This window comes from Colias eurytheme, chromosome 30 (assembly GCF_061535395.1).
Source record: "Colias eurytheme isolate Ceu_HAF_F1 chromosome 30, ilColEury1 Martin Lab GWU primary, whole genome shotgun sequence".
Taxonomy (NCBI): Eukaryota; Metazoa; Arthropoda; class Insecta; order Lepidoptera; family Pieridae; genus Colias; species Colias eurytheme.
In genome coordinates, this window is record NC_143009.1 from 4,515,153 (window position 1) to 4,621,954 (window position 106,802).

The following is a 106,802-nucleotide window of genomic DNA, read 5'->3' on the forward strand; positions in this document are numbered from 1 at the left end:
TATATTATGATACTAGCTTGTATTTTTAACAAATTATGTACAAAAACCTTACTCGTGAATCGTGCTATACGTTGGTAAAAACATGATTAAAAATCGGCACAGCAGTTTTTGAGTTCTTCGCGAACATAAAGACAGACATTCATGGGAGAAGACGTTATTTATTATAATAGAGATTAAATGCAATGTAATATAATAAAGTATTCTAAAATAAATAACTTTTGGTGTGTGTGTAGTCACTCTAAGAATTGGAAATTAAATAAAACAATATACGATTCTATGGGTTTCTTTGCAAAATAAGTTGAAAAAATTAAAGTAATAGTGATTGCCTACATAGGTGTATATAGACAACACTATTACTTTTATTAACAGATTTCAAAAAAAGGAGGAGGTTATCAATTCGGCCGGTATGTATGTACACCGATTACTCCGAGGTTTCTGAACCAATTTACGTGATTATTTTTTTGTTTGATGCGGAATGGTGTCGAATTGGTCCCATAAAAATTTTATTCGGATAGGCCCCGTAGTTTTTATTTTATGAGCATTTTTGTCTGATCTCGATGACTTAATTGAAATGTAGCAAGTAACTTTGATTCACTTCCCGATAACCGATTGAGCTGAAATTTTGTATACGTATGTAAATTGGATAGCGATGAAACATTATCATAACATAGAGCTGATTTTATGATGGAATCGGAAGGTGGCCATAGGAACTCAGCAATATATTGACTCAACTTTATCGAGTTTGGGCTCGTTTGATTCGTGTTGAAAAATACACTAAAAAAAAAGTATTAAATAACGGGCACGGTTACACGGGCTTAATACTAAGTGCTTAGTGCTTGGCACCGACTTCAAACCTATTTAATAAATAACACATCTAAATAATAATGTAGTAATTAATAATATCAAATCTTTTTTATTTTTCACTTTTCCGTTTTTGAAGTCGGTTGTTTTTAACGTAGTTTTTTTTATTTAATTTGATATAGTTAGGTTAGGTAACTTACAAAATAAAAATGAAACCAAAATATAGGTAGTTTAAAATAGATTTATTCATAAACGGAAAGGAAAGATTTTTATACAAAAATAAACTTATATCATACAAAAAAATTCATTAAGTACCTACTTATTATCTACTTTACATTCTTCACACAAATGTCAATTAAATACTTAAATGTAATTTTATTTCTTTTATATTATTTACGTACTTAGGTACATAATTGTAATATATTATATTACAACAAAAAAAAATTATAAAAGGCTAATGTTTTCGAATTTTCTACAAAATTGATTTTTAAAATTAGGTAAGTACTATGTTTACATTTAAAGATATTGTTACATGAGTTTTACTATACAGGGTGTCCCACTGTTGGTATACTAAGCTCAAAGGAGGTTATAGTTTTGCATACGCTGAGTACGTAAAAAATAATTAAAAAATTCCAGACGCATTTTTTTTCATATAGATGAATTCTTAAAACTCTATGTGTACACCCATAACAAGCGAGCCGCCCAACTTTGCCACCAGCACGTGAGCTATCGTTTAAAATTATGTTTTCATAGATAAAATGCTCATATTAGAGAAGCGGTAGGTACATGCCGGCTGCGCGAAGCTAGAGAAGAAAACATGGATTTTCAGGAAAAATTTAGCAAAAAATTTTGGACGTAATTTTTTTCAGAAGTATTTTTTACGTGATCAGTGTATGCAAAACTACAAGTTCCTTCGCGCTTAGTATACCAATAGTGGGACACCCTGTATAGTTATAGAGTACCTACAGATTACATAATCTCTACCTGTACTTTCGAATTCAGCTTACAAGGGACGTCATAGTGCTGAATCTTATTATTTTATGCTCTTATATCGTTCTAGATAGGTCACCTGGTGGTTCAAATCTTCTTATATATATAAAAATGAATCGCAAAATGTGTTGGTAAGCGCATAACTCGAGAACGGCTGAACCGATTTCGATAATTCTTTTTTTATTATATTCCTTGAAGTACGAGGATGGTTCTTATGTAGAGAAAACGTAAACATGTAGGTACCATGGGCGAAGCCGGGGCGGACTGCTAGTGACCCATAAATTTTTCAACATGGGCCTGTAGTCTATTTGATATTAATGTCAAACAACAGTATAACGTGGTATAACCTACATATAGAGATAATAAACTTAAGAGCCTTGTAGTCTATGTACCTACTTTATATATGTATTTTCATTTTTATTACAATTGTATTGTAACATTCGTAAATTAAATTTAAACTCACAAGTGTTTTCTATTCGTACCTAAATATATATCTATATATTACTGAAAGTTCACATTACTACTAATATTAGAAAGAAAGAAAGAAAAAACATTTATTTATTTAAACATAATTACTAGGTACTATTAATTTTAAAAGAGCAACTATGGAGTTTCTTGCCGGTTCTTCTCCATAGATACTGCTTTCCGAATCGGTGGTAAATGTTAAAAATATGTAATGATGATTCGAAAGTGCTTCTAGAAGAAGTCTAATTGAATAAATAAATGTTTGAGTTTGAGTTTACTATTTGGTATAATCCATACTAATATTATAAATGCGAAAGTAACTCTGTCTGTCTGTCTGTTACTCAATCACGCCTAAACTACTAAACCAATTTGCATGAAATTTGGTATGTAAATATTTTGATACCCGAGAAAGGACATAGGCTACTTTTTATTGCGAAATAGGTATGTACCACGGGCGAAGCTGCGGCGGACCGCTAGTACCTAATAATATAACTTTAGTATGCAGTTACTTACGCAAAGGTAACTAAAATTTAAATGATAGTAAAAAAAAGCTATGCTTAAACTATAGGTAGGTTTACCTTTATCTATGGAAAAGCAATTAAAATATGTGAGTACGTTTTAAAAACAATTTTACTATAAGTACCTACTCTGCATAATTCATAATAGGCACTAATTTCATTTTTTAAACAGACTCCAACAACGTCAAAAAGTGCTAATTTTAACTATAAGTAGGTATGTAGATTCTATTTCTGTAAAAAAAATCTTAACTTGTTATACCTAATTATGAAAATATATTATTGTCAATTTTTAAATATTTACATTGAAAATAAGCCACGTATTTCCAAATTCAATATGGCCGCCACTAGAGGGCAGAATTTTATGATATTTTTCGAAAGAGATTGTTTCAATTTTGCTCTACATAGAGTCTTTTATATAATACAGGGAAGACTTTAACATTAAAATTATTAAGAATAAGTAGGTATTCATATAAAAAACTGAAAATACCTCTAGAAAGTAGAAGTTTCATTTAGATTTCGAATTCCTGCTTGTATTTTATTTTATTAAGATAGAGTCAACTAATTATGGTAATATTAAAAAAAAAAACATAAGCCAAACCTTGTGAATGTGAATTTGTTAACCATTTACTAGAAATGTAAATTGAAATTGAAAAAATAATATATTATTATATGACAAAAATAGGAATTAAAAAATACAGCGTGACCCAACTTACCTACATCTATAGGTAGAGATGTTAAAAAATTTTTAATATTTTATCTGTAGTCAAAAAACTCACCTAAAATTTTGACTTATACTACATATTCTTTCTACTAAATTACTACTACAAATTAGATATATTACTTCGGCTCTATAACTCTACTTCAATATTATGTGAATTAATTAGTTAATTAAATTTATAGACACACAGAAATGAAAAAAAAGTATGATAGGTACCCACATAACTACCTACGTAGATATTATTTTAATTTACCAATAAATATGTTAATAATAGGTTAAATAAGAAAAAATCACCAAATAAGAAATTTACACTAAAATAAGCCTCTAATGAGCTACAAACACACATTTTAATTTTTCATTTTAATTAAAAATTTAATAAAAAAATCACAACACAATTACATCAAAATAATAATAATCTATTCAGCATTATCTCAACGGTCATTCTTATCGAAATAAAAAAAAAAAACTTCTAACGTTCTTATAATTTTAGGTACCTATTTTATACCTACTAGATGGATGATACATTTAGGCATAACACAGTCCACGAGGACGTTGTAACAAGGTTATGCCCGTTATTCTTGAGCTGCCATTTCGCTAACGTTGTTCGTTCGTGCACCACCGATTTAACTCCCATACATATAAAAACACCATACTAACACCCTAACCCTTCACCACCCTCTCTCAACCCCCACCATTCTAATGAAAAACCCTATTGACAAACGAAAACCGAGCGACCCGATATCATATCCTAATAACCTTCCAATGTTCCCGGATAGCATTAAATCATCCCATTTTGAATTCCCCGACGTTCCCGTGTAGTCCTGACGTCCTATAGTAGGTGTAACCCGTTGTTTTTTTACCAAAGATATCGGACGTTAGATATGGTTAGACCGCCGAAGTTTGCACGTGGTTCGTTATAAGTTTACGAGTGAAAAATTGTATTATTCCGCTTTATTGGAGTGCTCGGATCCTTATCAAAGGTATGTCCTTTAGTATCGGTCGCGAATTTCTATCGGTATAATAGTGAAATACCTTGTGTTTGTCGGGGCAGCGCGCGCGCCTGTCCCTTCGCGGATCTGTAGGCCTAAATCCACGGCAAACGCGCGGTAATGCAAAATTTTTGCGAACATTTTGCGTTCTTATTTCTAATAAGATTCTTATAGGCCTATTGAAATGACTGTTTTTTTACAAAGTGTGGACCCCCGTTTCAGTGGTCGATGTGGATTTTTGCGAAAAAACAACTGTTTTATATATTTTTTTAACGATTTTGTGATGTGATTGTGCGGCGTCAAGAACTTTGGTGGAGAATGTTCTATAAAAATTTCCCTAATGGATTTTCTTTGGATATATCTCTTGTAGTGGTAAGTGTATTTATTATTTAATCATAATTAAAACGATTTTTTGTATTTATTTATCATTTTTTATATTTAACTCTACATGACTCTACCAAAAAGTATAATAACGGTTCATATATCGTAATCTGCTATTAAAATCGAAAAATGTATGTTTAATTCTAAAAATACTTTTCATTTTGGAGAATTTAATTATTAATGGATTTAAAATAAGTCATTTTATCCAATTTTACTATTATTTTAAGCATTTTATATGACTTTTTAATTTTACATCTAAGTAGGTAGTAGACCGTATCATAATGTAGAGACTAACAAAAATGACTCTACAAACGAAATTTAATGATTTGCCTTAAAATACATATAAAATATAATGCCTATGTGATAATACCGTATTTTGTGAATAATTAATCCTTTTTTTAAATTATCCCGATTAATTTATTTGGTAAAATAGAATTCACAGGCATAATACAACACGCTTTAAAAATGTGTTCATCCTAGTAAAACACGAAATATATTATAATTTAATGTAATTTAAAAAAAAGGGTTTTAATATTGTTCCTCGAAGTAACTCTATTTCTAAATCTTTAAAATATTATTAAAGTACCTAAACTAACGAGATTTGTTTAAAAAAAATTATGATGTCGAAAAATTAAACAAGATTTAAGTTACTTAACAAATATAAAATTTTGTATAGCGTAGTATAATATGTAGTAGGTATCTTTTTATTAAGAAATGACAAGCCTGTATCGATTTAAAAATAAAATCATGCATTTTTATTTGAATTAGTAAGTAAAATATGTAACATTATCTTCAAAATACACAGACAGATTTTAGTAAATTGCCCTAAACATAAATATCAAAATACATAGGTACCTATTTTCTTTAACTATGATTTTTAATTTGAAACTATAAACGATCTATATCACAGAAAACATTATAAATACCTACCTAGTTTTATTTTTTAATATTTTGTATTATTAACTTCAATAATTTAAGTACAGAAGGAGGCCTAATTGTTTAGACTTCAGACCCTCTATAGAGGGCCTAATCCTATTATAAAAACGAGAGCCCTCAGCCCTGTACAATTAATATATTAAAATATCTAGAGAACATTAATAATTATCAATATATTTTTGTAAATATACCTACACGATACAGCTATAAATAATAGATAGGCATTGTTTTATATGTAGTTATTTATAACTAGAAAAAAGAGAGAAATCATTTATTTTGCCATAGGCCTAAAAAAACAAATAAACAGGGAAAATAAACATAAAAAACGTTTAAAAAAATAAATACTAGAAATAGCAACAGAAAAGTGTGGCAGCCTTTTGGCAAAAACTAGCAACATTAGAATTATTCCTAGCTCCTCCTTGAGCCCATATCACTAATAAAGTATAGGAAAAAGAAAAATATAGGTACTAAAACGATAGAGCAATAAACATTAATATCATGAAAATAATCAATTTCAAACATTTTGAACATAAAATGACATTCACTTTAGTCTTTAGGCCAAAACCTAGACTTGATTCTGAATAAGCTATCCCACCAAAAACATTTTCATGTAAAATGTTGCCAAGACGAGCCCATATGACTCGCACTATCAAAAAGTTATCACATCCCATTTAGAGCCAAGCTTCTAACACTACACGCCCTAACTCTACAAGGCCTAACTTCACAAACCCTACACCTTAGTCAAAATATGTGGCTTGGCCATTTCGCTACATTCACATCGGCGCAAGGTGAAAAATTAATTCACTGTTCATTACTTTTGTGTTATACAATAGTTCTTGTAGTAACGAACCTATCATACATTGCTATTGAAAATCGTGATGACATTTGACACGGCATTTCAGTTTTTAGGTTATGATCTAGGTTACTAACCTTGCCTAGTGTTCATGTATATATAACTAGCTTTCCGCACGCAGCTTCGCCCGCTTTGCCTAAAACCTAATAAAATATATAGTATACTAGTGGTCCGCCCCGGCTTCGCCCGTGGTACCTACATGTTTAAACTATCCTATCTCTCAAGTTGGATCGAACTGCACATGGTGTGCGAATTTTATTATAGTGGTTTAGGAGTCCATTGAGGACAAACATTGTGACACGAGATTTATATATATATTAAGATATACTAAAACCTTCCTCGAGAACCACTCTATCTATTAAAACAAACCGCAACAAAATCCATTGCGTAGTTTCAAAGATTTTAGCATACAAAGGGACATAGAGTCAGAGAAAGCGACTTTGTTTTATACTATGTAGTGATAAGTTAAATTATTAATATCTATAGAATAGGTGAACAAGAAATAAAAACCTAGCTTTCATCTGAAAATGAAAAACTATTTAGTAAATCCAGAATTTAGAAATAAACTTACAAACAAACTCTCAAACTCTATTATATATACATTTAGTAAAGAAAAACTATTTTTATTTTTTTTGTTTGTTTGTTGTTGTGTGACTCAAAACTGATATATCAATTTTGATAATGCTTTCACCAGTAGAAAGCTACATTATTTCTGATTGACATAGACTTATTTTTTTTAATCACAGGCAGAGTCGGGGCGATCGTCTAGTACCTATATGTATTATGTTTCCTTGGCAACAGCTTACGTCATTGTAAAAACATTACTGTATATTTTTTGTTAAGCTGTTTCGAGGTTAGCATAGACTGACTAACGAAAATTTGGTATTATTATACAACCTAATTCCAAGTTAATATTTGAAGTATTAGTTTTTCGTTTTTTATTGCAATACACAAACAATAAAATAGAAATTAATATTTGTTCTACCTACATTAAGTGAAAATAATCTCTTATAGCTGAATATATTTTTAATACCATTATTTATATACTTACTAGTTACTTAACTATAATGTCCACATTATTTTATATAATTACTAGCGGTCCGCCCCGGCTTCGCCCGTGGTACATATGAAAAATAGATGTTGGCCGATTCTCAGACTTACCCGATATGCACAGAAAATTTCATGAGAATCGGTCCACCCGTTTCGGAGGAGTATGCAGACTAACATTGTGACACGAGAATTTTATATATAAAAAATATATAGCAGAATATTATAATAAAAAATTTCAGCCATATCGGTTCAGCAGTTTTTAGGTGAAAGGCCAACATATTTGGCATTTAACATTTTGTCAGCTTAATATTGTGTGAATGCCAATATCTAAAATTCCTAGATTTTAGCTAGCGTTAAGCAAAAGCACAGATAATCCATACTAATATTATAAATGCGAAAGTAACTCTGTCTGTCTGTCTGTTACTCAATCACGCCTAAACTACTGAACCAATTTGCATGAAATTTGCTATGGAGATATTTTGATACCCGAGAAAGGACATAGGCTACCTTTTATTGCGAAATATGTACCACGGGCGAAGCCGGGGCGGACCACTAGTACAATATAATCATCATTACATAGTATAAAACAAAGTTGCTTTCTCTGACCCTATTTCCCTTTGTATGCTTAAATCTTTAAAACTACGCTACGGATTTTGATGCGGTTTTTTAATAGATAGAGTGATTCAACAGGTAGGTTTTAGTATATAATTTATTAGTTTTTACTTTTTAGACAAAGCGGGCGAAGCCGCGGGCGGTAAGCTAGTAATAATATATATGTAAAAGAACATCCTTTGATTTACACGCAGTAAAATACAATATTTTTAACGTAACCATAAATTTAAAATAGACACAACATTGTGAAATTATATATTCTTGTGTTAAAAATAACTTCATTGTTCAATGTAAAGGATTATTTTTGTTTTTATTATTTACAAAACGTCATCACCATCATCATAAATCAACTATATAAAAATAAGTCGGGTTTTCCTTCCTGACGCTATAACTCCAGAACGCACGAACCGATTTCCACGGTTTTGCATTCGTTGGAAAGGTCTCGGGCTCCGTGAGGTTTATAGCAAAGAAAAGGTGTCTCTGGTGGCGAAACGGAGTTCGCCCGATTTGCTAGTTAATAATAAAAATGATCATCATCATCAGCCCCCGTACCACGACATCTTAAAGCAGTATTATATCCTGTATGGAAAAGGGACAGCGCTATATAGGTCGTATAGCGCCATACCCTTCCCACACTGGAAATAATACTGCTAAGACGTCGGTAACTCTATGCTACAATTCAAGTGCGTGACAGACGTCATAATGTCATAGTCTTACATAATTATTTAGTTTAAATGAGTCATAAATAATAATAATAAAAATAAACATTTTTTTCATACAGATAGGCCAATGTGTTCATATTTATTACTAGATTTCCGCCCGCGGCTTCGCCCGCGTTTTCAAAGGAAAACTCGCATAGTTCCCGCATATGTGTTAATCCAAGTTACCCTCTATATGTGTGCTAAATTTCATTGTAATCGGTTCAATAGTTTTTACGTGAAAGAGTAACAAACATACATACAAACTTTCGCCTTTATAATAGTATTAAGATACTTACCAAAGTTTGTCACTTCCAAATTACTGAATCGATGTTGATGCAATTTTGTATACTGTGTCTATTAGTAATATAATTTATGTCTTAATATCTCAGAAACATTATTAATAATACATATAATGACTACCAGATTATAATAATTTAATTTCATACCTGCTCTATCTCTTTTTAAAACATAATAAACAGGAAATTATTTCATCTGTTTGTTCAAGTATACAGCAGAAACTGCTAATATTGTTTATGATACATATTAAATGTTCAATAAATAATAATATTGTATTGTAGACCCGGCTTCACCTGGATTGAACTGGTATGAAAACGACATATAATAAAGCAAATACTACATGTAGTGTAATTCCTTTGGTGAAAGTTTTTTCAAAATCAGTTCAGCAGTTTTTGATACTGAATTATGATCTAAAGCCTATCTATATAGGAGGAATGTATCTCTACAGTGGGAGCAAAATAGACTGATAAAAAAAATGTGTGCGTGTAGATACTAGTGTACACACGTAAGAAGTCAAACTTCTTTATGACCTTATTTTTCAAAAAATAATTTACTATATGCAACTTTACAGAAATACGTCGAATCACGCGTGGTAGGGATAAGAAAAAGATGGCGCGTACGGAAAAATGTCACGCGTAACGAAAATGTTACACTAAATTTTTTTCCAACCCCGATAAAGAAGTATCTCTTCAAGAATTTTAATTAATTACTGTATGACAAACGTCAGTCTTATATTTCTAAATATAAACAATAACAATTGAAGTTAATTATGCAGCTTAACAAAATTACAATTAAATGATTAAATTCGAATCATTATTTGACCTCATAAGTATGATTCATTGGTATAAAAGGTGTTCTTAATATACAAGCATATGACCTAATGATAAATCACGTAACCTATAGGAGTTTTTATTTGACCGCCTCCTTGGTACAGTAGTTGACGCGTGAGCGTAGAACTGAGGGGTCCTGGGTTCGATTCCCGCTGGAGACGAAGAAAAAAAAAATGTCTCGGTCTGGCAGGACACAGAAGGCTGATCACCTACTTGTCCCTAAAGAAAATCGATCAGTGAAACAGATGTATGAATAATGCATCTGCCCCTTACCCCACTAAGGGGACACGGGACTTCACTTTATAGGAGTTATGATAAAAAATTTAGCAGACCATTGCTTTGAAGCTACTGTATCATGATGTATAAAGAAAGAAAAAACGAATAACTATTCACATTTAAAACTACAGAAAAAATAAAATTAAGCACTATTACAAATAATACTGCAAGAAAAAAGGATAAAAAGCATGTATGTGAGGAGATGTGAGGCGTCACTTGAAATAATACCAGCTATCTTAATATATAGGTATATCTCGTGTCACAATGTTTGTCCTCAATGGACTCCTAAAACACTTAACCGATTATAATAAAATTCGCACACCATGTGAAGTTCGATCCAACTTGAGAGATAGGATAGTTTAAGCATGTAGGTACCACGGGCGAAGCCGGGGCGGACCGCTAGTTAGACATAATGGATAAATAGTTCATGTTAATCCAGACTGTAATCTAACTCATGTCAATTTATATCAAAAATAGACAAGCCGTTTTTGTTAGAAAGATTATCAAACATTTATCCAATCTCACAAACTTGTGTGTTCATAATAGAAATGGAAAATAACAATATATTAAATTTTAAACTAAATACAAATAATATTCAAGTAGCATTATATTATCTGTGATTCAGGTAACAACGAAAAACTTATTGAATAAATGTAGCAGGTAGAATATTGATTCTATCAAATGTACCTGACCCTATATGACCTATGTCTCATAAGACACTATACCTAGTCCATTAAAACACTTAGGTCCTAGGAGATGCCTAGATAGTCTGGACACATATTCATATCATTTATTTGATTGCTCTATCATACAAATAAATCATTAAAAGTCGGCATTATTTCCAAAAAAAGTCTTCAGTTATAACCTATTCAATATCTTTCTTCTCTTATATTATATAAAATTCTCGTGTCACAATGTTAGTCTGCATACTCCTCCGAAACGGGTGGACCGATTCTCATGAAATTTTCTGTGCATATCGGGTAAGTCTGAGAATCGGCCAACATCTATTTTTCATATGTACCAAGGGCGAAGCCAGGGCGGACCGCTAGTTTTTAAATAAAACTCTCTTTCTTTCCTTCTTCCAGTGTTACATTTACTACAGCGCCATCTAGTTCCAAATTAAACAACATCATATAGAGTCACTATATGATAAAACTAGCTGTGCTCAGTTTCACCCGCATTGCTCCGCTCCTGTTGGTCTTAGTGTGATGATATATAGCCTATAGCCTTTCTCGATAAATGGGCTATCTAACACCGAAAGAATTTTTCAAATCGGACCAGTAGTTCCTGAGATTAGTGCGTTCAAACGAACAAACTCTTCAGCTTTATAAATGAAGTATAGATAGTAACATATAAATAAACACATACTACTATTCTATCAAATTTGCATCTATAATAGGTAAATAGGACACCCATTAAAACACCCTAGATAATCTAAATACACCTATCCTATAGGGTCAAGACCTATAACTAAATAATAGGTAAATAGATAACCCATCAAAACACCCTTGATAACACATAAATAGCACGCGATTTAACATCTATCCTTTAGGGTCTGTTACCAATAGAAATTTGTCTAGCCACGTACTATTAAATTAGATATTAATCAAAATTCACCCCATGTCACTTGTCGTGGGAATAGCCTTGGGACAGACCTGTTACTTGTTACATAATTTAAAGGGGAGATGCTTTTCAAGGTTAGGACATTTGTGCAAGACAGGTCGGATAAGAATTCTAGTATATTAGCAATTCATGAGCTTAACCAGATGACCTGTTGGAATCGACCCTACGTTTTTGGACAAAGGTCAGTCTTGGAGCTAAGCCCGTGCACCGACATCAAACCTATTTAATAAAAAGTACATCTAAATAATATGCAGTAATTAATAATATCAAATCTTTTTTATTGAAGTGAAAACTTCTTTAGCGGCGTTGAGCACTTTTTCTGTAATGGGTATAAAATCTTAAACTCGCGTCAGGACACGTGACCTGATCGAAAAAGCGTAAGACGAATACCATTCCAAAATATCAAACATGCTCAACGTTAATAATCAAGTTTTCACTTCTGCCGGCACTCCCGGAGTGCAACCCGTCTTTTTTTTTTTGCTTTTCCGTTTTTTAAGTCGGTTGTTTTTAACGTAGTTATTTTTATTTAATACTTTTTAGTGAATCAAATTACCTTTCTACATTTCAATTGTCATCGAGATCAGACAAAAATGCTCATAAAATAAAAACTACTGGGCCTATCCGAATAAAATTTTTATGGGACCTATTCGACACTATTCCTCGTCAAACAAAAAAAGAATCACGTAAATCGGTTCAGAAATCTCGGAGTAATCGGTGTACATACATAAAAAACATACCGGCCGAATTGATAACCTACTCCTTTTTTTTACCCGACTGCCAAAGAAGGAGGGTAATGTTTTTCGAGTGTATGTAAGTATGTATGTATGTCTTTTCCTTTGTGACCACCTGTAGCCTAAACGGCTTGATGGATTTTGATGTATGAGGTATCGTTAGATTTGTCTTGATTACGGGAGTGTCATAGGATACATTTTATCCTAAAAGTCCCACGGGATAAAGACATAATAATATTTTTTCTAAATTTCCCTTTAAAAAAATATGTATGCGGTATCATTAGATTCATTTCAATCACTCTTTTTTTAGTGTGCAGTCGGGTATTTTGTTTTTTTAATAATTTACTTGTTAATATAGAGATAAAGTTTATTTTGAAGTACTAGGAGACAATAAAAACGAAGAAGTATATACAAAGGACATTGATTGTGTAAGTGATATAGGAAATGCTAGTGAAACTATAGGATTTAGAATGATAGGTAATATAGTGGCGAAGAAGCAGGATCCAGTGAAAATGGGAGCTGAATCTTCAAGACAATTGAAATTCCATCAAATATAGGTAAGAATAATTTCTATAGGCCATTGAGATATACGTATATGGAGACGACACCGCCTACATCACTTATGTTCCGCTCAACATACGCCACATGACGTATGTTGAGCGGTTTTTTTAATGGTTTTAACGTGAAACGCATCAAATATGCCTTCGTGTGTGTTACGATATTGCACAAATAATACGGAAATGTGCAAAGGAATAACTTTCATCGGTAAGAACCTAACTAGATAATAATTTTTAAAACGTAGTTAGAGCAAAAAAATGGCGCACAGATTTTGTTCGTGGTGTCTCCTCCATACGTATAGTAATATTATCTCAATGCTATAGGCTTATAATTTCTATAGATTATAAGTACCTGTACTAAAATGTAATCAGTTGTCTAAAGACAATGCCACAGATATGTAACTTATTATGCTCGAGCTCGCCTGAAGGTGGGAGGCGAAACACTCATCTAGGTATTTTCATTTGATAGATTTTGATGTATTCTGTCCTCCAACGAACTTCAAAAAGGAGGAAGTTTTCAATTCATCTGTAATTATTTGATTTGTTGTTACCTGAGGACTTTTCCGATTTTGATGAATCTTTTATCTTATTTTACTTGAAAGATATTAATCGCCTTTTTTGTCCAGTTCTGACCATTGAAGGCAATTAAGTATTTTTTTTTCTAATAAAATAATTAATATTTTAATTGTCTCTACGCAAATAATAGGATTTATTTTAGAAACATTCATATCTTGATGATGATATAGAATGAGATATCTTTATGATCATAGACAAACCTAGATAGGATAAGATACAAGATTCTATTATCTATGGTCCTTGAAACGTGTGCAAAATTTCAAGTAAATGAACGTTTTCAAGGTGGTAAAAATGACGTTGAAAAATTCTGTTACATCTATAGATGGTAGATGTGTGCCACGCGGTTTCACCTGCGGACGAAAGCTCGACAAAACTATTTTACAAAAATGAAATGTTAAAGTAAACGATAAAGTAATGATGTATCTACGATCCAGGGTCTTCAACTTTTTTCATTTGAAATTTCATCAAAATCGGTGATGTGGTTTATTCTTGACAGCATAACAGACACACAAAATGTGGCCTCTATAAAATTTGTATCTATGATTAGTTTGCTTAAATTTCATTGGTCTTAATTTAAACCTCTTAAAAACAACTGCTTAAAAACTAAGCCATATTACAGTGCGTTTACATCAAACGAGCGAATGCTCATTCTAACCCCACTATGTCAAATTCTTTTAGTGTAAACAGGCGTAGAGAATCCTTTCGTTGTTCTTAGTGCGTTCGAAAAGATTCTATGCAATGTTCTAATACTGAACAACACTGAATACGAGTTTTCGTTTACACTAAAAGATCGCGAACGAATGCTCTTACTCTAGCTCTAGTTCTATGTTCGTTTGATGTAAATGCACCATTATGATGTACATATAGAAGTACCGTACTTATTTGATGTGTTTGTTACTCTTTCTGACAAAAATCACTGAACCGATTTTGCAGAAATTTGGTTTTCAGGTGGATAATAAATCGTAAATTATAGAACATTAATAAAAATGAACAATAACAGCTTGCTAAAGAATATATTCAATGTTAAACATTGTTTAACCTTTCACGCAAAAACTACTCGACCGATTTTGTTGAAATTTTATTTACTGATAAATTGGTGTAACATATGTATTATGCTCTGCTCCAAGGAACAAAAATGAATTAGCAAAAAATGTTGTATTAAATATGTGAAAGTTTGTTTGTTGCCCTTTCACGCAAAAACGACTGCACTAATAAGGTTATGAAATTTTGAAAATTGATAGATTAAAGTCTCTATATTTTAAACATATAATTAATACCACATTTACAACAGTATACCTACAGAAAATAGAGGATGTGTGCAGAAATTAAACTTATATGCATATCTACTAACTTAATAGAATATAAGTACTTAGCCTATGTCACGCAGGAATAATGAAGCTTTTCAAATGTGTCCAGTCGAATCGAAACAAGCTTTCCGCGCACATAGAAAAGGAAATCCCGCATAGTTCCCGTTCCTTTGGAATTTCCGGGATTAAAAGTACCCTAAGTAGCCTATGTTCTGGGTGTTCAGCTACCCACATACCAAATTTAATTGTAATCGATTCAGTAGTATTTGCGTGAAAGAGTAACAAACATCCATCCTCAAAACTTTCGCATTTATAATTTTTAGTAGGATAGTGTAAAGTGCCACGCCAGACGCGTCGGCGACCGCACCTACACAATTTCAAATTCACATCACATGTAAACTAGTTCGAGAATTCGAGACGATTACACACCGATATTTATAAATAATACACACTTTTGGTTCTTATAGAAAAGATACATTTATTTTATTGCTAAATCTTTTTGAAGTGAAACTTCTTAATCGGGGTTGGAAAAAAATTTAGTGTAACATTTTTTCGTTACGCGTGACATTTTTCCGTTACGCGCCATCTTTTTCTTATCCCTACCACGCGTGATTCGACGTGTTTCTGTAAAGTTGCATATAGTAAATTATTTTTTGAAAAATAAGGTCATAAAGAAGTTTCACTTCTTTCGTGTGTATACACTAGTACACGCACACTTTTTTTTTGAATACTAGAATTATAAAGTCGATAGCTATCAAATCTGAAAATAGGCGTGTGTATCTTATTATAATGTTATTTTTTGTGTTACCTATTCATTTTTGGAACATTTTCGATTTAAAATATATTAATTTAAATATTGTAAAAAAGCTTAAAAATATCAAATATGATAGTAGACAAGATTAAAAATATCATTAATTATTTACCTGCTGTAATATGTATGCCAGTTTTCTTATAATATACTTAAACCAAAAATTATTTTATATGTAACCATTTTTATACCAGTCTGGAAATAATTGATTTGACTAGGAAGATAATTGAATCAAAGAAACACAGACACATTATATTGAACAAAGTAAATTTAACATACCTAATATAATATGACGATTCAACGCCAAAAAAGAAGTCTCCTTATCTTCTTATATATAAAAATGAATCGCAAAATGTGTTGGTAAGCGCATAACTCGAGAACGGCTGGACCGATTTCGATAATTCTTTTTTTATTATATTCCTTGAAGTACGAGGATGGTTTTTATGTAGAGAAAACGTAAACATGTACCACGGGCGAAGCCGGGGCGGACCGCTAGTCTTATATATAAAAATGAATCGCAAAATGTGTTGGTAAGCGCATAACTCGAGAACGGCTGAACCGATTTCGATAATTCTTTTTTTATTATATTCCTTGAAGTACGAGGATGGTTCTTATGTAGAGAAAACGTAAACATGTACCACGGGCGAAGCCGGGGCGGACCGCTAGTTGATTAAATGTTTGAGTTTGAGTTGAGAATCAATATTCCGTAGTCTGGCATCAAGCCAGAACCAAGGCAATAGTCTTAGTTCTTATTACACTAATTTCTCCCTCCTCAGTAAGAAACAGAGAGAGAAAGGTCTTTTATTTTATTTTTATTTTTTATGTATCCATAATAAACGTATTTCATTTCATTTCATATTTCATTTAAAAGAGAGTTTATTACATTGCATTGTACATATTATATTAAAGAAAAACAATATGGCGCCAGAAACAATTGTACTATTGGAGGCCTTATCACTAAGCAGTGATCTCTGCCAGGCATATTATGTTTACTTATATCTATACTTTATATAATAAAGCTGTTGAGTGTAGAGTTTGTTTGGTTGAACGCGTTAATCTAAGCCGGGTATCCACTTAGGTTCGCCGTGGATTGCGAGCACTGTGTGCTCCGCGAACGTGAACGTGTACAGTGTACACACTTAGGCTGCAACATCAGTGCTCCTGTCGGAGCGCTAAATTCCGCGCTCCGGTCTCCAGTAGACACAGACAGACGGTCGGTGCAAACATGCCGCCTGCAGAATTGGTAGGAAGTGCAGCTTATATTTTGGTACATTATATTGTGATGGAATACAAACAACCTCCTCGATTTTGGCAAGCTAATATGTATAAGGGAAGAAGAAATAATGAAATAATGCATATATTCATCATTTCATCGGACCACTCCATGTTCGCGAACTTAACAAACCCACGCTCGCGTCCACGAACAAACTGCGCTCCCCTTTGAGTTCGCGCAAAAAACCGCTTCCGGAGCGCTCCGCCGTGCTCCGATCGTGCTCCAGTCCCGCTCCGCGATCACGACGTATCCATTATGTTTGGTTTGCGGAGCGGGCGCGTTCGCAAACCACGGCGAACCTAAGTGGATACCCGGCTTAAGGAACTACGGGTCCGATTTGAAAAATTCTGTCAGTGTTAAATAGCACATTTATCAAAGAAATTTATATTATATCATCAAGAAGACCAATAGGAGCTTACCAAAGTAGGTAAAACCGCGGGGCGCTAATCCATACCAATATTATAAATGCGAAAGTAACTCTGTCTGTCTGTCTGTTACTCAATCACGCCTAAACTACTGAACCAATTTGCATGAAATTTGGTATGGAGATATTTTGATACCCGAGAAAGGACATAGGCTACCTTTTATTGCGAAATAAATACCACGGGCGAAGCCGGGGCGGACCTCTAGTCAGTAGTATAGGGAACTCAGCTTTTTACACTACCTACTTTTAAAAGGATAGATTAGATTTACAAGGAAAAAATGTTCTCAAAAAATCTCTCCATTTACTATTTCAAATCCTCATACCATCCTATAGAACCTGCCTATTCACATTAAATATTTATTACTAGCTTTCCGCCCGCCGCTTCACCTGCGTTTTCAAAGAAAAACCCGCATAGTTTTGTTCCCGTGGGATTTCAGGGATAAAACCTATCCTATGTGTTAATCCAAATTACCCTCTATATGTGTGCTTAACTTCGTTGTAATCGGTTCAGTAGTATTTGTGTGAAAGAGTAACAAACACACACATACACATCCTCACAAACTTTCGCATATTTTATAATATTAATAGGATTCGTTCTTGGCGTTCATAAAAAATAATCACCATACGTCACACGTTCAGATGACGTGTCTACACGTGTATTTCGTCGACGTTTTTTTATCGTCTGCGCAGGAGTGCAAAACATGTACTATTTACTTATGATTTTTTTTAGTTGATAACGCTGTCTGTATTATTACTTTGTGAATGCCGGATTTGGTTCAAAATGTAGTCCTGTAAAGGAAATTTATATTGGAATTATCATTATATTATTATAACTAACCTTTTCGCCCGTAGCTTCGTCCGCGTGGTCAAAGGAAAACCCGCATAGTTCCCGTTCTTATGGGATTTTAGGGATAAAAACTATCCTATGCAATAAATGATTTATTTATTTATTTATATGTGTCAATCCAAGTTAAGTCTATGTATGTGAAAATTTTATATTATTAGTATCTAGCATTTATTAATTACCAGCGGTTGGCACTTGGCTCTACCTTCATGGTCAGCTCAGGGATCACGTAATTTCAACAGTGAAAAAGTCTTTAAAATCAATCCGGTAATATCTATACTAATACTAATACTAATATACTAATATTAAATAAAGAGGAAAGGTTTGTTTGTATGTATGTATGTATGGTTTTCACGCATAAACTACTGGACCGATTTTGATGAAATTTGGCACAGATGATCTTTAGACCCTGAGAAAGAACATAGGCTACCTTTTATTGCGAAATATGTACCACGGGCGAAGCCGGGGCGGACCGCTAGTTTTGTATAAAGCTTCCACTTTGAGTAGCAATTGCTCTTTTTTATAAATGTTAAATATAAAGAAATCGTTTGGTTTCTGGTTTATTATAAGTCTAGATTTTAAAAATCTTGATATTTTTTTTAAAGAATAGAAAAAAATCAATCGTGAGCCAGGATTCGAACCCACGTCTTTTGCCTTGCCTGGGCAAAGGTTGCAGGTCTCTTGGCCACGTCTGCGGACGCGGTTCTACCGAATACCCGCGGCCCCGTCAATAAAGCGGCACGGCGGAACACAGTGGAGTTTAATCGGTAGGACCCTGCACTCAGCAGGGTGAGTCCGACATAACCCAGGGCTCTTCCCCCGAGTGCCCTGGGTATGCCTAAATGCATTCTCCACTATAAAAAAGGTCTCTCGGCCACCCATGATCCCGCCAGGGCCTCTTTCTTCTACTCTTTTGGTTTTATTCTTTCAAATATCTATACTAATACTAATGTTATAAATAGGGATGTAACGATACCGATACAGATACCGATATATCGGCCGATATATCGGCAAGCCGATATATCGGTATCGCCGATAATAAATCAACCGATACCGATATTTTTTTATTAAATTATTTCTTTTCTTTTATGTTTTTGAATTGTATTTATTCATATTGTTTTATTTCTGTTTCTGTAATAGTGTTAAGGAAGAGCGGAACCTCCTGACACAAGCATTTTATTTGCTTACTAGGAGTGTTCCAATCACAAATTTGTTTATGTAAAGGAAATAAATAAATAATTTTGAATTTTTTTAATTTTTAACGTGATAACGTTTTTAAAATCGTTTTAGTCGGGTGACATGTTCATAAACTTGTGTCACACCAAAACCTCACGAGCGCGATCGCAGGTATAACGAGAGAGAGACGGACCGATCTCCCGTTTCATCTCGAGCGCTGCCACTGCATTATGTTATCACGTAAACATCTCGATCGTAAACCTACTTTACAAACATCCAATTTTTTTGATATCAAATAATTCAAAAATCCGCGCCCAATGAACGATGCGGGAGGCCGCCCGCGCGTGCGCACTTTGTTTTCTGAAAAAACTCTACCAATACTGCCATCCTTTAACCAACACTACTTCGCTAAATTTCCTTAAAAGTACCTTAACCGCCAGATTTAATAATTATTTTTTAGCTTTTTACTTGACTAAAAGTACGTTATCAGATTATACTTGACTATAGGGACGCAAAAGGACTATAACTGCTTTATGATATGCTTTCATATAACGATTCCAATGGAAATCCTTACCTTATTTGCAGTTACTCGCCCTTAACGCTTTTTTAGTTAAGTAATTTTATTTAGGAAAAATTCTCATAACACTTTTTTGCTTAGCTACAAAGCAGCTAACCCTCATTTTTAAGCTAAAAGGCAGTTATCCGATTCTGGTGATGCATCAGTTTTGGGGATGAGAGTGATGATGAAATAATGTCGCTCCCAAGCAGAGTACCGATCGTTTTTGATTTTCTTTTACAAGACGTATTGTTTCTGATCAGGTTTACTAAGTTTTAAACAATCTAGCAGCTAAATTACGGAAAATATAACAAGTCAAAGTTACGAAAATTTGGTAGATAATGGTTACGACAGTGCGAACTTTCAATCGTACTTCTCTGTTTAGACTCTGATTTGTCTCTGTAACCGAGAAAGAGAAGAAAGACAGTCTGTACTATTTAATTTTTAAAACTATTTATTAATTATGTAATTTACCCCTTGGGTGGAATTAGTAATCGACTGTCAAGCAATGTACTAGAGATGGTGATACAAAAATTGTTAGGAGTACACTACCTTTGACCCGCTGACGGGGAGTCCATTTTGCAACTATTGCTATTTTTTCTTATCTTTATATGTATTATATTATTAAGATTTGTATTTTTTACATAGTAGCAAATAAAAAGTTTTCTACCTCCTGCTATTTTCCACATATTCTGGTATATTATATTTTCTGAATGTGGATGAAAGAGTCTTCTAATCATTTGATAAGCGGTTCTACATTATTTATTAAGAGCATCCCACATGTAAGAGCTTGAAGCCCTATTGAAACCAGGGTTTTATTTTTTCAAAAACCTTGTGCACAAGTCTTAATTTTTTTTTCAGGAAACGATTTATGTTTATATGTTTGTGGTTCTATATGTACTCACATATCCGTGACTCGCAGAAGAATATTTATAAAATAACGTTAAAATTGCAATTCTAAATGAATATACGGTTCCAAAAAAGAAAAGCGAGAAGATTTATCTCAATCTTAACCCCTTCGCAGACTAACTTCGCAGAAGAATATATTTTATAAAATAACGTTAAAATTGCAATTCTAAATGAATATACGGTTCCAAAAAAGAAAAGCGAGAAGATTTATCTCAAGCTTAACCCCTTAATGAGCCACTGTAATGAAATAAACGTGAACATGATGAGAAATAAAGGTTAATTTTATCGAAAACTTAAAAGAGTCATTTAGTAAAACAGTTTAAAATACTTGTTACTCACAATAAGACGCTAAAACCATTAATTTAGATAGTGTTTAAATCCTTAATACTTAAACCTAAAAGCTTTTGATCCTTTTCCTTTCCATTGGTTGATGGTTGACCTAGAGGATGTAATTCCCGAGAGCAAAGCCTCAGACAGCAGCAAATTTTTAACATTAGTAAGATTAAAATTTAGTACAACTATATAGAATCATAGTACAAAAGCATCCAAAAACCCTTAAACGCTGATTATAAAGTTTTTGAAATTTAAATTAAAACGAAAGTCATAGCTTAAAAGTAGTTATAGTAGCTTAACGACGTTTTAGGTAAGCATTTTATTACTAAATAAAAAAAAATCACAAAATGAAAATAAAAATACTAAATTACTTAGCTAAAAAGTCGCTATGGTATGTAAACGGCCGTCTTGTCCAGTAAATAGTTAAAATTTTCAGATTATTATGCTGAACTAAACGAGAAAAAGTGAATTTAAAAATAAATTATAACAGTTTCTGGGTAAAAACTAATATTTATATATAATTAAATGTCGATCGATGTATCTCACAATAATTATTGTAAGTGTCATAATTTTTAAGAAATAACGATTTCCGTGTTTTTTGCCATTTACTCGAAACTCACTTCGTGGGCTTAACGGCTTTCTAGTTAAAGGACGGCAGAATAGTAAACTTTTATTAGGTACTGATTGTATGTGTATTACTTAAAGTTTAACTGACTTCGTAAAATAATAATACTAAAATAAATGGTTTTGTTGTTTTTTGATTTGGCATTTTTATTTAAAAGAATACGATTAACAGTTGTCTCTGTTAAATGTTGGTAACTTTTTATGCATAATTCACTATTTATTTTTCTACCAAGCCATCGATATCGGTATCGGTATCGGTATCGCCGATACATTACTACAAATATCGGTATCGGTATCGTATCGGCAAAATCATGTATCGTTACATCCCTAGTTATAAAGCTAACGATTTGTTTCTTTGTTTGAACGCACTAATCTCTTGAACTACTGGTCCGATTTGAAAAATTCTTTCGGTGTTCGATAGCCCATTTATCGAGGAAGGCTATTTCATCGCTAAGACCAACAGGAGCGGAGCACTGCGGGAAAAACCGCGGGGCACAGCTAGTTACTAATAAAATTCTTTCAAATATTACTAATACATTTCCTATTCATATAACTGACTATAATCCAGTAAAAGCAATCCTTGCTTGTTATCACAAAATTGTGAGACGCAACGGCGCCCTCAATGATATACTATCTGATACAGATAAGGTGACCGCCCGGTGGTGCCCCTGTATGCTTTGGCGTGAATTGTAGACCACCAAAACATTTTCTGTAAAACTAGCTTTCCGCCCGCGGCTTCGCCCGCTTTGAATCACTCTATTAAAAAACTGCAAAATCCGCTGTGTAGTTTTAAAGATTTAAGCATATATCTATCTTCTCTTCTTCTTATATATAAAAATGAATCGCAAAATGTGTTGGTAAGCGCATAACTCGAGAACGGCAGAACCGATTTCGATAATTCTTTTTTTATTATATTCCTTGAAGTACGAGGATGGTTTTTATGTAGAGAAAACGTAAATATGTACCACGGGCGAAGCCGGGGCGGACCGCTAGTAGAGATATATATTATACATTATATACGTTATACAGGGTGTCCCATTATTGGTATACTAAGCGCAAAGTGACATGTAGTTTTGCATACACTGATCACGTAAGTTTTGCTGTTTTTTCCTGAAAATCCATGTGATCTTCTCTAGCTTCGCGCAGCCGGCAAATACCGCTTCGCTAATGTGAGAATTTTGTCTATGAAAACATAATCTTAAACGATATCTCACGTGCGGGTGGCAAAGTTGGGCGGGTTGCTTGTTATGGGTGATATATATACATAGAGTTTTAAGAAATCATCTATTTGAAAAAAAATGCGTCTGGAATTTTATAAGTATTTTTACGTACTCAGCGTATGCCTAACTATAACCTCCTTTGAGCTTAGTATACCAACAGTGGGACACTCTGTATAGGGACAGAGAAGTCGACTTTGTTTTATACTATGTAGTGATGTTGCCCAGACTCGAGCACTCTAAAAAAGTTCTTCCAATGTAGAGCCAAGCGTCTAACTCTACACGTACTAACTCTACAAGCCCTAATGGCTGGTTCACACTTTGATTAGTGCGAGTGCAGGTGATTAGTGCAGGTGTTTAGTAACTACGTGTGGACAGCGACTTTCTCGGGTATCAAAATATATCTATACCAATTGCATCTATCATGCAAGGATAGTCATATCTCACACTAAATGTATGTTTGGCGTAAAATTTTTGGATATTTCCCGTTTTATTTTTAAAAAGTTATTGTGGTCATTTTACTCATTAGGTAAAGGGCTTTCGATAACAGTATAAAGTTTTTTGATATCTGCAAAAGTTACGGAGTAATCGCCTGTGCACACTTAACGATTACACCCTGTATACTAGATTCAGTTTCCTGTATAAAAAATATTAATCGAATGAACGAAAGATCAAACGGTTTTCTAGAGACGATTTTAGAGATTTAAACAGTAGTTTAGAGATTCCTATAAATGTATATTTTTCTATCTAAAATGTTTATTTTGTTACAGATTTGAGAATAAAGTACCTGTCATTGTAAAGGTAAGTTGTAATCCTAATTATATTAATTAGGATATATATTTTTTTTCTTATTAATAAGTTGATTTTCAAAAATGTAACACGAGTAATATCTATCTTAATGTTCCAAGTTATATACATTATCGTAAAAGATGTTACTGTCCCTATATAAATATGATAATGTTAATATATAGAGACATAAAAACTCTATAGATTATAATTATCTATATTAAAAAAATATAGATTAATATACAGGGTGTAATCGTTAAGTGTGCACAGGCGATTATTCCGTAATTATTGCAAATATCAAAAAACTTTAAACTGATATCGAAAGTAAGTAGGGTTTAAAGTTAATTTTTTTCGATATTTCTCATTTTATTTTTAAAAATTTATAACGGCCATTTTACTCATTAGGTTAAGTACTTTCGATATCAGTTTAAAGTTTTTTGATATTTGCAATAATTACGGAATAATCGCCTGTCGATTACACCCTGTATAGATAAAGTTTAAAAATAGGTACATTATCATTCTATATGTTATACTAGCTGTGCTCCGCGGTTACACCCGCATTGCTCTGCTCCTGTTGGTCTTAGCGTGATGTTATATAGCCTATAGCCTTCCTCGATAAATGGGCTATCTAACACCGAAAGAATTTTTCAAATTGGATCACTAGTTCCTGAGATAAGCGCGTTCAAACAAACAAACTCTTCAGCTTTATAATATTAAGTATAGATTCATCTAGGTAATAAACAACATTATATTTCATATTATTTATACACAAAACCGTGGGGCACAGCTAGTATGTCACGATTCGATAGTCCTCGGTCTACACACTATAATATTATAGTCTATGGTCTAAACTGTGTCGCCGCGTCATAAGTTGACTGACCGAGTGACGTAACAGTCTATTACAATTCTAATGTTTGCTCGTGTTTTGTAACGTGGAAACTGAAGTTATAGTTCATTCATTTTTTATTAAATTGTGAATATTTGAAGCTGTTTTAATTAGTTATTGCTATTTAGTAAATCATTTTTGCAAATAATGATTAAAATTTTTGGAAATAAAATTTGAGATTTAATTAATTTTGTTTATTTTCTTTGTGCCCTTTTTTAAATTTTGAAAGAAAGAAATAGTAAATATTTGAAAACTTTATCAGTATTTTTTTTGTTAATTTCACAATTAACAAAAAAATACTGGAAAAGTTTTCGAAAATTTATTATCATAGTGGAAAATTTTTGGACTTCAAATTATATCTATAAATACATTAATATAGCAACACGCAATTTACTGTTTAATCAGTGTAACTCATTTGAATACATTTCTTGCTAATACATTTTCTGCTCTATCGACATAACCAAAATAACCAAGCAAATTAAAACGCACAACCAATTTCAATTAAAACCCAACAAACCGTCCCAAACATCAATCGATACGAACAAAAGGCTGGCAACACTTAATAAAACTCCCTTGTCCCTACAATAAAAAACAAAGCGTTCCCTCCAAAAGTGTCTGTCAAAAATAAATCAAAATTAGAATGCGACGCCGCGCGCGCCCATTGGCCGTTACTTTTTTCTCCAAGTGGGGGAGCCATAGACTATATACTTCTAGGATAGATAATATAAACAGGTTATGAAAGGGCCCGTTTTTATGGTGATAGACCAATCGACAATGTTTATTTTTTGTAGCGAAGGTAGGGCTAGAGCAACTCGTTTTAGGTTGTTATGGTGTGATGCACTTTTGGTATATGGTATTATTATAATTAGAAAGTATTTAGCTAACATAAAAAAGCAATAAGAACTTTTTTAATGAAATTATAGAGTTGAATAATGAAGTATGAATCAATTAACTTATTGAAATGTAGGTTAGTAAAGAGATGACGCTTTCCTTGTGAATAAACAATAATTTACATCTTTCTGATATTTTTCTTTACGTGTATTATAAGGACTTTTCAAGGATTCCCAAAATATATTCTAATGGAAACTTTACATTATTTGAAAATATCTTTGCACGTGGAACATTGTAGTAAGGATTACATATTTGTATAGTAATGTAAAAATTATTATTTAGATATTATTTAGTTTTCATAATATAATATAACGTCTGTACGTATCTTTTAAACTACTGAACCGAATTTGACGAAACTGTTATTTTGTTACTGCAAATCCATACTAATATTATAAATGCGAAAGTAACTCTGTCTGTCTGTCTGTTACTCAATCACGCCTTAACTACTGAACCTATTTGCATGAAATTTGGTATAGAGATATTTTGATACCCGAGAAAGGACATAGGCCACTTTTTATTGCGAAATATGTACCACGGGCGAAGCCGGGGCGGACCGCTAGTGAATAATAAGTAGACATACATATTTTTAAAGACAGTTTGATTAACAAAGATATATTGAGCCTCCTATCATTTTTCAAATAATTAATTAATTAAAAAAGAATGTACAGCAACTTGATTATTAACAAAGTTCTCAGCATTTGCTGTCCAACACATCAGACTGATTATCACGTTACACAGCACAAAAGTCACGTTTCAGCAAAAAATATGTTTAAGAAAATATCGAATATTGATGTATTTAGAACACCTAGATACATTATCAGTGATTACTGATACGCTGATAACAGCAAGGTCGTTATAATTTGCATATGACACTTCTATCGGTATCTATATGATTGTTTATCTAATTATTTTACACTAGCCACTCGCCCCGGCCCCGCCCGAAAAGCTAAATAAACTTTAGCCTATGTTACTTACAAATTATAGCTTTCTATTTGTGAAAACATCATTGAAATCTGTCCAGTCATTTTGGTGCCTAGAAATAAACAAAAAAAAAGTTCTGGCTTTTCTCACAAACCTTCACATTTATTATATTAGTAAGATCAGAAGTTTTATTTTTTGTTTGTACCAAATAACTTTAAAAGTGCTGGACCGATTTTGAAAATTATATCACCAGCATCAAGCTACGTTATTCCTGAATGAATTTAGCTTTAATTTTTTATTAATTTCTCTTGTCAATGTGGACAAAGCCGGGGTGAAGAACTAGTATAAACTAAACAAAGCATTTTAAACTGTGTAAGTTAGACTATACCATCCCGCGGCTTCGCTCGCGTGGTGGTACTTGGATAAAAAGTAGCCTATGTGCTAATCTACTTGACTATAATCTATCTCTGTACCAAATTTCATACAAATCCGATAAGCCGTTTTTGCGTGACAATAACAAACATAATAAACTTTAGTATTTAAAATAGTATAGTAGTAAATAGCAAATTTCTAATTGTAAAGAATTTTTGGCAAACGTACAAAAATGCTACACCAAATGTGATTTTATTTGCACAGAGAATTGCTTTGGAATTCCTTTTCATGGTTAATGGATGTTTAATGATATGATATAGCGTAAGAGCTAGTGAAGGATTTTTATATCTTAAAAATATAGAATATTTTTTATATTATTGTAATTTTTTTCTTAAAGAGTAATGCAAAGTAGGAAAATATAAATTGTCTGTACCCGTGGTTTCGTCTGTGTGAGATAATATTTTTTAAGGGCAGATTAAATTGTTTTTTAAAATAAAATTTATCAAATTTGTCCAATATAGCTCCTGTTTATAGCCTAATTTTAATACTTATCCAACGGTTAGCTATCAAAGTCTTATCAAAATCGTTTCAATAGTTTCGGATATTAAATGAATATTCATTTTATACCTACACAGAAACCACAAACAAAAGCGTTTAATAGAACGTGGCATGAATTTGAATTTTATCCAATAAATCACTGTCTGTCTGTTTGACTGAATATATAAAATAGTTATATTTGCATTTTCCTTCATGTATCTATTTTAGTTATTACTTATTATTGTTCGGTTAATCATTAATTATTATTATAAGTAAGTACTTACGGTTAATATATTTAATTTATTTTGTTAAAAATATGTAATTTGAATTATGAATGCCATAAAAAAATATGTTATTTTTACATTACAAACAAACAATTGAATTTTGTTCACGTATCGGTCAATTAAGGAAAGCTGGCATGTTCACAGTACTCACACTTATGCAATTTCACTTACAGTATGTTCAAAAATAAATGCGACTCTAGTTTCATTTTAGACTTGAATTGTAAAATGGGTGCGTTGTAGATAAATATATGCAAATATAATTATGAAAGCTCTCATAATTTACCTGTAAAATTATAATTTAAAAGTAAATCAATTGATGAAGTTAATTATTTATTCTAATAATAATCAATTGGATAAAAGTATTAATAATTATTCAATTATCAAATAATAATTAAATTTCAGGTCATAAAAACAATACAAATAACACGTGCGCTCACTCCCAACATACACCAGGGCCAATCCCTTCCAAAATGATAAAAACCTAAAAAAAATAGAAGTAGGATGAAACCCATTAGAAAAGGAGAAGAATATTTTTGAAAAAGAAATAAAAAACCAATAACTTGGTTTTTTGAATATTTCACCTAAATTTTGAGGTTAATGTTATTAGAAATGAGTCAGTGTAATAATCTACTTTTGGTTCTAATTGAATATATTTTTCCTCATGTTCTCGCGTCTTTCTCCAAACGTCACTAAACATATCCAGACTAATAGCATTTGCTTCCTTTCTAAATAATTCTTCCACAGTTTTCAAGTTAAAGTTCACATTTTGTGATGCTACTTTCCCTTTAATTATGCCCCATATAGTAACTCTATTCGGTTGAGTTCTGGATGGTGGAAGGCGCAATACACTATGTCCATGATCTTTGAGGATTGCATCAAGTAGGTAAAAATGGTGTATAGTTTGGCTTATTTTTTTAATAATGTGATAACTCTGATTATTAATTAGTAATTTGATTTTTGAAAAAAAAAATGCCGATTTTAGTCAAAATTTATATTTTTCTAACAAGATCCTTATCATCCAAATTTCCACCTTGGTGAGAAAAATTGACATTTCTAATGAAAATGAACAAAAAATTAAATGATTTTATTAAATACTGTAAAATATTCTTCCATTTACTGTATCACAAAATTCTTCATAGATTTTTAGATATTCGTACTACACCAATTACATCACCCTGTATTTATAAACAATTGCAAAATATGACACATACATAGGCCGGGAGATACTGACTATGCCCGGTACAAATGGTTGAATTGTTTTTTTTAAATCAACGCATTCACGTCGGTATGGCGGACTGTAAGTCACATCGTCAAAGTATGGCATGACACTACCGCCTACATCTTTTTTAAGGGCTATCGGTAAATTCTAAAATTTTTGTGTTACAAATCGTTGGACTTTCGCTATTTATCCGACGAGTGTGACTAACGCCCACGCGACTAGTCCGCCGGTACCAGCGTTCTGACCATCATTTTTCTATTTGTCATTGCGTACTAAGACCCCTCTAGACCGCCATCCTGTTACAAATGACCCGAAATTTTGTGTAAGTATCTCCCGGCCTAACATGTGCAATGTGTAAATGTGTTGACGTTCCAGCTCTTCTTAATATACCGTGTGACAGTCTAAGAGCTAGACAAAGATTTATTATCGCACTTGTATAGTTTAAGAGAAGATGACACAAATCGATATAGTGAATATCTATATATGTATATAAAACTCAAAAGTGACTGATATAGTGATCTATCAACGCACAGCCCAAACCACTGGACGTATCGGGCTGAAATTTGGCATGCAGGTAGATGTTAAGACGTAGGCATCCGCTAAGAAAGGATTTCCCGAAATTCTAGCGGGAACGGGGAAAACAGGGATGCACGTACAAAGTCGTGGGCGGAAGCTAGTATTAATAAAATTTTCTTAAAAAAATGTTTCTTTTTTGCTGTCACATATGACATTATATGTATTTTTATAGATATCTATGTGAATATATTCAATTATTACTTCTAAATGTCTGATCAGATGGAGTATTTCGAATTGTGAAGCTATACCTATTTAAAAGTTTTATAGAAATGTGGTTATTACTTACCTACGTTGGTGTTCATAGTGTACATGATTTGAAACCAGAAAGTGAAAATGTTTGGTGCTCTTTAACATGAAATTACTGAACCGATTTTAATGAAATTTGACCTGCAAGAAGATAACAGAAGCAATTTAAAAGTAGTTAAGTAGGTAAGTAACAAAATATGTATATATTTTAATAGATTGAATAGGTTACAAAATAGAAATAAAAACACTCTAGATTCATTACAATATTTATTACGATTATTCAACATGTCAAGCCAGGGAGAAAAGTTAGTATTGTAATCAAAGACTAGCTGAATCACGTGACTTCGTCTGCTCTATATTTTCACATTTTTCATTGCTGCTCCGGGTCTATTGGTCTTGACTCTTGATGTTATGTGGCTTCGATAAATGGACCATCCAGAAAATATTGTCAATTTATAGTAGTTCCTGAGATTAGCTCGATCAAACAAACAAATTCTTCAGCTTTATAAGAAACTATATTAAATATTTATATTACAGAAAAGAGCCATACCTACGCTCTGTATATAATTTGCGTGCTCGAGACTCGCTAAGAGATCTCTTTAAGAATACTGGTATCCTCACTGTACCATCACAGTATATATATTTAATATATTTTGTATGTACACAATAACGCTTACTTACATACAAAAGTGGTAGATATACATTGTTATGGCACATGAAACAGAAATAAAATTGAAATGCCATTTTTCCGGCTAGCTAAAGTAAAAATTCATTTATGGGTCAAGGTATACGCTTTTACAACAGAATTCCTCATAATATTAAAGAGTTTAGTAGTTCTAAATTTAAAACTTATATAAAAAATGTACTAGTTCAGAGAGCCTATTACAGTATTAAGGAATATATGGACGATAAAAACATAAAAACCCATGGAGGGTTGTCGCGTAAAAACCACAGGACAGTTCTTTGGCATATTATGATACTGGATGCTATATAATATGTATTTTGTAAATTTAAATTGTAATATTGACATGATTAAAAAGAGCAACTATGGAGTTTCTTGCCGGTTCTTCTCCGTAGATACTGCTTTCAGAATCGGTGGTAAATGTTGAAAATATGTAATGACTAATGACGTTTCAAAAGTGCTTCTAGAAGAAGTCTAATTGAATAAATAAATGTTTGAGTTTGAATTACGTACTACTAAGTTTTAACATTTTATATGACTGCGGATGTACGCCCCATGCCCCAGTCTGGACCCTGTCTACATCAACGTATTTCGTGAAATCTAGAAGATTTTGCGGGTCAACGACCCGAGAATTGAATTCTGCCTGGATTTCGATAGTCAGCTGCTAGACTGGGATGGATATAGTGTACTGTGCGAGTGCGAGAGGGAGGGTCTAAGGCTTCCTATGTCTGGGCGTCTCGGTGGTGTACGGTGATACTTGGAGCGAGAACTAGGTTGTTAAATCGCTTGAGCGATTTTGTGTTTTTTGTTACGTAGGATAAGGTACAATTTTCTGTGATATTATTAAGAGGAATTGATTGTAAATGTTTGTAATGGATAAACTTGAAAACAATTTTTTTCAAAAGTAAGACTCTACATTATTTGTGAGTGACGTAGGACATAAATTTTCATTTGTTTTCCGTTATCAAAACAGGTGAAGCCAGATCGAAATACAAGTCACAAATAAGTAACAATATATTATTATCTAGTATGATGTGCTACCTGAAGGCTCTTCGTATACTCTGTAATATTGTTTCAATGCAGACGGGGAAAATCATGTAATTTCATTTTGATACAATAATTGTGGGTGTCGAGTGTGTGTTCCATCGCGATACGAGCAGGAGGAAATTTTTTGAAAAAAAAAAAAATATTTTTAAATTTAAATTTTATTAAAAAATCATACATCAGAGCGTGATGTGTGAACACTCCATGTTCCCACAACACAATGCGATTGTCAAGTGAATCAAAATTATACCTACCGATCCTAAGAATTATTGATATATAATATTCACTTTTAAATATCCACATTCCACTTATCGTGGCTTATCTAGCGAGTTATTACGAAGAACATTGCTTTATCAATATGTATGATAATAATTTGACTTTCATACCACCTGAGTGTCATTTCTAGGTGAAGGTCGGAAATATAGGTCATGTATAATCTATGTATTTATGTATAATCTTGTCATTGCTATGTATCGTGATAGTTTTATTGGATTAGCGGAAAATCCATACTAATATTATAAATGCGAAAGTAACTCTGTCTGTCTGTCTGTTACTCAATCACGCCTGAACTACTGAACCAATTTGCATGAAATTTGGTATAGAGATAGTTTGATACCCGAGAAAGGACATAGGATAGGTTTTATCTCGGAAATCCTACGGGAACGGGTTTTTCTCTGAAAACGCGGGCGAAGCCGCGGGCGGAAAGCTAGTAGAAAATATATTGCATATTTTACCATTTTATTAGTTTTATCATAAATCTTGAATATAATTATTAATAAAGAAACCTTATTACTCTTATATACAAAAAATGAGTAAGCTTAAAAACATGGTTGATAAATACGATCAAAAATTGTCAAATAATATAATATAAGAGTGTCCCAAACGGGCCATCGACCGTAGCTGTTGGTGGCCAGCGACAGCCACCACATTTTTTCATATTATATTTTTATTATTTTAGTGTTAATTATGTATTGGAAGCAATAGGCTATTTGACAAGGTTTTGAAAACTGTCTCAAATTATTAAGATACGTTTATAGAGCACACAAAATACATGTTTCTTAATTTTTTGTAGTTATTCATTGAGAAAATGGAAAATAAAAACATGATATTCAAATACGCCGCCAAAACACAATTTTGAAGAATATGGCGTCTCGCGACCATGGTGACGTCACAGCGGCGTAAACATCAACTTGCTCCTAGCACTTATTGTTCGTTTTTGTTTTAATTATAGTATAATTAAGTTAATCTGTTTAAAAACCAGAAAATGAGTTCTTATAGGTGGTGTGTAGTTCCTGGATGCAGAAATACAACTATTAAAACCCCTGACAAACTATTTATATGTGCTCCAAAAGATATAAAAATGCGTAGAAAGTGGTTGCAGTTAGCTCGCAGAAATCCAAGTGATATTAGATATATCAATTAAAACAGTTATATTTTTTTGTGAAGACCACTTCTATGTAAGTATGGAATACCTAGTAGGCAGTTTATTTTATTTGTAATACATAGTATAAATCGTCTCATTACTTACCTGCTTGAGGTAAGATAATGATATATATAAATTGATGATGACGTGTTTGTATTGATATTGAAAATAATCAATACAAACACGTCAATCCTATAAACTGGATGGCTGAAATGAAAAATAAAGGACTTAATCTAAAAAATGTATAGGTACTTCATAATTATTGTGCTATTGTGATTCATGTTTGTAGGTACAATTAACTAAAAAGGTAATGAATGACGATTGAAATATTAACTTACATAGCTGTTTTCACATTTCTCAATTGAGGAGCGTAAAAATCTTGGTTGTTTTTAAAGAACATGCCAACCATTATAGCACAGTATTACAATATTATTTCCTAATTATAGCGTCCACTTTAGGTAGATTTCTACTGTCTGCTTTTTCGAAATTAGGTTCCATGACAAACAAAAATAACACATAAAGAACAAAACTGATTACAGACACCTTGAATCACAAGAAATAAGTTATACAAGAAACAAAACCAAAAGCGAAATTCAGCAACGACGTGAGTAAACGTTGGGATCACTTGTTATTTACGCCGCTGTGACGTCATGGCAGATGCAGCCAATCATGGATGTTTTCGGTCACGTGGTCATTTTAAAAAATATGATGTTTTTTCTCGACGATTTATAAATAAATAAGTTATTATTTATATCATTTATTAATTTAAATCGCTTCAAAAACCTTATATATATATGGATTACACAAAAAAGTAATTTATTTTTTATACTGTCAAATAGCCTATTGTTTTTGTTTATGAAATGAAATGAAATGAAAATTCTTTATTGCTTATAAATAAATACAAATGCAAAAGCACACAACACATAATATAAAGCAAGCAGAAGGCGGCCTTATCGCTAGGCAGCGATCTCTGCCAGGCAACCCTTAAAATATAGGAAAAACACAAAAGCAAAAAGTGGGTGAGCAAAAACAAGGCAATGCGAAAAAGGAAAACTAAATAAAATATTCTATTAAGACACATAATACGTTATACATATTTAAATACACTATCTAAACATATATAAATAAAAATAAAATATATATATATATAAATATAAACAATATATATAATATATATTATAAATATATATAATAAAAAATACATAAAAAATAAATAAATATCATGATAAAGTACATCAAATAAAATAATTACATAGTTTAATATATTTATAATATAGGTATACTGTATATGTCATAATTATACGTACATATAGGTATAAATATAAGCTGGACACATCTAGTTTAAGTAACAAAATTATATAACTAACGAGACAGCTAAATTAGAACTAAGAAAGAGACATGAAATGATGTTTTACTAAAATTTTAAAAGAATTTAAATTTTGGGCTCGTCTGACATTTATGGGAAGAGAATTCCACAATTGATTGGAATTCTCTTCCAATCAATTGTGGAATACTTTTAAATTCTTTTATTGTTTAATTATCATATAAACTCGATTTTAACTCAATCTAAACGAAAATAATAATTAATTCAAACTTTGTACGCTTATCAATAACAAGCATCGTGGGCAATACAACAATTTCATCAGTTTAAGGCTTATACATGCGCTAATAACCTTGACCATACTTGACGGATCTCAAACCTCTCCCGCTGCACCTTCTTTTTTCCTCGCATTTTGTATTTAAAAAGATACTAATCAGTGAAACAAAATATCCTCGTCAGGGAATGTTGTGTAACTGATAATTTATTAAACATAAAATTTTCAGAGCTCTAAGTCAGCAGGTTACGAAGTTTATAGAGTATTTGCGGAAAAATCGATGACCACGGCACATTTTTTTTCTAGAAATCTATTAACTTTGGAAAAAAGTCCTCGCGAGCAATTAAAGATCAAAGACCATCCTATTTTATATATTTTTTTCGGTATTGTGCTTTATGTTGTACCAGACTTTATAGAGGTTGAACATAGTCGAAATTGCCGGGTAGCGCCTTAAGCGTGTTTTTTGAACTATAGTATATAATTATCGGTTCTGTGACTAGTATACATTCGTAATTTGAAGTGCATACTATGTAAAAAACATTAATACAATAAGAATGTTTTAATGTCGTATTATTTTAATTTTCTATCCTATTTCGATAAAATCGCTTCAACTAGCAACACACAGTAGACGCTCAGTCGATCCGGTCGTTCACCCAAGGCTTTACCGCGACACGAAAGTTCAATATTATTTATATGTATGTCTGTCTGTTACATGCAATTTGTTCCCGCTACTGTTTCTTTTTGTGATAGCGTAGTTTAGATTTTGGTGCAGGTTCTATTTATTGTTCAAGAGGCTAGTTTATATGACTTATAGTTTAAAATAAATATTATTTTTGGCAAGATTTGTAAGTTTCTAGGTTTTTTATTGATTACTAGATTTCCGCCCGCGGCTTCGCCCGCGTTTTCAAAGGAAAACCCGCATAGTTCCCGTTCCCGTGGGATTTCCGGGATAAAACCTATCCTATGTGTTAATCCAAGTTACCTTCTATATGTGTGCTAAATTTCATTGTAATCGGTTCAGTAGTTTTTACGTGAAAGAGTAACAAACATCCATACATCCATACATCCATACAAACTTTCGCCTTTATAATAGTATTAAGATTAAGATTCTTTTAAATACTAATAATTGTGAAATTTATTAGTTGATAGTTCTTAGTGCAATGACTATGCGTTCCTATTTAGATATAGTTAACAAGGGGTTAACTTTATTGTTTAAGTATTGCAAGGAAAAGTAATTTCCTTGCGTTTTCTTTACTTTATGTCGTCTGTATTGCATTTGTGAATGGTCCCAAGTTTGAAATTGATCAGACAATGCTATTACTACGAGATGTTTGGTATATTTACATACAAGAGTAATTAATTTTGAATTCCGATTTTAAGATTAGATACAGGAATAAGGCTTTCATCTGAAGATTTTAGCGAGAAATAAGATATAATTTTTTAATCTGGTGTCATTCGTGCTACGGTGTGAACTAAAGGTACTTACAATAATAATAACCTTATTTCGATACTTATAAAAAATTAAATAACTCCCTAATAAAAACCAATGATTTTTTAGGATTTTGTTACAAAATGTGTTTATTTTTGAGAAGATAATAAAAGAATCTGTTCGCTTAGTCCTGTCTTTTTACTAAACTACACATTTTACGATACAGTAAGTTAAGAATTGGAAATACAGACGATTACGTGTAAAATTAAAATAGAAGTTATTCCACTGGAATATGATAATTGTCATTTAGGAAACCATTGGAGTGGGTAATAAGGGTTAGATGCATTTCACGTCGGTTTCATTGATCGATTTTCGGGCACGCAGATTATTAGCTTACTCTACTAGTATGTATTTCTGGTCCTTCTTTGTTACTGCAGGGATGTTTAAATGTCATCGAAAACAGTTCATCCGTTTTGTATGATTCGTTACAATCTTACAAACTTCACGAAACCAGAATAAACTAGCCAATTTTCTAAATTTCTTAGACAGATCATTTTGCCTTTGTTCTGTGAATAAAATCATGACACAATCCTGGTTATAAGTTTTTTTTAAATTTAAGACCTATAAATCCAGTAATTTTCGTAAATTGCATAGACAATATCAACACCATCTTATTTCTAACTAGCTTTTCGCCCGCGTCTTCGCCCGCGTTTTCAAAGGAAAATCCGCATATTTCCCGTTCCCGTGGGATTTCCGAGATAAAACCTATCCTATGTGTTAATCCAAGTTACCTTCTATATGTGTGCTAAATTTCATTATAATCGGTTCAGTAGTTTATGCGTGAAAACCATACATACAAACCTTTCCTCCTTATAATATTAGTATACTTAGATTAGTATAGAAGTATAGACAAGTAGGTAATATTAACATTTTCATAATATACTTACACAGATGCTCTATTTTTTCGTATTGATATATTTTAACAGGAGAGTATAAAAAGTGGTTATAAAAATGATATCAATTTCCTACTAGCCTTTAACTTCCACTATAGTTTTACGGTTAGGAAACTCGATTAGGAATAAAATAGTCTCTTACATTAAATAATAACTGCGTGTGTATTTTTTGGTTTTATAGTTTTACCTATATTAAGTGTCATGAAAAAAAAAGTTACTCATAATAAACATACAATCCTAAACTTATCGATATAATTAATTTATAACGTAACTTAAACCCTAAAAAAACATTAAACTTTTCATTTGAATCGTTAGATTCCGATAATTAAATACAAAGCTAATGTTAATGACAAACAATCTAGATACAGCTCGAAATAAAGTAACCAGCTTAGATTGCACGCACAAACGCGCACATAGCAACAGCGTAATTTAACAACACCCCACTTTTGTCTTACCTCACCAAGGCCTTTGACACGGTTGCACCCCAAAATAGTGCATATTATCAAGGCAATACGCTTCAAAATCGCGATGTATTCAACGCATTTCACTTACAAGCATAAAACTGGTCGGAGAATAATTGATAAGCGAGCAAGTCTCGATTTTTGTTTGTTTTTTTCGTGCGGAGTCTCGCAAGGCGCTGTACTGGGCCCAGTTTATTCGACCTTGGTACTTAGGGTTGGAAGGAGATAGTCAATTAATAACATTAATGATAATATTTTTTGTTGGTTGGTTTTTAAACGGTTTGAGCTTTGTCACGTACGAGCTTTCTGTACATAGTCTGCCTTAGAATTTTCTTTATACTATAGGTTAGTATTATAGAAATAGTTACAATACTATTCGGAAGTTTTCTTGTTATATATCAAATATATTTATTAATATATAATATCAAATATATATATAAATATATAAATACATAATATCAAATATATTTATTTCATATTACTTAAAATATAGTTTTAACAAGTGGCAATTGTCACCCCTGAATCCTTATTACATTCATCTGTCGTTCAGACTTGTATAAAAAATACTTTTCAACGTCATTTCGAAGCACAACTAATACTGATAAGCTTTCATTGAAAGTCTAACAATTATCAGCATTAATGGTTTCTTGTTTAGGTTCATTTATATTTAACTAGATTTCCGCCCGCGGCTTCGCCCGCGCAGTCAAAGAAAAACCCGCATAGTTCCCGTTCCCGTGGGATTTCCGGGTTTGCGTCATTTTCCCGGGATAAAAAGTAGCCTATGTCCTTTCTCGGGTATCAAAATTGTATCTCCATACCAATCATAAAAATTGGATCAGTAGTTTAGGCGTGATTGAGTAACAGACAGACAGACAGACAGAGTTACTTTCGCATTTATAATATTAGTATGGATTCCTTCTGTTCTTCGTCCCATACTAACTTATACTAGTGTAGTTACCAGGGGCCTTAGACAAAGTAACGGCAAAAAGGCAAAAATGTATGGGATTAACATACGCCGCGTTAGATCACGTGGTCTATCTAATGTCAATCCCATACATTTTTCCTTTTCTAACTTCGTTATCGTTTTTTAATTGTTACTTTGTCTAAGGCCCCTGTTCTTCGTCCCATACTAACTTATCACTTATGCTAGTGTAACTCCATACACAAGCTCCAGACGATTCAGTCGCGGTTAGATACAAAGTATACTACTTGTATACTTTGTTAATTAATTCACAGAATCAGTGTTAGAAAGTATACGCGATTATTACGCAAAAGTCGTGTGCATTTCCTAGAACTTTATAAAAAAACTAGTGGTCCGCCCCGGCTTCGCCCGTGGTAACTACATGTTTAAACTATCCTATCTCTCAAGTTGGATCGAACTGCACATGGTGTGCGAATTTTATTATAATCGGTTAAGTGGTTTAGGAGTCCATTGAGGACAAACATTGTGACACGAGATTTATATATATTAAGATAAATAAAAATCATTTATTTGTTTCTGAATAACACAGTGTACAATAAGTTTTGAATACAGTAAAAATTGCATATTATAATAAGGGGCACTTAATAGAGATACACTAGTCCCCACACTAGGATCCCCTGTGTTGTGGGAAACTAGTCTCTTCCGATGTTACAGAAATATATTTTAATTTTTAAAAAAATATATTTTTATTTCTAAAAAAAGAAGAAACAAATAAAATATTTAACAAACTCCATTGTATGTGTGAGTGACTTTATTCTGCTACCCAACTTGAAACTATACAGTGTTAGAACACTAGTTTTGGCCTTGTATATTTTCCAAATACGCGTCGTGGTTTACTCAAGTGACAGCCCAAGCTGAGGTTCGTGATCCCCGTCAAGGGACGCCCTTGCGCATGTCGCTACCAGGGTGAACCTGGTACTCCCACGCGTTCGCGATAAGATGCAGCAGCCCTTCTGGCTTACATCGCGAGACACCACACAAAAAATGATTTATCAAAATCGGTACAGTCGTTCAGGTGTGATACCGTAAAAAAAATTTACTTTGTTGAATATTATTTTTAAAATCTAACAAGTGAGGTATCGAAATAAAGTATTATAGATCAATTCTATAAGAAAAAATTGTCTGATGAGTTCTGATTTTTTTCCAATGATTCTTTTGAATGTTCTATTAAGGGCCGATTTTTCAATGCTTGGATAAAACTTATCCGTCCAATAAAGTTTTACACGATAATGTTAAAATGTCACGTAAACTGTCAAATACGGGCAATTAAAATACGTTTTTAAAATGGTAGTTTTATACATTATTCGACGAATAAGTTTTATCCAAGCATTGAAAAATCGGCCCTAAGTTATTCTAAAGTGAAACTTATCAATAAACTATGATTTCATCGTTAGTCCTGTTTTATTCCCACTGCAGAAATACCTTTAAATAAATAAAAATATATTTATTTCAAAACCATACAATTACAAAATAAACAAAGCCATAGTCTCGTACAGCGTACTAGACTACAACAATGTCTTTATTAAATGTCTTTAAGTGTCTTTATTAAATGAAGTTATACCTGAAACTAATGCAAAACAAATAAGTGTTGGAAGATAACAAATTAATAGATTTTTAAACAAAATATAAACTAATCAAACAGTTTAAAATCCTCTTATAATAATTACGAGCTGCGCTCATCGGTTTCACCCGCGTGGCTCCGCATCTGTTGGTCTTAGCATGATGATAATATATAGCCTATAGCCTTCCTCGATAAATGGGCTATCCAACACAGAAAGAATTTTTCAAATCGGACCAGAAGTTTTTAAGATTAGTGCGTTCGAACAGACAAACACTTCAGCTTTATAATATTAGTATAGATTAATAATTAGGTATTTATAATCGAGTGCATCGAAACAGTGCAGTTGAGGTCAAAAGTTATCATATAGATAACTTCACGAAGGTGACGCACATATATTACAATAAGTCCAACATTTATTATTATTTATTTACTTAAACATATTACATATCTCTATCTCTATCCTACAAAGTTTGTGAGGATGGATGTATGTATGTTTGTTACTCTTTCACGCAAATACTACTGAACCGATTACAATGAAATTTAGCACATATATAGAAGGTAACATAGATTAACACATAGGATAGGTTTTATCCCGTAAATCTCACGGGAACGGGATCTATGCGGGTTTTTCATTGAAAACGCGAGCGAATTCTTACATATTGAAATTTGCTTGACTGCAGGAAATAAATACACTTCATACATAGGTACATTTAAAAAGAAAACAAAGTATGAGCGATTGAATTTATACAAAGGCACTCACTGAAACACGGTGTACATTGGTATGAGCGTAGGTACATACTATAAAACAAAGTCGCTTCCTGTTGTCTGTTCCTATGTATATAGAATTTAAACCTACGCAACGAATTTTGGATGCAGTTTTTCCAATAGCGAGTAGTTCTCGAGGAAAATTTTAGTATATAATTTGTCAAAACAGGCAACACCGCGGGCGGGGTAGCTTGTTAGTTATTTTTTTTTTATTGGTCCACAAAACTGGTTACAAATGTTTGTGATTTATTCTGGATGTAGACACAGCATGCAAATTTACAAATTTTAATTGGATACCTTATCTATGTATAACAATAATTATAATAACTATTTATTTGATGAAAGGACATCGGCCACTGCCCATACATACCAAGACCTGACTATGAAATGTCGCGACCATGATTAATATAGGGCTTAAATGGTTCGCCTAACCACCCTTAGCAATCCCACATTGCAAATATATTATTTGAAAGTGGTGGAGCTTAGAATTTTTACATAATTTGCCATTTTTGAGGTTATGGCTACGTATATAATGAATATGGTTTAGAGTTATACCTACAGCCATAACTAAATTCTAAGGGTGGACGACGTAGCCTATGTTATTTATTTGATTGATATATAAGCCAATACAACACAAATAATAAACAAAATCATGTTTTTCAGCTACGCGTCAGTCATGTCATGTGTCATCTAACCTTTGTGACTTGTGTCTATTATGCCGGTAAAAAATACGTTCCGTTTTACATATTTTAGGTATATTATTAAATGTATTTATGGCAAAAAATATTTTTTAAATCTATAAATTATATCTTTCTTACTGTTTTTGCTATTAAATACCTATGATAGGTGAAATAAAACAAAGAAATACATATTATTATTCTAGTATTTTTTTAAACGTAATCGCTAATTAACTCCCGCTGCGCTGTGAAAACGAAACGCATGACACAGGTAAAAATGAAAGACGTTTGGATGCGTTCAAACAATGTTATGAATTTGAGTTTATTTATTAATAATACATAACATTTTCCCGGCCCGAAAAAAATAAGTTAGACCCCGTTAGTGAAAGCACGCATAAATTACTATTTTTTGATACACCGATGATTAATGTTCGCATTCAGGTCATATGTGGCCATCCTCCTTTAATAATTTATTCCTAATTGAGACCAGAGAACCACTTAATTTGTCTATTTCTGATCGGATACTATTTGCATAGGTACACATTCGAAACAAAGGTGCATGTTGACCAAGATTAGTTTTACTTGAAGCTGGCAGAAAACATAATCTGTTATGTAAACGAGTAGTGATACGCGGAACTGAAAGACAAATGCGCTCAAAGGCATCAGGACAATCTGCTTCCCCATGTAGAACCTTATAAAGAAATAAGATATCTGCTACTTTCCTGCGTGTTTGTAAACCACTCAAGTTAAAGTACGATAGACGCTGGTCATAGGAAGTTAAAACCCTATGGTCTGATTTATGGTCTGAGTAACTAAGATAATACAAAAAACATTTCTGGACTCTTTCAATTCTATCGGAGTGGACTTGGTAACTAGGGCTCCAGACAGCTGAACAATACTCTAGTATTCCACGAACGAGGGTGCTATAAATTAAAATGGTAAGTTGAGGTTGTTTCAGGAATCTCATTTGTCTCGTGACGAAGCCGGATAATTGTGAAGCTTTTTTAACAATATGATCGTAATGGTTTCTAAAACTTAAAGAACTATATTCTATGATCACGCCTAGGTCACGGATAAAGCTCACTTCCGTGAGTGTTAAATTATTGATAAGGTAAGTTACGGGTGTTCGAATTTTCTTTCTAGAGAATGCAATGTGATAGCATTTATTAATCTTTAAGCACATCTGATTATTTGTACACCATTTTTGTATATTATTCAAGTCTGATTGAAGTATATTAACATCTGTTTTATCCTTAATCGTTCTATAAACTTTTAAATCATCAGTGTACATTCTATAGTTTGATTGTATTACACGGGGGAGGTCGTTGATAAATATTAAAAAGAAGAGAGGACCGAGATGGGAGCCCTGCGGTATTCCCGATGGAATAGTATAGGGGGTAGATAGTTATACATTAATGCACAATCCAGTAGTTCCTGAGATCAGCGATTTCTAGCAAACAGTCAAAAAACTCGTTTAAAAGATCTTAAAATACAAATTTATAAAACAGCAAACACTACATTCGTGTTTTATGCCACTAGAACATGACTCTACATTGTAGAGACTGTAGAGTCAACATGTCTTTAAGTAAATATAATTAATGGGCTTTATTATAGCAATCAATAATTAATATTGAAGATGATGAAAGACATGATGTATTGTCGAGGTATTTTATCATATTGTATAAAAAAAATATTCGAATAAGTAAGTGTTGTTTAAATGCTCCTATTAGAAGAATGCAGAGTAAAGCTGTTGAATATATAATTAAAAATCGCATGAAACGTTCGTAATAACATGATATTAGGTATAACATTATGAAGTAAAAATTTTAATATTTCGTTTGTTTGTTTATTCAACCAACTTCAAGCTTTATTATATACATAGTTAGTTATATTATTAACATTTAGTTATATTCAAATTACTTTTTAACGTAGCGAGTTACAGACGTTTTTGCTTATTTTTTGCACCACCTTTTTATTCATTTCTAGCAAAATTTTCAGTATAATTGCTTACATAAAGCTCTGTTTAGTTTTCACTTACACCTTAATTTGTGACTAGATGGCGCTGTATGAAAATCTAAAGAAAAGTCTGTGAAGAATTGCAGAAAGAAATTTATAAAAAGGTTACTTATTATCTAGCTTGGTATAAATTTGTCACGTTACTGTTTAAGTGATCGCCTCCTTGGCACATTGGTAGACGCGTGAGCGTAGCACCGAGGGGTCCTGGGTTCGATTCCCGGTGGAGACGAAGAAAAAATGTCTCGGTCTGGTAGGTCACAGAAGGCTGATCACCTACTTGTCCCTAAAGAAAATCGATCAGTGAAACAGATGTATAATGCATCTGCCCCTTACCCCACTAGCGGTCCGCCCCGGCTTCGCCCGTGGTACATGTTTACATTTTGTCTCCATAAAAACCATCCTCGTACTTCAAGGATTATTATAAAAAAAGAATTAACGAAATCGGTTCAGCCGTTCTCGAGTTATGCGCTTACCAACACATTTTGCGATTCATTTTTATATATAAGACTAGAGGACATGGGACTCCACATTTTCCCACTGTTTCACAGCGAATTTTAATAAAGATTAAATAATATTTATTAAATATAGGTAAGTAGGTACTTACCTACATGCTTGTAAGAAGTTTTTTTTGACTGATTAAAAATAATAAAAGTGTATTTATAACAGTTAAATAATAAATATTTTCAATTGTAAAATGACAAAATGGAATGGAAGGAGAAAAAAATTTCTTTGTTTTAAAAGCTTTGATAGAGGTACTACTTTGACATTAAATAAATTCTATTGTTTTGTTATTTCACTTAGGGCTGATTTTTCAATCCTTGGTTAAAACAGACTTATTCATCGAATAACATATTAAACTCCCATTTCAAAACTGTATTCCAATTGTCCGTATTTGACAGTTTACAGGTGACATTTTAAAATGTTCGTGTAATACTTTATTGGACGGATAAATTTTAACCAAGGATTGAAAAATCGTTACAAGGTATTTGGTATAAAAACAAACATAATATAGTTTATAATAATATTAAGTTCTAACATTGCTGACTTTTCCAAAAACAACGAAAGCTTCCTATTCATAACGTAGCTTTCTTTAAAGCAATTTTCGTAGTTTCTATCTTATAGAGACAATGCTCATACAGTGTTCGAGATAAAATAAGTCAGTTATAATAAACTAGCTTTCCGCCTGCGGCTTCGCCCGCTTTGTCTAAAACATAATAAATTATATACTAAAACCTTCCTCTTGAATCACTCTATCTATTAAAAAAAACCGCATCAAAATCCGTTGCGTAGTTTTAAAGATTTTAAGCATACATAGGGACATAATAGGGACAGAGAAAGCGACTTTGTTTTATACTATGTAGTGATTTGATTATTAAATTTATCCGCTTTCCTCAAGAATTTTCTTTTACAGATTAGAGCTTTAACAAAATATCGGTGGTAAATGTTAAAAAAAATGTAATGACGATTCAAAATTGCTTCGAGAAGAAGTCTAATTGAATAAATAAATGTTTGAGTTTGAGTTTTTGCAATATGAAGAAGATGATGGGCTGATGATGATGATGAGAAGTACGTCTCTATATTTTTTATAACTATTGGTTAATCTTTCTCTTTTTCTTCTTATTCTCTTATGTTTCACGTTTTCATTTACTGTAGTTGTCGGATATATAAATAAATGTGTATGAATAATATTTTATCAATATGCAAATAATGTGTTGTTAGTATGACTGTTTTGGTTCTATTATTAGAATTGCGATTTGCAGTTTTAACAAAAAATAAATGCACACTTGCATAATTTAGTTTAAAGACAAACAATATCTATCAAATGGAGTACACAATAATAAATTACGTAGATACGTTTTATAAGAATATTACTAGAAAGTAAGACGCAATCGTAATTAAGAAAATACAATGAAAGTTCCAAGAAAGAAAATTTGATAGAGTCACGTGATTAGAAAAAATGCTTCTAAAGTTTTCTTTATTATTTCAACTGCTTATATTTAAAGATTTAACCCTTAATTATATTAACAAACCTTCCTAGGATAAATCGATTTACAAACCTCGTGTCTGCGTCTCGAAATTTCTGTAATTTCTCACAATCACAATTTTAAGTTAAACCTCGTCTGTTGCCACGCATATAACATTAAAGTGTATATAAAACCTTCTTTTGAGGTTATAAAGCTTAAAGTCGATTACACGGGCGCGTGTGTGTGTGCTGTGTATGTGTGCGCGCCCTGCGCGTTGCATCGGCCCTAGGTCAGTACTCTACAGTGCATCCGACTGACTGCATTCTCGCCCGGTTTACTTGCAAAACATGAAAAATCAAACAATAAATATATTACCATTATCCCCAGTGCTTTAAAATATACGAAAATTCGCGGTTTTCGCAATACAAAGTGAAGGAAACACGGATAAACGAATTTCTCCGGCGCCATATTGATGCAATGTAAGTTCGCTTTCCAATTTTTGAATCCGGGACGTGAACGAACGCCATCTTGGAAATCGCTTTTTTATTTCGTCAATCGAACATCTGCTCCAAGGAACTGTTTTTTAATTGCGCTAACGTTAATGTGCCAGTATTTTTTTCGATGCAACCTTTTTGCTGTTTTATGTGTAAAAAAAAATAATTTAATGTGATAAGAAAATGTATTTATAGAGAAATGTACCAAGGAAAAGTATTTTAAATGCATTACGTCATGTTAAGATACAGTAAGTACTTAAGATACGCCATTTTGAAAATCGGCGTCCACGTCTCACTAAAGAGGTTTAATATAATTTATTTTATAAGTCTACTTGTAATCGTTTTAAAAATCAAGACTGGCTGCAAATAGTCTTTATTTTTAATTTTTGTGACGTAATCAAATTAAATCTTATATATAAAAATGAATCGCAAAATGTGTTGGTAAGCGCATAACTCGAGAACGGCTGAACCGATTTCGATAATTCTTTTTTTATTATATTCCTTGAAGTACGAGGATGGTTCTTATGTACAGAAAACGTAAATATGTACCACGGGCGAAGCCGGGGCGGACCGCTAGTTAAATAATATTATTAACTGCACTATTTTTAGTACATAATAATATAAGAATCAATAATAAATACAGTTGTTACTTATTTAAAAATCTTAACTATATATTAAATAGCATGTTTATTATTTATGACATAGTTTATGTAGAGTCTAGACAATCGATTAGTCATTAATTTTCTTGTTATATTTACCTTTAACACGTCAAATGAGGTCATACTTGTGACAATGAAATTACAATATACAATTGAAATGAAAATGCAAGGCCAGCAATACTTAATTGTTTATTAAAATCACTTTTAAATTAAAACGTTAAGCATACTTTTAAAAAGCTTCATTTACCTATATTAATTCTTTCTTGATTTATTGATGTAAAAATAGATCATTTGCCCAAAAGCAGGGCAAAAAGTGAATTATCTGTCCAGCAGAGTAATTTCCGAGATAGGTGTATACAAACAGACACACAAACTACAGTATATTACCTATTAATATAAAAGTTATATAATATTACAAAACATATTCCACTCTATTTTAATTTTATATCTGCTCTACCACCATAATCGTCGTCTATAGAGTTAGAAGCTTTCTTTTTTTCTCTTCTTATTGAAGCTTTATAAAATACTAGCGGTCCGCCCCGGCTTCGCCCGTGGTATTTCGCAATAAAAGGTAGCCTATGTCCTTTCTCGGATATCAAAATATCTCTATACCAACTTTCATGCAAATTGGTTCAGTAGTTTAGGCGTGATTGAGTAACAGACGGACAGACAGAGTTACTTTCGCATTTATTATTTAAATAGTATGGTTAAGTCACTCAATGTAAAAATCGATCAATTCCAAATGGAAAAGTTAAATTATTTGTTAAAAACCTAATGTAGAGCCAAGTAGAAATCTATTATTTACAATTTAAATCACTCCCACTGTGACTCAAATTAAAACCTATTAATTAATTCTAATAGGCTTCTTTAAAAAGCATAATTATGAAAAGAAAATATAGTCTACTAGTTTAACGCCCGCGGCTTCGCCTGCTTTGACTTAAACCTAATAAATTATATACTAAAACCTTCCTCTTGAATCACTATCTATCTATTAAAAAAAAGACGGGTTGCACTGGGGGAGTGCCGGCAGAAGTGAAAACTTGATTATTAACGTTCAGCATGTTTGATATTTTGGAATGGTATCCGTCTTACGCATGGAATATAAGGGCTAAAAAAAACCGTCTTACGCTTTTTCGATCAGGCCACGTGTCCTGACGCGAGTTTAAGATTTTATACCCAACGCCGCTAAAAAAGTTTTCACTTCAAAAACCGCATCAAAATCCGTTGCGTAGTTTTAAAGATTTAAGCATACATAGGGACAGAGATAAATAATTGTTTGTCGACTTTGTTTTATACTATGTAGTCATGTAATAGAACTAGAGTATTTGATATATCTAAACTAATATTATAGAGCGAACATTAGTGTAGATACTGCTTTCCGAATCGGTGGTAATGTTAAAAATACTTATGTGATGACGGTTCGAAAGTGCTACTAAAAGTAGTCTAATTGAATAAATAAATGTTTGAGTTTGAGTTTGAGTTTCTGTACCGTGTACGTTTGTACAATCCTACTAATATTATAAACTAGCTTTCCGCCCGCGGCTTCGCCCGCATTTTCAAAGATAAACCCGCATAGTTCCCGTTTCCGTGGGATTTCCGGGATAAACCTATCCCATGTGTTAATCCAAGTTACCCTCTATATGTGTGCTAAAATTCATTGTAATCGGTTCAGTAGTTTTTGCGTGAAAGAGTAACAAACATCCATACAAACTTTCACGTTTATAATATTAATAGGATGTGAAGGTTTCTGAGGATGTTACTCTTTCAAACAAAAATAGCACGAAATGTATAAAAATTGGCAGAGATATTCTAGATATTTTTTGTCCTAGTTTTACTTAATTTAAACCAAATTATTGTACTTATAAGCTACATTTTCCTGGATATAAATTTTCAGACAAATCGAATACTTAGAGCATTTAATCAAACATCAATTGGCTATTTATACCAAAATTCAGAACTATAATTTCGTAATATTTTCCTATATAGATACTTTTAGTTACAGTTAAGAAAATCTTTGTTAATATGAATTTAAACCACAAAGTTCTGAGAATTGTGTGGTGCAGAAAATGCTTCATAAAACTAATTAATAGGTACTTATAAAAAAATTTTAAGATAGCTAACGCTAATTAAAATGAGAGAGAAAATCTGAATTGTCCATCCGTTTATAAGCTACAGACAGACAGGTATTATTTTGCGTTTTTGAGATGAATATTTATCAAATTCGTAACCATAAAATATAACAAATACTAGGTTTCCGCCCGCGGCTTCGCCTACGCAGTCAGCGAAAAACCCGCATAGTTCCCGTTCCCTTGTGATTTCCAGGTCTGCGTCATTTTCCCGGGATAAAAAGTAGCCTATGTCCTTTCTCGGGTATCAAAATATCTCCATACCAAATTTCATGGAAATTGGTGCTGCGGCAGCAGCCGGCGAAGTGCCAGAAAACACTCGCCCTGTTCCTTACATGTATTATAGTAACCAAATCTACCCACCCCGACATTTTTAGCCACGGGCCTGCGGTTACACTTAAGTTTAGCCGGCTAAAGATAGAACAAACTAACATTAACACCTCGTCGAAAATAAACCTAAGTTTAGCCGGCTAATCTTAAGTTTATGTTCTCACCTACCTTTAGCCGTAACATATACATATAATAAATCTGTAGAAGGGTCATTTCTGTACATTGAAAATATTGAAAAAATAAATAGCAGGGGGTGTTACTGGATCGATACCAAACCCAAATATGTGATTAAAAAAATTTTTGTCTGTCTGTCTGTCTGTCTGTCTGTCTGTCTGTATGTGAAGACATCACGTGAAAACTACCGGTTCGATTTCGATGAAACTTGGTATAATTATACCTTATTATCCTGGGCGTAAAATAGGATACTTTTTATCCTGGAAAAATACGTAGAAAAAAAAATAATCTTAATTTTTCAGTTTTATCCATAGACGTTGTTCTGTAGAACCGCGAACACGTTGCGTATTATTATAGGCCTAGCCGTATTTGGGTCCAATAGATATTTATAAGATGTCATTGTCAGAGTTACTCAAAATGGAAAAATAAACCATCCACGCGAAGACCGACATCCGCGCGGACGGAGTCGCGGGCGGAAGCTAGTTTATAATATTAGTATGGATTAATTTTGTCTACTTCTTTAATATTAGTTAATTGATGGAAGAAATAAGTTCAATGCTTAGCATTGATTGAAATCTGAATCAGAAGCCTAAAGATCGTTTTAAAAATAATAATATAACAATACCTAAGTACTACGATTTACTACAAGCATTTATCTGTATGAAATATGCCAACACTCGTATCAGCAGTCATTTGATACTCGTAAACATTGCATTGTTAAACCATTGAATTTGCATGTAAAGCAAATAGACTAATTATAATCGAGATTACTTATAATAAAACTAGCGGTCCGCCCCGGCTTCGCCCGTGGTACATATGAAAAATAGATGTTGGCCGATTCTCAGACTTACCCGATATGCACAGAAAATTTCATGAGAATCGGTCCACCCGTTTCGGAGGAGTATGCAGACTAACATTGTGACACGAGAATTTTATATATAAGAAAAATATATATAAAAAAGCCGATAATAAAATATTCGTATAATATTTAGACTTCCGCCACAGCTTCGCCCGCGTTTTCAAAGAAAACCCTGCATAGTTCCTGTTCCTGTGGGATTTGACGCAATGACAAAAAGAAAAATGATGGTCAGAACGCTGATACCGGATACCTTAAGATACTGTAATATAAAATATTACAGTATCTTAAGATAAAATATTATAGTATCTTCACCGTGTGTATTTGAATATAAAATAGGTATCTACCTAGCTGAGTTTGAATCATTAGGAATTCTTTATATTGAAAAGGCAATAAGGTTATACATATATACAAATCTATACTTCTATACTTACTTAATATTATAAAGAGGAAAGGTTTGTAATTATGTATGTATGTATGGTTTTCACGCATAAACCTCTCAACCGATTTTGATGAAATTTGGCATAGACAATCTTTAGACCCTGAGAAAGAACATAGGCTACCTTTTTATTGCGAAATATGTAACACGGGCGAAGCCGAGGCGGACCGCTAGTTAATTATATTTTCAACTCAAACCTTTCTATTCATCTAAAGTTTTACATTTTATGAATAGCCATTTTTCTTTGCGGAATTTTCTATATTTTCCTACATTGTAAAGGGTTCTTATTGAATGCAGAGTTTTCGAAGTAGGTTAAATATAAGAAAACTTACAATTCAATGCGATATTCTCGAGTTTATTTTAATAATAAGAAAATATAGGTTATGCAGAAATAATGTAACTTTCTACTGGTGAAAGAATTATTGAAATCGTTCCAGTATTTTCTGAGCTTTTTCGTGAAATTTTATATGTACGGAAAGCTCTTTTCCTTTCTTTCTGTTTTTCACCATAAGTCTGTCAGTTACCCTGCTATACAGGGTGTAATCGTTAAGTGTGCACAGGCGATTATTCCGTAACTATTACAGATATCAAAAAACTTTAAACTGATATCGAAAGTACTTAACCTAATGAGTAAAATGGCCATAATAAATTTTTAAAAATAATACGAGAAATATCTAAAAAATTAACTTTAAACCCTCCCATACATTTAGTATGAGATATGAATATCCCATGTACATGGGTTGATCCAAAAGTAATGATAATCAATATTAAACAAGGTCATTACAGTTAAAATAATTATGTATTTCTCTAGATAGTCTTCTAACTAGATAATATATTTCGATATTTTTTTTCCTTAACTTAGAAAAAAAAACTTTGACTTCATCTACAAAAATCCCTCAAAATCGGCCATCACTTCGCTGTCGTCTTAAAATTTCTTGTATCGACGGTGTTTCTTGTGCCGAGGTAAGAGATAGAATTAACTAGGAGCTAGATCTTACAAACAGGGTGGGTGTTCAAGCATTTTCAATGCCGATTTTTGATTGGCAGCCATCGCAACTGACGCTTTGTGATCTGGTGCGTTGTCTTGGTGAACCAACATTCAAGACCGAAGTTTGCCATGTCTCTTTTTCTTACTAACCTACCCGCAATCTTTTAATTTGGTCTGTGTAGTAAGTGCCCTGTGTAGTAGTGGCTACCTTCTTAAAATATTCCACATTTCTTCAGCGTCCCAAAAAACTACGGCTTTAATCTATCCCACTAATTTTCACTTTGAAAATCTTCACCGTCACTTTGGAAGCTCGCATCCAGGCCATTGATTGTTTCTTGGTTTCAGCATAAACATGGTGAACCCAGGTAACGCCCATGGTCACAAATCGTGACAAAAAATTATCCTGATCTCATTAAAAATTTAGAAATTCACGTCCTCTAAATGTCGAATCGTTGTTTCTTCTTTTCGTCGGGAAACATTCTGGCTCGCACTGTTCACATTAAAATTAATGTTAATACTTGGAAACGTGGCCTGTAGATATAATTTTTTTGTGATAACTTAGTGATTACATGAGCAAGCATAAAACATTTATTTTATATTTTTATGTGCACAGGAAATACCCAATTATCATTACTTTTGGATCAACCTATACATTTAATATGAAAGATTTAAGCTTTTTTTTTTGTTTTTTTGGTTTTCTGCTTTAATTACTTCGCAAATTTGAAGGGAAGTTCATTTAGAAACTGTAAATAGACCTCCTCGTTGTATTGCACAATAAGGACGTCACTTCGAAAATCTACTATGAATACAAAATGTATGGGAAATAAATTGTATGGGAGCGTTTAATGTAACATTTTTGGTTATTTCTCGTTTTATTTTTAAAAATTTATTATGGCCATTTTACTCATTAGGTTAAGTACTTTCGATATCAGTTTAAAGTTTTTTGATATCTACAATAGTTACGGAATAATCGCTTGTGCACACTTAACGATTACACCCTGTATATGCATATGTACAGTATCTACCAATTTGGATGAAACTTTTTAATAAAAAGATTTAAACGAATAGTCGAATATTATGGTTAGGGACATTTTATCAAAAATCTACTCCTAATATTCATAATTGAAGAACGGCTGAATCATTTTAAGACGCTCACACGTGTCAGAAGTGAAACTTCTGTGTCAAGATTCAAAGATACCAATATCGCCCTACTCTATGACGTGACGGTATTGCCATGACGCGACTTTGAAATTTTACTCTACAATTTTTCACTTCAACAATAATGTGTTTTATAGGTATACGATTTACGTATTGTTTTGTACATATATGATATAGTATACTTGCTTTCCGCCCGCGGCTTCGCCCGCGCAGTCAAAGAAAAACCCGCATAGTTCCCCTTCCCGTGGGATTTCCGGGATAAAACCTATCCTTTGTGCCGGGGTAAAAAGTAGCCTATGTCCTTTCTCGGGTATCAAAATATCTCCATACCAAATTTCATACAAATGTGTTCAGTAGTTAAGGCGTGCTTGAGTAACAGACAGACAGACAGAGTTACTTTCGCATTTATAATATTAGTATGGATAATAATACAATATAAATATAAATAAATATATTTCTGTTCGCAGCGAGGATTGCCCTCTCATATCAATGTCCTCCCGGTGATTGCCCTCCAGGATATTGACTTCGATAACGTTTTATTTATTATTGCAACACTGTAAATTAGTTGGTTCGATTAAAAAGTATATAAAAAGAAAGAAAGAAAGATGGAACACTGCAATTGTGAATTGTATTGAAGAAGGAAGTGAAAATTATAAGAATCACTAGTAGGTACATAGTAGGTATAAAACAAAGTCGCTTTCTCTGTCCCTATGTCCCTTTGTATGCTTAAATCTTTAAAACTACGCAACGGATTTTGATGCGGTTTTTTTTAATAGATAGAGTGATTCAAGAGGAAGGTTTTAGTATATAATTTATTAGGTTTTAGACAAAGCGGGCGGGTAAGCTAGTTTTGTATAAAATACTTATCTTTATTTTGCTACCAAAATGTGCTCAACTCGGCTAAACAAATTTTTACAAAAAAATATGTAGGTAGGTACCTAGGTATTCCATAATTCGAATTAAAAAAATGAATAAACAGTTTACAATGCGACATTTTTCTAATATTGCTTGCATAATGCCCGGGATACACGAGGCTAGTTATTCAAGCTACGATACCAAGCTTCTAACTTGTACGCTTGCTATCGAAAGTCTACACGAAGTCTACAGCCCCCCTAGTCAAGTGGCTTTCTGTTAGCGTAGCGTTCAATAGAATAGACTACGAATGTATGAGATTGACGTAAGCTGTAGATAGGTACGTTTATCTACAGCCTACGTCAATCTCATACAACGCTACGCTAACAGAAAGCCACTTGACTAGGGGGGCTGAAGTGAGCTTGCTAGCTTATTGACACTAGCTTGCTATCCTAGCTTGAAAATTAAATTGTAATATTGACATGATTTTAAAAGAGCAACCATGGAGTTTCTTGCCGGTTCTTCTCGATAGATACTGCTTTCCGAATCGGTGGTAAATGTTAAAAATATACAGTATTGACGATTCGAAAGTGCTTCTAAAAGAAGTCTAATTGAATAAATAAATGTTTGAGTTTGAAAAACTAGCTTCGTGTATCCCGGCCATTAGACACAAGTTCTCTATAGATACCTATTGATAGCTAGTTTAGGTAGGTACCTACTTATTAGATTTTTATTAGATTTTTCGATTAATTCGATTAATGTGAATAGGTACGTACCTACCTACTGACAGCATTAACGTTTTTTCTCACACCTTCATGAACAAAGAAATATTTTCCTTTAAAATCTGGTGTAGGTGTAGTCTCAGACAATTATATAAAAATGTAATATTTCTTCTATATTTAGCTCTGGCCCACGACTTTGCTCGCCTACACAGAAAAAGTTACTTTATCAACCGCTTATCTTTGCAAAGAATACGTAAATCGATGTAATTTTGCAACCCCTTATCTTTGCAAAGAATACGTAAATCGATTGCTTCTTTGCAACCAATTTACAACCAAAGTTTGCAACATAAATAATTAAAGACAAAATATTTATAAACTATCATATTTCAAACAGTTCATAATTACAATTAAAATATTAAAAACTAGTGATCATTTTCATTTAATGAAAATTAGATACGATATAGAAAAAAACATGCAGAGAGTTAAAACAATACATTTTATGAATTTTCACAATTTCCATAAACTAAGAAACAAATTATTTAGGTATCCAACAATACAAAACACTACCGAAAACCAAGACGTAAGTATTTACCTACATCTAAAACTATCCGTTTCTAACTAATAAATAAAGCTCTACCATACAGAAACATAACCCATAGGTATATACACTCGCCCAAACATTAAAAATTATACCTATTCACCCATATATAAACCAAAAGGTCCATTTACAAAACACAAATTCGTAGCCAATAAAACCTTGGGCATAGACCATAAAAATGTACAAAAACCTCACGCATCTATCTATTCGGAAACAAAAAATAGTAACACCGGCCGAAAACGACCAACGGGTCAACTGCATTAAAAAAAAAAACGTTTTAAAAATATAGACCAATAGAAATGTTCTATTAGTTTGACATAGAATGCAAGATGCGTTGTTTGAATTGGCCAATCAGGTGCGCGCGCGCTTCCCGCCCTTTGTGTGTGTGATGCGTGGTAGGGATGGCGATTCTTTACGAAAAAGATCGATTTTTAAATCGATTCGAATCGTAGTCTAATGAATCGATTCACGAAAAAATCGAGGCCTACAAAATCGATTCTTAAAAAATCGATCTTTTTTTCAAGTTTGCATTTACAATGTAAATTTGTATCAATTTTACTAAAAACAAGATTAATATTGCAATTAACGAAATCTTATCAATAAAATCAGGGAATTCAAAAATAACAATTATTTTTATTACCGTATCAAACTATAAGGATATCAAACAATAACAGAACAAACTGAAAATAATAGCGTCAAAGTGCTAGTGCTAGTAGCTCTCAATTAGTTATTATTTCGCAACAAACACTACTGTATGAAAATCTGATGAAAATCAATTATCAATCATGAAAATACTTATATTATGCTAATAACAGTATTCAATAAACGACAACAACAAATGAATAATGCAAATTGCAATATCAATCGTCACAGATTATAGATACATAAAGTCAAAGACTACTAACGTAACATTTTTAATAGAGAGAGGCGAGTAAAGGATACTAAACATACAGCCATCTCGCGAGTTTATGAGTAGTTAACTCTTTAACCGGTAGCACTCTTATAATTCAGGCACATTCAACTAAATGCAAATAATTGTATGGTTTATACCAAAACAGAAAAAATCGAATGTCGATTTTCAAGGGTGATATATCGATTCAGTGAATCGACACAGTACTTCATATCGATTTAAAAAATCGATATTTTCTGCTCGAAAAATCGATTCTTCGATTAATCGATCTCAGATCGCCATCCCTAATGCGTGGCCCTTTGCGCGTTTGGATGCCGAGGCGAGCGGACGTGTGAACGTTTTATGGGAAAATTTGTTGTATTGATATTTGATTTAAATGATATCGAATGTTTTAATTTGGCCTTGGGTTGTATGTGTATTGAAAAGTGATAATAAACAAAGTATAAGCACAGTGTATAAGTTTTGTTTTTTATAATAGATAAACTTGTCGTAAAACTTTTGTAGCAAGAAAAATGAAATGACAGATACTTAATTTCATATTACCCAAACATAAATAAGGAACAGGAGAATTTTAATTTATAGTGAATAAGAAATATATAAAAATCTAATGGTATTACAACCATCGAGGCTAGTTTTTCAAGCTACGATACCAAGCTTCTAACTTGTATGCTTGCTATCGAAAGTCTACACGAAGTCTACACGAAGCCAGAAGTGAGCTTGCTAGCTTATTGACACTGAATAGGTACATAAACTTCGAACACAATATTTTCAAACTACATTACTTACTGTCAGACAGAGATACATAATAGGTGCATAATGCGTCTTCAAGTTTTTTCTCACAAGTGTTATCTGTTTTGAAGAATTGAGTTCGTCAATTAAGTTACTAGAACTTAGAAATTAAATTCCATCTTGATATCGATATAGTATCCACCATTTCCCAATTTGATATAGAAAGAGAATAGCACATCGAAGGACCAAATTTTTTGCTGACTTGTGACGTCTACCAAGATGCACTTGGCCAACGTGGTGGATTATGGCCTAATTACTCTTAGAAGCCTTTTTCCCTACAGTGGGAATAATGATTATGGCTTGAAGTTGGGCGCGTTGAGAGTAAAATTTCAAGGTCGCGTCATGGCAATACCGTCACATCATGTAAGGCGACGATTTTGGCATCTTTGAATCTTGCTTAAAGTTTCACTTCTGACACGTATGCTCGACACACTCGCTTTTTTTAATTTTTAAACTAGCTTGTGCCACATATTAAAAATAGCATTACAAAGAATGATTCAAACATGACCTCGACAAGTTACTTATCATGTGACGGCATACAACGTCATTGCTATATGCATAGTATACATTATAAGTGAATTAGTAATAATTAGCTACACTCCTAAGAAAATCGGAGTAAGGTGACATAAAAAATAGGTCAAGTTCGAGTCGGATTAGACGACGAAGACTAAAATTTTTTTTTTTTTTTTAATTTTTGGTTAGTTCGATTCCCGGTCGAAGCAAGTGAATTTTCGAAAATGTTTGAATGTAGTTCTATTTCTTTTTAAAAATAAAGGAATGTTTCCTTTCAGCAAAATTTGTTATCTCCAGTACCTATTTCAAGTACCTACTTTCCCTCCAGGGCCCATAAAATTTCCACACTGTACCTATAGGTATAAGATAACAATCAAATATTATTATACCTAATCGTAAAAATTAATATTAGTATTATACCTAATCGTAAAAAATATTTGAACAAAATATTTTTTCAAATGTCTACAAATCATTTTTAAATTTTTATTATTTTTATTTATTTACATTTATTAGACAAAAAGTACTATCCTGAACAAAACACAGTACCTATAGGTAGTCTATCTCGAGATTGTTCTAGAAATCACCCAAATCTGAACAGTGAAGTTGCTAGTAATCGATCCTAGAGACGAGTCTAGACTGTGACGTCACACGCCTGCGTAGACTGCCATAGCGCTGTCAATACAGTGGTCTTGGAGGTATTGTCCCGGGCTCGATTTGAGGTGATTTTCTAAGTTATTGGCTGGATACGGGAAATTAGGTTGATGTTGCTATTTTAAAAAAAAATATTTTTGAATGGATTGTCTGGATTCTGGATAGTCTGATGTTGTTACTTTAAGGATTTGGTTTTTAATTATTTTTATATTCAGTGTTATGTTTAACTTTTAGATATTATGTTTGGTCAATTATGAACGTTTTGTTTCTTCTGTGTTATATTATTTATGTCTTATGTTAGTAATTGCCAAATGTATGTCGTCAATTACTTTGAAAATGGCTCTATTTGTAGATTTTATACGAGTTCGATCATTTGATTGAAGATTTATTCAAATTTTCATCCATTATTTCACCACCATCAAGATTTTCGCTACTAACTTCTTACTTTCCCAAAGTATTATTTGTTATTTACTATGTTTGAATAAATATTCATCACAGTTCTTTCTACATATTTACAATAAAAAGTTATAACACTGCATACAATACGACATTCTTATATGAAAAAAAGAACTCGCATCACAAAATTCAATTAATTTCCCCGAATTTCATTTGCCATTTCCCTGAATTGTATCGAAACATGTCGTGTGCAACAAAACGTTTCATGTACCGTCACCCCATATGAAAGAAAACCATAAAAAGTATAAAAAATATAAAAAAAAGTATTTCACCCTAACACAAAAAGTATCAAATGCTAGGTCATTAGGAAAGGGACAGATGCATGTGTTAGAGTGGGATACACGATGGTCTATTTTTTGCTTGAGGCGGGATTTGATTCGATACAATATAGTATAGACATGGTTTGTCTGTTTGCATATATGTATGTATATAGGGAAAGATTGGGTCGATTCTGTTTTGGAGACGTGCTGCACTTTGATTGAAATTTTTGTATGTCTATTTTCATTTTTATTGGTTTATTTTTGTAAATTTAAACGGTTCAAATTTATTTTTAACAAATAGCACAGTGCTACACTGAATGACTTAAATTTATTACCATAGTGACGTCACAATTCAGGTGACAATTTAATTATAGGGTGTATTCCGTTATGCACTGCGACCACTGTAAGGTGTGACGTCAATTCAGTATACTGTGAAGCCGTTCCTTTATAGCCAGTTATACTGGTTACGATTTAAAACGGAACGCAATCCAGTATACTGTCAGCCGCATTTTTTGACGCAGCATTCAAATGAGTGTATTAAAGTTTTCTAGAACATAAAAATAAACTGTTTTGGAGTACTGTCCAATTAAAAATATTTTAATTAATATTAATTGTAAATTGAATTTATAATTTATAATCTTATATATAAAAATGAATCGCAAAATGTGTTGGTAAGCGCATAACTCGAGAACGGCTGAACCGATTTCGATTATTCTTTTTTTATTATATTCCTTGAAGTACGAGGATGGTTTTTACATAGAGAAAACGTAAATATGTACCACGGGCGAAGCCGGGGCGGACCGCTAGTATAATATAAAAATGAATCGCAAAATGTGTTGGTAAGCGCATAACTCGAGAACGGGTGGACCGATTTCGATAATTCTTTTTTTATTATATTCCTTGAAGTACCAGGATGGTTCTTATGTAGAGAAAACATAAATATGTACCACGGGCGAAGCCGGGGCGGACCGCTAGTAATATAATAAAAGTAAGTACTTTTTCATAAAAAAGAATAAAAAATAACTTTCAGCTCGTATTGAACATTTTCAACACAGTCTAATAAAGTTAATTTTTGCAATTCTTCCTTTGTTTTATTTATTAATCGAAACTAATTACAGAACTTTAAAATTTTCTGATTATACTGTAGCTTTGTATAAGACGTTAGGCACTCGAGTAGTTTTGACTGATCATATTACTTGTTCTGTGGACTGATCACGTGATCAAAGTACTGCGAGTACCTTACCTCGAAAACGCCAGTGCTCACAGTAGAATATGGCGGCGATTAATGACGTCATAAATTTCCCTAGGGTACTGCGGCAGTATACTGGCAGTCCATAACGGAACGAATTTTTCTACAGTGATAGCACTGTGCAGTGGTTGCAGTGTATAACGGAAGACACCCATAAATGTATATTAAGAAACAACCTCTTAACGTAACCTTTGGAATTATCATCTTGCTCCTTATCACTAGTGTTAGAGTGTTCTTACACTAGAATGTGATTAACCCACATCAATTTAACTAAATTCTTACTTTGAAATACTAAATTTCTTCCAAGAATTTCTATTTGTACTTTTCCTACGACCATAGTGGCTAGTGCAATGTAGAGAGAAAATGTTAGGAATTTAATTAAATACGTTTCGTCAACATTTTTAAAATTTATTTTCTTTTCTTACGACTTGTTCATACGAATTAAATAGGATAGTTGAACTTTAGGCGCGTTGGGAGTAAAATTTCAAATTCGCTTCATGGCAATACCATCACGTCATGGAGTAAGGTGACGATTTGGTATTTTTGAATTTTGCCAAAAAAGTTTCACTTCTGGCACGTTTCCTCGGCACACACGTCCATTTTTTTTATAAACGTTGTTTAAATTGAAGTATCACCAGAACTGTGACTACAAGTTTCACTTCTGATACGTGTGCTCTTTTTTATTTGCTATGTTTTATCCAGATTTTATCAGCCGTTTTTGATATCCAACAATCGTGTAAATAAGATATGTTAGTTATTCATTATTATAAATAGAAATTGATAAACCTTGATTCACGAAGGCATTAAATAATATAATAATTATTTGTTACAGATTACTACAATATGGTGTTCGATGATATGGTGAGTACATGAATGTTTGCTTCAAGTAACATAGTCTTCCCTTCTTATTAAGAATAAGAAGGGAAGATTTTGACATTGCTAATAAAGATTTATAATTATACCACTTATTTAGATACTTTTTTATAGATTTAGTTAGTACTCCATCATCATTTTACATATATTTACCCATCTCTGCTCGTAGTAGCTCAAGTTATATTAAATAACATGGTTTTGTCTAAATTGTAGTTACATAATAACAGTTCATATACATATATGTAGATAAGCATGCTGTAAGATATGCCAATATTTACTTAAACGAAGAGACAATACATGTACAGAAAGAGTAAGTTATTTTAAAACCCATTAATTGATTTATTTCAAGGTAAGTTAACGATTAGCTCCTTCTGTGTAATGACATAACATTTACTCAAGTAAGAACTAACTGTTCAATCTTGAGTTAATCATATTACGATAGTATTAACAACCATTTCAAATATGCTTTCTAATTATTCGTGATGTTGTATTTTGGAAATGACATTTGTAATATTTCAATGGATGGAGAAGATTTAAGTAAGGATAAAAAAATTGGTCCTAAATTGTGATTGCACGAATCGATCGTATAAATAAAGTAAACTGTATCACATATGCAGTTCTAAACACACAGAAAATTTATTTCCACATATCTACTAACACACAAAAACTCCATACTTTATAAAACCACACATTAACAAAAACACTATAAAAAAAAACACAACAAAAAAATCATCAATATACGTGTAACATTATTACATAAAACTTCAACCCTTACCTATACCCTTACATAACTTATATATTGTGGTTTGTGGTGCACACCCGTGACTCAGTGGTTACCGGAATGGTGCCAGGAAGTCCCACGGTTCACATCCGACGTGTGCAGAAACCGCTTGTGCTACGGATATTTGCTAATAACCTATATTTGTATCCAAGGTTATATTTAATTTGTTGGTATTGCACTTTCTTTCTGTGAAAGGCCAATTTTGCAATTCGTGAGTCTTAATTAGGTTTAATTACGCAAATTATGTCTGTCGTGGATATTATTGTGACGACAAAATCATCCATATATATCAAGTTAACTTTTGAGTAGGTGGTAAACGTATAATAATAGAAAAAAGTGTTTTTAAAATGGTCTGAAGATGATTGTGAAAAAGTCCTATTTTTAATGAGTTTGAAGGACGAAGGTTATGACGTCGTTGGACGAAGGTGTGTGTGACATAAGTAAATATTATACACTTGATTTCTTTATTAACATATTAGGTACAGATAGAAATATTTGACCTTGAATAATTTACATTTAGAGTACTTACTGATTGAATCCGCATGCCTGAAATTGATTTCTTATGAAGACTTAGTCATATTTTTATTTCATACTGTTTCACAAGAATCAATTTTACGTCAATCTTTTTCATACTAATAATGCGATCATTTTAGGGTGCATTATTCATTATTCTAAGTGTGGTTGCTTATAAATAATAATCAGGCTTATTAATACCTTAATGTTTAACCAATATAGATTTAATATATCTCCTAGCTGATCCTGCAAACGTTGTTCGGCTAGGAAAGGGCTAGGATACCCTTATCACAGGGTATAAAAATAGTTTACGATCTATTCTTAAGTCTACCGAATATACACAACAAGAAATTAAATAATGAGAAAAGAAATAACAATACAAAGACTTATTTTACAATGCAGTAGGTATAATCAAATTTATAATGTCTAAAGGAAGACAAGATTTCATGTGACCACTGACCAATAAAACTAGGCAAGCATTGTATTTAACACTAGCCGCTTCGCGCGGTTTCACCCCCGTGGCTCCTCTCCTGTTAGTCGTAGCGTGATGGTATATAGCCTATAGCTTTCCTCGATAAATGAGCTTTCTAACACCGAAAGAATTTTTCAAATCGGACCAGTAGTTCCCGAGATTAGCGCGTTCAAACAAACAAACTCTTCAGCTTTATAATATTAGTATAGATTTTAATTTAACATTTTAATGTATCATATATTTTGTCTAAGTCGGTATACAAAGAGATTAAGGTAAATAAACATACAAAAAATATGCTCTAGGATTATTAAAATATGCAAATATTGACCTATATATTTTTTATCTTCATGCAAACGAGGCCTATTAAAAGTTTGGTATCACTTTTCAGTTACGAGTCGAAGACAGTACAACGTTTGAACTAACAGTGAATAAAAATATTTCGTGTTTTCAAAAATAATGGAATGTTTTCTCAAAGTTATTTTACAAAATTCTAACATGTATAATTGTATAGTCTGTAGTTGTGTAGTCTCTATTTTATTCCCTCAAAAAAAGCCCTTGAAAATTCTGATGCTCAAACGTTTTTAGTATTTATTTTTAGACCATATTATAATGAAGTATTATATGATACAAATACCAACTCATCTTCTTGTTGTCAAAGAATTAGAAATATTTTCATATTTTTTTTTCACTTTGGGACACAGGCTTGTGAGGGTTGTCCACGATCCACCACGCTGGCCAAGTGCGGGCAGATGTCACATGGCGTCGAACTGTTTGGTTAACACATACCGGTTACAATAAGTTTTTTTTTATATCTGTGGAAGGTGAAAGGGGGAGAAGAAATCTATACTAATATTATAAAGCTATTGTTATGATATTTGGCTATAAATAAGTAATACTTATGCTAATTATATTTTTTGGACGAATAATAACAATAAAAAATTCAATAATTAGAGGAAAGTAACCAAATATGGAATACCATTTTGTTTTTGGGATATAAAAATAAAACTTTGCATAAATTAAATCAGTTTATTGTTTTTACTGATCAGTCATACATCTATAAGTAATAATTAATAGCATTTAACGAAATATATTAGTAATCAAATTAAAATTTTACACAAAAAACAAAATCCCAAATGAGTAACCAAATATGGAATAGGTACCCATATATGGAATATAAGCATAAATCAACATAACAATAACAAAAATGTAATGAATATCTTTGAGATCAATTAAATGAATGTAACATATTGTGATAAATGGAAGAAGTTACGTAATTACTTGCAAAAGTCACAAATCCAGATCCATCTGGACCAGCACATCATAATGTGTTCAGAGCCCATACATCAAGCATTTAATTCAACTTTCTCCACTTTCATCCATGGAAAAAAGTCTTGAACAGAACCTCCTGATCCTCTGCTGATGCATGTATGTTACATTCTGCACCTGCAGAGTCAGAAGGCATTTGGTCCATCAAGTTCAACTCATCATGTTCCACTACCTTCATCAAACTGGATAACGTCTAGTTCCTCAGAGTCTTTCTTCTTCACTATCATCCTTATTTTTCTTCGATTGTTTGTTTCTCTTAATAAAGTTAATAACGTTGAAAGAAGAAATAGAAATATAATGATGAAATAAAGTTGTCCTAGGGACTTGGAGATCCTGTGCCGCTTTCAAATACCCCATTTTATTTTCTCGGACGAATTTTATAGATTGTGCCGTTTTTTCTTCATCCCAGATTTTTCGTTAGGTTGATTGTGAACCGGACATTCTAAAAACAAACATTACATACAGTTTTTAAAAAAATAATAGCAAGTTTATAGTATTCCATAATTAGACACCGACGACTGTCCATATTTGGATTTTTATACTCGTTCAAACTCTTCTAAATATTTTTTCAATTCACAATATTTTAAAGACAAAAGATCACAAAATGGTGAAATAAACATAATACCGATATACTAAATAGTATAACACTTATGTAAACAAACATAATAGCCGGTAAATACTCATTTATTACTTACCTTAAAAAATTTCTGCATGGCAACAAAACAAAACACCCCTGCCACACGGAAACCGTTCACGCAACTAACTCGATGGTGTTAGTGCGATAATTAGTACACCAAATGAAACAGAAGATGGTCGAATGTTGCGATTCATACTTATAGTATTAGAGAAAAGAAGGAATTCCATATTAGGATACTATTCCATATTTGGTGACTTTCCTCTAATGTTTAGTTAGATATGTCCTACTAATATTATAAATGTGAAACTTTGTGAGTATGTGTGTGTGTGTGTGTGTTTGTTACTCTTTCACGCAAATACTACTGAACCGATTACAATGAAATTTAGCACACATATAGAGGGTAACTTGGATTAACACATAGGATAGGTTTCATCCCGAAAATCCCACGGGAAAGGGAACTATGTGGGTTTTTCTTTCAAAACGCGGGCGAAGCCGCGGGCGGAAAGCTAGTAAAAAGTAAATCCAAACATGCTCTCTTATTTAAAAATGCTTTATTAAAAGTTGTCAATTCTTTATTAATTACAAAGTATTACCACAGTATTACAATATTATTTCCTACAGTAAGGAATCGCCTTTGATGTCGCGCGATGCCGCCGCCAGCGTAGGTACTTACGCTGCCACACGAAAATACGCTAGGGTTGCAACTTGCAACAAATGGGAAATAAAACAATTTTGATTATTAATATTATGATGAAATCATTTATTCATATGTACATTCAAAATAATTGCAATTATTAAATCTGATGTAATTATTTGTTCATAAATATATATTACAGATATTGCACTGCTAAATATTATTTACGTGGACACTTTATTTTTGGATGTTCTTAATTGTATATTATACCATTTAACTAAGTAATGCATTCGCATTGGGATGTACAATCTGATTAGAAAATAATGAGGACAACATATACATAGCTTTGATTTTAATTCAACAGATACAATTAATACAATCTTTCTGAAATATTGTGTCCTTCTGGGATTTCAATGTAGATTTACATCCGTAAACGGAACAGTTTTTGCGCGTCATAATAGAATATGTAAGTACCTATGTATAATAAAATTATTACACAAAAAATACGACTGCGTCATCCTTTCGCGATAGTTAATGCAAACTCAGCGTGATTGCATTAAGCGGCCCGCGTCGCCCGACCCCCCGCCAGTTCCCCTCCGTTTCTCTGCACAAGTACATTCGTCGCCATACTGTAGGATGGTAATACTGTGGTATTACCTTTGATTAAGTAGGTATTGAATTAATTCGTGATTTATTAAATAAAATAAACATTTTTATGATCTAACTTTGTTACAATGAATACAATTTTTATTATCTACAAAAAGCCTAATTAAGTGCGTTTCGTCTCATCTCTATTTGATTTTTTTTATTTTTTTAACCGATTTCTTATTTATTTTTATTATTTGTAGATAGTTACCTATCCATAATAAAAAGAGTTGTCCTGACCTTAATAATATTTGTTAAAATCATAAAATAAGAAATTAATATTTAATAACTGTAGAATAAAGACAACTTTAACGAACTGTATTTTTTTATTACAAATAATTTCATCGCAAATAACATTTTAAGAATTGCCTTTTATAGAAGTTGGTTACAAATTAATTCAGGTTATATAATTTTTTTCCAAAATATAATAAGACAATTAGAAAGGTCATGTACTTTTTAACACGCTTCACCTGTAGGTATGTTTGTATGCAACCGACTCTTTTAGACTTGATTTCAAATTTTCAACCCACTTTAAACGGACATATTTAATTCGAACTTTGTACACTTATCAAGGATCGGTGACAATACAATAATTTCATGAGTTTATCTTATAAAAGTGGATTTTACTTAACAGTTACTTTCACATACACATAGCCCCACACACACATTGACGTTTTCGGAAAAAGTAACAACGAAAAAAACGTGGCAAATAACAAAAAAAAGCAAAGATTTAAATTAGGAACGTTCGATTTGTAAAACGTTGAGGTCGACAAGCGCGGGCGCCTGACCGTTACACGGACGAAGTTCACGGACACGTTGCCGTCTCGCTCGCACGTACCGCCTACCGCCTACTTGAATAACGTATCTCGATAATTAGTCTTGATACTTTATTTTTGGATAGCGTTATACAGTAGAGGCATATTTTATTTGGTTTGGAAGTTATTTAGTAATGTGATTTTAATATCCGTATTATTTTTCATTAATCTATATTGATATGATTGCTACGTATTAGTAATAGATTTGGCGTTGTTTAAAGGTATTAAATATAAGAGAGTGAACAAAAAGTTCGTGATATCTTATAGGCTTTTTAAACCTCGGTCGTTGAATAAATAATTAAAAGGCATTTATCATATTATTTTTGGCATTTATCATTTATTATGACTTGTATTTATTTTTCCTTTTCTGCTATGTTCAATAAAGGTGTTCAAATAAATAAAATTGATTCCTAAGTTATCTAATCAACATGTTTATAGATGAGTTTTGATTCTTGATTAATTCACAATAATTTACTTCTTCATTGAATATGACGTTTACTTATTCATTATATAATTTATTTACATTGTTATTGACGTGATTAAATATCCTCAATTAATTAAATAAATAAATACTACTATTATAAAAGTCAGCAAGATATAACATCTGTAATTACTGAACCGGTTTCGAAAACTCTGAAAGCTAACATTTAATCTAAGTGACATATAAGTAATATTTTTAATAAGAGTTTATGCCCGATCAACCCAACTGGAACACGAACGAGCTTTTAATTTATAAATTAACAATAATGTTAGTTAATAAAGCAAAATATTAATACTCATTGCATTCACAGTGTCAGCACTTAAAATAATGGTACCTACGCTTGCATTTGTCGGATGTCATTAATGAAGTCGCGCGGCCATCAACTTTACAGCTTCAGCCGTGGTCGTAAATATGTAAGCATTTGCGATTTTATGGTCCTCCCGGTCAGTTAATGCAACAAACACAATCGCATGTGAAGTGAAGCTTGAAATTTTGAAATTCCTACAAAAATAAACGTATATTTTGTTGTGTACAATGATAGCTCTTAAATTTATGGTGATTCGTTAGTTTACGGGTAGAGTGTGGATATAAATTTTGTATCGTATTTATTGCATTTGCGTTTGCAGTTGAAGAACTGTAAAACGATTTTTTTAATGACGATCATTATGAATTCTACGTAGTTTAGTTGAAAGTTCTACGTAGTAAGATAAGTCAATGACGACATTCAATACTTTGAGTACGGCATAAGTATCATCATTGTGAAATGAGTATTAATATTATGTGTAAATAAAAATAGTTATGATTGAAAATATGTTTTAGCACTGAAAATTACGGATACGGCAAAATTTATCTATAGAAAGACTGGGAATCATGATAAATATCAAATCAAATATTACAACTTATTAATACTTAAATTAAACAAAAAATTTGTCATTGTCAAAGTAATAAATAAAAAAATAGTATTAATTATAGTTTCGCTTAAAAAAGTATAAAAAAAACAATTACATAACGGGATCTTAAAAAAACCGGCACATACCATATGACGTCATCATTAAATCGATATTTAAACACATACCGCTTACCAACACGGCTATAGCTCATATTCGATAATACAGTAATAAATATTTAAAACTACATACATCGATACATCGCTTACAGTAGTATCCAGGGGGGTTAACTTACCATGACGTCTTATTTTACGAATTAATACGTTGTATTCATTCGAATATAGGAAAGTGATGGGGCTAGACGACCTATATATGGCTATCATTTGTCCACACTGGAATTAATACTGCTTTAAGTCAGCATGGTAACCCCTCAGAAGCTATAGTCTATCTCGCAATCGCAGTGGAGCATGTCTAGACGATTAATTGACCGGTCTATAAATACATTTCTATAAATAGATAGTGTTGCTAGGCCAGCGGAGTGCATCGGTATGCAAACGTCTATGCAAGTATGCAGTGCGCTTCACGCGATGCAATTTTTTCTTTTTTTCCCATTCAATGCAGTTTCAAGGTCACCGCTTTCTCAGCGACGGGAGGATCGAGTGAATGGCAGTATTGATCTATTTATTCGGATTCAAAGATGTTTATTTAGGCACAGTAATGCATAATAAATTTATTTTACCTCATTGTGAACGGCTCTGAAATATGTAGGTACTCATTAAAAATGTATAGCTTATTTATTCTATGTATATTCTTATAAAATATTCAATAAGCCTTATCATTTGATTGTAACATACCTAGTGAAAACCACCAAATTAAAATATCATCCAAACTTAGAAATTAAAGATTTTAACGGATTTTAAACGCGATTTATTCGTTATATTATAAAAAGTCTACATCTGATTGTATTTATTCAAAAATAACATTTGCACTTGGTCCGTTCAAAAATACGCAATATTAAATAGAATTTATAAAGATCAATATTTTAACGACCTATATAGCTTAGTCACTAATCAGTAATAATAATAATGACATCTATCTCAATAAAAAAGATATTAAACGAACCTACGATACTTATATCACCGCAAAAGTTCATACTCAAACAATTTAATAAAAAAAAATCACAACCATCAAAACGGAACAAGTCGCAGTATATTGATCGAAATTCAAGTTCGGAACAAAAAGTGGACCGTCGCCCGTCCCGCTCGCACCCCGCCGTCTTACGTATGCGCGAGCAAGACAGCTATCGCCCACGTCAGTAGGCCGGTACATTGAACCCTAATTCGAGACGTACCTCTTAAAATAGCAGCCGTCTCGTTCCGGCGGCGTTTATTTTAAAGTAATGTTCTAAAGAGGTTAGGTCTGTCCTTGTCTTCGCGTTACTTTCTTTGGTGATTTGACATTTTTTTTTCGAAACCTCCGTGCTGTGCTCTGTGCTTTTTGGATTTGAACATGTGAGTCTGAGTTCTGTATAATCTGTATTGATTTTGACGAAATCAATAGAATCGTGCTTTTAAAGAAATGCGTTGTCTTTGGTGTAATCACATTTGCGATTTCCCTCCAATTTTTACAAAAGAGGTTAGTATACTATTTTTTTTCTTTTTTTTATTTGACGGTAAAAGGATGTAATAATGTGAGAGATCAAAGTTATTGCTTCTGTAAGAGATCGAATTGACTTCAAAGAAGTAGTTTTAGGATTATTACTCGCCAATATTGTACTAAAATTCTTACTTGGTTACATCTAAATGTGCATTTGAAAGAGGTTTGCTTTAATTACAAATAAAATCTGTAATATAACGAATGTTGTATGAAAATAATATAAAAATAATATTTCCTTAGCGTTATAATTATAACTCTACCTTTAAAAATAAATTGCCAATTATTTCATAGCGCGAAGTCGAAGTAAATCTCTATGTTTGATACACATAAAATAACATCTTATAAGACGTAACTACACCAAATAATGTTATGGAAATTAAGTTTTAACTAGATTTCCGCCCGCGGCTTCGCCCGCGTTTTCAAAAGAGAACCCGCATAGTTCCCGTTCCCGTGGGATTTCCGGGATAAAACCTATCCTATGTGTTAATCCAAGTTACCCTCTATATGTGTGCTAAATTTCATTGTAGTCGGTTGAGTAGTTTTTACGTGAAAGAGTAACAAACATCCATACATCCATACATCCATACATCCTTACAAACTTTCGCCTTTATAATATTAATAAGTAATTAAGTTTTAATTTAAAATTTACATCATGCAAAGTTACTGAAACAATCAGGCGATTTCGCATCTTACATTACGTCAAATAATTTCGATTTTCGATATTTTTATATTATTCTTTTATATGAGACTGATCTTATTCATGAAAAGGAGATAAGTATCTTCTTCATAAAAAAAACATGCATCATATTTTTATTTAACAAATACTACTTTCTATGCTTTTACTCATTCCAAATTAAATGTATCCATTTATTTTACTCTTATTATTAGATGATATTTACCTATGTGCTAATCCAGACTATAATCTATCTGTGTACCAAATTTCATACAGATCAGGTCACTCGTTTTTGTGTGATAGACTAACAAACATTTATCCTCACAAACTTTCACGTTTATTGTCAAGGAAAGGTTGATAATATAAAAAGTTATGGAAATAATAGATACTTATATAATTTTAAAAGAAAATTTAATGTATGTAGCTTATCAATTACCTAATATAGTGCAAAAACTATTTTTTGTATTCCCGCTCCCACCAAAAACAGAAAAGCTATCAATCTAATTTCCATTTGGCAGTTGCACCCATATAATGAGATGAAAATATTAAAAATAGTAATTTAAATATCATTTATGAAACATACTTTTATTTGCAAAATTATGTAACCTTTATTTTCATCAAAATTGAAACAGCAATTTACGAGTATCATACATATCAATAATTGAAAAAAAGCCCTATAAATATAATATTATTCTTAAATTAGTCCTAATAATAGATACAATTAATCAATATTAGGAAAATTGTTAGGACATATTGCTCAGCGCCATCTAGTATAGTTATCCAGAAACTAGAAAGGTATTTGATTAGAGCCTTGTAATATGAAAAATAAATACCTACGCAATTGAACATTATTATAAATTACTAGCGGTCCGCCCCGGCTTCGCCCGTGGTACATATTTCGCAATAAAAGGTATGTCCTTTCTCGGGTATCAAAATATCTCCATACCAAATTTCATGCAAATTGGTTCAGTAGTTTAGGCGTGATTGAGTAACAGACAGACAGACAGAGTTACTTTCGCATTTATAATATTAGTAAGGATTATTTATTTACCTACAAATAACGATTTTATGTTAAGAACGTTTAACGTCAAGTTTACTAGACCCATCGTGATGAAACTTAATACATTTCAAGTAGGTAGGTACTCACGACTTCTAATCCAACGTCAAATTTTTTTTTCTAACTTGGTAACTAAATTTACAACAAGTAAAACCACGCTAAAAAATTAGTATAAAGCTCTACGAACGAGCAGAACCGCGTGCACAACTATAATAAAAAAATATATTTCCGTAAAATGTTCAAGTAAAACCACGCTATCGAACTAGCAAAATGCTCACACGAGCAGAACCGCGTGCAAAACTATAACAAAAAATATATTTCCGTGTGACCTTGCCAATCCTGACCTGCCCTAACATTCAACAAACACATCTAGTTACAATATAAAGAGGGTCATACATACAAAATTTCCTGTATTACCAAGGTCAAGGTTATTAATAAGATTATGAATTATCTGCGTGCTGAATTTTATCGAAATCCGTTCAGCCGTTTTTGTGTTATTGACGTGCAAAGATTCTAATAGTAGAGCTTATTACACCATATTAAAAAAATGAATATAATATTACTAGCGGTCCGCCCCGGCTTCGCCCGTGGTAGGTACATATGAAAAATAGATGTTGGCCGATTCTCAGACTTACCCGATATGCACAGAAAATTTCATGAGAATCGGTCCACCCGTTTCGGAGGAGTATGCAGACTAACACTGTGACACGAGAATTTTATATATAAGATGTAGTTTAAAAAACTACTAAACTCATGAAATTTTTGTATTGTCACCATTCCTTGATAAGTGTACAAAGTTTGAATTAAATCTGTCCGTTTAAATGTCAAAATCGAGTCTAAAGGAGTCGGTTACATACAAACATACAGGTGAAGCTAATAAAGCGTGTTAAAAGTAAACTGTTTAAAAATTAATAAACATTATGTATTTTAATATAAGAAACATTTCTTAGATATATAAATATAGGTCATTTAAGAACAGAGATATCTATACTAATATTATAAATCTGAAGAGTTTGTTTGTTTGAACGCGCTAATCTCGTGAACTACTGGTCCGATTTGAAAAATTCTTTCGGTGTTAGATAGCCCATTTATCGAGGAAGGCTATAGGCTATATATCATCACGCTAAGACCAACAGGAGCGGAGCAATGCGGGTGAAACCGCGGGGAACAGCTAGTTTTTAGGGTTCCGTAGCCAAAATGGCAAAAACGGAACCCTTATAGTTTCGTCATGTCCGTCTGTCCGTCTGTCCGTCTGTCCGTCTGTCACAGCCGATTTACTCGGAAACTATAAGTACTACAGTGATGAAATTTGATGGGAATATGTGTTGTATGAACCGCTACAAAAATATGACACTAAATAGTAAAAAAAAGAATTGGGGGTGGGGCCCCCCATACATGTAACTGAGGGATGAAATTTTTTTTTTCGATGTACATACCCGTGTGGGGTATCAATGGAAAGGTCTTTTAAAATGATATAAAGTTTTCTAAAAAACATTTTTCTTAAAGTGAACGGTTTTTGAGATATCAGCTCTCAAAGTCGTAAAAAGTATGTCCCCCCCCCTCTATTTTTATAACTACGGGGTATAAAATTCTAAAAAAAATAGAGGTGATGCATGCTAATTAACTCTTTCAACGATTTTTGGTTTGATCAAAGTATCTCTTATAGTTTTTGAGATAGGTTGATTTAACTGTAATTTATTATATTTGCTGCTACGGAACCCTTTGTGCGCGAGCCCGACTCGCACTTGGCCGGTTTTTAATATAATTTCGCACTTGAACGATTTTCTGAGAAGCCAGTAACGTAATATTTTTGCGTTGCTAAGTTAGGACTTAAGTCTCAAGGTCGTTAAAGGCTGATGACCTATTTTAGCATAACTGTACCGTTATAAGCGAAAATATTAAATTGCTAGCTTTCCGCCCGCGACTTCGCCCACGTTTTCAATGAAAAATCCGCATAGTTCCCGTTCCCGTGGGATTTCCGGGATAAAACCTATCCTATGTATTAATCCAAGTTACCCTCTATATGTGTGCTAAATTTCATTGTAATCGTTACAGTAGTATTTGCGTGAAAGAGTAACAAACATACTTACATACATCCATCCTCACAAACTTTAGCATTTATAATATTAGTAGATAGATTAGGAAATATAAATTAAAAGCTATTTTAAAGCCTATTTTGTCCTAGAATATAACCTATTTTATGAATAAATATTTTTATCAGCTCTTTTATCCCATAAATTTTACATTAATGAATAAGTTGCGTAAAATCTCCTTTTAAATATTTCAGTTGTTTCTAAGATTACCATTTAAAAACTTACAAAATATGTTGTATAGGTATTTAATAGATAGGTTTGCCGCTATATTTTACATTGCCGCTATATTTTATAAGCTCTTCATTCTCCATACTGTAAATATATCATATAATCCTCCAAATAATCATTCCTTCCTTTTTATAAATTACTAGCGGTCCGCCCCGCCGGTAGCCTATGTTCTTTCAGGGTCTAAAGATTGTCTGTGCCAAATTTCATCAAAATCGGACCAGTAGTTTATGAGCCTATTCATTACAATTAGGGATGTAACGATACCGATACAGATACCGATATATCGGCCGATATATCGGCAAGCCGATATATCGGTATCGCCGATAATAAATCAACCGATACCGATATTTTTTTATTAAATTCTTTTTTTTCTTTTATGTTTTTGCATTGTATTCATTCATATTGTTTTATTTCTGTTTCTGTAATAGTGTTAAGGAAGAGCGGAACCTCCTGACACAAGCATTTTATTTGCTTACTAGGAGTGTTCCAATCACAAATTTGTTTATGTAAAGGAAATAAATAAATAATTTTGATTTTTTTTAATTTTTAACGTGATAACGTTTTTAAAATCGTTTTAGTCGGGTGACATGTTCATAAGCTTGTGTCACACCAAAACCTCACGAGCGCGATCGCAGGTATAACGAGAGAGAGACGGACCGATCTCCCGTTTCATCTCGAGCGCTGCCACTGCATTATGTTATCACGTAAACATCTCAATCGTAAACCTACTTTACAAACAACCAATTTTTTTGATATCAAATAATTCAAAAACCCGCGCCCAATGAACGATGCGGGAGGCCGCCCGCGCGTGCGCACTTTGTTTTCTGAAAAAACTCTACCAATAGTAAACTTTTATTAGGTACTGATTGTATGTGTATTACTTAAAGTTTAACTGACTTCGTAAAATAATAATGCTAAAATAAATGGTTTTGTTGTTTTTTGATTTGGCATTTTTATTTAAAAGAATACGATTAACAGTTGTCTCTGTTAAATGTTGGTAACTTTTTATGCATAATTCACTATTTATTTTTCTACCAAGCCATCGATATCGGTATCTGTATCGGTATCGCCGATACATTACTACAAATATCGGTATCGGTATCGTATCGGCAAAATCATGTATCGTTACATCCCTAATTACAATCAAACAAACAAACAAACAAAGTTTTCCTCTTCATAATATTAGTGTAGATAGTTACCGCAATTATGTAAAACGACCTTTTTGTAATTTTTTCTGTGTGAAAGTTATAATTATATTCAAAAAAAATATTAAGTAGGTATCGATATTTTATTTTAATTTCAAGAATAATATAAAACGACCTTCTTAAAAAACTTACCTAATGAGGAAATTAATTCATACAATAATACAATTACATATTTCTAAAAGAAAAAAACACTTCATCAGTTTTTTATAACAGCGCCATCTAGTGCTTAATAGCTGTACTAAATAATCGCGCGAAATATTATTATGAAAAAAAAAGTTGAGACAACGAAAGAGTTCAAGGTTTCATTATTTGTTATGAAATGAAAAGAATTATTTTTTTTACTCTTTCTTTCCTTCTTTTATTGGTTTGATGTTACATAAAATACAGTAAGTACATATTTTTTTGTTCGAAGACTGTTTAACCTATTTTTATGTTAAAACTAGCGGTTCCGCCCCGGCTTCGCCCGTGGTACATGTTTATGTTTTCTCTACATAAGAACCATCCTGGTACTTCAAGGAATATACATAATAAAATAAGAATTATCGAAATCGGTCCACCCGTTCTTGAGCTATGTATGCGCTTATAGGTCTACCAGAATCTGATGGCATATTTATATTTACGAAATAAAAGATTTTCATATGGCAATTTTATTTGACAACTATCAAATTGGTTGTCAAATTATTTGTCTTCTTTGCAATTGATGAATAATTTTTAGGATTTTGTCTAAAAAATCTTCGAACATGTCGAAAAAGCCGCTGCGATCACAAGCAAGAGGTGTTGTTTATAATGTGTATAGAAAAACATTCGATGAAGAAGGGTCAAACACATCACAATTTTCAATTTTGAATATTTTATTGGTAAATTGGACTTACCAGTTTTGATACTTAAAATAAAAAATATTATAAGTAGGTAACTATAATATTGTTTGTTGATTACAATATAATTTTATGAAAACTTATTACAGGAGTTTCCAATACAAGTACAATATTCGTCAAGTCCAAGCTGTCCAAGTCAATTTTATAATGTGTGTATCTTTAATACTTACGAAAATAAACATAGTTTTATTTTATTTTTATTTTATTTTATAAAAAATTATTAGCAATCTAGTTTTGATCTGCATTATCATTACATCCATATTTTTACATGGCATAATGATAATGAATATACAAATATAGGTAAGTATGTGTAAATAATAATATGTATTACATAGATAAAAGTTATATGTATATTATACATAATATAACTAAGTATGTGCCTACATAATATTAAGTGGATATCTAATTATTAAGTACAGTATTGTTCACTTATGTAATGTGACTAATGATGTTGAGGACAAAATAAAAAATAAGCAGTATCAAGATCGTTCAGTCCATTTTCCCTAGGATTGCACACTCAAAATTTTGATTTCCCAATTTGCCATCAGATTCTGGTTTACCTATACCAACACATTTTGCGATTCATTTTTATATTATAGATAAACTGTAATATAAATCTCTCTATTTAATTTCAGAAGTCTACACTTGTGAGTGTCGTACATTCGATACCTACGCAAATCTTATATATAAAAATGAATCGCAAAATGTGTTGGTAAGCGCATAACTCGAGAACGGCTGAACCGATTTCAATAATTCTTTTTTTATTATATTCCTTGAAGTACGAGGATGATTTTTATGTAGAGAAAACTTAAATATGTACCACGGGCGAAGCCGGGGCGGACCGCTAGTTTTTAAATAAAATAAATATAAACACTATCAAGTCTAAAGCAAACTAACATGCTCTTTAAAATCATCATCCTTCTATTAGAAATTAGATTTTTAATTCAATTCATATCTAGGTATTTTATGACAAATCATACTTACTTTCTGGGGCCGTATTATGACCTTATTCCCAGGCAGTTTACGCCGTGAATTGAACTGACTGGCAAATTCATATTATACCATAAATATTAATCATGAATTTGCCAGTCAGTTCAAATCACGGCAATTCAAATAAACTGATTGGAAATAAGAGGTCATAATACGGCCCCTTTAAAAAATAATAAAATTGAATATGAGCGAAATTTAAGTGTACTTATACATATTATTATACACACATTGTACATAATATTATGATAAACAAGTTTTATGGTTTTGGGGGTAATATTATCTGGATCTGAAAATAAGTTCAGTAGATCCAGATAATATTACCCCCAAAACCATAAAACTTGTTTATCATAATATTATGTACAATGTGTGTATAATAATATGTATAAGTACACTTAAATTGGCTACATCATTCTAAACTGTCCTAAGCAATACTTTTAATACCGAATCAACCCGGAACACGCAAGACTTACTTCCCAATTAAAACGTCTTGTTTTTCCTCAATATTTATTGCCAAAACATGCTCCAAAACAACTTCTAACAACCAAAAACAATACCTCCGTTCTTCAAAGTCGGTTACACATCCACACACACGTGTGTATACATATACACGTGTATGTATGTGTGCGGAGTGCACAACCGGTTGGTCGGCTACCGAGATACGCGGTGCGTTTCCAATGGTGGATACGACACGATAATGTTGGTATTTTCGTGACGTGACGTGCGTGTGTAAGGCAAGATGAAAATGTTGTGGGATTGAGTGTAGAAAGATTTATATAGTCAATGTCAAATACGTTTTATAAAACAAAATAAAACTAAAAAGACATTGATTCGAACCCCACCGATTTTATAGTAGGTATGTACTTAAATTGTTAAAACAAAACTGGACAAAAAAAATTTATACTCTTTCACGTAAAAAAACTAATTGGATCTAATCTATATGATACTTGGTACATAATTTAATCTGGTTAAGCACATATTATGCTACTTTTCATTCGGAAACCACTATCCGGATAAAGCTAGTATGTATATTGGTGAAATAGGTCAAGGTCACTGATTTTAAATAAGTTATACATCTTCTTATATATAAAAATGAATCGCAAAATGTGTTGGTAAGCGCATAACTCGAGAACGGCTGAACCGATTTCGATAATTCTTTTTTTATTATATTCCTTGAAGTACGAGGATGGTTCTTATGTAGAGAAAACGTAAACATGTACCACGGGCGAAGCCGAGGCGGACCGCTAGTTTCATATAAATATTACACGATACATTTTAAGTTGCTGACCACACTCTAGTACCACGATTTAACTTAACTACCGCCACCTAGAAAATGAAAAACAATCATATTCAATTCGATGATGCATCCGTTTTTATCTATTTTTTTTAAATTTATCGCTGCATTCATTCTAAAAAGTAATAATTTAATTAAAAATCTATCATTCGTCACCCTGATTCGAATCCCTCGCGAATTCTATTCCAAACAACATAAATTCCTATCTTTACCAAAATAATATTTAATATAAAAATATAATAAAAATTCGCAATAGCGCAATGGAAACGTGCCAGAGTTCACATGGCAATGACACCGGTCGCCGGTTCGACTCTCGCAGATATATCTACAGATTATGTTCTCGTTCGTTATAAAAAATATATTATTATGTGCCTTTTTTGGGTTGATGTTGGCTAAACTCAATTTTTTTTAAAAATAACTAATTTTTTTATCGACTTCAATATATGAAAGAAAGAATGTTTATTCAGCACCACACGAAACTACACAAAACTAGGCAAAGGCCAAAGAGCTAAAAGTATTGACATATATTTCAATATTGTGTTATGTTTTTGCTATATATTTTATTTACATATAGAATCCTACTAATATTATAAATGCGAATGTTTGTGAGGATGTGTGTGTGTGTGTTTGTTACTCTTTCACGCAAATACTACTAAACCGATTACAATGAAATTTAGCACTCATATAGAAGGTAACTTGGATTAACACATAGGATAGGTTTCATCCCGGCAATCCCGGCAATCCCACGGGAACGAGAACTATGAGGGTTTTTCTTTCAAAACGCGAGCGAAGCCGCGGGCGGAACGCTAGTATGATATACCTATATGGGATAGCCTGGAAGGAAGGAAAAGAAGACAAATTATGTTAGGTACTAAGGAATAATGTCAATCTAATGGTGAAAGAATTATTATCAAAATTGGTTCAGTAGTTTTGAGTTTATTCTCATTACTATATCATATTTTACATATCATATTTTTTTAAATCATTTCTATATATAAGTGTACTTTAAAACATGCTGTAGGTATATTATTTCAGTTAGGTACTATTTTAGTTTAGACGTGTGAAATTGTGAAGTGAAGTCCCATGTCTCCTAGTGGGGTAAGGGGCAGATGCATTATTCATCTGTTTCACTGATCGATTTTATTTAGGGACAAGTAGGTGATCAGCCTTCTGTATCCTACCAGACCGTGATATTTTTTTTTTCTTCGTCTCCACCGGGAATCGAACCCAGGACCCTTCGGTTCTACGCTCACGCGTCAACCACTGTACCAAGGAGGCGGTCAGTTAGTTTAGACGTAGTCTTCATAATAATAAAAACAACATGAATACGGTTAAGTATTTTTTACATGATTAAGCTAACACACATACAGCATGCAAAGCAATTTACTATTTACACTTTTATAATATCTTCCTTATTTACTCAATGTTCTTTTTCTTGTACAAACAAATCTATTTTTAGACTGTTACTTCTAACTGTAGTTCAATTTTTAATTATGATATAAGCCATCTATTATTTAATAGGAAATTCATGTTAATTACGTACAAACATTGAATATACTACATATCCGCAAAATCGCATCAAAATCGCTACATCCCTTCCTGATGTTCAAACAAACATTTCGTTCATACATACATATCTATAATCACTCCCTTTTGATCCCTTACAGATCCCTCGAAAAAAAAAATAACAAAAAAAACTTTCACCCCATTATTATGGGATTGGTAGATACATGCGTTTTATCAGCCAATAGGCAATAGGGGTTTATTTTCACCCCAAAACATGGGGTTTTTATCGAGGGTGTATTTATCAAGGGTATAATGTGATTAATATAGCAAATGAAACGTAGCCGACAGAATGCGTGATTTAAAATAAAAAACTATTTTTTATTAATTTTGATTTAAATCGGTTATTTTTGGTCCTATAAGAAATTACGTAGATACCTAATTAAAATAAATTAATTAATTTAAATCAATCACGACGATCGGTGAAGACAATAAAGAAAAAATATTTTTAAAACCATAATGAAAATATTGTAGTGTCAAATGTGCTATTTTATTTTATCGTATTAATTTAACCTAAATTTTATCAACAATTACAACTAAAACATATTATATACCCTTAAACACCTATACTCACCTAAATTATAAAAATTGCATTTCCAAACTATACACACAAACACATTTCCACCCTATCTGTACACGTCTAGACTCACACACACAGCACACTATAGCAGAGAAGTTTCAATGCACACATACACATTGCAAATTGCAATACGTAAACGAAATTTCAACGTTCACACACACACATACGTGTTTAGAATAGCGATTCTGTACGCAAACAGCCATATTATTTTATGTAGCCCTACAAGCTTCTTTCTCTAGGCTACTTTTGTCCGCTATTTTATCCTCATAAGGAAAGAATTGATCAAAATCCTTTCTTAGCGGATGCCTACACCATGGCTGTCTAGACTCTAGTGTCTACATGCCAAATTTCAGCACAATCGGTGCAGTAGTTGATAGATCAGTCAATCAGTCAGTCAGACAGTCATTTTTACGTTTTATATATGTACATATAGATTATATCATACGAATGAATTCTTTTGCACGCACACATTGACATTACACGCACACATGTGAATGGTAGCACACACACATGCGTACAAGTTCGACGACCATACGTGTCTGCAAGTGACAGTTCGTTACATATTTGAATTTTTTTTTAAGTTCGTTCAATATTTTTTTTGAGATTTTCGATTCTAGAGCTTACCATTCAGAAGTAAATTAGTATTTTGATTTGGTACTACGATTATGGTGTTGTGTACTTTACATTTCTGTTTTTATTTACCCCAAAAAATTATAGGTTCGGTCTTTACTACTGAAAAATTATGAACTTTGTTTTTCTTGTCTCTGATTTCAAACATTTTCTATAATTAATGATAAGGGTAAATTATAAGTAAGTGCGGTTTTCCAAATCGAAAGCCATATTGGTAAAAACTATAAAGAATAATTTAATAATTTTAATAGTTATTAATATTAAAACAAAAACCGTAATAGGTATGAAAAAAATCTATCTACTAAGTTTTGTGATTTTTTCATTTCTTTCCAGATTGAAGTGAAGAGCTTCGGGAGTACCTAAAATATTGAGGCTGCCAACATGCAAATAACAGAGGTACGTTTTTTTTTTAAATAGAATTGGTTGAATTTTGAAAAAAGTAAGTATCCTGTATACATACAATGAACTTCGGCCATTTACTATCATTTCCAAATTTACGATAATAGTTTTAGGTACAGATTGTTTCAATTGAAATATATGTGAGAGAATTACAACAGAGTAGTAGTTAAGTAGTTATGTGGCTATACCTTCCTATTACAATGTACTCTATGGTGTACAACATAATGTGATAATTATAATTAACTAGCGGTCCGCCCCGGCTTCGCCCGTGGTACATATTTACGTTTTCTCTACATTAAAACCATCCTCGTACTTCAAGGAATATAATAAAAAAAGAATTATCGAAATCGGTTCAGCCGTTCTCGAGTTATGCGCTTACCAACACATTTTGCGATTCATTTTTATATATAAGAAGATTATGGAGAGTTATTTAAATTCTCCGACATATAAGTGTTACCCATCCATATCCACAATTGGTACCCATCCATAGGACGAACACGTCGGTTGCTTAACCCGCAAATAATTGCCTTTGGGCTTTGACGACAAATAGACAAGTGCGTTAGTTTTTGGTCTCTATTTTTTAAGAAGACTCTAATAAGAAATTATCTTACACTATCCAATTGCCGTATTCTCATACAAATTATAATGTCATGTTATTAATAATTGTTCTCAGAAAACCTAGTGCTATTTTAAAAACATGAAAAAAAACTTTCTCTCGTACTTTAATTCGATTTCTTTACAATTTCTTATTACATTGCGGCATTTCTTTGTTAGACTTATTCGAGTTTCAGTGAAAAGCAGCAATCTATACGAAAAGCTCTGAAAATACGATTCGAAATTTTAAAATTGCTACACGTATTTAGTCCCTAGTTACATACAAGCGTTCTAGACGTTTAATTGGCTGAATATTGCACATAAATTAAATTTAAACTCTATAGCAATCGAATAGGATTCTATTTCGAATGATAAGTTCTTATGTTGGCAGCGCGACATAATGACAGTTGTGAAAAAATTAAGAAAAAAAACGTCAAACGTCAGTTGTCTGCGGATCGGCGCAGAGGATAGACGTGGAGGTGTATTACTTTGTTTTATTTATTTTACGTAAAAGTGATTTTGGTGTCTTAAGCTTGTGCTTCAGTTTTAAATATAATCATGTTTTAAAGTGTAGTTAGTTTTTATTTTGTGTTACGCGAATGTGGATATTTTTAACTTGTAAAACAGGACTTTTACCGTAAGTAGATTTTATCAAGAGATTTCTTTAGATATTGTTTTAAATGGCTGTAAAGATTTACTTGGATAAAACCGTGGACAATTTAAGTTTGCGAATAAATAACGTGCGAGAGCTATAAAAAATTCCATAGAACTTATAAACTGCTTGACGATTTTTAATGTTTTTCTTGAATTACGATAGTTTATATTTTCAGTCATATACCTAATCAAAATATGTAGGTGTGGAATAAGAATAATATTATTTTGGTTCATTTATTTTTTTTTAAATAGGTAGATACCTATAGTTAGTAATATCGTAAAACTCACGAGCGACCGAAATTTAACTTAATTAAAATAAACTATCATTTAACAAGCAAAGCAAATTCCATCAAAACTAATTTCTCCGTTTGGACGTGTCAACGTTAATGACAAATTAGACTCATTTCTTCTTTGTGATAACGGATACTCAAGTACAGTCAGCGAATTAACACTGTGTGGGTAGTAAAAAAGTCATTTTATGAAAACATTCTTAATAAAAGTAATTAAATTTAAAGTAAAAAATTCAAACTCAATTTATCTATTTATTCATTTGAATTTCTCCTACTGGATACATAATATTATGAATATATCCAACATAGGTACCTACTTACTATAAAAAACGTAACTCTTTTTAGTGCAGTCGGATAACAATATACATACATACATAAAAATTTTATTTTTAATTTATTATGTGGCTGAAAATTATGTATTTGTAAACAAATAAAAAATGAAAATAATGTCTCTGGACAATATTCCAGAGGTGGCGCGAACACCCTGTGATGACGGGTGCCTTTACAAAAAAAAAAAAAAAAACTATATACATACCTAAACCAGGACCAGCTTTCAAAGAAAGAAGGATCGTCAAAGTCGGTTCACTCATCGAAAACGATTTTTTCCTCAATAAAATAATTATATGTAAAATAAGTATACCCAGGGCGAAAAGCTAGTTAATCTATATTTCTATAGAATTAGTGAAAATGAAAATGAAAATTTATTTATTTCAGCAAAAAACACAATAACAATACAAATTTAACAAGATTAGAATTTGTTTATTTGTTTGAACGCTCTAATCTCAGGAACTAGTGGTTCGATTTGAAATATTGTTACGGTGTTAGATAGCCCATTTGTCGAGGAAGGCTATAGGCTAATATCATCACGCTAAGACCAACAGGAGCTGAGCAATGCGGGTAAAACCGCGGGGCACAGCTAATCTATATATAAACGACGAAGGTGTGTAGACAACAATGCAACCCGATGAAGCATGAACCCGCGACCCACAAGGTTATTTGGAAATTAATATAAATGTTTCAGGCGTGGGTTCGATTCCCACGGAGTTTCAAGTGTATGGGGAATTGATTAAATATGTGTATCAAAAATTGATTAGGCTTTGGTTGTTTTACAGATTTATGTTCATCATTGTCACTATGATCTGTTTTGTTTTTATTACAGAAAAAATATCATATTATATTTACTAGCCTTAATGCAAAATTGTGTAGGTATGTCTGTCTTTCCATCACGACACAACGGAGCGATTTTATGATACGATTTTTGTGTCTATAAATGTCTATCAACTAGACATTTCAATTCCAAGGAAATTCCTTTCATTGTTTTATTTATTACTAGAGGTCCGCCCCGGCTTCGCCCGTGGTACATATTTCGCAATAAAAGGTAGCTTATGTCCTTTCTCGGGTATCAAAATATCTCCATACCAAATTTCATGCAACCAATTTGCAGTAGTTATTTTTTTATGCAACCAATTCAGTAGTTTAGGCGTGATTGAGTAACAGACAGACAGACAGAGTTTCTTTCGCATTTATAATATTAGTATCTATGGATTTCATATATTTATTGCACGCCTCATAAGCGAAGCGTTGAGGTGGGTACTACTGTCACTTCGCGCAAAACATCTGATTTTTCAAACTTAAAATGTCTTTATGTATCATACATTGCACTTGTAAGATAATACATACACACACATATTAAGAAAAAACACTATTTTTAACGTTCATGATATTTTTGATGTCATTTTTGTTATTTAAACTAGTTAAAAAACAGTTTAAAAAAGTTCTGTCTTGGACGTCCGTGTGTCTGTATGTGCGGATCCTTTTTCTTGTTAACACGATAGCGACCGAAAAACTTTACTAATCGAGTCTTTTTTTTTCTCTTACGCTTGAGTATGCTCAGGAATAGAACCCTTTCATTTTTCAGGGTCTGATTCGATGTGGTTTAATTGTTATTAAATAAACAAAAATAATAATTAATAAATATTTATTAAAAAAAAATTATGAGGCGTGCACTTTTGGATTTTCCAAATTATTATTTGGGTCTAGATATTATCGCATATAGATTCTATATATTTAAACCATAATACAGTGCAACCTTAATATAACGTACCTCAATATAACGATTTCCTCGATTTAACGAATTTTTCGTAATCCCCTTGAATTGTCCATAAGATTCAATACAAAATATCCCTTTACATTACGAACATTTTTTGCGAACAACCTCTTTATAACGAATTTTTAACTATCAAGAAAAGTATAAATACCTCTAATTAACGAATTTCGTCAACCCAAAACCTTTATATAAAGTTCCAACCAATGTAATGATTCTTAATCTCATAGTATGTGATTCATGTCACGTCAGGTTTCGACATGCTTTTGTTCGTAAAACGATCATTTTTGTTTAATTTAAATTGGAAAGTAATGTGGACACTGCTGCTCGTCACTATTGTTAAAGATTCAAGTTGAAATGGATCAGAAACGTAAAAGACCTCTTTATAACGAATTTTAGACCAACCTAACCTCAACATAACGAACCTCAGTTCAACGAATTACTTGATATAACGAATATTTATTTGTTCCCTTCAGATTTGTTATATCGAGGTTGCACTGTATAATCTTTATTGTCATATTTTATCATCATCATCAGATATTCTGTTTCCATTACAGAAACAATGTAGATATATAAAAATACTAGCGGTCCGCCCCGGCTTCGCCCGTGGTACCTACATGTTTAAACTATCCTATCTCTCAAGTTGGATCGAACTGCACATGGTGTGCGAATTTTATTATAATCGGTTTAGTGGTTTAGGAGTCCATTGAGGACAAACATTGTGACGAGAGACGAGATTTATATATATGTATTAAGATTAATTATTTATTTCTAATTGGACAATGTTATGACTAACGACACTTCGTTATTATAAAAATAAACATTGTTTGTTTATTTATTCTACTTCGAATCCTGTTACAATTACTATTTCTCAGAACCATATGAAAGTGTTCTTTCATGTCAACTAAATAGTAAATTTCACATTATCTATGAAGTAATAACAATTATTAAGGATAGTTAAAATATTTTTTCTTGTAATTCTAGTGGTAAGGAAACAGAGGTTATTTTACCGTTAAAGGTTAAAAGTTTTATGTACAAGTAGTTTTTCTTAGAAATTAATATAGTTAAAAAATAATTTGGAAAATCCAAAAGTGCACGCCTCATAATTTTTTTTAATAAATATTTATTAACTATTATTTTTGTTTATTTAATAACAATTAAACCACATCGAATCAGACCCTGAAAAATGAAAGGGTTCTATTCCTGAGCATACTCAAGCGTAAGAGAAAAAAAAAGACTCGATTAGTAAAGTATTTCGGTCGCTATCGTGTTAACAAGAAAAAGGATCCGCACATACAGACACACGGACGTCCAAGACAGAACTTTTTTAAACTGTTTTTAAACTAGTTTAAATAACAAAAATGACATCAAAAATATCATGAACGTTAAAAATAGTGTTTTTTCTTAATATGTGTGTGTATGTATTATCTTACAAGTGCAATGTATGATACATAAAGACATTTTAAGTTTGAAAAATCAGATGTTTTGCGCGAAGTGACAGTAGTACCCACCTCAACGCTTCGCTTATGAGGCGTGCAAAACACGCTTAAACTCATGAAATTATTGTACTGTCACCGATCCTTGATAAGTGTACAAAGTTTGAATTAAATCTGTCCGTTTAATTGTCTAAAGGAGTCTGTAACATACAAACATACAGGTGAAGTTAATATTAAGTATATGCGATGTATCGTTAAGATTCGTCTTACTAATAATAAGATGATAAGTAAACAATAGTGCTTATTTCATTGATTCCTAGATATAAAATACAAGCATATACTTTGTCACGCAATTGATCGAAGCCATAGATCCCTGAGCAATCGATATTCTTTCAATAATTAATTATTATTGAAAGAATTTATATTTGTTTTGTGACCTATAGCGTATTTTTTTGCAATTTTTTACAAAATCGTCATAAGGCAGATCGAAATTCGAGCCCTGCATGACACACTATTTTTTGCAACTTGCAAAAGTTCAATACAAAATTTTCGATTCGCAAAAAATCGACAAAAAATCTTTTGTTCGCACCCTTTTTATAACCCTACTCAATAAAAGGTATAAAAAATATTAATAAAGGTTTTTTAAATCAATAATCCGAAAGCGTGACTGATTTGGAAAAAAATACCCCGTTTTTGGTGTAAAATAGGGATTTTGTGAAATTGTGTAATGTCGCGAATAGAAGTGCGTTTGAAATTGAATTACTTTTTTTATAATGTTCTGTTTAGTTTGTTGTATTTGGTTTATTCATTTAGACTTTAAATTACAGTTCATTTAAGTAGATAATCAATCAATCATGATTTCTATTACGAAGTATAATATATAATATTATTATCTTGTACAATATGCTGTATGTCTTAACTTAACTGTATACTTACTTGAAAAACGACCAACTAGAGATTTAACAATAATTTTAAACATGAATAATACAGCTCTGTAACAGATAGACCAAGGATTTGTAGAAATTTTCTCCTACAATTTGGTTAGGAAATTCTGTAATCATTTTGATATTCCAAAAAAATAGGACCATAAAATAATGATCAACTAATTCATTATTATTTGCTTTACAATTTTGGCAAAAATTATAATCTATCTTTAAAAGAAAATTTTATTAAATTTTCACTTTACTCAACAACTGTACTCAAATAATTAGTACCGGTATTGAGTTTTGTATTTATTTTTGCACCAGTTGAAATCAGCTGCGCAGAAAGCGATGGAACAAAAGTTGTCGACCCGAAAGGGATGTGTACAATGCGTTTTTTTTTCTACTTTTTCGTAAACGTGTGGCGCTAGAATAGTGTGGATGTGATTAATTGTATTTATTTTGTTCGTAACAAAAAAGGCGTTTATTTGTACTAGTAATAAATAATATTAAATAAATAAATATAAAAAGTTGCCTGCGACCAAGCAAACACTACAAAATTCATATTTAAATTCAAATTATATTTGTTATGTATTGTGTACTATTATTGCTCTTTAGATTATTTATTTGTACGGAAGTAACTCAAACTTAAACATTTATTTATTCAATTAGACTTCTTATAGAAGCACTTTCGAATCGCCATTACATATTTTTAACATTTTACCACCGGTTCGGAAAGCAGTATATGGAGAAGAACCGACAAGAAACCCCATAGTTGATCTTTTAAAATCATGTCAATATTACAATTTAATTTTACATATTAATTATTACTCAGTGTCGTGAGTCCGACTCGCACTTGACCGATTTTTTATAATGTATACGTAATACATAAAAGCATAATATAACATAGTAAAGCCGAGTATAGTAAAATGCTTATGTATTTGTTATAAAATTTTAAACACAGCTTACTATACGCACTAGATTAATAACAAATAACAGCATATCCATACAAATCTTTCGTATAATCATCGAAAAAAGGTAAAAAAACTAAATTCTGCGTCGAACAAAAGACGTATGGCACGCAATGTAGGGTTGGATAAATTGTTAAAAAATATAAAAAAAAAAACCTAAAAAAAGGATACTTGTTAAATTTCGCACTTTTTTGATAAACACCATTTTTGCAGAATTAATTACTTTTAACGGATTTAAAACATGATTGCATTTTGCCCATTTCAAACATTTTATAGTAAGAGTGCTGACGATAAATTTAAGAAAGAAAAACTTTTTGAATTAGTATTTGGACTAAAAGATTAGCATTTCTTATAGCCCATGGGCCATGGTCATACTTACCTTATACTGTTATACATATTATAAAGTTTCTATGGATGTTAATTACTCTTTCAAGCAAGAACAGCTGACCAGATCGATATGAAATTTAGCAAAGAGATAGATTATAATCTGAATTATTATTTATACGAGTCACAAGGCTTTTGTGACTCGAGTACTCGTGGAGTGTATGCTTATATAAACAACATATTCTACAGAGAGATTCGAACTTACGTTCCTTTCATCAAAATATGTAGGCTCGTACCTATTACCGTTTCAATTACAAATAAATCGTTTTTAATGAAACCGTCGTGCCGAGCACACGCGTCAGAAGTGAAACTTCTTTGGCAAGATTCAAAGATACGAAAATCACCTTACTACAAGATGTGACGGTTTTGCCATGACATTTGCGACCTTGAAATTTTACTCTCAACGTGCCTAAAGAAGTTTCACTTCAAAAATATTTTCAAACTCACCTGATTTCACATGACGAAATCATTCTTCATACCCCATTTACCCAAATAGTAGCCTAAGAGCTATTTAAACTTTAAATCATAAAAAATATATGAAAGTAAACATTTATCCGCCACCTCCTGTACTATAAACCACATCAAACCGGTTCAGAACCCGGTCAGGGCGAAAAAAAATGTCTGCCAACCGTCTACCGCCGGCCGACGAGTTTTACTTTGCTTTCCTAAGTTATACTTAATTGAGGAAACCTAACTTAGTACTTTGGTGAATAAATACTAGAAATTTTATAGAAATTGATTTTATTTGTCGGTGAATTGAATAACGTGTCGACGACAACGATATATTTTAAGTGTTTCATCCAAATTGTCGATTTTAAAACATCGATTGCAATGAAATTTTTTTTTCTTTTATAAGTTTTTTTAACTACCTACTTATTTTATTAAGGGCCGATTTTTCAATCCTTGGTTAAAATGTATCCGTCTAATAAAGTATTACACGAACTTATTAAAATGTCACCTGTAAACTGTCAAATACGGGCAATTAGAATACATTTTTGAAATGGTAGTTTAATACGTTATTCGACGAATAAGTTTTTACCAAGGATTGAAAAATCAGTCCTAAATTGTTACAATGTTTGTATTTGTATTTATTTATATGCACGTTCACACATATTAAGCATTACTATGAAACCACTTATTATTTGACGAAGCTGCCTTTGAAGTGTCATAAACATCCGCGAATTATAACCAACTAGATTTCCGACCGTGGCTTCGCCCGCGTTTTCAAAGGAAAGCCCTCATAGTTCTCGTTCCTGTAGGATTTCCGGGATAAAAAGTAGCTTATGTACTATTCTGGGTCTTCAGCTACCTACATAGGTACCAAATTTAATTGTAATCGGTTCAGTAGTATTTGCGTGAAAGAGTAACAAACATACATCCATCCTCACAAACTTTCGCATTCATAATATTATATAGAATGTATTTTTAACACTATCTCGCTCCTGTTGTTTTACTAGTAATAACTAATAAGTACATTTAATTCCACTAAATATTCTGCCTTTTCAGAAGATTTCATGGAATTCGGTTCAGCAGTTGTTGAGTGACAAAAGCGTCTGATATTTTGACGATTTACAACTGTTTTATCTTTGGATAATTTGTAGAATAGGAATTAGATTATTGTTCACATCTTAGGACATGTTTTCAGTCCGTCAGTCAGTCAGTTCAGTCTATTAATTGGGCTAGAAATAAAAAAAATGCAAATGCTTTGGGAAAAAAATATTGCATGTACGCTGTTTGATTTGTAGGTACTTAAAGTTGGTGTTAATTAATTCATTTAAATTTAATTTGTAATCAATATATTATGCACATTGCCAATATTACTGGAATATAGGGATGACATTAATTTCTACATTATTTATATCACGGCTTTATATTGAAAAACATGTAAAAATCCCTCACAAAATTTTGCACATTTTCTCAACTTAATTTTGACATGAGCTCATTTTCTTAACCTCACTTTGACAGACGTTAACTAAATTCAAATAGAGACATCTTCACATTTTCTCAGAACGTGCGAGCGGGACACAGGATACGGCTGTCCCGCTCCCGCATGGGCGTGCGCATGACGTCACAGCTTGATAATTGTCACCGGATACAAGGCAGACACGCTCGAATGTATAGTATAGTTGAAGAGCTGGGTTATAGGATTTAACGACTAAAAAGGCAGGTTTTAAAGCTGCTTTTTAAGACAATTTTACTAGACATATGTTTCCGCCCGCGGCTTCGCCCGCGCAGTCAAAGAAAAACCCGCATAGTTCCCGTTCCCGTGGAATTTCCGGGATTGCGTCATTTTCCCGGGATAACAAGTAGCCTATGTCCTTTCTCGGGTATCATAATATCTCCATACCAAAATTTCATGAAAATTGGTTCAGTAGTTTAGGCGTGATTGAGTAACAGACAGACAGACAGAGTTACTTTCGCATTTATAATATTAGTATGGATAGAAACTTTAGACTAGATTTTTACACGGATAGATTTAATTCAAACTTTGTACACTTATTAGGCACCGGTGACAATACAATAATTTCATGAGACATTGAAAAACTAACAAAACCAAATCCGTTTTCGTAATGATTATACGTGAAAACAAACATAGCAAATAGCAATATTCGAAAATAATATATGTGCATAAAACACTAACCAGTTAACATCTAAACAGATAAACAATAAATAGTCATGTTAAAGTTCGATGTAATATTTTCACATCTGCCAATCTGCACTGAAAGATTTCAAAGGAGATAGGAGACCATGAAAATAATAAAAATATTCGTAATTTGTATATTATCGTTAATAATAGCTCTACAATGAACCAATTTTGATAGAAGTAGACGGTTTAGTTCATTGAATATTATTATTTCAATTATTACACCAATTTTGCAGTAAAATATAAGGTTATACAAGTTTGAAAAAAAACCATTAACATTTAAAATGTCATTCGTTCTTTCGTTAATATTTATTTAACCATCATAATAACTACAGTCATTAAAATTATCCCCATCTCTCCGACTATAAACATCATACAATGTTGGAAATCGTATCAAATAATATACCGCTTGTTTCACAGTTATCAGACAAGTGACAACAAACATATAAACTGATATTGTACGCATGTCAGGTAGTTCTCCGAAATAATTGATGTAAATAATGACTGACTAGCTTCATACCGCGGTTTTACTTGCGTGATGTGTCAAATGTGTAGAAAATAATGTTGAAAAATAAAACATAGATCCCTAAAAAGTAAATTGTTAGTTTTATGAGATACTAGTGGTCCGCCCCGGCTTCGCCCGTGGTACATATTTCGCAATAAAAGGTAGCCTATGTCAGGTATCAAAATATCTACATACCAAATTTCATGCAAATTGGTTCAGTAGGTAGTTTAGGCGTGATTGAGTAACAGACAGACAGACAGAGTTACTTTCGCATTTATAATATTAGTATGGATAGTATGGATTTTACAAGAATGCACTAATTATACACTATTATATCCTTGTCCTTTGATATATTCATTTCAGTGTGCCTACATATAGGTATTATATTTAGCTTTTCAATTATTTTTTGTGTTTATTTAATTTATATTTAAAAATTTCAGAACTGAAGTACAACCAACACGTTCAACATATCTCAAGAATTTCGCTCCAAGAACATCTTTCGACACGCCTTCGCTTCGCTACACTTCACATCGCTTCGCTTCGCAATTAAACAATGAAGGTAAATAGTAGGTAGTTTTTCTATCGCGTTTAACAACTTCGCGATATATTCTATATTGTTATTTATATTTTACTAGCTGCGCTCCGCGGTTTCACCCGCGTGGCTCCGCTCCTGTTGGTCTTAGCGTGATGATATTATATTATAGCCTATAATAGCCTTCCTCGATAATGGGCTATCTAACACCGAATGAATTTTTCTGATGGGTGTTGGTGAAATCAGCCCTTTTTTTATCAAAATAAGCCTTTCTTGGTAAAAATGGAACGTAAAACAACCTAAGTTGTTGAATTTGATATTTTTTGTTATAAGGCATTCATCATCATCATCATCAGCCCATATACGTTCCTGCTGGGACACGGGCCTCCTATGAGGGTACAGGCCATAATCCACCACGCTGGTCAAGTGCGGGTTGGCGGATGACACATGTCGTCGAACTTTTGATTCTTCGACATGTCGGTTTCCTCACGATGTTTTTCTTCACCGTTCGAGCAGTGGTGATGTTACAACATGCGCAGATAAATTGAAAAATCAATTTATTTCCTGCGCGCTCGCCTGGTCTCGAACCCCGGACTTATCGATTCGAAGTCCGAGGTCTCACCACTGAGCCACCACTGCTCATAAGGCATTGAAATGCTTTAAAAATCGGATTGCCGTGCAAGGATGCGGGTTCGAATCTCGTGATCGATTTTTTTCTATTCCTTATAAATTTATTACCTAAGTTGTATTTAAACCCTAGAAACACTAACACATACAAAATTTCGCATTTATCATATTAGTAAAGTAGTAAAGTAATCCTTATTCTTCTCACATTTCCTTTCCTACCAGGTTGCCTGGCAGAGATTGCTGTGTAGCAATAAGGCCGCCTATTGTGCAAAATTTTTGTACCTTATTAGTTTGTACTACATTTCCTACATGGTTTTGTACAATAAAGTGTTATCTTCTTCTCTTATACATCTTCTTATATATAAAAATGAATCGCAAAATGTGTTGGTAAGCGCATAACTCGAGAACGGCTGAACCGATTTCGATAATTCTTTTTTTATTATATTCCTTGAAGTACGAGGATGGTTTTTATGTAGAGAAAACGTAAATATGTACCACGGGCGAAGCCGGGGCGGACCGCTAGTATATATATAAAAATGAATCGCAAAATGTGTTGGTAAGCGCATAACTCGAGAACGGCTGAACCGATTTCGATAATTCTTTTTTTATTATATTCCTTGAAGTACGAGGATGGTTTTTATGTAGAGAAAACGTAAATATGTACCACGGGCGAAGCCGGGGCGGACCGCCAGTAAATAAATAAAAATAATAGTTAATATGCATATGCATGCATGCATATGCAGTGACATAGATTTCTTAGCACTTAGGTTTCTTCCTATAAGTCTAACTAAGGTACAGGTCAGGTCATTAACCCCGATGGTCGTTTGTAAAAGAGTTTTAGGGTTTCCAGGAACCCATAGCAAAACGTCTGCCAAGTTTGTAAACTTGATAACGCAAGTTATAATTATTATAATTTTATTTTTAACTAGCTGTTGCCTGTGACTTCGCCCACGTGACGTTTGCGAATGTCTTTTGAATTAATAAGGATAAAAATATAACATTTTTAGAGACGATAACCACAATACTACTATACTAATATTATAAATGCGAAAGTTTGTAAGAATGTATGTATGTTTGTTAATTGTTACTCTTTCACTCGAAAATAAAACGATTTGAACAGCTACTCGTCTTGCCTATAGTTTTCCTTGATAAATGGAATGCTAACATAGAAAGATTTTTTTTAAATTGGACCCGCAGTTCCTGAGATTATAGCTCGTTCAAGCAAACAAATGAACTCTTCAGTTTTATTTTTTATATTAGTAAGCAAGTATATCTAATAATATTAAAGCTAAAAGAGTTTGTTTGTTCCTATTTAAGGCTATATATATCATCACGCTAAAACTTCGGGTAAAACCATGGGGCACAGCTAGTATCTCATCTAAAACATAAGCCTTTATGACGCAGTCGGGTAATAGATCTAAAAATAAATACTAATTTGTTTTGTCTAGCTTTCAATAATATTTTATTTAACATGAAAGACTCCTACGATATTTCAAAATGAATGAATAATTTCAAATTGATATTTACCACCTACGTACTTACATTTGAATGTTTATGAAAGTCTGTCACGATTTCATGTCTAAACGGGTGAACAGATTTTGATAAATTTTGATATAGGCAAAATAGTAATAGTTGAATATTGGAATAGATGATACTTTGGGTTTGTAAAACTAACAAATTTAGTGAAATTACTGCTTAAAGTTTAATTTTTGTACACTAGGTAATCCTATAGAACGTCTTAAAAATATTAAGCATAATATGTCACCCAGAAATACAGCTTTCTTTTAGTGAAAGTGTTATCAAAATTGATTCAACAATTACTGAGCTTATCCACTTCAAATAAAAAAACAATCAATTAAAATATTTCCTGCATACAGCACCTCCTTTTTCTAATCAATTACAATTCCTGAAAATTAACACTATCACAGTAAAAACCATTTTTCAGTCTTGTAAAAATTATACCAAACAATATTTGTGTATAAACCAATGTATAATTATATTTTCAATTCATAAATGAAAATATCCCATAAAATTTCAATCGACCGAAACTCTTAAAACTTTACACTCCCGTTTTCAGTCGGTTAAAATTCACGACTGCATGGGATGAACCTACGACCTTACCAAGGGTCACTCGTCTACGACTAGAGGTCAATAACCTATTATAGATACCATATTGTAGACAGCACGTGGGTGTATATTTTCTATTTATCCCATAAATAATTGTATTTTTCTTTTAATTATTTATTTATTTTGTTCTTTGAAATTCCCTTAAAATAATAATATATAATATGTATTTTCTTTGAATTTATTTTTTTGTTAAAATTCAATGCTTCCTGTGATTTCTCGTAATTATGAGGCTATTTGTTTAATGAATCTGAAATCATATTTATTTAACCAAAATAAATATATGAAAATTACAATTACATACCTAGTATAAAAAATTTGTCCGTATATCTACATGTTTTTTTTCAAAACTACTGTGCTCATTTTAACGAGATTTTCACGGATAGATAGCTTGTTATAATCAGTGACTGCTATCAAGTGACCTGTAAAGAACAAAGGGTTATAAATAAGTTACCCAAATAACTTAAAAATAACTTGATGAAGTAACGTTCACAACATAGGGTTTGGAGCTAACTGACCTACGACAACCGCGTACTTATTAAGCTTGTTTTTCTAGCTTGTAACAGTAACTTCGTTCCAATTGATTTTCATAATAACTTGTAGCATTGAGAGATAATGTATCTACTTATATGCAGAAGTATTTTCAAATTCGATTCAGTAGTTTCGTAGATAATTAGGGTTTTGGTACTTGAATAGTAGAGAAAATTTTTACTACGTTAAATAATGTTTTTTTTTTGTTATTAAAATAGTAATAACTACAAAGTCTAATTTCGCATCTAATTTTGACTATTGACTAACCTGAGTTTCAATACTGCCAACTGCAAACCCATTTAACAATTATGGTGCATTTACACATTCGTGCGAATATCGAGGCGAATAACGAATTCGCATATGTAAGCAGTGCATTCTTATCGCCTAGTTTACGTATCTATACTAATATTATAAATGCGAAAGTAACTCTGTCTGTCTGTCTGTTACTCAATCACGCCTAAACTACTGATCCAATTTGCATGAAATTTGGCATGGAGATATTTTGATACCCGAGAAAGGACATAGGATAGGTTTTATCCCAGAAATCCTACGGGAACGGGTTTTTCTTTGAAAACGCGGGCGAAGCCGCGGGCGGAAAGCTAGTTCGCGATAAGAGTGGTTTTTAGGACGCAATCAAGAGGAAGATGAATGTGTAAACAGTATTACAGTAGTTCGCAACGACGATGTTTGATGTATTTCGTCGAGTGTCGAGGCGAACAGCGAACATGAATGTGCAAATACACCATCACACATTCGTCTTCTCTTGATTACGTCCCGCGAATAGTGACTGCACTGTTACGAATACGAATTCGCGAATCTCAAGACTTAAGCTTCACGGATTTGTCAATTCGCGCGAATTCAGGACAACGTCTATCGAGTCAGCTAGTCTTCTTTATATATAAAAACTAGCGGCCCGCCCCGGCTTCGCCCGTGGTACATATGAAAAATAGATGTTGGCCGATTCTCAGACTTACCCGATATGCACAGAAAATTTAATGAGAATCGGTCCACCCGTTTCGGAGGAGTATGCAGACTAACATTGTGACACGAGAATTTTATATATAAGATGAATCGCAAAATTTGTTGGTAAGCGCATAACTCGAGAACGGCTGAACCGATGTCGATAATTCTTTTTTTATTATATTCCTTGAAGTACGAGGATGGTTCTTATGTAGAGAAAACGTAAACATGTACCACGGGCGAAGCCGGGGCGGACCGCTAGTATACAATAAAATACAATTCGAATGTGTAAATGCACCACAATCGAAATTTGGAATCGCTAACAAAATACCGGCACGTCGGCAACTCAGTGTGCGTCTGTCCGCGGCGCGGGTAGGGTGTCTGGCCGTCTAGACGGGGTGTAGGGGGTGTCTAGACAGCTGATCTGTAGACCTATACGTATACATAGTAATATACTATGGATAAGGACTGAGCTTCCTACTCTGTAGTGTGTCAAAGTTTTAGTACGGGCACAGTATAAATTACAATATGTACGGGTTTGTAAGGAATATCGCGTAGAAATGCGTTGTCTTTTATTTTGAACTAGCTGTGCTCTGCAGTTTAACCGGCATTGCTCCACTCCTGTTGGTCTTAGTGTTATGATAAATAGCCTATAGCCTTCCTCGATAAATGGGCTATCTAACACCGAAGGAATTTTTCAAATCGGACCAGTAGTTCCTGAGATTAGCGCGTTAAAACAAACAAATTCTTCAGCTTTATAATATTAGTATAGATTAAAGGTTGTGATTAAGTATTGATTTTTTTTTGTGTTAAATTAATTATAAATTTTTTTCACTCGAATAGTTAATTGACTGGTTTCTTTCTGGAGGATTCGATTTCCAAAGCTTAACTTTGTCTTAACTGTGTCAAACTTTAAGTTATTGTTATTAAGTAATATTTTGCTTCGGGGTTGTTAGTTGTTATTTCTCATATAGATGTTCGTAATAAACTACTTTCTTTCTGTAAGTTAGTCTATCTGTTTCGCTATGAAAATAAATATTTCGTTTGATTGTAGGCGAATGTCTAGATTTTGAAGAAGGTTTCAAAGCCGCAATTTTCTGAGAGACATATAGATTTAACTTCGCAACCAGTTTTAAAATTAAATGATGTACAGTGCAACCTTAAGGGTGCTATAACAGATTTTTAGCAAAAACCGCTATTTTACGGTACAATTTTAACTCAAAGCACTTACACGTGAGAACAAAGTAATATCTTAATTTAAAGATAATATATTCAGTTCTACGATAATCTTATAAAAATTGTACGACGTCATACAAAATTGTCGCTGAAATACGATTTTCCCAGCACAATGATGGCATAAAATGCAAAAAAATGGGGTCTAAACCGGTACACTTTTAAGAAAATTAAAAGCCTAATCTATCTTCTTACCTATAAATTATTGAGGGATATATAGTCCTTTATAGATTGTGATAATTTTTTTGTATCTAAATCAAAATTTTATTTCAATTATTAGCTAAATTAAAAATACTTGTCGATTTCTTCATACATTTTGCTCTCGCGGGTCGTCAGACCGCGCTCAGAAGCGCTCTTGGAAGGACGGGTGTATCGCTCCTCGTCCCAAAAATAAAAACGAATTAGAAAAAGATTATTGTGCGTATACTGCCGTTTTCGTGATTTGAAATATTTGATACTTTATAAGAGTAAACTGTATAAGTTTCATATTCTAATTATTTGTAATTTAAAATTATGTTTTAAAAATTATGTTGACTGAGATCCTCTTTTTTTATGGGTTGTTGAACGGATTGGTGGGGTAAAGCAATTTGACAAAACTTAAATCCAAAATGGCGCCGACGAAAATTTGCCATCTTTTCGTCATGGGTGTCATTTTCATGGTTTTTGGGGTAGCTATTAACCAATATGAGGTCAAAATTAAAATCCAAGATGGCGCCGACGAAAAATTTGACATATTTTCGTCATGGGTGTCATTTTCATGGTTTTTGGGGTAGCTATTAACTAATATGAGGTCAAAACTAAAATCCAAGATGGCGCCGACGAAAATTTTACATCTTTTCGTCATGGGTGTCATTTTCATGGTTTTTGGGGTAGCTATTAACCAATATGAGGTCAAAAATAAAATCCAAGATGGCGCCGACGAAAATTTTACATCTTTCCGTGATGGGTGTCATTTTCATGGTTTTTGGGGTGGATATTACGCAATATGAGGTCAGAACTAAAATCCAAGATGGCGCCGGTGAAAATTTGACATCTTTTCGTCATGGGTGTCATTTTCATGAATTTTGGGGTGGATATTACGCAATATGAGGTCAGAACTAAAATCCAAGATGGCGCCGGTGAAAATTTGACATCTTTTCGTCATGGGTGTCATTTTCATGGTTTTTGGGGTAGCTATTAACTAATATGAGGTCAAAACTAAAATCCAAGATGGCGCCGACGAAAATTTTACATCTTTTCGTCATGGGTGTCATTTTCATGGTTTTTGGATTTAAGGGACCATAACTCACATAAATGCAATAGACCGTTGACTGACAAAAATTAAGCAAAAGTTCAATAGCAGTACAACTGTTGGTGTATTTTTGCATCATGTCTTATATAAAAATGATATCCTATAGAGATTTTTATGATTTAATTTTTATTTTACTTACTTTCATCTAAAATACTGAACCCACCCCATATTCTCATAGCTCACTGTGGAGCCAAGATTTATTGTAATTATTAATAATATCGGAAATTACATAATTAGAAAATGTTTTGTTTGTTTTATTGTACCTACTTACTAATACAAACTGAAAATTATTTTTTTAAAATAGATACTTCAGCTTCATAATATTAGTATTAGCATAGAATAAATATAAAATTGTAAATGTAAAATGACAGGACCTCATTACTAAGATTTCGTGTTTTTATCTGTCACCAGGTATCTCATGAAACGTGATAGGTAAACAGTTAAAATTTTGAGAGATGAGGTTATTTCCTTTACCGCTACCAATAGCAACAAATAAAAATATCGAGGATAAGCATCGGTTGGCGCGGTCATAATTTGGATGGATGATCAATTTTTTTGCAATATCTCTTAGATTTTTTGTACGGAAAAAGAAACAGCGTGCTTAAATAGAATAACAAAAACGTTAACATCTTTGTTATTTTATTTTAGTTTACTTCTTTATTATTAAGAAAATTACACCTATGACGAAAAGATGTCAAATTTTCGTCGGCGCCATCTTGGATTTTGGTTTTAACCTCATATTCGTTAATAGCTACCCCAAAAACCATGAAAATGACACCCATCACGAAAAAAGTCAAATTTTCGTCGGCGCCATCTTGGATTTTGGTTTTAACCTCATATTCGTTAATAGCTACCCCAAAAACCATGAAAATGACACCCATCACGAAAAAAGTCAAATTTTCGTCGGCGCCATCTTGGATTTTAGTTTTGACCTCATATTTGTTAAGAGCTACTCCAAAACCTTGAAAATGACACCCATGACGAAAAGATGTAAAATTTTCGTCGGCGCCATCTTGGATTTTAGTTTTGACCTCATATTGGTTAATAGCTACCCCAAAAACCACCCACACTTGCAAATGTGTTTACTACGTAGGAAAAGTTGAGATTTAAGAGTATCCTAGGTAATGTGTTATGTGACGAATACCTATAATTTATTTCATTCCGACTATTTTTCGGAATAACATACATTTAAGTACTAAGAATTGTATACAATGCCGGATTAATACAGTGCCAGTAACATCATATGTATGATAATAATTCTACATTTCTTAAAAAGCTTTGATATTGTATACAATTCATAGATTATTATTCAATGAAATAATGATGTAAAATAGTCACACTTTTTTAAGTTGTTTGAATATACTAACATACTTATTAGGATCGTACCTACTAATAAAAGTAACAAAATGAATTTTTAAAGTTCCCAGTAATCTTCTGGAATCAATTTCAATAAAAATACATAATATCAAAAATTAAAAATAATATCAAGTATGAAGATGGTCTATAAAATGGAATGCGCTATGTTTACGTGAGCGTGATATTGCCGCGAACAAAGTTACGTCGTTAGATACCTAAATTTGAGTAACGCAGATTTGTGACAGCGTCCTTAATATAACGTACCTCAATATAACGATTTCCTCGATTTAACAAATTTTTCGTAATCCCCTTGAATTGTCCATAAGATTCAATACAAAATATCCCTTTACATTACGAACATTTTTTGCGAACAACCTCATTATAACGAATTTTTAACTATCAAGAAAAGTATAAATACCTCTAATTAACGAATTTTGTCAACCCAAAACCTTTATATAAAGTTCCAACCAATGTAATGATTCTAAAAATCTCATAGTATGTGATTCATGTCGCGATAGGTTTCGACATGCTTTTGTTCGTAAAACGATCATTTTTGTTTAATTTAAATTGGAAAGTAATGTGAACACTGCTGCTCGTCACTATTGTTAAAGATTCAAGTTGAAATGGATCAGAAACGGAAAAGACCTCTTTATAACGAATTTTAGACCAACCTAACCTCAAATTAACGAACCTCAGTTCAACGAATTACTTGATATAACGAATATTTATTTGTTCCCTTCAGATTTGTTATATCGAGGTTGCACTGTATTTATATTGACGACGCGGTTGGCGCAGTGGTAAAGTAACTGCCTACTGAGCCGACGGTCCCGGGTTCGATCCCCGGTCAGGGCAAATATTTGTGTGATGAACTCAATTATTTGTTCTTGGGTCTGGGTGTTATTATCTATATATGTATTTATTAAGGCGTTACCCGGCAATTTCGACTATGTTCAACCTCTATAAAGTCTGGTACAACATAAAGCACAATACCGAAAAAAATATATAAAATAGGATGGTCTTTGGTCTTTAATTGCTCGCGAGGACTTTTTTCCAAAGTTAATAGATTTCTAGCCCTTAACTAGAGTCGTGGGTCCAATGGACCCAGGTTGAGTTTTTAAAGTCTCGTTTACTCCACGGCACTTACCGCAGAACCTCCCACTGCTCAGTACCTTCCTATAGTACGCCGGAGTGTAACCTGTGAGACAGACGTGTTCGGCTCGGTACTCCTTAAGTAGGTACTGACCTTTACAGGGGTCCACTGGACCCACGACTATAGATACGTATCTTTTTTATTTTCGTTATTAAATTTATTATTGTATTTTTATTTAGTTTATCGCTATGTAGAATCCCAGAAGTGTATGTGTTGATAACGAAGAGATGTTAGAACAATGGTTAAATGAAGAATTGTTAAGAAATGATGAAGACTCCGATGAAAACTCAACACCTACCCGTATTGCAGAAACTAAATCAGATAATGAGTTTTCCGATGATGATGTAGATTTTGTTGTTAGATAGAAATAAAAGGAAGCGATGTTCATTCTGTTTGCCTGGCAAAAGAGCAAAAACTGTACATTTGTGCACTAAATGCAGGGAGCCCATAGGCATGACTTGTGCAAATATAATTTGTAAATCTTGCACGTAATTAGGGATTGCTATTTTTTTTATATATAAGAGTTTTTAGTTTGTTTTTGTTTTTTCTAGGAAGCAACATACTTTTTTTAGTTAGATAAAAAAAATTGATTTAAAAAAAATAAAAATTTTGTTGAGATTTTTAATTTTTGTAAGACGCCTTTTTGTTGTATAAGAAAACAACGACTGATTTTATAAGTGAAATTATGTTAAGTAAATAAAAGTTCTAATTGTTGATTTTTATAATATATATTCTTCATAAACTAAAATATCATATTTTATTTAAATTTACATAAATAAATGCATAAATAAGTAATTAAAACCATTTAAAAATACATGGGTCTAATGGACCCACGACTATACACACGTAACAATTGTTCACGACTCTAGTTAAGGGCTAGAAAAAAAATGTGCCGTGGTCATCGATTTTTCCGCAAATACTCTATAAACTTCGTAACCTGCTGACTTAGAGCTCTGAAAATTTTATGTTTAATAAATCATCAGTTACACAACATTCCCTGACGAGGATTTTTTGTTTCACTGATTGGTATCTTTTTAAATACAAAATGCGAGGAAAAAAGAAGGTGCAGCGGGAGAGATTTGAGATCCGTCAAGTATGGTCAAGGTTATTAGCGCATGTATAAGCCTTAACCCGGCGTCATTGAGGTTGGGTCAAAATGACCCGGCATGTTTATAATTTACAATATCTTTGTAATTACGTGCACGATTGTGCTGTTCTTTGTAGTAGCTGGAGCTAATAATGTACATTAAACGTTTTGGAAGTGAAATCCTTTCGACGTCGAGTGTACTGGGAGCTACACGCGTGTATTTTCGAAAAAGGTAAATATGACCCATCCTCACAATTGATGTAACAATTTCGCGCCATGGCTAATTTATCGATTTTTACTGTTGTGTATGATTTCTTGGTGTCTGCAAACATTTTTTTTGATTGTTTCTGTGAATTTAATGTTTATGTTTGTCCAACAGGTACTTATTATAAAATAGGTACTATAAATGGATAGAATAGAAAATATCACGTATCATGGTGGGTTTAGACTCTTGTATGACTCAGACTTACCTTATTATGATGATGAAGTAGAAGAAGAGGATCATGTAAGAGTGCAGAGTGTGTTTCGAGCGGTGAAAAGTGAAAACCCGAATTCAATACCTTTTACAATAAAACTAAATATGGGGTTGACGTCGCTGATGAACATTGCGCCTCATATGATGTGAGTCGTAACTCCAAAAGGTGGCCCCTGACAATTTTTATGCCATGTTGGACACACAGGAATTAATGCGCTTATAATACGTCGCATAATTAAAAACAAACCAAACGATAAGCGACGTTATTTTTTGAAAAACTTAGGTCTTGCTCTGGTGACTGGTCATAGAACATTTGAAAATTCGCCAGAAATTGATCGATAGCAATGACAAATGAGCAGAGAATTTATTTGTGGATCATCAGAGGAGCCACCTGCAATTCCTGAAAAAGATGTTAAGTGTGTCCGGAAATAAAAATAGTAAAACAAAACATTTTTGTCAAGCTTGCCCTAAATTTATTTGTCCTGAACGCATCATGGCTTTCTGTATTGATTTCATTTACAACAAAGATTCTAATTAGCTTTGTTAAAGTTTTTTTCTAATATATTAGGCTTAAGTTTATAAAAATGCTATTTGTAACCAAAATTACTGGTTATTAGCGTAGGAATGACATGAAAACGTAAGAGGTCTATATTTTGTTCCTATTTTTATGAGTTTATGTCAAAATTGATTAAAGTGAATAAAACGGTGGTTAATTATTATTTTTATTTTATATTATCAAAACCAGAATACCTATAAACTATAATAATAACACAGAATACTTATTTTCTTAAAAAGTTTAATAATAACAGCTATAAAATATATGGGTAATATTGACCCACCTCAACGTTCGCGTATCTGTTTTCTACCACAATGACGCCGGGTTAAATATTATATTTATCGTCGCCTAGTACCCACAACACAAGCCTTAATTGAGCTTACTGTGGGACTAGGTCGATTTGTGTAATAATGTCCTTTAATATTTATTTATTATTATTATTTATTTATTATTTATATTTAATACTAGCCGATGAACAGATAGACTTTGTCTGAAGGCATAAGCTCTACGCATAGATTAAATATGTTAAACGAAAAATAACCTTCGGACGATAAAATACTATCTACCTAAATCACATTTTCCTGGCTTATAAACATTTTCCTGACTTATACAAATTTTCCTTATCTATATAAAGGAGAATGGGCATTTTACTATGGAAGTTGGGCCTGAACCCTTGAGTTGGACCAATACACATGAGATATTGTTTTTATAATAGATCATAACACATACATAACGGGAAAAATATATATAAAAAAATAATCAACCGGGTTTTTGTACAGTCACATCAAGTTTTATTTCTTTGTGTATAATATTTTTTGAAATAAATAACTCTTATAAGACAATGACAATATCTTTATGTTACTCCAATTCACTTTCACTTACAAATACGTACTAATCTTAAGCCTTCTAATAACCGAAATACACTAATATTATGTTTTGTAACAGGTACCTAGATACCGTGTTTATTATAATTCAACGTAGTTAGACGTTTTTTGTAGTTAAACTCAGTCACTCCAGTGACATTTAGATTTATATTTACTTCACTCGAATTAAAAACACCGTTTTGTGCGCAAAATAATAGCCTAATAAATAAAACTTTTTGCCTTGACTGTACAAGAACCCGGTTGATTTATTTTTTTATTTTATTTTTTTCGTAAGGTATGTGTAATGATCTATCACAAAAACAATATTTCGTGTGTATTGGTCTTAGCCCAAGTTTCAGGCCCAATTTGCCCATTCTCCTTTTCCTGACGTATAGAAATTTTCCTGACGTATAGAACTTCTCTTTATAATATGTAGATATATTATTTACCCACATACAAAATCCAAAAAGTGAAAATTTAGGCCCATATTAAAAAAAAAATTTAAGGCACAATTCCTACTAATAATATTATAAATGCGAAAGTACTCTGTCTGTCTGTCTGTTACGCTTTCCCGCTTAAACCTCTCAACCGATTTTGATGAAATTTGGCACAGACAATCTTTAGAACATAGGCCTTTTATTGAGAAATATGTACCACGGGCGAAGTCGGGGCGGACTGCTAGTTTTTTATAAAAAAAAATTTTTCCTTCTGTAAAAAAAGTGTAAATAACCAAATATCAAAAACTAAAATAACGTTATGCCAACAAAACGGTTTCTGTAACGAATCATAGATAAAAAAAGCGCATAAAGACTGTCCCGCGTCTTTGTGTTTTCTTTTTTTTATATTTTTGTTCGATTTTTAAAAAAACGCGCCAAACATCTGTTCTTGTTCCCACGGCTTTACCGTTCGCTGTTTTTTTTTAAACAGCCACACCTGTCGACCGCGAATTTTTAAGGAAAGCGAATATTTTGATTCGTTCACAAATGTTTTTTGTTTGATGTAAACATTGAACAAGAATAATAAAGAAATAGAGAGTGCATTTGAATTTGAAATATAAAACTGTAGTATTTTTAACTCAGATAAGAAATAAATAATTTTAATCTATTTGAAGTGGAACTTCTTTAGGCGCGTTGAGAGTATAATTTCATCGCGTCATGGAGTAAGGCGACGATGTTGGTATTTTTGGATCTTGCCAAAGAAGTTTCACTTCTGACACGTGTGCTCAGCACACACGCTCTTTTTTGCAAATTTCCATATCTCCATACAAAGATCGATAACTTTTCTGCTATAAAAAATATGCTTAAATACGCACTTGACTTCCTACTTATTCAAGTATGTACTTAACAAGAACAAACTCATCAGCTTTATAATATTAGTATCTTAGATATCTGTACCTAACCTAACCTATCTGGATATTAATCTCGGGAACTACTGGTCCGATTTGAAAAATTCTTTCGGTGTTAGATAGCCCATTTATCGAGGGAGGCTATAAGCTATATATCATCACGCTAAGACCAACAGGAGCGGAGCAATTCGGGTGAAACCGCGGGGCACAGCTAGTCCCTACTATAATATTATAAATGCGAAAGTAACTCTGTCTGTCTGTCTGTTACGCTTTCCCGCTTAAACCTCTCAATCGATTTTGATGAAATTTGGCACAGACAATCTTTAGACCCTGAGAAAGAACATAGGCTACCTTTTATTGCGAAATTTGTACCACGGACGAAGCCGGGGCGGACCGCTAGTATTTTATAAACTTACAAAAATGTTTCTCATTTCAGATGGTGGAGACTGGAGAGATGGACTGAGGGGGCTCATCAGCGGTTGCTACTAAGATGCTAAGTATCACATTAGTAAGTAGATTAGTGGAATAATTCTACTATACTAGAATTTCTACTATCTTGGTGTAAGTATTTACTGTCTTACCACAAAAAACTTTAGACAGGGTTAAACTTTAAGCGCGGGTTCTCTTTAATCTGGTTTTGTCGTATTTCACATAGACAACAGACATCCCTGGTTTAAAGTTAGACTGTGTTTAAATTGTCTTGTGGTAAGACCAATAATATTTTATTGTTGTCTTTAGTTACAGTCAAATTCTATAATAATCCAAGTTTGAAATCTTAAGTTAATATTCTATACAACTTTTTTGTAGTTTTCTCCAACGGGGATCGAACCCAGGTTTTTTTTATTAAGCTTATCTTCAGAGCTTGCAAAAATTTTAAATCTGCTTTTACAACGCATTTAAAATTAATAAAATGGCGTGTTGAGAATAAAATTTCAAGGTCGCGTCCTGGCCATACCGTCACGTCATGGAGTAAGTCGACGATTTTGGTATCTGTTTC

At 32.5% G+C, this 106,802-nt stretch overlaps 2 long non-coding RNA genes across 2 annotated transcripts; both read left to right on the top strand.

Moving 5' to 3' along the window:
* Positions 1–4,006: 4,006 nt before the first annotated feature.
* LOC149895809 (uncharacterized) lies at positions 4,007–60,761 on the top strand. Its single transcript, XR_016458429.1, has 3 exons — positions 4,007–4,853; positions 24,146–24,176; positions 60,702–60,761. It is a non-coding gene; the product is annotated as an uncharacterized LOC149895809 (long non-coding RNA).
* A 20,360-nt stretch (positions 60,762–81,121) lies between these two features.
* LOC149895810 (uncharacterized) lies at positions 81,122–106,459 on the top strand. The gene is made up of 3 exons (XR_016458428.1): positions 81,122–81,170; positions 92,116–92,234; positions 106,242–106,459. It is a non-coding gene; the product is annotated as an uncharacterized LOC149895810 (long non-coding RNA).
* Positions 106,460–106,802: the final 343 nt, after the last annotated feature.